General features: G+C 46.7%; 1 protein-coding gene across 5 annotated transcripts; it reads left to right on the plus strand.

The window, feature by feature from the left end:
* Positions 1–1192: 1192 nt before the first annotated feature.
* LOC135240906 (FERM, ARHGEF and pleckstrin domain-containing protein 1-like) lies at positions 1193–91309 on the plus strand. 5 transcript variants are annotated; one of them, XM_064310946.1, is made up of 29 exons: positions 1193–1471; positions 7798–7917; positions 12961–13157; positions 46240–46344; positions 46535–46577; positions 48105–48183; positions 49822–49919; positions 50862–50976; positions 52828–52975; positions 53682–53777; positions 55644–55810; positions 56278–56346; positions 56727–56802; positions 56905–57106; positions 61232–61413; positions 62657–62746; positions 64105–64238; positions 66653–66734; positions 67099–67336; positions 68211–68341; positions 68458–68526; positions 68995–69084; positions 69549–69631; positions 70324–70439; positions 70972–71135; positions 74051–74158; positions 74759–74910; positions 75333–79600; positions 90325–91309. In XM_064310946.1, the coding sequence occupies exons 3-28, from the start codon at positions 12987–12989 to the stop codon at positions 75412–75414; spliced, it is 3090 nt and encodes a 1029-aa protein (XP_064167016.1). In that variant the 5' UTR covers positions 1193–1471; positions 7798–7917; positions 12961–12986; the 3' UTR covers positions 75415–79600; positions 90325–91309. The 5 variants fall into 5 exon arrangements, with proteins under 5 accessions (XP_064167016.1, XP_064167018.1, XP_064167014.1 ...); XM_064310948.1 differs by lacking the exon at positions 7798–7917 and having other exon boundaries at positions 61232–61401; XM_064310944.1 differs by lacking the exon at positions 7798–7917 and having other exon boundaries at positions 1194–1471.
* Positions 91310–104051: the final 12742 nt, after the last annotated feature.

Consider the following 104051-nt stretch of genomic DNA (forward strand, 5'->3'; position numbering starts at 1 on the left):
AGTACAGAGCCAAAACAACAAAAACAGTGTTTCTTTCCAAATACTTATGCACAGCACAGTAAGTCTAATGCCAAATATATGTATTTTCCAGGGAAGATCTTACACAACCGAACCATTTTCTTCTGCGGTTTTTTCCTTCTTCTTAAAACCGCAGAATAAAATATGTATTCCTCCAGTCTAAGTGAGACATGGTTACATCCAGCTTCCTTTCTCCAACGGCATAAATCAAGGGTGTAGAATTTTATGGCTCGTACTAAAAAAATTTCTTCTTCCCAACTTTTCGTCAGTAACATAATAGTGTCTGATTTGATTTTATGATTTTATATCTTCGACAATTGAAACACCCGGCATTCCTATAACTTTATACAGTAGGTCGACGCCATTCAAAAAACAACGCTATGGTGTGATTCTTAAACATTCTAAGGCGTGTTACAATGCACCCGTCAACACTGAGACTGCAGTGTGACTTGTTTCATGATCAGAGTATGCCACTGAGAAAACTGCTTACATTACTTCACGACAAGGGGCGTCTCACGAAATCACTATATGTAGGTATGATCGAGTTGTCTATTCAGATCCTCGAGTCAGTGATCAGAATGCTGTGATGCTTTCTGTGTGGTTAAATAGCTGTTCCCTTAAATTGGAATGTGCTACGACGACCCGAGTGATGTTCTGTTTGCAGTTAAAATGAAAGAATCCCAGAGGAAATGCTAAGGCACTTCTATGCAGAAGTGGCGTTTAAAAAGACTAAAATCGCTTTTAGGTTCTCAGTGACGTCTAAAGAAGCGCTTTTCATTGCTGGAGCGAAATAAAACAGGGCATTCTGTCGTCCATACTAGTCTATGTACACAGCCGTTGCTATGTCATCGCTTTGCAGGATTGCACGGGTGTGGTTGTCGCAGATTACTGCATGCATATCAACGGAATTAGCCAGCAAAAATAGGCGAAATACACATGTTATTCATACGTTCGTCTTGTCTTCTTGAAACGCGTTTTTTCATTTTCTATTTTGTGTGTTAGCTCGTGTTTTCTGTTGACCATTTTATTGCTGAACATGTTGAAATTATAGTCGCTGGGAGTTATCCCACAGTTGGAGTGTCTCAAATTCCAAACTGTGCACTGTACCGTTCTTAAATGAACGTGTCCACTAGATGGCAATAAGCAACTTGTTTTTCAGTGTCAGGGCTCTCTTGCTTCCAGTAGGTGCAGTGCCGTCTAAGATTGCTGGAGGCAGTGTGTCTCCCTTATTGTTCGGGTAGCGAAACTCTGTGTGAATCTGCTACTAGTTTCAATGTAATCCCGTATCCACAGGCAGTCGGTCCGACATGGCGACCGTGCAGAAGCCTTGCTTCGCAACAACCAACATCTGATTTCCTAAACGTTGCGACTGTGTTCTCAAGGGGGAGCGGAAACTACAGTAACACAGTAAAAAAATCGTACACGTGGAATATCTGCGGATTTTACGGAAAGGGTAAGCGAATTGACTCGTTGGATTTTCTTGTGAAGAAAATAGCCTTGTATAAGTTCTCAGAGGGACGATTAGTGCTAGCTAAGTCTTTGATCACCAACCACCTGGGATTCCTTTCCGGTGCGACCTTGTCTGTGATTTTAAATAGCCGCTTTATGAAAGCAGTTGTTTGAACTGTGTTGTTGGCTTGTGACATGTTGATACGACTGTAAAAAAACAAACACACGGTGTATCAAGGAAAGCAAGGTGACTGTATTTTGCCGGTTAAAATTCAATTTAAGGCAGAACGGGGATGAACCTCCAATAGGGCTACTTTATCATAAAGACGGAAAGGGCAAACGCAAGCGGACATTTGTAATGTACGTCTATTGCTAGAATCAGAATGATAGGATAAGAAAAGGTATTTCTCCTTCCAACAGATGTCACGTATCACTCGCCCGAAGCATTCCATGCATTATGAATACATTTGATCGGAGTGAGTGAATGAATGTGTGAGCTCGTGTCTTGGCTGTTTTTCACACTCCTGTACATTGAGGCTGAGAAATGAAATCGGAGAAAATACTAGGCTGTACAGTGGTTCAGTTCTAGCTATCAGTTACGTTTGCTTGACTGCCTGGAAGGTTTGTTGGTCAGTGACATTTGCGTTATACGACTGCAGTTTTTTAATCAACTGAACGATTTGACGGTAGTCATGATCTAGTTTAGTTATTGTTATGTTGAATGTGCGTAAAATGTTGATGTGGATGGTTGGCATGGCACAGTAGGTCCCCAACGCTGAATGAGGTGTCACACATTTATTATTAATAATAACCTCGAATACCGTGTTGCTTCAGTTTAAAAGTTTGTACTGTACGTCGTATGCGGATCCACGTAGCTACAGTGGTAACCTTGTGGATACACGCAGCACTGTATGTTACCACGCCAATTTACTCTAGCCTACTGCCATAGTAACCCAAAAGGATTGCTCTGCTATATCCCGGCGTTACTTAAACCAGATTTTGTCAGTGGTCCATTCCAGTGAGCAGCCTCGTGAAATAGCATACATTTCCGACATCTCTGTTTTTTATGCGACTATAGTTATTTATATTTTCGCGTGTGTTTTTCTTGTAGTTATATGGCAATGGCAACAACAGTGTATACACTTGGAAATTTATTTTATTTTTATCTGTCTGAAAATAAGCGAAGTAGTCAAGAGAAAGCTACTGCGCAGCATTCTTTACCAGGACGAGAGTAGGCACCTCTGTCAGGTCACAAAACTTGTATTAGGGTTATAACCGACAAAAAGAATCCCCATAATGTCTGTCTTTGCTACAGTCATTTGGACGAAATTTGGAGAAATATGTGCGAATGATTTTTTGTGACTTGGTGTTTTTGGGAGGAAACTATGTGAGGGTCAGTTCCTTGTCTAGGTTTACCGCTGTGTCTTACTGTTCCAAAGGTCCAAACGATTTCCAAAGTGAGATAAAAATTTGTGCTGCATGTATCTTTGCCTTTGCCTTTGACTTTATGGAAATAAACGCCTGATATTTCTTTACGTATTTTACAAAAAAAAAAATATATATATTTATTACAATATTATTTCGTTTTCGTTTTCTAAGCGTGTTGTGGGCATTGAGTAACTAATGTGTGACTAAAAAAAATTCACTTTCAGTGCAGTTTTAATTCTAAAAATAAAAAATTAATAAAATCACCTTGAATTAATTGCTTATGAGCTGAGGACAAAGGGCATTTTTAATTGTTAATCGGGCTCTCCAGTCTGACTACCGCTATGTTTGTTCCAAACGGCCGAGCCTCCTGTGCTCTAAACACGACTGTGTGGCAGACAATGTGTTAACCTGGGCAGGCAGAACCTGAACATGTGGACAGGAAAAAAAACAGGCATCTGTGAGTTTATTTTAGGCATTGCCCCCTCTTTAGCTCTTTGTAAACAATGGAGATATCACCATTACAGTACAGTCCCTGTAACGTTTCGGCGAGTAGAACATGTTGAAATCAGACCTGGGTGTTCAGTTGTTTTACAGTTACAGGGGAGTGCCTGTCCTCCTTTTTCTATTTGCTTAGGACCAGGTTTAGTCTCAGAAGAATGCCCTGGTATCACGCTGAGCTGTTTGAAAGTGCATTAAAGAGGAGGCAGCTCGACACTTTGAGTGTCTTTGTGCGTTAGCTCTGGCCCTTCAGCCCGGCCCCAGGAACAGTGTAGCTCTGGCCACTTCTGAGGGTGCAGGAACAGAAGAGCTCTCTGTCACACACACTGACCTCTCCTCCGTGGCTTTGAGTCTGACTACCAACTGGCAGCTCTTCGCCTGCTTGCCTGCTTCTGTTTCGAATAGGATAACCGTTCTCGGTATTTGACTTGCGTTTGGTTTGTTTCCCTGCTTTCTCTTCCAAAAAAGTGCCTGTGCCTTGCTCTGTATTTAAATCCTTCTCTTTTCACTTCAGCTTGTAAATGAAGCTTAAAAAAACAGAAAGGTAAAGTTGCTCAAGTTTATTAAAACTTGGCATTTTTCACACCTTTCAGCAGCTACATGATGCTGGTTTGCATTAATCTCTGGGGAGGATTCTTATCTGCCAGTGTTGCAGGGCATTTTCATTTTCTGATGAAAACAGCTGCCTTTTGTTCTCGTGAGTAAGTTGGTGTGGTGGTGAGGTTGGCTGTTTAAGGATATGCAGGGGACTGAAACCCAACCCCTCCCGGATGGGCATGGAGGCTGCGGCCTGCGCTCCTGCTCTCTCTCCTCGCGGCGTAATGAGAGCCAGCTGTGTAATTTGTGAGTGTGTGTGTTTGGGGGTGGGTGGGGGGGGGGGGTGCTCTACACTGAGGGAGCTGTGACTCTGTTCCAGCCCAAATGCTCAGCCAGCTCCCTGCACTCCTCAGCACAACTCTCCTCTTTGTTTAAAGCACAAAGTAAAGCAGCAAGCCAAGGCTGTGTCCTGCTGGGGGATATCACTGTGCTCTCTGCAGTGTCTTAGCTTAGCTGTGTTTCTCTGTCTCGGATGTGTTGCTGTACCTCTGATGTGTTGCTCTGCCTCAGGTGTGTTGCTCTGCCTCCGGTGTGTTGCTGTACCCCAGGTGCGTTGCTCTACTTCAGGTGTGTTTCTCTGCCCCAGGTGTGTTGCTCTGTCTCAGGTGTGATCCTCTACCTCAGGTGCGCTGCTCTACTTCAGGTGTGTTGCTCTGCCCCAGGTGTATTGCTCTGTCTCAGGTGTGTTGCTCTACCTCAGGTGTGTTGCTCTGTCTCAGGTGTGTTGCTCTACCTCAGGTGTGTTGCCCTGCCTCAGGTGTGTTGCCCTGCCTCAGGTGTGTTGCCCTGCCTCAGGTGTGTTGCTCTGCCTCAGGTGCGTTGCTCAGTCCCACTGTGTTCTGATGCATCCCAGGTTAGCCAGGTTGTCCCTTCCCCTGGAGCCGCTTGGCTGAGCATTAATAAGAGCGTGCCGGTCCTTTCCGTATGCGGGCTGACGCTGCCCGATCCTGGGTCCTCTTAGCCCTGTGCGCGTATCGGAGGTGGCGGGGCAGAAAGGAGCCAAGCTTCGCCTGGAATAAATCTCCGTCGTTGGACCTGTCCCGCCCGACTTGCACGCCAGCCAGCGTTTCCAACGGCCTTTAGTCAGCGAGGCGATCCTGTGCGCGGAACGTGACGAGGAGCTGGCATCGCCCAGGTGAAGTTTTTGGAAGAAACCAAACCAGGACACGCCGGAGAGCACTCGGTGTGGTTGGGCGGGTCCAGCTCGTCCCGCCTCATTATCGCGCTAATCGGAGTGAAGTGGGGCGGCGGCTGGCGGGTTCATCGATGCGCTCTATTAAGCTCTGTGTTTTTGTTTTTTGGGACAGGCCGTGTACTCGGGTCTTAGTGGGTTTTCACAGATTTTCTTCTTGTCTTTTCACAGTTGTGAAGGAAGGGCTTAATCTGTTTTTAGCACATTTTCTTTCTGCGAATGTCGCCTCCTGTTTTGCTGACGGAATTCATCACGTTAAATATTTTGAGCCGCTTTCGGGGATGCGACTGCTCATATTTAATTCATTAAAGGAGTGCGGAGGTGGGATCGGAGGGTGAGAATTTGAAATACGAGGAGGCCACCCAACCGAGACACCTGCCTCATTAGAACATGCTGTTTAAATATGTATGTCGCTCAAGGAACAGAGTTAGGCTAATTGGCGTCTGGAACATGTAATTGTGTGTGTGTGTGTGTGTGCACGTGTGTGTGTGCGTGCGTGCGTCCGTGCGTGTGTGTGCGCTCTGAGGTCTTGGAATTTGTATTCCTTGTGCTGCTCAATTTGCTGGTCAGAGGGTGAGGATAATTAAACTCAGGCATTTGGATCTTCCTGCTTTGTCTAGACCTGGGACGTTGCAACAAAACACACTCCTGGACTTTAACTGTGAAAGGCTTTCCGTTTGTTTAATGTCAGCGAAGCAATGTTTAAATACATTTTCCGTTTGTCATAGATAAACCCTGACGGCACTTTAATTGGCTGCCGTAAACACTTGAAAGTGCCTGGCGGTACAGAGCGAATGGGGTTTCAGAGCCCCAGGGCAAACCGGTCGGGTCCGTGAGAGTTTGTTGGCGGTTCTGTCTTCCTGTGCTGTCCACAGCGCAGCCAACCCTGTGGCCTGTTTAGGCAGGCTTTGCACTCTCCCAGACTTCACTGCAGCCGTGCGCTGGTTACAGTTACGGTTAGCATGGATGGATGGATGGATGTGTAAGGAGAGTGAAATGTGGTCGGGCAGCATCTCGAGGCCTGCGGCACAGGGGCAGGTTTAGCGAGACGGCCTGTCATTAGCAGCTAATGAACAGCAACTACGGACCACTATGTAATTAAGCGTCCTTTTATAAAAGGCCCTTGGGTTGTGGATCGGGGCACCTGCTTTAAAACAGCTGCAGGGCTGCTGTGTGAAGCGCTCCTTCACAGAGAAATCACAGAGGAGAGGAGAGGAGAGGAGAGGAGAGGAGAGGAGGGTGGAGAGCCAGAGGGGAGGTGCAGGAGGGGAGGTGCAGGGCACGCCTTGTTAAATCTTCCTCTGTGGAGGCGCTCTGCTTTTATAGGTTACCGTTTTGGCTGTGGGCCAGGTTTGGGAACCACCAGAGGAGAGAAGAGGAGTCCTGGGCTGGAAGTGCAGTGTGGGGTTTTTTTTTTTTTTTGTGGCAAAATTCGTTGGAAAGGTGTGGGGTATCTGTGCAGTCCCAAACCTGTTCCACTTGTCCCTGCTCTAGCACCTTTGTGCTCCAGATGAATTATCACTCCTTTTGTGGGCGTATTGAGAGAGGCATTAGTTGTACAGGAAACCAGAATACAGATGTAGCCAGCTATCTTGGAGTAGTGTGCATTCGCGTCTTAAATCTGAAGCGTAGTCAAGGGTGCCGGTGTTCAGTAAACCTCTGTGTATGAGAACTGGCCTAGGATCAGCAGGTTAGGTCTAGGTTGGGCTAGGTTTAACCTTGTAGCATAGTCAGGTTTTGTTGATCTTATTTTCCCCCAAGGAGTAAAGCAAAGTTTTATGCTTTACATATGTCTTAACAACACCTTCAGGTTTACATACAAAATGTTATTCCTAGTTTTGGAATAATTAGAAATTCTTAATAAGAGAGGCCCTTAATTTCATTACAGATCCATAAAAAAATTAGTTGGTTAAATGGTATTCGTAAGCCTTGGCTATTGGATTTGATATGTTCAAATGTGGCTTCTCATATTAGTCTGCTTCATACTGTATAGCTGGACTTGGTCTGTGGAGAGCTGTGGGTAGAGGGAATGTTTATCCAGCTGCTAATTGTAGAGCTGTGCTGTACTTATGTAGCTATTTGTACCTGTTGACCCAGATTCAGTTTTTCTCTTTGACCTGATTTTCCTGATTCCCAAAGAGGGAATAACTGCTAAAGCTGAAGAATATCAAAGTGGTGTACCCCTGGAAACACAAAGCTGCTGAACAAGCTGCTTTTGGAGTTACTTTAAACACATTTTCTTGCTTTAAACTGTGATCCCCAAATGTCTCCATGCCTAACACCGTAAATCGGCTAGTCATCAGAAAATTCTATAAGTTTCAGAAATAACCATCATTGCTCATAAAAACTGTCTGGGCCAATCAAAGAACATACAAAATACCGAAGTATTGAAAAGTCCCAGAGAAAGGGAACTATCACTTTAATGTACTTAAGAATATCTACGTTGTATCGTCATTTGCTGAAAGATATTTAGATGGTCTTTAAAGTGGTAAAGGATGTTTCTATCATCTTTGAGCTGTTCTGTTGATGGCTTCCATAAAGGTTGATTCTGCCAATGAATTTGGGGATTGTTTGCAGCTTAAGTGACAGCTCTGTTCACCTCTGCTGGCAAACAGGTGAAACAGGTAGCTGCATCATGGAGTGACGTATCTTGGAACACTCTGTGCCCAGACAGGAAGCCTATCTGCCTCTCCAGTGGAACCTGAAATTGACCTCTGGGCACATTGTCATTTTCAGTGAGTCATACACTTTTTATATTTACTATACACTGGGAAAATAGCTTTATGAGTGTGATGGAAATGTACCAAACTGGTAGAGCGAGCCGGATAAAGAGCTGGGTGGAGAGAGAAAGGGGTGATTTTGCCAGTTAGGGGAGATGGAAGAATAAATGGATGTGCTGGTGAGTGATTTCAGAGGCATTTTCACTGACTTTAATAGGTATTTGCATACGTGACACATTGGCCTGAAAACCAAAATCTGCCACTGTTGGATTTCCTGTGTCATATGAACAGTACTGTGGTGCGTTACCCACTGCTGCTAGTGCTCCTGATACACTGTACCTGTAGTCACGGGAGCTGGGGTGTACACACCACGCAAGGTTTCAAATGGGGGAGTGTGTAAGTTTGAGCTCTTCAGGGTGTGGGTGAAAAAGACGCTGCATTCCGTATCCCATCATGCTCCTTCATTCACTTCACTACACACTCCCCACAGAATGAATGCTTTCCTCAACCGCCAACTTAAGGGATGTACCAAATGGGAGTGGAACATTGGAGAGATGTAGTCCACAGCATGTACACTCTACCAGGGAGATGTGTGAGCTCATATCCTGGAATCCTTTCAGTGCAAAGCAGTGGGATTGAGTGTTTTATTGCTTGTGCTGTGATGCCCCCGTTTTTCTGACCATATGCTCAGTGGTTCCATCTTCTGACCCTTTTTATGGGCAAGTGCACTTACTGTTACCCAACCCAACAAATGTGGTGTGTTGTTAGAAGTGCAATTTCAAATACACGTGTTTCTAATATTTGAATATGACTCCTTTTTTTGGCGGTGCGATTGTCTGTGTTCTAATTAGGCTCCATTTTGCCATGTACAAGCTGCTCTCAGATGTGTAGGGGCTGGGTTGTGATAACAGGCACACCATCTGCCAGGTTACCCCATATCGCCATTCCCCAACATATTGTGTTGCCTCTTGTTTCACTAATGGGCTTCTTTCCTTGCTAGCAAGCAGGTTACTGTATAAATGTGTTCTTTGCCGCTAGCCAAGTCATTAAATAATTACACAAACATGACTTCTGCATCGCATAGCTAGCATTACCGAGTGAGTTTCACTAATGTTTACCTTATGGTATGTGTGTCGCGTCATTTGAAGAAGGCCATAGGTCAAAACGTAGTGTGCGTGCATGCATGCACGTGTGTGCGTGCGTGCGTGTGTGCGTGTTTGTGTGCATGCATGCATGCATTTGTTTGTGTGTGTGTGTGAGTGTGTGTGCGCGTACGGTGGTGCGCGTGTGTGTATTAGTTGTATATGCATGTTTGTGTATGCAAATAAGGCACTGGGGCCAGATGTTGGAGTTTGTCTCCTCTCAAAGCTCGTTCTCTCACATGGAATGTCAGCGCTTCTGTGTCGTCATTAAAATGTCTCAGCTTGCCCAATCCCCTCAGGGGGAGGGAAATGTGACCGTTTGGGGTGTCTGCTGGCAGTGTGCGAAGATCCAGCAGGGACAACCTGCCCCACCGCCAGGAGTTTCAGGTAGAGCAAGACTTTCCCACAGTGCCTGGCCCCGCCCCCTGCCCTACCTGGCCCCGGCAAACCCTGCCTGGCCCTGCCTCTCACTGCAGGTGTGAGGAATGAGACTCGGGTGAGCCTGTATGGCCAGCCAGAGAGCAGCTGGGCCTATGTACTGAATATTCAGTATGCATTCAGGTGTGCTGATTTCACCTCTATGCTTAAGGAACGGCTTGTTCCTTAAATGGGGCCTGGTGGAGGAGGCAGAGAAGGGTTAAGGCTGGGAAATGGCAGCGATTATTTTGTGTGCTTCTGCTCTGATACTGACATCTGTTATTTCCAGGGAGACTAACAGAATGTGTGGCCTTCAGTGATGTTTGTGTCTGAATGCTTACATTTACCTCTTGGTTATTTGGGTGCATTTACTCCCCACAGTCATATAATTTATTACTTCTTTCCCCAGTGAACCTTTATGTAACTGGGAAGGTCAGCTGGTTTACAGTGACATCATGCAAATCTGTGTGACTAGGGAACTGAAGGGATTGCATAGCTAATTAACTCTAATTGGGATGATTAGGTAGCCAGATGTAGAGCCCATTTGGGAGTTTTGACCTGGGTACCAGGGGTGACACCCCTTACTGTTTGATAATGGGGCCTTTAATTACCACTGTCAGCTGGGAGCTCGGTTTAATGTCTCACATGAAGAGCAGAACCTCGTACAGCACAGTATCCTCATCACTGTGGGGCTTGTTTTTGCCTTCTTTGCTTATTGGCCTTCTTGCGCCACTTTCAGTATAGATTTGGTTTTCCCAGGAGGTCTCCCATGAAATAACTATTTCAGACTGTAGAAATGGCAGAAAAAGCCAGAATGGAGAACAAAGGCTTAGGCCAGTGGACGAATATTTGAGGTTACCTGCTTCTTAAGCCTGTGTGGCAAGGAGTTGTTATAGGCCATCATATAGCAGATGTTCATTGCAGACATAAGATGCAGTTAAAGCTGGCCTCTGGTCCATCAGTTAAAGCTGGCCTCTGGTCCGTCAGTTAAAGCTGGCTGGCAGCTCTCTAAGGCTTGTGTTTTTTTTAGAGCCGGGTCTTGGGTTGATATCACTGCTGTGGAATGTGTGGTAAACATTGTCAACCTTGCCCAGCCTGGTGGGGGGTGGGGGGTTTGCGGAATGTGTTTTGCAAAAAAAAGGGGGGTGTGGGTGGGCAGGGTTCTGCATCTCAGCTCACAGTAACTGTGCCACCACTAACGGGGGGGGGGGGGGGGGGCTCCCACTCGCTCCCACTCGCTCCCACTCGCTCCCACTCGCTCCCACTCGCTCCTTGGATTCTTCTGTCATTAGAGGTCCAGCTTGCTGATCATTGACATGATGCATTTCCAGTTTCCTGTGTCTTTGACCACAGTCTCATAGAAGACAATCTGTGTGACCACATTCTTTCAGTATTACACCCATATGACTTAGCTCCCCTCAGATGAGCCTGTATGACTAAACTCTCTCCGTGTGACTGCCTGTATCACCGGTGGGCCTGGTGTGCAGAGAGGAGGGATGGAATACTGATCTTGAATCTACTGGTGCTTCTGCGGGGACACCTTTGTCAGAGCCTATTTGGTTTCTGCTATAGAGCAGACGCGGCTTGGCTCGCGGTCAGTATTTCACCCTGACAGTGAGGCTGAGGTTGAAAGTGACCCTGAGGTTGACACGGTAGTTTAAGAACCTCCTTTCCAGTATGGCTCTGTTCCTACTGAAATACTGACTGAATACTATGACATAAACTTCCCCCTTCTGAGAAATCACACTGGGGAAGCTTTCAGCGCATGGATAACAATGTTAAGCTGCCAGACCATTTGCAACGGCTGTGATTCATATATACATTTAATAATAATAGATATTTGAGGCCAATGTTATGTTTCTACAGTGTACACATTAACAGCCTATAAACCTGTAAGTCAGCTCAGTAGAGTGCTATATAATTTTTCTATGGGTTTTTACTTGGTGTGCCAGTAGAAGGGTTGAGTAAATACAATGCTCTTCATAGGCAGGAGAATATACTCCAAATAAGGTCCAAGAATCTGACGAATTTGTGTATGTTACCGAAGTATTGTATCACAGTGACTCTAACATGAAGCCATAGCCGTCAGTGTTATTGCGATCTCCATGGAGACGAGTCTGAGGCGGCACCATGGTGATGCGACGGAGCTCGTCTTGCATGTGGTGTTCCGTGTCTGGGCTATTGTGGTGCGCCAGTCAGCTGGAGTGCAAGCTGTGAGAAATGTAGGCCTATTCGGTTTCACATCTGTTTTGCTTCACTCGAGATTCACGCTGTCGTTCCACTGTTGAATCGCTGTTCCCCAAAGTCCAGATACGGTGCTTATTAATCCTGTGAGCAAGCAGCCTACTTAAGGCAGACTGCTGATTTCTTTAAAAAATGGGACCGAAACCTGACATGAAAAGATCTCAACAAACTGCTCTTCTTTCTGGTAGGGCGCTGTGACTTGAGGTCACATTACAGTCCTGCCTGGTCTGCACTGCATGTACAGACATGTCAGCTCGCTCAGCGCTATTCTTCCCCCCACGTTTTTAGAGCAGGAATTCTAGCCACTCTTGTTTTTCAGGGGCAGACCTCTGCTCTGTGTTTTCAGAACTGTTGCAGTAGCAGTAGCACGTCTGTATTGGGGAAATATATGGTCAGATTGAGGGAGGGGCCACTCTGCTTCCTGTTCTGAATAAATTTGCTCTAAGGTAAATTTTCCTTTGGGTGTAGATCCTTGGGTTGCCTTGGAAACACTCGTCCTGCAGGGTTTAAAAAAACAAAAAAAATCCCACTGCTCCTCAGGCTCGTACTTTGGACTCACGCAGCCAGCACCTTGAATCAATCAGGCTAACAGATTAGCGCAGGTGAGTGAATCCCCCTCCCCCGGGGCTCTCTGCGCAGCCTGTTGGCTGAGAGCGAAACTCTTTCCTTCCTAATGATGTGGAGCTCCCGCTGCTGGGCTTATCTTCAGCTCTCTGCTCTGCGAAAGACGCCAGCGTGCGCAGACATGACAGGAGGAAACGTCCTCTACCGTGCTCTGTGTAAATGAGTCTGCTGAGCTGACTCTGTGTGAATGAGTCTGCTGAGCTGACTCTGTGTAAATGAGTCTGCTGAGCTGACTCTGTGTGAATGAGTCTGATGAGCTGACTCTGTGTGAATGAGTCTGCTGAGCTGACTCTGTGTGAATGAGTCTGCTGAGCTGACTCTGTGTGAATGAGTCTGCTGAGCTGACTCTGTGTGTGGATGAGTCTGCTGAACTGACTCCGTGTGAATGAGTCTGCTGAGCTGACTCTGTGTGTGAATGAGTCTGCTCAACTGACTCCATGTGAATGAGTCTGTGCTCAGTGTGGGCCTTTTTTTGTGAGCCTTTGCTGAACAGACTCTGTGGTCAGGGTGGATAGGACTGTGCTTGAGTTACTGACTCTGTAATGACTCCAATAGGCTGTCAGTGCAGGTGATTCAGCGCAGGCGAGTCTGTGCTTTAGTTACTGACCCCTCTGTGGCACTGCTCCCCCAGGCTGACTCCAGGCTGCCACAGGGACGATGGTGGAGCCGGAGCCAAGACTGACTGCAGGCCAGCGGCTGGGCGCTCAGGAAAGTCTGGGGATCAGCACCCTGGATCCGGGCCACAAGCCCCCCGCCATGCCCCCGGGGCGCCAGGTCTCCGTCCGAGTGCACCTGCTGGATGACACGGAGGAGGTCTTCGACGTCTCGGTGAGTCCTGCTGGCTCCTCTATTCAGGGTAGGGGGGGAAGGGTCTGCTTTAGTTTTATGAAACAAGAGCAAAAATGGAGGAATCTCTTCCCCTTTACTGTCGAGCCTTGCTTAGCTGTTCGATCGGCCTCTCTCTGCTGCGGAGGACCTGCCTGCGAAGCAGTGGATTTTATGCCGGAGGCAGCCTGTTGTTACGGGCAACCGGTGTCATGGAAACCAAATTAAACTTCAAGGTGCTCCTTGCATGAATGGGTCCGAAGAACGATTAGTCTAATTGTGTCAACATGCCGCTGCCCTGCCTTTCAGTCGCTTTTCATATCTCCTGGCTGGGAGAGGAGTCAACGGGGGGAGCACCGCTGCCACTTTCCTTTGGTCAAGGATATGTGTGTGTCACACGATAGTGTGTGTGTGTGTGCGTGCGCGCGTGCGTGCATGTGCGTGTGCATGTGTGTGCGCGCACATGCGCACAGCAGTAGTTCTGGCAGCACAAGCTGAGTTTGTCAGGGGAACGGTGCATGTTTGCTGAATGATTTGTTGTTGTGAATGATACCTCACCTCCCGATTAAAATGCAGCCCTCAAGAACTCCACGTTATTGCTGAAATATTAAGTGAATAATTTAGGCACTGTTAGCTTCTGACATATGGGGGTTCTGGGAATTGTAGTGATTTTTTTAGGGGAGTGGAATGTCCTGGAATGAGGTAGCAAGTGCTTCTAATGGTGGCCTGGGGGGTGCTGATGCAGGGAACGCGAACCAGCATAGTCCTCCAAGAACCACAGGGGCTGATGGGAAGGATTTTGTGGAAGGGCTGCCTGGCAGCTCCCGCTCTGATTGGCTAGCTATGGAGATGGCGGAGGGTGATGGCGCTCCCTTGTCCCGCCCACGCCAGTGTGACTGTGTCCGCTTCTGAAACATGGACGCCGGAGGGTGGCTGACTGACTGCTGAATACTTCTTTAGTTTGTATGGGAGGTGTTTCCACACTTACAGACAGCGCTAGCACCCCACCCTCCACCCCCCCAAAAACAAAAGGAGGGCTGGAATACCTGCGAGTGCTCAGCCTGCGAGCAGCTCTTACGCCCCACAGTGCTCTGTCCCTCCCCAGTCAGAGTGTATGTGAAATAAATCCTAATGATTCACTTTGGGGTTCGCTGCAGTCCCCCCACAGCCCAGTGTACTGCGCATTCAGTTTCTCCCCTCTCCAAACACATGGAAGTGGCTTTTGTTCTTTCATCGAAGGTCTTTGATTGAAAGCGCCCTCAGGTGCGTCGGCGACTCGGCGGAAGTAATGGGACGGTGCTGACGGGACCGGTGGAATACCGCCTGTCCTCCGCCGAGCGTCTGGGGGACTGCCGATGGGAAACGGGGATTGGTGATGAAAGGACCAGCGATGCTCAGGTTTTTGGAAAGAGTTCCCTTTTCATCCATCAGTCAGTCAGTCAGGTTCCACTCCTCATTCTGAGCACGACTAAAAGGGCTTTACGCACACCGAGCGTCACTGAGGCTGTGAGGATCAGCCGGGGAATGATAATGAGGGAGAGACTGCGTGGCCTCGTGTAGCGCCCGCGCTACTACATCCTGCCGAGAAACGGCCCACAAACAGCCAAGGGAAAACACCGTAGCGTCTTTACATCATCTGACTGCAGCGCATTCTGAAACGCATCTTTCATACACAAGTTCTGCAACCCTGGGGAGCCACAGGGGTCAGTCAACTGGTTTTGGGTTTCAAAAAAAAAAGGCAGTTTCCAGGTTATTTAATTGTGTAATCAGTGGCTTTAACTGGCCAATTAAGTGCTGACTAGCAGCACAAACCAGCCAAGCGCTGTGGCCTTCTGTGACCACAGTCACAGATCCCTGCTTTCATACATTTTAAGGCGGTACAGTTACTATACTGTATATGTATTATTTATGAAGGCCTTGTGAGTTAAATCTCTTCTGAAAGTGTGCCGTAAAGTCTTAAGATCGGCATGGAAACCGTGTGACAGCAGTCGGCCCGGTCCTCAGACGCTCGGCGAGGAGGCGGAGCTCCGCTGTCATCACGGGAGAGCGATCCCGAGCCAAATTCGAGATCAAAGCCCCGTGTAACTGGAGTTAACCACGCCACTGCTGTGAGCCGGGGCCGCAGACAAATAATATTCCACTTTTAAGGAGGACCGAAAAAAAAACATGAAAAAGAGGGATGAAAGATCCCCTCTCTCCCTCTCAGGGGAGTCTGGAAGCGCAGAGGCATCGGAGGGAAAATCATAAATGTGTAAACGAAAAGCCCTCCGGGACTCCCCAGTGCCCTTTCCTCAAACCGGCCTGCTCGTTCCACTGATAACTGGCCTGCGTGCCTCCTCATTTCCGCATGTCACATTTATAATAATAATAATAATAATAAAAGTAAAAATAATAATCATCATCATAATCAGAATCATAGTAGCAGGACATAGTAGGTATGTGCACTTTGTTGATTCCCTACCACCAGAAGTTTTGCAAATTTCATAATAGACATGGAAAGAGTCTATCTTGTGTACTAATGGGACTGCCTGTCAGGGGGAACAAAATTTACATGCAGACTATATCCAATGACCAGAGATGCTCGGCTCATGGAAAATCATTCAAATGTTTTGGGTGATTTTGGGTAAGGGAAAAAAATCTGGCCTCACTAGTTTTTATTTCAATTATAATTGCAGTCACGCAGGTTTCCATGTCAAACCTAATTTGGCAAGCCCGGTTTTACTAATTAGCAGTTTGATGAGATCTCTAGCTGTTGGGTGAGGTGCGCTTTGTTAGGGTAGGAGTTAAAACCTTACTGGGCGTTAGGAACAGGGTTGGGCAGCCCTGGATTAATACTTGTCCATACAAACATGACACACAGGAATGTCAGCATTTCATCTGAGAAGTAAAACCTGAACTTTTATATTTATAGTTTAATTCCGTTCCCTAAGGATGAAATGAATCATTCCTGAACACCACGCCTGTTTTTGTGTAAATACTAAATGTAGGCAAGGAAGTATCTTTTTACTTCTTTGTCCAACTGCGGTTTTGTCCGAAAGGCACATGCTATTCTGTAACTGATCAAACACCAGTTTCCTGCTGCTGAGACATTCTACACAAAATCCCCTTTCCCTGCTGCTGGAATAACAATTATTTCAAATCTTTGCTCAAGTGCCACTTTTGGTTATCTTTTCCTCTTAGACGCACCACACTGCCCACTCAGAGTTCTGGTGTTCTAACGCCCCTGGGTTTAAACAGGCCTCGCAGCTCATAAAGTTTAACGGACAGTTTTTCAAACATAAGAGCCGGTCCTGTGCTAAACAGCGCTGCTCCGCAATGCTGAATGTAAATAGCACTGCTGATGATGAACAGGAAGTGCTCGGCGACTGAACTGAGGATGTTCAGCATGGCTGTGCTCAGTGTGAGCACTGCACAGTCGTGTGCATTCAATTGGCTGAGAAATTCAGGCGGCGACCAGGTCAGAAGCAAAGGGTCATCTCATTGGTGATCTGTGAGTTAGTGCGTGCGTGCGCGCAGGTGTCCGGGTTTGTGTGGGTGCGTGTGTGTGTGTCTGTGTCTGTGTCTGTGTGTGTGTGTCTGTGTGTCTGTGTGTGTGTGTCTGTGTGTGTGTGTCTGTGTGTCTGTGTGTCTGTGTGTGTGTGTCTGTGTGTGTGTGTGTGTGTGTGTGTGTGCGTCTGTGCTCTCCTTCGTATTGCGTTGAGAACAGCATGCTTTGATGTTAGCAGCAGATGTAGCTCATTCATGTCTGAAGATGCTCTTACCAGCACACTGCCTTTCCCTCCTGTCTTTATTCTGGGTTTATTGGAAATGCACACATTTCCTGCTGCTGTACAGTAATGGAATCCGAGGCCTGCTTCTGTCATTAGCCGTTTCACTGATAATCCTACTGACAGACAGACCGACACGAATGTGTAAAATTAGCATTGTCGCTGTTGTTGTTCTTAAGCTCGCTCTTGTTCTTGTAATTGTCACTACTTCCTCCATGAGGAGTCAGACCGTCTGAAAAAAACCTGCCCCCCTGTTGGATAGAGCTGTCACGCCTCGACACTGTCACCTTGGAGACACCCCAGTGCATGCCGCAGACCTAAAAATAGACGACTTGTTTGAAATGTCTGCTTTTGTTGTTTGAAATGCCTGCTGTTATTATTGTGGTCAGCTCTTTCAGCTCCCAGAAAAATGGAAGTACGTCAATAGAAAAGGGTGAATGAACCAGTACACATATGGGAAAGTCCTCAAACAGTGACCTTTTATCAGGGCACATAAATTATTATATCCTATAATGTTAAATATGCGTATGCCTGTTCATGAAAGGGTGTGTGAGTGCTTCCACAGTGTCATGTTTGCACACTAGCATGCTGCTGTTGAACTGTCACATGTAGTCTAGAGATTTGTGATTAAACTGGCCTTTGCTGTCCATTTCACTCTTCTCACGCTTAAAACCCCATTTGGGTCAACAGGGAAGTTGCGTCCACGCAATGTCTTTACAAGGTAAAACGGAAAGAACATTTTTGCTTGTTGAGCATTTGTGCGTGTCAGCTCTGGAGCTCGCTCACCTACCCTAGCCTTTATATCCCTGGCAGCCAAGCACAACCCCAGACCCACACATTCCTGGACTCCAGTGTAATTACACCAGACACTGCCGCTTCAGGTCCTGCATAATTACACCAGACACTGCCGTTCTGGTCCTGCGTAATTACAGGTCAAAAGGTTGGGGGCATGTGATCTCTTTCGGGGTGTGTGTGAGGACGGTGAGGTGTTATTTCTGTGCCTGAATGGAGACCATGTTTTCTCGCCTGATAGCAGGGACTCTCTTCAGGGGTGCGGTGGTGGTCATGGGAACCCCAGCAGCTCAGCAGTGACGAGACTCTTTCTGTCTGCTTATGGAGCAGTGATGTGCCAATTAGGGAACCAGACTTAACCTGGAAAGGTGCAGGTTCAAATCTCAGTGCGGTTGAAATGGTGACCCATGTTTGATGTTGATATATAAATCCGAAAACTGTGGCACAGCAGTAGGTTTGCAAGTTGAATCATCTGTGTTTGATGTCCAAACCACTGGTTGCCCGGTTACATTCTGTGGTCATGGAAAACTGTCCAGACAAGGCAACGTGGCAGACGATTCCACATTGAGGGGGAATGAACTACAGGACACAGCATGATGGGAGAAAAAAAGCTTTATTTTGTAGGCATTTCTGAGAGATGGTCACTGGCGCTTTATATAATGGCATGAAAGCTTCTAGGATTTAGGGTGACATTGATTTTTGGATTTGGTCTGAAGTTTGCAGTGTTGACCTGTAATGGATTTTTGAATACAGAATTTAGCTTTTGTTCATGTGGGGCAGAAGTGCTTGTTTGAATGGTGCACAGAGCGTGTTTTCCTTGTGAAATGGTGGATTTGGTGTTCGCTATTTAAGCTACGAATTACTGAAGCAGCTGTGGTGTGTTTGACAGCTTTTAATTTGTATCATTAAAGTCAGTGCTGTGCGGACTGTCCTCCTACCTTCTGCTTGTCCTTTTAAACATTCATGAGATTCGATTCCCATTATTATTTTTATTTATGTGGAATATTTTTGCCAAGTAGAAATGTGAATTCTTGTGTCGTTTATGTATAGGTTATCACCACAAAGCACTAGGCTTATGCAAATTTTGTCCTCTGAAGCCATTGTTAGCAGTTTTTTAGACCCCGCCCCTTTACCTTAGCACAGGACTGTGATTGCCTCCCTGCCCCCAATCTGTCAATCACAGCTATCAGACCCAGAGCACAGCAGCGCAATCCAAGATATGACTGCATGTGCCAGGGAGGCTATAAACCTTGAAATGCGGCAATGTTTCTTAATGTGTCGCCACACACGCTGTATTCCCCGCTTAATTTGTCTTTGTGTCTGATCGGTCTTGCATTCAGTCATTTTTAAAAGTGCCGTGTCAGATCGCAGGTCACCCGGAGCTCTGTAATTGGCCGTTTTTTTAAAAATGGCTACGATGCTGAAATGTAAGCCTTTGGAAGGGGCCTCGCTGTTTGTGTGTGTGAGACTTTATTAATCTTGGAGGAAGGAACAGCGCTTTAATACCCCCATAATTGTTTGCAGACCTTTCCCGGGGAGGAAGGGGGCTGCTCCACGGGGTCACCCGTGGGTCACGTAGGGGAGAGAGCCGTCGCCTTCCTCGATTGTGTGGCTGTGGATGTTCTCAGAAGGGTGCCAAACCCAAGCCGTTTTACTAAATGACCCTTTTGCATGAGAAGCATGTGCAGTGATTGGTTTCTCTGTACAGGATAAAGCGAATGGCCACTAGCATAGTTATGATAGATTCCACACCTACAGCTGCGCGGAGGTAAATGTGTATGGCGTGAAACGGCAGGGATTGGATTTTTCCGGATTAATCAGACCCTGGCTGTCTCAACCAGAGGCGGTGAACACATCAAGAGTTTCAGCACTCCGACAGCTGTCAGCAGAAGAGAAGTTTCAGCAGGAAAGCCCAATACTAGCGGCCCCCAGAGACATTTGGAGTCAGAGAAAATCAGAATTTCCTGACCAGGAAAAAATCACATAGCAGTTGATGGCTCTGTGTAGTGAAACGCGAGCTGTCTCCACCTCACCGCACGCCAGAACCAACGTGTTGTCTGGAGAGGTTTATAAATGAAGCATGAAGCTGCTGGCTGAAGCTTGTAGCTGAGGTTTGTGTGAAGCCAGGGAAATTTACTCACCTTTAAAATGTGTAGGTTAAGAGAAGTGTAAACACTCATGACCCAAAAAAGGCCTCTTTTTTCTGTCTTAATAACACAGTATGACTTAACCACGCACTATTTTTTTTTGTCAGATTCTTGGAAATATTTTTGTTATGGTATAATGTTTTTTGGGTTTTTCTGTCCCTATTCCTAAACCTGAATATTTTTACCATATGGTTGTGCTGGTATCTTTTGCCATATGGCTGTGCAGTGCACATTGACCTGATTGGTAGCCTCTGTGGTTTGTGCTGTTACTATGGAAGATGACCGTGGGTCCTGAACACCGGTCAGCTTGTTGAGTGATGTTGAAGAGGGTGACAGTGTTGGTCTGCTTCCAGATGCGTTACTGAAGCCTTAATGAGAAGGACTCTTCAGAGAGTCAACCCCCCCCATTCCTAAAAAAAGCCCAATAAGTCAGCCACTGAAAACTGGACCTGGTTTTCTGTGCTGGTGACAACAGCTTCACACACAGAAATGAAGAGAGAGGTGCTGTTTGTGAGGAGCTGGCTTGAGTCGTCTGTCAATAAATGCACTGAGCATAGTCTGTCCTTCAGCTGCCTTCTCGATGTTTGATTAATTATGCCTTGCATCGCTCTGTATACAGGAGTGGGCTTTCAGTGCATTCAGTCTCCTACCAGCTGGACTTCAGAGTGGGGTAAAAAAGACGAGTGTATGAAGAGATGGTTTGTTTAAGAGGAGGGAACATAAACATGCATGACAAGGACGTATTCAAGGCTGTGATTTTGTCAGTTGCGCTTTAATTCAGATGCTTCAATGTTTTTTGTTTGCTGTACCTTTCGGGGGTTCTGATTGGCTGAGACACTGCAGGGGTTACTGTCCTGAAAGATTTATTTTTTTTAATCACCACCAAACTGACTCTGTAATGGTGTCATAGTTTCCCCCCTTCATCTTGGACTGCAGTTTAATGTTTTCTGTGGAAGAACATTTCAATAAGGCCTGTTAACTTTATTAGTAGTAATGACACAAACTGCACTGGACAGAATACAGTCAGACAATTTCCTGGTGCTGTAGCTGCCTGTTCCTCCTTTTCATTCTCTATTAATAGGACATGAACCGCAACCACAAAATCAATATGGAAACAGCCCCGAGAGCACAGCGCTTCTGATATTTTTCCTGGAATTTCACGCTTCTCCTGGTTGGAATTCCTCTGGAAATTTGGAAGCGGGAACGCTAAAAGAGGCAGAGTAAAAGCCGTAGAGGTGCTGCACCAGTCACATATTTATGTTGGTAATAACAACCGCAATGGAACCAGGAAGTATAACCAGTAGGTATCCATTAGTTTAGATTGTCGCCAGCTTAGCCACCTGCTGGCAGAGCTCCTTTCTGGTTTCAGTAGTCAGGGTGACAGCACCTGTTTATTAGCCCTGTCAGGTTACAGGAAGTTTTGAGGGTGGTTGCCATGGAGCTGGCGGTGGTGTCAGTATCTTATGTGGCAGCTGATATGACGCTCGAGTCTATACCCCCCCCCCCCCCCAACCAAAGCCCTCACTGCGGTAGAGAAGTGTACTTGTACCATAATTCTGTATTGAGTGGGGGCTGGGGGGTGGTGGTTTTCACCAGACTAACACTTACCAAATCCATTAGTCACCCTTGTGTCATTTTCATGAATGATTGTGTTTAGTCCACTAGTATAAGGAAAATTGAGTAGTGAGGTGTTATTAATGTTCTCACCAGTAGAGCAGTTTTCCTGTCGGTATAGATTCCTTTACCGCTTTGCGCGGGTCTGGAGTCTGGACCACAGCCTTTAAGTTGATGTTGTGGTTAAAATGGCGGCCTTGCATACAGTAGCTCCGGTGACATCTGTGCATTTGACTGAGATAAGTATGTACAGATTACAGCTGATTAAAGGGAGGATCACTGCTCGTTATCCACTTACGATTTACGGAACGAGATACACCCGTCATGCTCTCATCGATCAGGAGAACCCACCAGTTTTCTGATCGCCATTGTGCATACTTTACCTCATTTTGAGCATGTGTGTTATCAGATGTGGTCAGGATCCAACCAGATTTTAACCATACATCCCATCACATCCCCAAACCTACTGTCTACATTTACTGGTATAGGATGCCTTCATAGCACACATTATATTAGGAGACCACAAAATGCAAATATTTAGGATATTAATGGACGTAAAAGCGCATTTTGACCGAATCCGTGATGCATTATGCATAAGCGCATTTCATGAACGCGCTAATCGCACGGGGAGGCTATACAGGGAGTGGGCCACGGCTGTCGCCAGGCTATAATCCTCTCAGCGCACACACGCCGATACCCTGCCACCCACACGTTCGGATCAATACGTGTGCTGCAGAGGAGACTCCGAAGACCTGTGGGTCACGTTTACACACTGCGTAATATAAGCCGTGTCAGGCAATTTGGACTGGCTCCTTTTTTAAAATATCATATATAAATATGACTACGGATTATTGGCAGTTTTATATTTGCTCCTGGTAATCAGTCATTTATATTCTCTTCCGATTTGCAGGGATGTTGAGCTCAGTGTTTATGATGTCATTAACTCAGTGATTGTGAAGTCATTGGGTGAGGAGATGTCGGTGTGTTCTGGAGAAGAAGGCGGGAGAAATGTGTTTGTCCGAGTCGATTGACCCTGCTGGTCTGCCACCTCAGGTTAAATAGGTCTGCGGCTCTCTCCCGAGTTCATTTCCGCTGTTAGAATCTCGTGATATTTACTTTCCCCTCCTGTAGCAGCGAATCAGAAGTGAGCCACAACCCTCCCCCATCTGTGTCATTCTCGCTCAGACTGAATGCTTGAGCTGTCCTTGATTCATCCCAACACACAACCTCAAAAAAACTTTGCTTTTCTTGTGCTTCACCCGCCCACACCGATTTTATTTTCTTCTCTTTCTTTCTTTTATTCGTGTTTTGCTTGCCTCAGTCGACCTTGGCGGATAATTTGCTTCGACTGTTCGCTGTATTTGTGTTGGAGTCAGGAAGCTGAGATGAGTGGATTAGAGTGTGGTTGTGAAACGGGGGAAGTAGGGCATGGCGTTTGAGGAGTGGTTAAGGAACAGGGCGTGGAATCGGGAAAATCTTTACTTATTTGAAGATCCTCAGACTTCAAATTGATAATTATCTGTAATACAAAAGATACAAAAGAATGATGAATTATTAATACGAAACGATCTGTTGGTTGTGAAGCAAGTTTACACACACACAAACGCACACACACAGGAGCAGAGCCCAGTGCATTGTAGAAAGCGTGCCATCGCTCACTGAAATGGAGAGTGATTATGACATTAGCTGGCTCTTTTGGTGGTGATGAACAGTAATGAAGTTCCATTTCGCCGCTGCCTAAATGAGCGGGATTATGGCGGGGCATCTGTGCGCTCCAACGGCCGTGGCACGCGGCCGGCACGTAGCGTAGCCTGCGCTCGATCATGAAGCGCGGTGTCCGCTAGTAACCCGAATATAATTACACACCAACAACTTTAGTCATGTTGAATATTGTGAGTTTATGTGTCCTGACGTGAATGTTTCAACGCTCTGCGGTTTTTGTATGTTTAAAATTATGTGCAGAAATCTATGGTAATTTTGTATGTGTGAGTTTTATTTGTCGCACAAAAAAGTCCCTTTCTCAGGAATGGGCCCACATGTAGTTACTGCCCCTGGCCGGTTGCCAGGTTATGCCATAAAATGGCCGCCGTGGTGATTCCTGTGCGAGTGGGATGTTGTCATTCAGTTGCTCTCCCCACTGAACCAGACCACATGACTTCTACCTGGTGGCCAGCAGCCAACCAGATGGCAGCTCATGTCTCACTGTATTTGTCCGCAGTGTTCCAGCGGTTCTGTCCATTGGAGCACAAGGCTGGCACCATTAGACGATCTGTAGATTATATGAGTCTATGGGCATGACTGTGGCGGAGTAGCGTGTGTAGCATCTGACATGAGCCACATGTTTTATGTTCACTTCAACCATAATGAACACCTGTCACCTTCGGAGCTCGGGGTATTGTGGGAAACCATGACAATGGGGCGACATAGCTCAGGAGGTAAGACCGATTGTCTGGCAGTCGGAGGGTTGCCGGTTCAAACCCCGCCCTGGGCGTGTCGAAGTGTCCTTGAGCAAGACACCTAACCCCTAACCCCTAACTGCTCTGGCGAATGAGAGGCATCAATTGTAAAGCGCTTTGGATAAAAGCGCTATATAAATGCAGTCCATTTACCCATTTACCATGATGCTCTGCTTCACGCACACAGTTTATACATTACCCCGCAAAGCGCACGGTATGAAAGGCTCCAGGCATGTGGAACAAGGGTGTTAAATATGACATGGAGAGCCATTGTGGTTAAACCACATCTTGCCTCAACTGAATACTCTGACTTAATTAGTCCAAATAGTTAATTCGCTCACTACACATTTATGCTGATGCCTTTCCCCTAAGGTGCCCTGCAGTAACGTGTAGGATTAAGCATAGGCAGCGTGTGCAGTTTTTGGCTGTGAGGCAATATGTATTTGGAAAAAGAAAAATTACAATAAAATCCTTAGTGATTAAAATGATTGGTGGGCTCGTTAGGGGAAATGATTGGGCTCATTAAATAATTCTAAGCAGATGTTAGAGCAGGAGCTGTAATGCATGACCCCCCCCCCCCCCCTCGGGGAAGAGTTAGGCACCCCTGCCTCTGAGCAGCATCGCCCCCTCTTGGCCATGGAGAGCTACAGCTCCGTAGATTTCAGAGATGCTGCTTTCAACCAGCAGATTCAGGTCCTCATCCGATCCGAAACCCCCTTGGTCTCCCGTAAGTCCCCGTGCCCCTAGGGAGGGGGGTGTGGCTGGTTGCGGTGGTTTTCCCGGGGGTGTCAGTGGTGGACCGTGGTCAGACTCGGACAGTGTTTTACAATAGTGAGGGAAAAGAAGCTGCTTTCCAGTTGTTTGAGGACAGTCTACAGCTTCATGGCTTAGAGACCTCAGCCTGGATTTAAAAGCCTCTCACAGTCTCAACTGGTTGGTAGTATCTAATATTACTGCTTACCAGATGAGGGAAGATGAGCGGTTCTTCTAAGCTTATTGTGGTACTTCCTGGAGACAGACAAGGATGCTTGAAATGGGCGTGGCTGCTTCCTGTGTGGTTGATACTCAGCGCTGTCCTCTCCTTCTGTAGCCCTGTCTCGGGCTCTCATCTTCAAATAAACAAACTAAACACAATGCTTCTCTCACTGTAATCTGGAGATGTAGTGGTTATGGTAGGAAAGGCAACATTGTGTTGATCCGATTCAGATTTAGCTGGAATTAGTGAATTATATAATTTGTAAGTAAAGAGATGCTACGTAAAATACAAGCTTAAACACATGCTCATGTTTATTCTTGAACATCTGTGCGTAACGCTTGCAAAGTAGCTTCAACTAGTTTTCGGAATAGCTGGCATTTGCTTAGTGTTTTGATAATGAGTACTGAACACCACCCTTTCTTTTCCAAGCAGTCCTCCTGTTCCTGTGTTTGCCTCAGTGGTTCATGGTTCCTGACAGTGGGCGAGAAAGAGTCTATATGCCCGACCGGGCACGATGGCTCCGGACCACGTCAGGACGGGATAAGCAGGCCTAGCACACCAGGTGGATAATCAGAGCTGATCGCGTCCTGATGAGTCACTGGCTTGATGTGCTGGGGCTTTTTGAGGAGACTGCTCTGGTGAGAACAGATCAGCTGGTACGCAGTCGCAGAGTTCCCGATTTCACGCAAATCACTTTCTTCTTTCTTCCGCTTCATTCTTTTTGACGTGCTGGAAACAGTGAATCATGACAGAGCTCTTTGTGGAGTTACTCATTTCATTTATTTATTTATCCTTTGTTTAAGCAGGAAGTGTAGTTTTTTGTGAGCTGCAGTCACCAAGAGACTGAGCCACTGATAGACCCTTACGATAAACCCTTACGACAAACCCAGTGAGATTGAGAGCCTTGTCGAGGGCCTATGAAGCTACTGTTTCAGAATTGAAGCTTCTAAAAATTCCATCCCCGTCAAGATGCTGAAGAGGGGAACGGTTGGTGTCCATGGTAACCAGGAGTGGATCAGGCAGGGTTGCTTTGCTTTCTGGATATAGCGCTGCGATGGTGATCGAGAGCAGTGTCCGCATTCACTAAGACTGAAGGATTCACACTGTCTCTGAACTCAAGCCGGCTGAGATTCAGTATTACGGCTGGGTTTGAGGAAGGAAGGCTCTAGTGTCTGCGTGTGTGTGCTTGTGTGTGCTTGTGCGTGCCTGAGTGTGTGTTCAAGTGAGTTGTGTATCTGCGCGTGTGTGTGTATGTATGCCAGTTGCACGTGTGTGTTTATGTGTGCGTGTGTGTGTGTATGCGTGCCGGTTGTGTGTGTATATATGTATGTGCATGCATGCCTGTGTGCCTGCTGGGTCTCCTGATAAGGTATGCATCACCCAGGAGAGGCTCAAGGGGGTCCTCGTTGTATAAATTCTGCACAGGTCCTTCCATATTCATGTTTTCAAATTGTGTACATTCAGAAGATTTTTTTGTGTACATTCAGATTATTGTGTTCATGTTTAATTCATGTGTTTCTCTGAAACCACATTAATATGTGTGGGTCTGTGAGCGCATATACTGTACATTGTATGTGTGCATGTAGGTGTGCACACATACCGTGTGTATGTACCTTTTTGTGTGCATGTGTGAGTTGGCTTATGTGCGTGTATGTTTGTGAGTACACATCCATTGTGCTTGTGTGTATGTGAGTTATACTGTGTGTGTGTGTGTGTGTGTGTGTGTGTGCATTTTGCAGAGATATGTGTTAATTGTGGACTGCAAATCCATCAGCTGGTTGCCGTGGTGATGGAGGAGGAAGTATCTCGGATACGCGTCTCCCGGTAACCCGGCTCCCGAGCTCCGTCTTCCAGCAAACTTGGCAGGAGGAGCTGGAGGAGCTGGAGGAGAAAGTCGGGGAGCGTGAAAGCAGGCTTCAGTGTTCCTGCGCAGCATCTCGTGAAGTCCTGACGTACGATAACGCACAGTAGGAAGCGTGGAGCGGAGAGTTCGCTCCGTTACCAGCCAGTCCTTCACAGAGCGCCTGGAATGCACAGCAGGAAACCTGTGTATCACTCGGGCGCTCGGCCTCCTGGGACTCCCAGACGTGTCCCTTTGTGTTTATCGGCGCTCTGCTCCTTTGTCCTCTCGGCAAATTTGATTGACCCAGTTCTGCTGAAGGAGACCATTGTTTTCTGGGATTGTTGGGCGGTGCAGTCGGGGTGGGGGCGGTGTGCAGGTTCGGTTTGTTTGGGGAGCAGGTCGTAATAGTAATATACGAGCCGGTCTCTTTCAGAGGCAGGGAGGCGGGTCTGCTATTCTGTCGGAGGAGCTCAGGGTTCGTCGTGTTATCCAGCGCGTCCCGCCTCTCCGTGGTAACTGTTGTTCCCAGCGCGGGCCGGGCCTTTCCACCCAGTGCCTGACAAAAAGCCGATCGGTTGGCCTCCTGTCTCCGCAGTCAGGGATTTCGCTCCAGAGCAGCGGTGTTTCTCAGCCCTCCCTTCGCCCCTCGTTAATTCCGTGTCCCCGTGGAGTTGATTACTGGGACGTGCACATCACAGTTCCTTCACTGGGGTCTCTGCAGAATTATTCATAAATCCTACATTGCTCTATCGCTTGCTCTGCCAGTCTTATCTGTAAAACTCATATGTATACTGAGGAAATTACAGACTGAAGGAAGAAGTAAAGTTAACTAGTGAGTTTCTATACAAAAGGCTGTGCATATAGGATTTAAAATAAACACATACTCAATTATATAATACACAATTTTATATTAATATATTTAGCTGTATTTATGTACACATGCACAAACACACGTACATACACTGTATATTGTGTCCTATGAGATTTATGGTTTATGAGAGCCAGGGCAGGGTAATAATTTGTATTGACTCTGTGGCTCCATACACAATGGGCTTGGTTTAGTCACGGTTTGACTTGTTCAGTGCTGGGAAAGCACATGTGTCTGTTAGCATACTGTAAATCAGCACAGGCTCATAAACGCGTATCAGGTTCAGACTGGCCTGCAGTACACAGCAGTGTCCTGAGCGAAGCCGCTGCACAAAGAGCTTTGTCGGCTCACTCTTTACACACCGATAAATTTGATCCAGAAATGGGAGCGTAGCTAATGAATACATTTGCAGCGAGAACATGCGTGTGTTTTACCATGACAGGGAACACGGGCGCATGCAAATCCGCTGTGGAATCGGTACTTCCTAGTGCGCGCACGTACTAGGCGCTCCGTGGGTATATCCGCGAATTCGTTCCTATGGAAACGGCGCATATTCTCCTCTTTGGATCTGGCTGATCTCCTTGCTGCACTCTCCTATGTGAGGGATCTCGTATAAGGGGTCAGTTTCCAAAGACACCGGTCTGTCATCATCCTGGCAGGGACTGTGCAATATGTTTTGTGGTCTTTTTAATTTATATTTTATTGTTTGTTTGCTTTTTTTTAAACTACTCCATTCCTTCCTGCCAATATGGGTTTCCATATTCTGTCTTTAGTCAGGATAGTTGAGGAGATTACAGGAGAGGTTCTGAAAGCTCCTCTCCTAATTGGATACCCCCCCACCCCCACCCCCACCACCCCTTCCCGTCTCCTGGCACACACTCGCTGTATTCTCTTTGAACCCTGCGCTCTAACGAGCCCGTTAAAGTCTAATCCCTGCACCGCGTGCTAATTACCGCCGAGCCAAGCCCAGCTCGCCGTCTCCGAATCCGCCGTCCCGCCACACGATCTCTCTGCGGCAGCGCGGAGATCGGCTTCTCCGTCACGGCCTCTCGTGCTGCTGACGCCGCCCCCCCCTCTCCTCGCTCACCGTAACGATGGGCAGGCACGTGACACGCATGTGAAACACGTTCCTCTTTCCCGGCCTCCTTGCGTCTTTTCTGTCGGCTCTGTGTTTGCGCTCAGTTTCCTGTGTCAGTTATTTAGATGATTTTCTTTCAGAGAAAGGGACCTCTTGTGTTTTGCAGTGCTGATGTTTGGCGTTCGCTGATCATTGGAGGTATTTACTCTGAGGCTGTTCAGGCTTGAAGAAGGGAATCTTAGGCACTGATATGCTGGGGAGTGGAAACACAGTCGTATCTGTACTGGGCAAGGCTGTGGAGAGGAGCATGCTCAGTCTGCCTGTCAGCCAGGACCAGTGCACCTGGTCAGGACTCATGTCCAGCTGACCCATACGCATGATATGGTAATGCACATGGTACTACACACGCACATGCAAACACACACTGGGACACACTCACACACACTTTCACCCTCACTCTCCCTCTGTCTCACACTCACACACATACTCACATATACGCATGCACATACATGTACACACACACAAATGCGCACGCAAAAACACACACACACACACACACACACATACGCATAGTCCCTGAATCATGCATACACACTCGCACCCACACCAACATACTGCACGCACAGTCACATATTGAAATACAACACACACACACAAACGCGCACGTATGCTCACATGCACACACAAATACACACACTATTGTCGAGTCTTTAAAATTCTAGCTGTTAAAATCCCCCCCCAGGGGTTCATCTCTTATCGCGATTCGTCGTCCCGCACAATAAAATCCCTTTACTGCTTCAGACATCAAGAGCGTTTTGAGAGTAGATGCAAATTTAAGCGTCGGAGAATTCCCCTATCAGGGACGCCACACGCATATTTATTTTAGCTTCCACCATAAAAAAAGGTTCAGTCTTGTCTGCTTAGAGGTCCTGATTACAGGAGGTCTCTCCAACCCTCCCTCCCTCCCTGTCCTCTCTGAGGCTCTTCAAGAGGCCCGAAACCCAAAAAAGGCTCCGGTGCTTTCCTGCTGTCTTTCATTTTGTGGCTGTGTTTAATCTCTGTGAACTGTGAAACTCATACTCCATTTCGGTTATGTTTCATTTGAACACTTTTACGATGGTAGAATCAGATCCTTCTTTCTCTTTCTCTAGCTCGTTATGCACACGCAGTCTTTGCCTGGCAGTGTTCCAGAACTTTCCTGCTCAGGGCTCATTTGTGAGTGAGAGCTGGGGTTGGCATTCTGGAATGGTTAATATGCCAATGTTCTGTGTCCCTTGTGTGAATGCAGCTTCAGTCTATTGCATTTCTTCTTCTCAGTCACACTCTCTCCTTATCTATCTCTTTCCCTCTATGTCTCTTTCTTCCTCTCCTCTCTCTTTCTCTCAAATTCATTTTGTTAAGGAATCTCTCTCTCACATGCATGCGCAGTTGCGCACACACACATATGCACACCCACATGCATGCGCACACATACACACACACACGCACACAACTAAAATATTCCGCTCAGGGATGTAATCGAGTTTGGAGACCCAAGGGAACGGGGATATTAGAGGTCAAAGGTTACTTGGGATTAGTGTAACTGCTCCTCGGGATGCTACACAGAAAGAATGACCTCCCTCCTCTAATTAACAGTTGTGTGTGATTCTGTCATATAGGAGATTCAGTCACAACAGACATGACGAACGGAAATAGAATTTAATTTATCCAAAGATCACAGATCAACTACTAGTTTCCTGGTGGACTGGAACTTCCCTGTTTTCTCAATACAACTCTGTTTTCTGATTGGTGCATCTTTAGAGTTCTGAGCCCCTCGTCCAGAGAGCGCCATGCTGTTTGGACTTGTGACTCTTGTGTAGAAGTAACGACGGCCTGCTCTGCCAGCTGTGGTTATGTAAGCAGGAGCTGTCCCGCGATCGGTATCGCAGCCATAGCGTAGCGGGTCGTTGGGTTCTTCTCCGTCTCTGCAGAGCCTTACATGCCGGAGGGTCACTGACTCCAGCCTCTGAGCTCCTATCAGCGAGCGGCTGCTCTGATATGATCTGTGCTCAGCTACCGCTGTGCTCATGCTGCTTCTCAGCGCACACAAGCTGAGCTTCCTCAGTGGACACTGTGTCCAGAATTGTGCTGTCTCTCTCTCTCTCTCTCTATCTCTCTCTCTCTCTCTCTCTCCCTCTCCCTCACTCTCTCTCTCACACATGCACGCACCCCCCCCCCCACACACACACACACTCACAGAGTACACATACATATACACTCGCGCATGCACATATGCTTTCACTCACCTGCTTACACATTTGACACATGTTGTCATGCATACACAAACACATGCACACATACGCACACACCCACACTGACATACACAGAGCTAGATGGTCAGGATACCTCCAGCTCTGTTTGAGCTGTACATTCCATGCTGCCTCATGCTCATGACCAGAACCATCTCCACTAAATCCTCTTTGTGCATGGGGGGGGTGGGGGGGTGAAGGTTGGATTCTGGTTTAATCTGGTCGTAACGGTGTCTTCCTTTGAGTTTGTGTTATCCCCCTTCAGGGGTCATCCAAACACACCTCCCAAAAGCCACCAGAGAGACACAAACACCCCCCTGCTGAGCCCCTGTCTCTGCGCATCAGGTCCCAGAGACAGAAGGTAAACAGAGCAGATAAGGAGTGGAGGGAAGAGGAGGAGGAGGAAAAGGGGAGAAAGGCAAGCTGGCGGCAGTGCAGGGACAGGACGGGGGGTTCTGGGGAGGACGGCGGGCTTGCTGCACCGTCTTCATTTGTAATCTTTGCCCGCGGTGGCTGCGGACAGCTTCACCGGGCTGGTGGGTAATGTGTGTGCTGGCTGCCTTAAGAATCACTACACGCTGCGGTTATTGGCCAGCATTCAGAGCAGTGGGGCTTTTCGCGTTAGCCGCTCTTCACTGGAGCGTAGTATGGAAATACTCTCGCTGCGAGCCTTCGCCCAACGCTGCGAAGACTCAGTCACAGTAATTACAGCAGTTATATTTCAGATTTCAAAAACTTTTAATGGGAAAATATTGATATTTCATAAAAATTTCATTTTCTGGAGGAGGAAATGAAAGGACGCAGAGGCACTGGGTTTGCACTGAACGGCTTTCCTTTTGTTTGTGTGGATGTCTGTGTAATTACTGGCCACAGCTGTGTGGTGCAGTCTGTAATGCAATGCTAATGATTTGGGATGAACCACAATCATTCCTGGGGCTCAAAATGAATCCGGACTCATGTTAAGGGCTTAAAACATAAGCCCCTGTGGAAATTGCCATGGTTACTCCCGCGGCCTTTCCTTGGGGTGTTGTGTTGGGGGTGTTGTGTTGGTCGTGTGGTGGAGTGACGATCTGAATTCCTTCTTGGCCCTCGGTCTGTGGTGCCCCTGGGTGACCCCACACTTCCACAGGTCAGTCAGCTCCAAATGTCCTCTGGGAGATGAAAGTGCATCCACTCTCTGGCCTGTTCCAGGAATATCATTGGAGAGTGCTCTCTGCTTTTGAGAGTTTTTCTTTTTTCTTTGAGTTTTGTTTATTGGCACATTAGACTTACACAGCCAAAGTAAGTTGTACACACATTAATGATTATCAAGGATAATGAAATAAAATCCAAGAAAAGATGATATGGCACACTCAGCATAAAGTCACTTTTATGGAAAGAGTACATTGACATTGTCAAAGTTGTCAATTGGGCTGTTCTGGATCAGTTGTGGAGAGTGCCTTTGGGTTTAAAGGTGTGCCCTGTAACAACCTGAGCTGTTCCATGATCAGCGATGGTTGGTTAGGCAGTATTTAGTGCAGGGTTGAAATTACACTCCGGATTTATGTGGATAAGAAATGGTATGACCTACTGTAGGGGTGTTTGAATATGTAGAATAATTTTACTTCAGACGGGGCTGGGGAAGTACATTTGAATAATAACTATTATAATTTACATAGTTTATGCAAAGATTTAAAAACCCAAACCCCCAACCTTTTGGTTTGACTTCCTTCAGTAGGGTTCAAGTGTCAATTGGGGACCCAGCATTTCTGTCCGCTGCTTTGTTAAATCATGGTCTATGGAACGTGGGTCACTATATTTAGAGTGCGGTGCTACGGAATTGGCCCTGTGCAATTGTGTTCAGACCACAGAGCCCAGTGTTAATTGCACTGGGTTGACATTCAGACCAGGAAAAGCAATGTTATTTTTTCTTTTGTTACGGCACACTTGCGTATTTATGTTCTCCATTTTTAGATGGGCATTTGTATGCCTGCTACATTGGTGCTGTGCACAGTGATTTAATCCACAACAGTAGAGAGAGAGAAATGGAGGATCCAAAATGAGAAACGACAGGGCCAAGACTGCTTTGTGTTTCTACAGAGACTCAACACTCTTTATTTTCCGCATAAATTGATGAGGCTGTCAAATACCTGATCATCTCGGGCTAAAACTAATAACGGAAATTCAGACAAACTCATTATAATGAGCTGACCTGTTTGTAGCTGTCTTCTGTATTAAATGGCTTGTAAAGATTAATGTGATCTGTGTTGTCTCCTAACTCCCTAAATACCAAGCTCTGTACTGGGAAAGGGGTGTAATGAGCCAGGCTGGTTCCACCCACACACTGTAGAAAAAATATAGACGTGACGTGACATCACCTGTGACTACATGTTCTTGTAGGAAAAAAAATTGACCTCATATTTTGACTGCATTAGTGCCATTTGCTTGCATTGAAACAGGTGGCTGAAAGACCTATACTGGAGTCAACGCTAATGAGCAACGTTTCAAAAAGATGAGGAAGTATGCTTTAAAAACTAAGCGTTTTTAGACGCTAGGTTCCACCTCTACACTGGGAAAGGGGTATAATGAACCAGTCTGGTTCCAGCTCTACCCTGGGATAGGGGTATAATGAGCCAGCCTGGTTCAGCTGTACAGTGGGAAAGGGGTATAATGAACCAGTCTGGTTCCAGCTCTACCCTGGGATAGGGGTATAATGAGCCGGCCTGGTTCAGCTCTACAGTGGGAAAGGGGTATAATGAGCCGGCCTGGTTCAGCTCTACAGTGGGAAAAGGGTATAATGAGCCAGCCTGGTTCAGCTCTTCAGTGGGAAAGGTGTATAATGAGCTGGTCTGTTTTCATCTGTAGTATAAAAGGGGTATATTTGTTTCACCAAGTTCCAGTTCTACAATAGGCAACCAGCTGTGAATGACTGATGACACATAATTCATGCGCCATCTGACAACCTATGACATCCAACAAGCCCTCCTCTTAAGCAAAAGCTTGCTACATCTCTTCTACCCAATATGAGCGCATCATGAATGTTGCATAGGGAATTTCCATCCCTGGAAGAAGACGCTGTTCATAAGCCAGCTGCAGTCTGGGCCCTGTGTCACATGACCGCTTCCAGCAGGGGGTCTGAGATGAATGAAGTGTGGAGGCTGCTGGAGGCTGCTGGAGCAGGAGGAGCAGGAGGAGCAGGAGGCCTGTGGCTGAGGACGCAGGACACAGGAAATGCTTCATCGGCAGAGTGTGGGCTCCTCCTGAGCACTGGGTCTGGAATCCCAGTGCTCAACTCCCCCTCCACCGTTTCTGGTGATGTCATGCCATGCTACTGCACATGCTCAGTGCGGTAGGCTGTGGGCAATGCTGATGCTCTGAAGTCAAATACTTGGAGGACCCCCCCCATTCCCTACCCATCAATTCTCTTGTCACCCTAAGAATGACAACCGCCATGTCCCAAACTCACGTCCTGTAGGGCCTGCAGTGCCTGCAGGTTTTTGGGTGTATTTCTAATCCACAGTTAAACAGACGTTGGCGGGTCCAGCAAATTAGCTGATTGGGCCTGGCTAATTGGTGGCAGTGCCCTGGCCCCCTGCCCGCCTTTGGGTCAGACGGGTTTTATTGATGGAGCTGTGTGATGTAATCGCTTTGTAAAAGTGGCCGCGGCTGTAGCTGTTATATCATTTTCATTTATGGGGTTTTTTCGCTGCTCCGTGGAGCGACTGGCTGAATTGTGGTCAATAAATTCATTGCTGTTGTTATTGCCATTGTTCTCCTGGCCTGAGCTTGGAAGTGGATTTTTGGCAAGGGGGGTGGAGGGGCGGGAGCTGAATTCTGGATGCCTCTGAAGTGGGTTCTGTGCCTCTGTGTGGGAAAGCCTGGAGGCCCACAACCGCTTTTCTGTTGGCCCTGTCCTGGAATGACCAGCCTGTGCTTTTTGACAAGGGGAGCCAAGATGGTAATGATCCAAGGAAGGCACAGACGCTGAGATTGTTCTGAATCTTCATCTTCATCGATATGCTTTCAGAAAATGTAATTTTATTTGCATCATCACCATAATGAAGTGACTGTAGACACTGGCGTACATAAACACTTACTGTATGCATTTCCCTGCCATTTCACTGAAAGTTTACTGTGACTTTTACTGTGAAGGCTGTGAGATGGTCGTAACACTTCTGCTGTTCAGTGTGAACCCCCTTATTTGCTTCATGTCGCCACCCCTATAAACACAAAGTGATTTACTAGTTGACCGTCTAACCAGTCAGTGTTCCGCCATGCTTGTACGGTACGTAGGATCCCAACCACCATGTACGTAGTACGTAGTATCCCAACCACACTGTCCATATTGTACACCTCACACACTATACCCTACTCACGCTACACCACACATACCTCACTCCACATCGCACAATATATCATATACATATTTCTGTTGCATGATTTCCTTTCGTGTCTCCAAATGCAGTACTTGGATACATTTTTTGAATGATATTTTCAGTGTATGCATCTGTGTATAATCTGTCACCACAGGGGAGAAAACAATTAAAGTGCAAAGGTTTCTAAGAGTGTTTGGTCTTAGATGCTGACTGTATCTGATCTCATTGTTTTCTGGAGGAAGTTTAGCTTCTAAAAATGAAAGCCCCTTCATTCTGACACCCCTGCGTGACCTTTAAAGGTCAGGGTGCTGGAGCCTCGTCTCGTCGCGTTCAGAAGTGCTTTTGACGTCAGCGCACTGCCGACGACTTGCTGCGTGCGCCGTTTAAATGAATGATGTGCACTGTCCGGTTTGTTTTTTTTTTTTTTTCTTACAGTATCGGGCGCATGGGTGGGGGCGCTGCAATATTCTAATGCCCAAGATGGAATGTGATTGGGCAGCGTGCCAGGAGCACGGAGGTAGTGTGCGTCTCCTCCTCCGTGTGCAGGAGCTGAGTTAGGCCTGTGTTACTGTGTGTTCACTGCACTGAAGGCCAGCTCATTTATGCACAGTTAAAGCAGGCTAATTGATTGGCTTCATTCACTTAAGAAGGAGTCTCTGCAGTAGTTGTTTATCACTAACAGGTAGTGAGGTTTGCCTTTTTTCTGAGGTGGGGGGGGGCTGTTTAAGGTGGTAACATGCTAAACTTATTAGCGATGTAATACTTGGAAACTGTATGTAAACCTGAGAACCCCAAAAGGGCTTCAGTATTGATCCTCAGTCCCTGTAAAGGCAGATCAGCTGCAGAATTGCCCCAGCATTCAGCCTGTAATGAAGCTGAGTGTATCCAGGGCAAACGCTGGGAGAAGCCCTTTCTCTCGCCTGCTGGTTGCAGTCGCGGTGAGCATCACACTTTAAGCTCCGCAGCTCCACAGCTTCACTCCATTATCACTCATTTGCAGCTGATGTAATTAAGCAGCTTTCTGTGGCCCGGAGACCCCGTGGTGACAGATGCAGCCTTTTAATGGAGACGAACAGGCAAAAACCAGCAGTCTGTTCTGAACTGAAGGAACAGCAGGCACATGCATATACACACGTGTGCACTCACTGACTCTTACATACATGCGCACACGCACACAAGAAAACACGTACACGCACGCACACATGCACACACACACACATACGCATACATACACACCCGCTCACAATCACACACACTCACTCACACACACATGCACACACACACACACAGACACCACACAAAAAGTATTCCGAGCTTGTACACAGTGTGTTTCTTGGACTCACTAAAGCATGTATTTAGCTTCCTTTAATATTTTTTTTTTTAATCAGTTTTTATTTTTTTTCCCCACAGAATTTTGCTTGTAGCTGCAGGCCATCTGTTTCATATCTTGTAGTAGGCAACAGCATTACAGCTTTTTCTGTGGAAATTGCCCAGAGAACGGGTTCATATTTCTCCTGAAGTTTAAACTTAAAACAAGCTGTAACTCCTAAAAGCAGCTTACCTAACCTAAATGTGTATTCAGCAGGAGGATGTTATAACCCACACAGCCTGTATTTGTGAAGTTTTCCTTCTCATTCCTTCCTCGTTAAGTTTCTTTAGAGTTATTGGACGGAAACATAATGAGATTTAGATGTTCTGGGACGTGAAGTTAGTTGTGGGTGCTCTGCTTCGCTGCACCGCTTCAGAGGGAAACTTAATCTCTCCCAATTGGTGCACAGTTTTCTGGGATATTGTATAAGCGCTCCATTTAGGCCAGTTTTTGTCTCAGGACAGTATTTCCCAGGTATGTGGTGCATTGAAGGAGATCTGTACTCTTCTCAAGAAAAGTTTTTAAATTGATAAGGGAATACTTAAGTGGGAAACAAAAGTTATTTGAGAGGGGGAAATTAATTAAAACGGAAATTTTGTGCTGACACTAGGAATATTTTTGCACACAGACAATTATTAATGCACAGACTCACCTACCAGGACTTTGAGCAGAAGCAGAGTATGACCAGGCCTGACACATTAACACTCTCTAAATTGTAGGCAAAATTCCAGGCATAGACAGGCTGAATATCTTGTTTCTTCATTAAGCTTTAATGTCCTCTTGTTCAAAGTGGGAGTGTGCTGGGTCAGGTCACAAAGAAGTGTTTGGATATCCCTAACCTGCAACCTATGACCTCTCTAGGTACCCTTCATGTCCTCTCTTATAATCCTTCCAAAAAATACCTTTGCAGATGGCATTTATTGAAATGCTGAAAGCTGTTACTTGTGTTTTTGGCTATTTGTGTGTGTGTGTGTGTGTGTGTGTGTCTGTGTCTATGTCTGTACATACATTTGTGTGTGTATTAGAGAAGGAGTGTGTATATGGAGGGGGCAGAGAGAGAGAAAGAGAGAGAGAGAGAGGGTACAGTGCAAATGTTAATGGGTTTAAAATTGAACCATTAAGAAAAATAATCAACATAAAATCACTGTTTCTCTAAACTGAATTGAAGTTATTGAAACCATTTCTACATGGACCTCGCTGTGTGCCTGAGGCCACTGTCATGCTGAAACAGGAATGGGCCTTCCCCAGACTGTTGGGGAAGCACATAATCGTCCGGAATGTCATGGCGTAGCATTAAGGTTCGACTTCACTTAAACAAAGGGGCCTAGCCCCAATCATGCAAAAAACAGCCCCAGTCGAAGGGTGTCCAGATACTTATGGTCATATAGTGTATAAGTGAAACCTTTCAGACATGCAGATATTGTCCCTAAAATCTGAGCACAATTTACTTAGTATTGCATTCAAATGACATATTCAGATATATGATCCGCACTCTCAAAATCCCAATCCAGACCATAAGGCCATATGATTGAAAAGACCACATTATATTCCGATCATGATCTAGATAATCTTCGGAGCAATTTGCTTGTGAGGATGTCCAAATTGCGTTTTGATTATGTGCATTGAAATCAGCACAAGTATCCAGTAACTGGGAAACCCAGCTGTCAGAGAGGAATGGATTCAGTAGGTGGTGTGAAAGGTTGCATCGCGATTTAGTGGAGAAACTGTCATTGCAGCATGTGTCCACTCAACTACTACGCTATGTTGCCTGGCAACCACATAATTGCTGCAGTATGCGTGATGGAAGAGTACTTTATTCTGGGTACCGTGGCAACCGGTTAAACCATCTCAGGGACATGTGTACATTTTCCATTTTCTTTTTTCTTTTCAGATTTTTTGTATTGTTTATTTCATTTGAACACTCGCCAAACAATCTGTTCACTAATACTTATGCTCTAAATGCTTTATTTTATATCCATAGAGTTGAAGAGTAATTAACGTAATATCTGCTACATGATCATATTTATCATAACATGCTAATAAGCATGCACTGTGCAAACGTTAACTTGGAGAGACATATCATGCAACATGCAGCATGTACTGTACACTGCCCAGTTTTTCTGCCCATTAATAGTGGCATATAAATCAGTTATAAGAAAATGAAAATGAGCTTGGATTGTTTTATGAACACCTTTGGAAGTTGCTACCAACAGATTCAGGGAATTAATCTTCTCTATTCATTTTGCTATTGGCTATAATCCCAATGTGTGCTATTTTGGTACAAATGATACAAATGATTGATGGAAGCGAAGGACCATGGGAAATTGGCAGGCCTGGAGCTGTTCCTCCTGAGCCCAGTGCTGTGTGCCTCACGGACTGCCTTGCTGAGCTTACTCACTCTAGCACGTTTAGGGTCACGTGTAGATTATCTTGACGTTGTGCCGGTGGTCTTGCTGCAGTGAGATGGTTTCCGTGTTGATTGGTTGCTCTCGGTTCTTTATCAGCAGGCTGCTCTGTGTGATCAGACACAGAGGAGCGGAGCTCTGTCAGGGAGCTCTTGGAGTGCAACTGCAGTGCAGACGGAGGCCGTCTCTGTGCCCACGTGTCTTCTGTAGTCTCCTTTAATTGCAGCTGCTCTTTGCCTGTGAGTTAAAGATGGCTGCCAGTTGAAGGCATGCTGTACAGTTATCTATCAGAGAAACTGTTTAGCATATAGTGGTGCACAGTAGCAGGGTTTCCATGCATGTATTGGATCTTTCCATCCTGGAGAAGTTGTGGAATTTGCTTGAATATCCTTATTCAAATTTTAAAATAACGTTTGTCTTACTTCAGCCATGCTACTTTTTAAACTCACAAGGTAGCTGCATTTCATTTACTCTGAAATGAGCACTGTTAATGTGCAACAACATTGGCGAGCTCCCTAGCTTACAAATTAAACTTGCTGCCAAAAGCCACAGGTTCCCAGTATTCACTCCTGAGAGGAACTGCAAATGTGTGTCTGCGTGTGTATAGGATACTTTGAAAGTAGGCCAAGTGTGTCTCGAAAAGCATTTCCACCTCCATCTGAACATCTGCTCTGAGTTACTGTACGAGCTCAGAGTTATCCATTTGTTGGACTGAAATTTTGACAGTAACAACACCAGAGCTCTTCTGTTTTACATTGTGGGTTGAGATGTTCCAATGTTTTTATTCCTTCAGAGGAAAAAGCAGGTATGACTGCTTGAGAGAAGATTCTGTCATCGTGCATTATGACTGGCTCAGATATATGCTGGTCAGTGCAATGGAGGAAAGGACATGGTGCTGGATGTTTGGAATCACAGTACCCCTTGGAGTCACTGGGGAAAACAGGCGAGGCACCCGCATGGTGGTGGGAATTTGGAGTGCACGGATGGAGAAAGGCTGCTGAATAGGAGAGGAAGGTGTTTGGGCACTTTTGGGGGGGAAAAAACAACTAAAAAAAGTTAGCTGGATCAGCCCCACTGCTGTGAAAGGAGCCAGGATCTGGACTCCAGACTCCAGGGTCCAGACCCTTTGTTCTGGCTGCTGGCTGCTCTGTACTCCTAGGGGCCTGGTTCATACCATAGAAACCCTTAAATTAACTTGAAGTTTATACAGTAGAATGCTGAGTTTAATGAAACTCTGTGGAGATGTGTTGCCCAATGATTTCAGTCATACACAAATGACCTGCTTAACATTTCTGTTTGAGGTGCAGTGTAGCATAATGGTTTGAGAACTGCGCTTACTGACCCTTGACCCCTTGAGTAAGAGTTGCTTAACCTGGATTGCTTCAGTATCCAGCTGTATAAATGGACTGTATCTATAAAGAATGTCAGCTGTGTAAGACTCTTTGGATGAGCATGTCTGCTAAATGAAAAGAAATGCAAATCATTGCTATGTTAATAGAGAGAAACACAGTGGTTAGGTGAGCGGTGGAGTCTTTACTGTTCCTCTGGACGGCTGTGAGAACAGGATGCTTAATTACGCTCCCTGTCAAATCAATGTACTTCCTGCCTTCCAAACATAGCCTGTTTAAATATAGTGAAGCCAAGATCATGTGTGTGTGGATGTGTGTGTGTTTGCATGCATGTGTGTGTACAGTGTGTACTGTGTGTACAGTGCACTGTGTGTGTGTCTGCTTGAGTGTGAGTGTGTGTGTGTGTGTGACTGACATAATGACTCTTGACAGCTGTGGCAGCCACATCTCAGCCTATGTCATGTCTGTGCCTGTGGGAGGGTTTGTTTTCATTGTCTTTCAGTACAGTACAGTCACTTAGCAGGCACTCGTATCCAGAGCAATGTGCAGGAGTGGAGGAATATCAGTGTTACTCTCAGGATTTGAAAAATGCTGTATCACCAAGAAGGCACAGAGGCCAATTTTTAATCAACTGGTGTCATACTGACCCATTAAAACCTGTATTGTACTGTAAGAAAAGAAAGTACCACCAGACAGATCATCTTTGAACAGCTATAGCGTGACATTATCCGAAATAAAATCCAAATAAACAGAAAAAGAAAGGATATCAAGAGGGGTCAGGGCGTCCATGAGACAATTTGAAGAGTGAGTCTTCAGTCTTTGTCAGAAGATGGGCAGTGCTCCTGCTGTCCTGAGTAGATGGTGAGGGAGGAGTAGATTCTCAGGTTGTTTCTGTGCATTTCCTCTGGTTGGCTGACAGCCAGTGGGCAGGCTGGACCAACCCTGTTCTCTGGAAAGTAATTGTGGATTATTTTCATTCTGACTCATTTTCAGTTCTTTTGCTGGACGAGTTGCACACATAGATCGTTGTAGATTGTTTAGACGCCATGTACAGCGCGTAAGGACTTGTTTCCATTTTCTCCGGCTCAGTGGGTTGTTAATTTACTGCTCGGAAGGGTTGAATCTGGGACTAGATTTTCTTACAATGTTTTTTTCATGAGTGCTTCAGTCCAAATGACAGCATTCCAGTTTTGTTTTGCGTGAGATTTACAGTAGAATGGCATTTGGCGTATGTTCCGCTAACACACAGAGGGCCCAGAGTGGTTCTGTGACGGTGGCGTCACTGTGAATGCGGCTGTCACTCAGTGGGTCACAGAGCCTTGTGTTTGAACCTCTGATTGGTTGAGGAAGGCACCCATTGTTTTTTCAGGCGCTGGTCCTGGGGTCCCCTGCATACCTGTGGCTTAGTCATGGTGGTTGTATAATATTCCTAAATGTTTTGTGTAACCTCCATTAGACAGCGTACAGCGCTCGAGGTCTGAGGTTTGAGTCGTGGGGTGTCATGGGCACTAAAGATTGGACGTAGGGCTGTTCTCTACCATTCCAGCACAGCGGTATTCTGTTATGAAAGCACTCTTTCATACCCCTGAGATGGCAAACTTGATCAGTGGCACTGAGCAGACAAAATTGAGGTCCGGGACAGAGAGGATTGTGGGAAGGACAAGTTGTCTATCTGTAATAAAGCCCTCCAGCTTCAGAATTGCGTCAGGATCCTGGCGTGAGCTTCCCTGTATAAAGAGGAAGCTTCTGAGAATGCTTACTGTACTCCCCACTACTCCCCCAGCCCCCAACACAGGAAGTGTTGCTTTTTATTGGCTTTACGTCATAGGTTACAGAACTCCAAACAATGTCTGACACATGAAAATATTCAGATGGCCAATTCTATAAATACGCCTGTCTGGAAAAAGAAGTCATAGGAGACAATGAGTTTGCTTCCTCTCTGTTTAGAGGCTCCAGAGAGAAGCCTTATCAATGTAGAGAATTCCTGACAGAGGCTACTTTTAACAAGACCAGGTTACAACCTAGTATATGGCTGGACCTAACACACATGATCCGGCTGACCAATGGTGTACCTTCATAACTCGGCCAACCAATGGTGTAACTTCATCAGTCAGTCAGTCAGTCAGTCTCTCACAGACATTTGCCTTTGTAGGGCTGGCCCCGCTGATGCGGTCCAGCCAAAAAGCTTTTTGTGTCCACACACACTCTGCTGGAACAAAATGGCCAGGCAACTTAAAATTATTATTATTACGGATTATTATTATTATCATTTTATTTTTGTTACATTTTTTTGTTATATCATCCTCAGTTTTTCATTCAGACCTTTTGATTTTTGTAATATGCACTGCCTTGGCGGACAGTGAGAGGAAGTGGAGTTTGTCTGGGACATGTGTTTTTAATGACTGTTGCTGATTTAAGCACTGAAGGACACTGAGTCCGCTGCTGTTACCAGCCAGCAGTTTCAGCTGGAAAAGAAAAGGCCATTCATGTTGTGAGCCGTCGCCTGTTTTTCTCTTTTTTTCCTTCTCTTTATTGCGTTACTTCCCAGAAACCCTTGTTTTTCCCTGCCAGCATTGCACATGTCATCAAAAGAGATGAAAGATTAGTTCATACTTTCAGAAAACAGGATAATAATAGCATGTAGCATATGTGCAACAGATTGTTATTTCAGTTTGCTGCAAATCCCTCGTAAGCTGTAATTGCAGCTTCACGCCTATTTTGCATGCTGTAGAACAAGCTCTGGAGGGTGTTCATGCTGCACTGCATTCCATGGTACCCAGGGTTCTGCACATGCTTCCTTCAGGTCCCTAGGTTTCTGTGCATGCTTCCTGCCGGTCCCCAGGGTCCTGCACTTGTTCCTGCAGGTTCCCATGGTTCTGCACTTGTTCCTGCATGTTTCCAGGGTTCTGTGCATGCTTCCAGCAGGTCCCTAGGGTTCTGTGCATGCTTCCTGCAGGTCCCCAGGGTTCTGCACTTGTTCCTGCAGGTTTCCAGGGTTCTGTGCATGCTGCTTGGTTGCAGTTTGGGACGTGATGTTGAAATGACTGTAATGGCCAGATCAGCATTGATCCACTGCTCTGACCACGCCTCCACACTGCCTGCACTATGACAAGTGGAATGTTCATATTATTCAGGGCGCTGTCTGCACCCCTGCGGGTCACATCAAGGTTTAGCGGGTCGTCCCGTGATGGCCGCAGCGGAGCTCGCGCATGGAGGACGGAGTGTAGCACAGTGGGTAAGGAGCTGGGCTTGTAACCGAAATGTCGCAGGTTCGATTCCCGGGTGAGGACACTGCCGTTGTACCCTTGAGCAAGGTACTTAACCTGCATTGGTTCAGTATATATCCAGCTGTATAAATGGATACAATGTAAAATGCTATGTAAAAAGTTGTGTAAGTCGCTCTGGATAAGAGCGTCTGCTAAATGCCTGTAATGTAATGTAATGTTCCTGTATGGCTGGTGTGAGGGTCCCCTGGAGGGTGCTAACAGACGTGCGGTCAGGCGTGACGCAGGCGTGTTCTGAGGCGTGAAGCAGGCGTGTGCAGAGCGTGGGGCAGGCGTGTTGTGCCGGGGTGTGTGGCGCAGCCTGTGTTCACTCCTGTCCCGTCTGTCGTGTGTGTTTCCGTGCGTGCGTGCGAGCGAGCAAGCGAGCAAATGTGTGTGTTTGAGTGCACATGTATGTTTGTGCATCTGTTTAAATGCGCGTGTGACGATGACTCATTCGGATGTGGGAGCATTCATTAGCGGCCTCCATTCTTTTTTTCCTGTCAGAAGGTGTGGACAGTGCCCTGCGTGTGTGTTTCCCCACTGCTCAGGCCTGGGGAAAGTAGAGGGTTACAGACAGAGAGAGACTCACAGAGCAGAGAGTGCCCTTGGCAGAGCACCTTCAGAGGGGCTCCTGTGGAGAGCCTCAAAGTGCACGGAGCTGGGCCTGTTTGAACAGATGCAGTGGGACCACATTCTGTGTCTGAATCCTCAATCACGGGTTCACTGAGTGGAGTGTTCAAACGCATGTTAATTAAAGAAAAAAAGCTCTCTGTTTTTCATCTTTTTGCTCTTAGTCATCATTTACACCCAAATAACTGCTTTTGTAAAAACAAAGTAACATTTTTCAAAGTTGCAATTATTATTTTCTCTTCTCTGTCCTTAATTAAATGTTGCTATTTGACCTTTAATACATCTACCGCAATGGAAGTACGGAAGTGTGATGAATTCTTGGGCACCTGCTCGGTAGCTCATCTTGTTCAGTCATATTGTGGGGGTCACATCCCCTAGTGGCAGTGTAGGGGAATTGCATGATATGACAGCCAGGTAAGATCCTTGTTCAGATGTGGTGTTAGGCCGTAAGTTCGAAGCTGTTCTGTTACTGATTTTCCGAATTCCTTGAATTCCGCAGAATGAGCCTGTGAAGTAGCCCGGCTGCCCAGGTGTGCTTTACCTGTTGGGACAGCCAGGGTGATGTGTTGTGGTTTGTTTACCGTGTTTTCCCCATGCAGCCCTGCTAAGGTACCCCTGGGTGTCGTGTTACACAGGCACTGCACCTGTGTTCATCCTGTAGAATCCCAGCTGTAAAAGTGTGCAGAAATTCAGCTCTGTGCGTGACCCTGGCTAATGATTAATGACAAGTATTTATGATGCGGACAGAACATGCTAGAAAGTGAATACTGTAAAGTGGATCATTTATCTCTCTTTCTCTTCGCGCACTCACACACTTGCACAGTCTCACTCACACACTCACACACACACACACACACATACACACACAAAGAAGAAGAGCTGGTACTGACCACCTCTTCCGTGTCTGACTGGCAAATGTTTCTCCTATCAGAGAAGACCACTCTGTGCTCCTCAGGAGAGCCCTATCTCTGGGGGATGGGTGTGGCATTGTCTTTTATCTCTGAAGGGAGGAAATGAGTTCCCTGTATTCCCACTTCAAAGAGCTGTGGGGGTCAGATGTAACCTCATCAAAGACCAAAGGGCCAGTGTTACCGTGGGAACACGGTACATAGTTCCGCTCACAAACCCAACGACTCCTCCTCACACACAGGATCTGTGAGTCATCGCCTCTGTGCTCTCACCTGTCACTCATACCTGCAGCCCTGTCTCTGCCACCTTCCCTTGGCTGTGATGTTGGCACAGGGCGGGGCAGGTGGGCGGGGCCTTATCCCTGATGTAACCAATTATGACCTGTGATACAGTGCTTTAACTGAGCCGGGCCTGGGGTGGTTCTGCACTCAGGCAGCACTCAGCTGGGGGTCCAGACAGCCAGGCGAGCGCTCAGCTCTCTGAGGGTCATTAACCGGCCCTCCTGCTGGGCCGGGGTCGGTGCAGAGGCCCCGTCACGCTCGGGCCCCGCTCTCAGACCTCTCAACTGGGCCTGTTCCCGGCCTGCGGAACCCTGCTGGAACCCGACACGCACCCTCCTCTTCCGAAAGGGCCTTTACGAGTAGGCCTTGCCTGAAGCTTTAGAGGTCAGAGGTCAATACAGTAAGCGGGCTCATTCAAACCAGATGAGGCCTGGGTAGAGGAAAGAAAAGCCCAGGTAGGAGGGTCTGAATTTGATTTTGGCAATCATAAGGTACTGGTATGGTTGCTAGGAGTCAAAGTATTGTGTTGCTGTGTTACTGACCAGTTTGGTTTGATACTTGAGTATCTGCAGTAATGTTGATTTGGTCTGAATACCTTGGTTACTGACTGTTTGCGTTTGAGTTCCTGGGGCACTCAGCGTTTGGCCTGAGCACCTGGAATGTTGACCGTTTCGGGTTTGTCTCTTTCACAGCAACGGGCCTCCGGAAGGGTGCTGCTGGACCTGGTCTGCGCCCATCTCAACCTCATCGAGGGAGACTACTTCGGCCTGGAGTACCAGAACCACCGCAAGATGACCGTGAGTGAACCGCATTTCATTCAGCCTGTCACACAAGGACAGAACACAATTGAATGAAGATAACAGTTCTGCAAATCTTGCCTTTTCAACTCAGTACTATTACAGTACTATTCACACTATTCTGTAACAGAGGTGCTCTCCTGACTCAATAAAATCTGACCTATTTGTTGTTTTTTTATCGTTTTTGCAGGTCTGGCTGGATCTTTTGAAGCCCACCATCAAACAGATCAGACGTAAGTGTGTTCAGGCAAAGCGCCGCCATGCTTATTTTGCCCTTTATTTCGCCTGTTTGACCAGGTGGGTGAACTGAGAAGTCCATTCCGTCTCACAGTGATGACTTGGTGAGTCAGAATCTGTAGGGAATGCAAGGGATTTTGTAGCTAATCAGATACAGGGGCAGTTCTTAGGCTGTCAAATATGGAGAGCCAGTTTTGCTGTTACCATGAGTCATTGCGGTTCTGGTCATGGAGAGAGGGGATGGTTGTGTAATGAGTAGTCTATTACATCAGAATAAGATCTGCTCCTCCCACCCCACCCCCCCTTCACAAAAAAAATAAAACAAAAAATAAAATTTGGTTTAGTAACATCTGACATAATATTTGGTTGTTTAAGGAGCAAAATGACAATTATAATGGACAGCTTTGAGTCACTGTTCTGCTTCCCATTTGTCTGAATTCCCTTAATTTGCTTTAATGGGCTTTTCTCTTCCAGAGTTTGTGGCAGTGGAGGTAGTTAATTGATTTAATACTGTACAGGAAGTAAAATATAAAATAAAGGCCCTTCATCAAATCTTCACACGAGCTTAAATATAGGCAATGGCAATTAAACTGAACATAAAGAAGTCACTCTGTACTCTATCAGTGATTTAATTGTTTTCTTTTAACTGGGTGTTTTCCTGTTGTTCAAATTTTAAAGTACTCAGTGTAAACAAATTCACTTCGACATAATTGCTGAAATAAGCAAGCATTATTTTGCGTCTTCAAAGAGAAAGAGTCTTTCCCGCACCAGTGTATTTTAATGTGCGTGATTAATTGTGTAATCCAGGTGGAGCATGAAATTGAAATGTTGTTTTTCTTGTCGTTAGGAAATGCATCTGTAGCCGATAAGAGAGGGTCTGTGTGTGTGTGTCAGGTTCACGGCTCACTGGTGGGGCCTTCAGCTGAGGTCGCTGTCCTTCGAGCAGTGATTCATGTTCTAACTCAGACTACGCTCCTGCGAACTGTAGAGTCCTGCATAACTGACCATAGAGTTAATTGGTTACCTTTTAAAGGGGCCAGGAATAATGAATAATTTTCCTGTATTTTTTGCTCAATTGGAGTATTTTTCTGGGTTTTTATTTTCTCTGGAACATATTGCTGTGAAGTGTTTCTTAACTTGCATGCAAAAGGGGTTAAACAAAAATAAAGACGGATTGTTTGATATTTGGCTGTATAATGAATATCTGGTTAACCTCAGTAGAACAGTGAAATGAAATGCCATTGAAGTTAACTCTACTGATACACAGTTACTGTGACTCTTCTCTAACTGAATTAGAATAATATTTTGAAATGTGAATCTGCGATTGTTTTTGCAAATGTAATTGTAATCCCTTTCCTGGCCCCAAATGAAATTTCTGGCTGAGGGATGAATAGAGTAATACTGTATTGTATTGTGTTGTGTTGTACTCTGCAGTACCGGGTTAAATTCATATGGTGTAGTGAATGCAGGAGGCTGCAGAAAGCAGTTTTGCAGTGTGTGCTTATCAGCCGTATCGCCTGCAGGCCCCAAGCACACGGTCCTGCGCTTTGTGGTGAAGTTCTTCCCTCCGGACCACACCCAGCTCCTGGAGGAGCTGACCAGGTGAGACCGCTCTCCCATCGCCCCTCTCTGCTCCTCCGCTTCGCTGAGAACCTTTCGGCTTTATGAGGTATTCGTTTCGGTTGCTCGGCTACGGCTCGGTCCCGCCCCGCCAGGTCTCTGCCCGTCGTGCACTTCAGCGGCGAATTTACGGTCTGGGAGCGATATGTGGGCGGGAGTTTCCCTCCACTGCTTTTTTGGACGTCGTACCTGCCTCCTCTCTGGAGCTCCCGGGCTGTGGTGATGAGCTGAAGGGAGTGACCTCATCGACTCACCTGGCCTCGATTTCCCATAAGCCTCTGACCCAGTGGGCTTCGTTCCCAAAAGCGTTCCTTTGGCTGGAAAAACGGTTTCTCAAAAAATAGATGGCACCTCGGGCAGCGCGGGGATCGACCCGCTGAGCTGGGTGTCGGGTAACGGGGCGGGGCGGGGTATCCAAATTCACCGCTGACCTCAGCCAAGCCCGGGCTCGGGGAACGGCAGATTCCTGGAACTGCCAAAACGCTCTGATGGAGCGCAGGCCTGATCCAGCCGTGTATCAGTCCTGCCTGGCAGAGCACGCACACCGTCTGTCTTTGTTCGCTCGTCAAAGGCTTCCTGTAAAGATGTTTTCCTTCTGTCCAACACATTGTAGGAAAATGGGTTTAGGGCCTACATATCAGTGGTGCTGATGGCGGTCTTGTGTTCTGGACTTCCTGTTCGACTGACTTCCTCCTGCTTCGGTTTCCTTTGCTTGGTTTGCATTTCACATCCCACAGCCCAGTGGCACAGACATCTCTCATTAAAACCATGTATTGTACACACCAGCATCCAGGCAGTAACTGTCTGTCAGCTAAAGAACATTTTTCCTGAACTGTACTCAAGGAGATGATCAATCACTGCACCATGATTTCAGTCCTAGGTTATGAATACTTTTTCAGATTATTTGTGCTTTATGTCAGTATTGCTGGGTTTCCAAGATAAGGTCAGGTCGTGCAACACTGTACAGTAATAATGAGAATTATGCATGTGGTCAGACCAGCTCCGAGCAGCAGGCTGGAGACTGTGGTACCCTGTGCAGATTATAATAAGTCATTGTGCCAGGTCCATGTGGAAATGCTGTTGGGAATGGGTGCCCAGCTGTGTCATTGTGTGACTCAATCTCTTCTGCTGCATTTACCCTCTGCTCAGCCATGCAGTGGCTGATTTACAGATGCTGCTCTGCAGGGAATTAATCCTGGCAATACACTGATGGTGTGTGTGTGTGTGTGTATGTGTGTGTGTGTGTGTGTGTGCATGCGTGCATGGGTGGGTGGATGGGTGTGTACTGGGAACTGGGAGAACACACATGTATGTGACTTAACTATTTACATGTATGTGACTATATTTACTCAACCAGTAACTTAAACTGTTAAAGATTGTTTTTGTCTATGAATATTCATGAAAGGGGTGAGTCTATAGCTAGTAGGGAAATTTGGGTGTGTAGAATGGCCTCGGTCATCACAGCCCTAAGAGGGGAGTGGCAAATTCACATGCCTGACTTTGACTGACAGGTGACCTCTATTCCCTGGTGGATGAGTAGGTGTCAGTCAGCAGACATCACCCGTGTATTTTGTGATCACCCAAGCTGAAGTTTTTCTTGTTTTTCTTGCCTCTGTCCAGGTACCTCTTCGCTCTGCAGGTAAAGCAAGATCTGGCCTGCGGGGTCCTGACCTGCAACGACAGCAGTGCCGCCCTGCTGGTCTCCCACATAGTGCAGTGTGAGTATCTCTGTGTCTGTCTCTCTCTCCATGTCCCCATGCATTCATGTTTATCTTAAGCATTTCTCACATGTCAGGGTGAACTGGTGTGTGTTTTAGTTTTATGGAGCAGAGGAATTTATGTGTATTTGTTTAAATTAGTTTTAATCCTTAAGTGATCTGGGTCACACAGACGAGCACACTGCAGTTTACACGTTGGGTTCGCACCGACAGGAGTGGGAGGAATACATGTAGCTGGACATGCAGAATTTCTGGAGCCCAGCCGACCAGCAGGGGTCACTGGTGTGTGATGAGACACTGTCACCCCAGCAGACTGAAACCCTCCCCTCCCTGGTGACAATAGGGCCAATTGTGTGTCACTGTGTGGGGCTGCTGGCCACAGCGCTGAGGGTGTCGATTGGTTGAGAGTCGCCCCGCTGAAAACTCTGAATGGGCAGGCTACAAGCTGAACCACGTTTAAACGAGGATAACCGGGTTGCCATGGATACGTCCTCCAAGACTTCCATAGCAATGGGAGTTCTGGAATGCTGCTCTTAAGATGAATAAAGCAAACTGAAAGAGGAGCCCAACGAGGCAACATTAAATATTGAAACTCTGAGTTATTATAGTTATTATAATTAAGTTATTATAATATTATAATTATAATTAATACATTTTTAGACACCCTCATCCAGTACGCCAGTAGGGATTCAAACCTGTAGCCCTCAGGTTTTCAATGATGAACTTACTGTTGCAATATATCACTGCTACCCCACAAAACTGCTAAATCTGTTATTGGTCTATTATTGTTTGAACCTATACTATATGCATAAATGCTGTGTGAGCTTCTGTAATTGCCTCTTCTCAGCTCTAAAACAAAAAAAACAAGACAACCTTAGATAACAGAGTTATCTAAATTTGCATCTCTCTCTGTCTTTTGTGTCTTTCTCTCTCTCTGTGCAGCTGAGATTGGGGATTTTGATGAGACTCAGAGTAGGGAGCACCTCCTCACTAACAGGTATATGCCTGACCAGGAGGCTCTGTTAGACAGGATTATGGACTGCCATCGCAAACACACGTGAGTTCTGTATGTGTGTGTGTGTGTGTGTGTGTGTGACAGTGTCAGACCAAAAAGGCTTTTAAAAGACAGCATCCATAGGGAAGTGGCCCTGTTTCCACAGCGACCCACTATGTGAGCTCACAGCCGAATAAGTAATTCACTGCAGCAAACAGGATACTTTAGGACAGGCAGGTCAGTGTAGGTGCAGCAAACCACTGCCACCCCTCCCTCAGCTGCACAAATGGGCTGTTCCAGAGGGCAGGGGGCGGGGCTAGTGATCTCTGCAATGAGAGCTGTCACCTCCGCCGGCGCCGAGCCGTCTCACCTGTGCCGTCGGGCAGGGGTGTGCTCCGAGCACCGACAGCCTGAGAAACCAGCGCGGGAAACGGGTCTCTCGACAGCAGGGCTGTCTGCGGCCAGACACTAGCTTTATGCCATCTGCCCGCGGGGTTTGTCTGCTGCCAGACTCTCTCGAGTAAGACTCGTTTGTTTTATTATGACTGCCCACATTCTCACAGTCAGTCTGACGCACAGTCTCTAGCCGGCATGAAACTTATTTTAGCGCGGTTTCTTTTTTAAAAGCAGACTGTCTGTGAGAGATCTGTCATGAAAATAAAATTCCATATGCTTTCAGGCCTGCCCAGCTCTGTTCCTGGAGATTTATGGCCCTGTAGGTTTTCACTGCTTCACTAATTTGGCACCCCTAATTAACAGCTCAGTGAGATCTCTAGCTGTTGAATGAGGTGTGCTTTGTTAGGATTGGAGTGAACCTACTGGACCTGCTCTACGTATTTGGTCAAAAAATGGAGGAGTGTAGAACCAGTGAATGACGGGTTCAGTCTACATGATAAATCACATCTTTATTTCATGTTTCATTTTGTACTAAAAGTGAAAATGCTGCAACGGGTGGGCAGGGCGCTTTAGTCTACCTTTGATATCAGTGCATATGAATTAATCAGCAGCGTGTTGACTCTGAGCTTGGTCCCCATCACTCTGCATATAAAATATGCATTGAGAAGCCGCTCCTGTCCTTACAGGAGAGACGGCCTGTTTGAAACGCTGTCAGAGTGCAGCAGTGAGCCTCTCCTCTAAACACTGTTTCACAGCGCACTCAGGGTGGGGGGGGGCGGGGGGCACTTCCATTTCTATTCCCAGAATTCCCTGAGGGTGTCTTCACTGAGGTGACCCTATTTTTTGAGGTGTTTCCAAAATGGAAGTGTCCTGACTACGCCCCCCCCCTTGCCGCCTCCACAGAGATGTAAACACTGAATCCCGTGTGAGGTGCTGATCCACACTTTATTTGGGCTCTCTGCTAGCAGCTCTCACCAGCCAGAGACAACAACAACACTAACAGTGGAGTGTCTAATTAAGTGGCGCGCACAGGAAACAGGTCTTCGTTTTGGTACATCCCACCCAAAGGGAAGCGTTTTTGATATCTTGGGCTCTTAATGAGAGCTGTTAAGTTTGGTAACTTTAAATGGCTGTTTTATACTTGCTATTCAGGCAGGGTCCCTGAAGAACTGTAGGAACTAATTGATCTATTTAAATATGATGACAATTTACGAGATTAACTGTAGCTGTGCTGAACAGATGCCAGATAATCTTATCTTCCGACTGTAAATTCAAGAGGATTAATGACTGTTTCTGCAAGGCTGAGGAGTTCCTGTTTCCACTGGAATTGCTAAGGAATTAAAGGGTTCCTGTGATGGGGTCTTTGGTGGTATTGGAAAGAGATTGCCATTGCAAAGTATGCATGCTCTGATATCTTGTCTGTCTCTTTGGTGGGACTTTGGTGTGTGGTCATGTGACCTGATGATGCCATGTGTGGTCATGTGACCTGATGACGCTGTGTGTGATGTTGTTTCTCAGAGGGCAGACGCCGGCGGAATCGGATTACCAGCTGCTGGAGATCGCCCGTCGGCTGGAGATGTACGGCATGCGACTCCACCCAGCCAAGGACAGGGAGGGCACCAAGCTGAGCCTGGCGGTGGCACACACCGGCGTCCTGGTCTTTCAGGTGACCGTCAGAATGGGGGGTCAAAGGTCACAGTGCACTGCTTCTACCAGGCATATCCCTAGAGCACTATACTGTGTGGAAGAAGGGTTTTTGGGAGGTGTGAGGCTATTGAAGCTCTGAAAGGTTGGAGTTCACATGCTATCAGTGACTCACTGATTTAAACCAGTTTAGAGCAGAGTCATTCCATCGGTTACTATGACTCATTAAACAGTGTGTGGCGGCCCCCATCTTTACAGGGTTTTTAACTGCTTTTTGGGGGTTGTAGAAGGTGGTTCAAATTTCAGAATTTTTGTTTTGCCTACGCCATGGGAAAGATAACATGCATTTTACGTGTTGCCATGGGGGATGTGATTAATAATGAGCATTTTTGCGTGGGGGGGAAGCATGTTCAACTCTCTGGGGGTTGATTTAATATCCTGGAATGTCACATAAAACCGATTTTCTGTTATGGAAACCAGTAGGTCAACACTGACGCCTGAGATTTGAAGACAAAAAATTTAATAATTGTCCTTGGGGGGTAAAAAAAGGACACACAACACATTATCCTGTTCACAAATCACCCCAGACAGAAATAACAAAAGTTATTATCTTTATAATATTCCTGAAATGATGGGTGGATGAAGAGGTGATGGAGAGAAAATTAATTTCTCCAGATCAGATTTGGAGCATTTTAAGCTCCAGTTCTAATATTGCATCTCTGTTGTAGGGGCACACAAGGATCAATGCCTTCAACTGGTCCAAAATTCGCAAGCTGAGCTTCAAGAGGAAACGCTTTCTCATCAAACTCAGGCCTGACCTAAATGTAAGTGTCGTCGACATGGAAACGGAGCGTGCTTCGTGCCGCAGGTTAAATCGGAAAATAAAAAACAAGTATTTGCCTCAGATCCCAGGAAGCTTGGAACTGCTCCTTCGTGCTTAAATCAGTTGACTTTGCCTTTTGAAAGGTGACCGTGATGAATTTGACCTTCTTGTTTCATAGAGCCACCTTTTTTCCTGACCATGTGACCCTAAGCGATGTAAAACACAATATTGATCATTATCCTCCAGGCGTCGCTGTTTGCACTCAATTATCAATCCCATTAAACACGGCTGATAATCGAGTGCGCAGTTATCCAGTTAGCGGCTAATTGAGACATTCCAAAAGTGCCCTCATTTGGCCCACTGCAGGGAGGAGCGGTGGAAGGAATGCTAAGAACGGGGAGGACAAAAGAGTGTTTCTCTGAGCGAAAGAGCGTGGCAGTACCCTCCGCACACAGACGGATTTCACGCATTTTTGCCCAGCTCGCAGTGTGTCGAGATTATTCACAGGCACAAAGGTACAACGGACCGGCGTTTGGAATTCAGAAAGAGGCGCAGAATGAAAGTCTGTGATTGACTCTGCCGAGTCGTCCGTCGGCGAGGAGGCAGACAGCCGTGGTCTGCGGCCGGGTGCCGTCCTCCATCTCGCGGGTGCATTCTGTGAGAGGAGACATCCCTCATCTTCAACCGGGCGTGTAATAAATGGCGGGGCGACTCCATCAGCCCTGCAGCTTCGACAAACTTATCTTCCGGGGACAGACTTGCATGAATCACACCGAGAGAACTCTCCAGAACATGCGACAGCGTATCTACAGTGTGTAATTCCTCTAGTGATTATTCTACGGCTGCAAATGTGATCAAAAAATGTTCACAAGATTTCAAAGTGTATTTTAATAATGTGGCTGTATGCGTTATGGACAATGTAACATACGTGTTGCAAGCGTGCAAACTGAAGACATGCTATAAGGTGACCTGCTACATTCAGTGTGCTTAACCTACCCTGCACTAGTTGTTCAGTATATGGGCAATCGGTTTTCCCTGAGGGTAACAAGCTGGTTGCTACTGCAAAAAATATCTTCAAATACTGTCCAAGCAGGAAATTGCACTTCATAGAGAATCTAAAGGAAGCAATTACAGAAAAGGTTTATTTTTCCACCAATAGAACTAGCCCTGGGACCTGGCAAACGTGTTATGGACAAGCATTCACTCCACATCATCAGTTGGTCACAGGAAGCAATAAACAAACTGACAGTGCTCAAATTTAATTTTTAAAAATTAGAGCACTGTCTTTCAGCTGTGACATTACCATTTTCTCGTCATTCAGTCCAAACCAGTTTTTGGTTGCTTTGTACTCATACCCTCTGCTTTTTTATTTATTTTTTGCTGCCACTTTAATTATAAATGCAGGTATCTGGATATGACGACCCTCTTTTTAATAATTCAAACGATGAAAAAGGAACATGTCCCTGTACAACATCACACGGATTTACCCTTTTCCACGGATTCTGTGCCAATTAGCAAATCTTTTACAGAATCGGCGAAAATCAGTAAATTAGAAGACATTAGCAGAGCTGTGGTTCTCAGTAAACAGTTGTGCTGAATTCAACATATGTCTGTGCCAGATGTAAGCAGCTCTGTCATTAGCGTTTAATTGGGAAAGATGGATAGGGGAAGGTAATTGTTTGACAGGTGGTGTGAATTAAAAGGCTGCATCTCCATCTAGTTGTGGGAGGACTGAAATGCAGAGCAGTTCAGGTTCATGTCACTCTGGGTCACATGATCTTAATAAACTCTGTTTGTCTGTGTGTTGGTGGGTGTGTCTGTCTGTCTGTCTGTCTGTCTATTTGTCTGTCTGGCTGTGTGCGTACAGCAAAGCGCGTATCAGGACACGTTGGAGTTCCTGATGGGCAGTCGGGACTGCTGCAAGGTGTTCTGGAAGATCTGCGTGGAATACCATGCCTTCTTCCGCCTCTTTGAGGAACCAAAACCCAAACCCAAACCCGTCCTCTTCACCCGTGGCTCCTCCTTCAGATTCAGGTAGTGTAGGAGGTGTGGAGGTTCAGTTCAGGTTGGGCCAGGTGTGGGTTCTGTGTTCAGTTAGGACAGGTGTTAGTTCTGTGTTCAGTTAGGACAGGTGTGGGTTCTGTGTTCAGTTGGGACAGGTGTGGGTGCTCAGTTTAGGCAGGTACAGGTGTGTTCTGAGTGGTAGGAGCAGCTATAGGAATGTATAGAAGAGCTTCTGCATTCAATGTAATCCAGTGGTGCTGTATGAACATTGGATGGTTTTTTCAGGATGACTTGAGTGGCTTTAATGTAATTTTACATGTTTTCCATTTCTTATAATATGAAATCATTTTTGGTTAAATACCTTTCTTAGGGATACAATAGTATTGCCCAAACTTGAGTTCACGTGAACCGGTACATATGGCTTTGCTGTGTGTTTTTCCTCCTGTCAATCACCTGACCCATACCTCTCAACCTCTTCTCTCCTCCTCTCCCTCCAGTGGACGGACACAGAAACAGGTGTTTGATTACGTCAGGGACTCGGAATTTAAAAAGATCCCCTTTGAAAGGTAAGTATTGTTTTTAGGCTTGTTCTCTGACCTTGATTATTCACAGGGGTTATTTATGAATTAGGCTCTGTCCATCCATCTCACAGTTGGGCATATCAGTATTCTGTCCAGAGAGCATGATTACCCAGGTCAATGTTTGTAGATGTGTGCATGTTTGTGTGTGCATACCCCCTCTGTGAATGAGTGTGTGTGTGTGCGCGCATGTGCGTGTGTGCGTGTCTGTATGTGTGCTTGCACACCAGTGAATGTGTGTCTGTGTCTGTGTGGAACAGCCATAGGGTATAGTCTTCAAGGTAGGATTCAGCCCGGTAACAGTCTTTGGTGTGGTTGGGGTAGTGGATGGGGTCCATTAATCTCAGCTTCTATTCCTACTGTCACAGGAAACACAGCAGGGTCCAGTCTCACAGCAGCCAGTCTCCACTGCCTTCACTGCAGCGCCCCCAAGTGCCAAAAGAAGTGAGTGCAGCTGTCCCTGTTCTGAAATGCAACAGCGCTTCCCAACAGAGCTGTGTGATTGAGACTGAGCGCCTGTCTGTCTGTCTGTCTGTCCGTCCGCAGAGCGTGATCAGCTCCTCAGGGGACGAGCTGGACTCTCCGAGCCGGTCGGGCTGGCGGGAGACGGTGTCGGTCAGCGTGGAGGACTCGTCGGCGTCGCGGAAAAAGAGCAGCCCCTCCCCCCAGCGCAACGGGCGCGAGGAGCGAGCGGGGCCTCGAGTGGAGCCGTCCCCCTCTGGTCAGCGGGCGGAGCGTCTGAGCACAGGTCCGGCACGGCGGGCGGCCCAGGCTGGCCCCACCCCCATCCCGTACACCGACCACAGCGGCGTAGATAACGAGCGTGAGCCCAGCCCGCCCAGGCCACGCCCTGTCAGGCCCCGCCCCCGCACATATGAGTATTACTTTGAGGAGGACGAGCCTGTCGTCCGGGGCGGGGGCGTCAATGGGGGATACCGGCGTGTTCACAGGCGTAGTGTGGGGTACGGGGAGTACCCAACGTTCCACTGCCCAGAGCTTACTGATGAGGACCCAGTGGGTGTTTCTCCCTATGAGGGTATGTCTACCCATGGGGGCGTGGCCATCCATGGGGGTGTGTCTCCCTACAGGGGTGTGTCTACCCATGGGGGTGTGTCTCCCTATGGGGGCATGTCTCCCTATGGGGGTGTGTCTACCCATGGGGGCATGTCTCCCTATGGGGGTGTGTCTACCCATGGGGGTGTGTCTCCCTATGGGGGCGTGTCTCCTCCCTCCCCCTACAACAGCACCCTGGTAGATGAGTTATTCCAGGGTTCTGTGCATCGCTGCCCCCCAGTGGCACGTTGCACTGACCAATTCGGCCCCGCCGAGGAGAACGGGCACGAGCCGTGGCCCGCTCCCTGGGATGAGGACGGATACGATGGCGGTGACCGCGACTTTAACCCGCGGCCCGTGCTAGATGAGGTCCCGCACTATGGCAGATGTTCTCCAGCCACACCGCGGTCGTCGCGTTCGAAGAAGAGCCTCGGCCCCGCCCCCGTCCCCGCCCACCAGCCCCGCCCCGTGTTCTCGCGCGCAGAACGCATGGCGGCTCTGGAGAGCCGCATGTTGGCCAATGGGCTGTCCACGCCGGGCCTGTCCAAGCCCCGCCCCCACCTGGACCACATCGGCGCCGTGCAGATGATTGACGGCTCTGGGAGCAGCGGCTCAGAGTCCAGCGAATCGGAGATGGGCGGCTCCTCTGGCCGTCGACTGAGCTGCGGAGACTCTGCCCCCTCAGGTGGCCCGTCCCGCACGCCCCTCCCCCGAAACAAGTTCTCCTTCGGCAGCCTGCAGCTGGAGGAGGAGGTGGAGGAGGACGGAGGCTTTGACTTTAGCGATGAGGATGGTGCACGTGTCTTCAGCTGCTGAAGCCCCTCTTTAACTTTAGCGATGAGGATAGCGCTGTTAGCATCCCTTTGTGCACTGAGCATGTGCAGTGAAAGCTCTCAGTGGAAGGAGGGGTGGTATGTGTGTAGTTCGGGGCTGACAGGCAAGCCAGGGGGATTCACATAATGAGCACTGAGTTCCAACAGGGAATGGAGTGCAGTTACCCCCCCACACAATGATTCTTATCATCTGGCAGTGAGCCCCCCTAACCCTAACCCCCCCCCCCCCCCCACAATCCTGGTGAGAAAAGGACTGACCTATGCAGAGGGATCCCACACAAAGCCTCTCTCCTGCAGGACACATGTGCAGATGATTACCCTCACACAGCTCTGAGGTCTGATAGGATTTTACTGGAGTGACGAACGATGCAACGCACGTCCGCCCGTTCGTGATGAAGGAGCGGTCTTCCCCAGTGCCAAGCCCTCCCACCCACACGTGGTTCATAAATCAGCGACCAGAGAAGAGCTGACTGCTCCACAATGGTGGAGTTTTAGATTGAAACGTTATGCCTCTGGTCTATTAAACAGGGGCATAAATTTAGCCAATAGCATAGTTTGACTAAACCTTGGGAGTCTTGTGTCACAGTCGGAGAGTGCTCAGTGTTAGGCCCATACGTGTGCATTATGTGGTATACACACTATGAGTAGATCAGAGTATTAAATAGGCTGAATCTACATGTCTGGTCAAATGGCTTGATGAATGTTGATGCCAGAACAGAACAAACTTCTGTTCTCATTTGCCATTGTGGTGGAGACTTAACACGTCAACTGTGCCCTTATTTTGCTCTTGTAAAGAATAACAAGCTACTAATAATAGTAATTTGCTGTAGACTCATGTTGGCTAGTTAGAAGGGAATGTTTACAAATGACTTAAGTATGTCGTGTTGTCCAGTATGTGACATTTATTGTGTACATTGTAGTTAAACTTGGACATTTCAAAGCACTGCACACTAAAGACAGAGAGTCATTATACTTCTGTGTATATCGGGTTTCCATGGAGACAGCTTGTGTTTTAGGTCTTGGTGTATGTTTGGTGAAACTGCTGTTTAGCTCTCTCTCTCTCTATCTCTCTCTATTCGAAGTATTGTGGGTATACTATGTGCGTTTGATAAAATGGCACAACATATAAAGCTTCCAAGTGCTGGGGACAATGTCGATTCTATTTATTGATATTCAATTAAATAATTCTTTGTCTTTGAAAAAAAAAAAGTCTTTGAAGGTCGTAATGGGAAGTTTTTGATTTCATGAACTGAATGGACTGAATTGTAATGGATGTGGCTCATGCCCTGATGCTGATCAGTAGGAGTAGTATCAGTGATGTTGGTGGTTTTACTGTAGGAGTAATGTCATTGTGTATTTTGGAAAGTCCCAAAGAGATGGTGCTTGAGAGTAGATCTATGAGAGCACTGGGAAGGAGATTTCCAGATCTCACACAGAGTACTGTAATTCAGACAGTGCAAGGTTATTGCTGTAACTCATCTATGGTACTCATTGTTTGTATATAAATTGTACCATATTACTTATAACACCGTTTAACTAATAATTAATTGTTCTGCTCTTCTGTCTCACCTTCTGAAGTTTTTCCGGGGCACTAACCCATATGAGAAGCTTGTCTCACATTGTCTATTCCCATTTTTACCCAGAATTCACTGCAAATGTAGTCCCATCCCTACAGTACTCCTTTGCTCTTCGCTTTTGGCTCTTCGTTTGTGTTTCTTTCATGTTCATGTGCACTTTTCTTTTCCTGTGTGAGCTCTAAGCACCTGGGTACTCTTTCTCGATGCTGTCATTTGTTTGTGGTTTGTCCTGGTTCTTCACATTTCAGTGGAAATAAAACCATTGCATGATGGTGAATCTCCTGTCCGGTGTGAATGTAAGTCTGAACTGGTCTCTGTTCCTGTCTCCTGTCCCCCTGTGCTGCTGCTGTGTTATGGCTGAATCTGAGACTGACTAGGACCACAGGACTGATAAATTATAACTAACTGCTCCTGTGGAGAACTGAACGGCTTAGGAGTGAAAATGTAGAGCACATGGTGTGTGTGTGTGCGTGCGTGCGTGCGTGTGTGTAGGGGGCCGAAAAACTGTAACGTCCCACATCTCACTATCCTCATAATTCATCACTGTCTGGCTCTTGCGCTGGCTTCTGGGTCACCTACTTACAGTTTGGCATGTATTTCATTTGTATAAATATACCTACCGCTTCTCACTCAAGTTTTACTGTTCCTAATAAGCTCCATAATGAGGTTACAAAATTGGTCATTCAACAGGCAGTAAGTTGGACAACCATGTCCTGGAACGGTGTAGTAGTTTTTGTCCCAAACCGTGTTTTAAAACTCTTTCAAAGCACCTGCTGGTTGATTCTACCCTAGTCACTAGAATCTATGTTGTTATAGATAAAATATTAGTGTCTACTTGTACTCTTTAATTATATTAGTTTCTTGTGTGTGTGTGTGTGTTGCATATATATATGAGCAGTATTGCTGTAGTCCCCACAGCTCTCCTGTCTGTCGTAGACAGTAGTCATAGACTAGAAGTGCGCCAGTTTAATCACTCTTTCATCCATGCTAAAATACTGCCAGTGCATGCAGAGGGTGGGAAACCGAGGCAGGCGAGTATGTAATTCAGTACTGCGGTAGGATTTGACGGCAATGTAGGTATGCTGGCTGTAGGAAATAGGGTCTTTTTTCTTTCCAACGGTCCTGAGTGAAAACTGAGATTCAGTTGGCAAGTTTTTAATACAAGAGTGTGGCTTTTAGCTCGTTTTGTCTGGTTCCTATAGTGCCTCTATTTGTATAGACTCGTGTATGACAATCAGAATCCTCTTATTACCTGTAACCCCAGCTTTGCGGATTGTCCTGCATGTTTGAAATCTAATGATCAGTCTGGAATGCACTTAGATACAGCATGACTAATCTTTTTTCCCTCTCTCTCTCTCTTTTTGTCCCCCTTTTCCTCCCCCCTCCTTGCTCCCTCTCTCTCCCTCACAGGAGTGATGATGAGCTGTCCCCGGCTCTCGGACTCGCCCAATCAGGGTGCAGTGAACGGTCAGAGGCGTGGCCTGGCCCCCGGTCAGAGCCTGGACGGCCCCCAGCCCTCCCCCCTCACCAGCCCGCTGCTGAACGACGGCGGATGCACGCGCACCGACGATGAGGACGAGGTTCGGAGGAAGGTTTGTGGTCCAGAGAGAGGGACCGTAGTCAAGGTGTTCTTGAGGGGTGTGGGTGTGGGGGTTCAGCCGGGCTCTGGCTTTAGGCTCATTGTTGTTGTTACCTAGATGTGTGTAGATCAGGGGCCTGTAGCCCTGATACTGGACTGCCACAGGTTGTGCAGGTTTCCATTGGTTACCAGGGCTTAATTAATCAATTAAAGCAGTTGATTTCACAGTTGGCCCACCTCGCCTCTGAATTGGTTGCCGATTTTAAAGTGAATCCAGAAACCAGCAGACCATTTGGCACTTCTGGGTGGGTTTGCAGACCGCAGGTACACTGTAAATAATTAAATTACATAAAATATGACCTCTAAAGTACAAAAATAGTTTGGATTATGCAGCGGTCTTCTTTGAAGGTCACATTATTTTAAAGTTCACGTTATTTTAGACCCTGGTCTGCTGAGCTACTCGTCAAGAATTATGTGACAAATTGGGGACGTGTCAGAGTCAAGCCCTCTTGCCTCGAGTACGCACAGCTCATTCTGTTAGCCGTTAGCTTTGTTAGCCAAATAACATTGATTTAATGGAGACTGAGAATCACCCCCTGACCACTATTTAAGAAGACACTTAATAAACTAAACTGAAATGAACACCTCATTATATGTTCATTTGCTTGCATAAGTACACATCTCATAATCAGAATGTGCCACTATAGAAAAGATGTTTTAACCCATTTTTAATGCGAGGCATGGCTCCCCAATAGCTTGGTCATGGGCACCAGGGGCTTATCTCACCAGCTCAGAATGGCAGACCTACATTACTGTCCCCCTCCTAAAATACGCTGTATGTGGGTCAGTGCTGTGGACGGAACTGGGCTGCTTTATATTTCAGCGAGTCTCCCTGGAAACATGTATGTTCTGGAATAGGGCTTGGCAGCAGTAGTGTGTGCAGTGATCAGTTTGGGTTAAGTCAGTTTGGGTTAAGTACTCTGTTCTGGAATAGGGCTTGGCAGCAGTAGTGTGTGCAGTGATCAGTTTGGGTTAAGTCAGTTTGGGTTAAGTACTCTGTTCTGGAATAGGGCTTGGCAGCAGTAGTGTGTACAGTGATCAGTTTGGGTTAAGTCTGCGGTCAGTTCGTAGTGCGAGTTCTCTCTCACGTGTCCTCATTTGTTTTTTCTCATTCATGCATTCTGTGATGCATTCCCTCTCTCGTGAGTTCTCTCTCGTGTGTTCTCACTCTCACATGTTCTTTCTCGCTGCTGCAGAGGTTTCCTACGGACAAGGCCTACTTCATCGCCAAGGAACTGCTGACCACAGAGAGGACGTACCTGAAGGACCTGGAGGTCATCACCATGGTGAGGCTGAGCAGATGGACGTGTGTGCCTCAGTCGCCATGGCAGCCATGGAGCTGATCATTTACTTTACATCAGCAGCTTCACGCAGGCTTCAGTGCTCTGTGCTGGTTGGCTGTTGCTTTTATTATATGACCCATGCACTCAGGCTTCCTCGGGCATTATGGGATAGCTATGGTGACAGGGACATGGGTTGGTGTTTGGTTCCGCCTCTCTACACCTGCTCTAGTATGTTCTGCACTAGGACCGTTTGGTTGCGAATCCAGTTTGAAATTTAACCTTGACTGATTTGGCTCACCCAAGGGTTCCCGCTGCCAGAACCTTGGATATCCAGCTCCTTATCTTATCTCGATTTTGAGTGTATTTATTTGTTTTTGCCAGTGTTCCTCAGTGCCCGTGGGTTTAACAGGGATGTTTACACGCAAACATGCGCACACTTCCTCGCCCAGCTCTCAGGAGGGCCAGCTGACTAAACAAGGAAGTGGAAGGGGAGGAGCCCCTGGGAGTTTAATCATTTAGGAAATACCTGCCAGGGCAGGGCCAGCACCACAGGCACGTTCCTCAGTGCAGCTCGTGCAGGCCTCTTTTAGCTGGTCCTGCACAGACTGGGTAAACCAGACCAGCATAATACCGCAGCACACAGCTGAGCCTCAGAAAGAGAGAGAGCGAGAGAGCTGAATTCACAGCCTCTCTGATGTCCGTAGTAGGCCTTTCGGGTAAACATATCGGGTAAATATTTTGTTTGGCTGTTTCAGAAACATCTGAGAGCCAACTGTTACTCACCTCCTGCCTTGGAGCCTACACACACACACACACACCAAACCACCCTCCCCCACAAACCCACAGCTGTCCCAGACTGAGGCCAGCTGTATCAAAGCCACACTTTCCACATCCCCGGCAGAGGAAGAGGAAGCTCTGTGCGGTTGGATTCCTTGGATCGGGCCCTCTTTGATGCTCTCCTTCCCGAGGGCTGTAATTGGACGATTGTGGCATTGATTTGCATATTGATCACACGGCCATCAGGGGATTGGGCCCAAGCTGCGGCCCTGATGTGCAGTCATCAGACAGTGACAGAGATCGTTCGGCAGCAGCGCATCTCTAATGCGACACAACCAGGTCTGTCAGTCTTCTCTGTGAGGGCACAGCATGCCCCGCCCCCAGCAACATGCCCCGCCCCTGAAACTGCTCACAGGTCACAGCTCTACACACGCACTAGGATTAGAGTGATGCCGCTCTGATAAATAAAATTATTGTTATTTTGTAATCTGTAACGGACCTTTGTGATGTAAAATGTAATTGTGTGTTTTTGTGTGCACACGCATGTGCACCCATGTTCTCATGCATGTATTTCTGGGTCTTAGTCTTTTCAGAACTCAGTAGGGAAAGACGAGGCTACACCCGAATCTCTCAGGAACTCCATCTCCTCCAACTTCGAGCCCCTGCACAAGTTCCACACCAGCTTCCTGCGGGAGGTGGAGCAGCGGCTGGCTCTGTGGTGAGCTGGGGTGGGGGGGAAACAAGTCCACAACGTTTTGTTTCTGAGATATTTTCAGCATCACTCTCTGCTATCTTGTGTCTATTCTGGGAAAAAAAATGGATGTGGTGCCTGTGTGTTTTTTGTGAATTTGAGATGCACTGTATGTAAGAGACGACTCATCCAAACACACCTTGTCTGTTTCCTAAACATCCTGCGTGTTATTCCAGAACATTTGAATGAGATTCAAAACAGTAATTAAACCGCTCTCGATTGCCCTCGGTGACAGTGCGGGAAAACTGGTTGGTTTACCTGAGTGGAGGTGTGTAGTGTGAAGCGGACATACCTGCTGCGGTGCCTCAGTGAAAAGGTTGAGCTTGACTATGATAATCAGGAAGATAATCAGGGAGCAACAGAATTCTCTTCCCCAGCAACACAGCATACAGATACTCTGGTTCCACTTAGTTGTGATTCTAGAACAAGACCGTTCTATAGATGAATTGATATTGGATTATTGTCTGCTGTTCAGTGTGTGGTGTGTTCTTCTGTGATTGCTTATAGTGAATAATGGCCTGTGTTGGTCTGACTGGACTACCTTTCTCTCTGAAAAGCATCTGTCTGGCTTTGGCCTGTATATATGCCGAATTGGAGGGTTTCATAGTTTTAGGGGATCCAGTATGTCAGTGGTTTCCAACCCGCTTCCTGGAAATCTACCGTCCTGTTGGTTTTCATTTCAACCCTAATTCGGCACACCTGATTCTACTAATTAGCAGCTCAATGAGATCTGTAGCTGTTGAATGAGGTGTGCTAAATTAGGGTTGGAAGTGAAAACCTACAGAATGGTAGATCTCCAGGAACAGGGTTGGGAACCACCACCACAGTATATGAATGTGCCACATCAAATGAGGAACAGTGGTCACTATGGCAACAGCTAGGCCCTGAGATGAGTACTTACTATTCCTGTCTAACACCCCCCCCCCCATCTTATTCTGTAGTCCTGGCAGCGTGTCAGAGAATGTGTCCCACCCCGGAGGGCCTGATCGCCCCCCCACCCCAACCTAAACTAAGATGGTGATCGTTGGCAACCTCATCATCACAGCAACGCGGGACAGATGCGCTTGGGAATGCACATAGCGGAAACCCGCTTCATTCCAGCTCCAAATCTTTCATAGTGACACCGCCGCGAAGTGCCATTTCACTCTGACACCGGCTCTACCCATTAACTCATATTTCACTGAGCCGTCAACATTAGCTGCTAATTCACATGTCGTTGATACACCAGCCCTGTGAATTCATTTTTCACTTTGATGCCAGCTCTAACTGAGAGTTCATATTTCATAGCGACACTAACTATAACCGTTAATACATTTCATAGGAATACCTGCATTGTCTGCTAATTCATATTTCATGGTGACACCAACAGTACACCCTAATGCAAGAAATACACACTATGCACGCCCTAATACATGCATTTCATAGTCACTTTAACACTACGTACTGATTCAGATGTTTCCAAGTGACAACTACAAACTGATGCATATATTTTATAGCAGCACCAATGCTGTCTGCTAGCCCTTATATTTCATAGCAGCACCAATGCTATCTACTAGCCCATATATTTCATAGAACACCAGTGCTATCTGCTCGGTCATATATTTTGTAGTGATTCCAGCCCTGCCTGCTAATTCATATATTTCTCAGCGACACCGGCCCTAGCTGCTAGCTCATACTGCAGGGTGCCGTAATGAGTTAAAGGAATGCATGGGCACTCGGTGTGGCTGTTCTGCATATGCAGACCTGCACAGATCAAAAGCATCCCTGCTGCTTGGCCAACCTCTGCTCCCTGCACATCTGTCCAATTTAGAAGCGGCGTCGGGCCCAGGGATGTGGAATAAATTGCCTTTAAACAATTCCCTGGAAGGCTTTGAATTCCCAGCATTCCGGGCGCTGCATCCGTGCGTTTTATCTTGTGCACGGGATGGCTCTGTATCGCATGCAGTGATGAGCCTCCCCTCACCAAAGCAAGAGGGACTCTTCACGTCTGAGGAGTTTCACTATGTGCCTGACGGTACAGGAAACACGGCTCACTAGTGACATCTGGTGGATGGACGGTGGTTTATGTTCTGAATCTCCTTTTTTGAACAATTGTTGTGAATGAGCTGCACTCAAGTGCACATTGGTGGTCTTGTGTATTGGTGGGAGTTCCTGATCTCATAACTGAAGCAGCGTATCTCCTCTGGCGCAGCAAAGCTAAATTATGGAAAGCTGAGGGTCAGAGGATAAGTGAGTGGCTTTGAGAAGTGAATGGATGAGAGAGTGATTTGTTTTGAAAAGTGAAGAGGGACATTTGTGAATCATTTTGAGAAGTGAATGATTCGTTTTTAAGGAGTGAAGAAGGTAAATTTCCTGTGCAGCTAAATCTCTGTTCTCTGCAGGGAGGGACGGTCTAATGCCCACATTAAAGGAGACTACCAGCGCATCGGGGACGTCATGCTGAAGAACATCCAGGGCATTAAGGTGAGGGGCTCGTGTGGTCCTCATGTTCAATGAGATACAAACAGTTTCCTCACAATCAATAAGACTTCCATTGCTCTCCCTGCTGCATATCACCTGTCTGTCTGCCTGTCTGTCCGTCCGTCCCTGTCTTCCTTCCACAATACCATCTATCTGCCTCCCCATGTGCCTCTCTTTCTCCATCTATCATCATGTTTTTGCCTTCCTGTCAGTGTGTCCATGTGTTAGTCTTTTCTATGTATCTATCAGCCTGTGTTCCTTCCTGTCAGTGCGCCAGTGTGTCCGTGTGTCAGTGTGTCAGTGCGTCAGTGTGTCAGTGCATCTGTGTGTCAGTCAGACAGTGACCCTCTCCCCCTCCCCCCTGCAGCAGATGACGGTGCACCTGCAGAGGCACTCGGAGGTGCTGCTGGAGCTGGAGCGGGCGTGCCGGGCCTCGCGGAGGGTGGAGGCGCTGTGCCGCGACTTTGAGCTGCAGAAGGTGTGCTACCTGCCACTCAACGTCTTCCTGCTCCGCCCCCTGCACCGCCTCATGCACTACAAGCAGATCCTGGAGCGGCTGTGCAAGCACTACCCGCCCACCCACCAGGACTTCAGGGACTCCAGAGGTACAGTACAGAGCCCCCTCTCAGCACATTTGTGTCCCTTACCCAGACCCACTGAGGCAGTCTGGGGGTGCTTGTACAGTGCTTTAAGTGGGTAACAGGGGCTAGTATATGTTTTGTCGGCCATTCCTTGATTTGGAATTGAAACTTTTGTGCATGTGTGCAAGCGTGTGAGTGCGTTTGTGTGTATGCAGCTACTCTAGATACAGGGGAGTGTAAATAACAGTGAAGCACTCCAGCCTTTACATGAACTCAACGACCCTTCTCTCTTACGCTCATAATCATTTCCCCATCTGTTTGGCTCTCTGATGGAAAATGAATAAAATCTCATTAAAAGCTTTGTGGAATCTTCTAAACAGCCTGGGCACTGCTCATCCCAGCAGTTCTGGGCCTGTCTGCATCTCCATGCTAAAGGTGCCACTATATGCTGTGGATGTTGTCCTTGTGTAATTATGTGAAGAACATCAAAAAGTATCCATTCACTGTTGGTTTTTAGCTTCTCTAGGGCATCTGGAAAGGGACATTACTGTTTGTGTCAGTGGTTTATCTGCAACCTGATTGGTTCTACTTGTTTCATCCAGGGTTTCGTCACAGTTAAAAAGGTTTATTTGGCTTTTATTACCATCTTCAATTTTAGACCCACCTACATGAGATCATGACTCAGAAGTAGCCGACCACTGGTTTATTCGCAAAGCACTTCCCCAGAGTTTGGGCTGACTAACGTCAATAGTACATAACCTATAGTACCCTTGGGTTAGTGATTCTGTGACGCTACCTGTATTTAAAAGACCCTAGGGGCAGTGCTAATGGTGACCTTTCTCTCTGTCTCTCACACACACACACATCCACATGCACATACACACACACACACACACAGCTGCCCTGGCTGATGTGTCCGAGATGGTGGCCCAGCTTCACTGCCCCATGATCAAGATGGAGAACTTCCAGAAGCTTCTGGAACTGAAGAAGGACCTGGTCGGAATCGACAATCTTGCTATACCAGGACGGGTGAGTGCATGGGCGCAATGCAGCCGCAGTTCCCCAATTTCTCCTCTGGAGGCCCCCCTGAAGTTTTGTGATTAAAGTTTAAAGTGTTAAACTGAAGTATTTTCTCTTGGATGCAGGAGTTTATCCGGTTGGGCTGTCTGAGCAAGCTATCAGGAAAAGGCCTTCAGCAGCGCATGTTCTTTCTGGTAACCCCCTCCTCCGCATCTGTCCCGACCTCTTCCTCCTCTTATTACTTCCTCTTAAATTTAATTACTTGGCAGGAATGTCAGCTGAACTACAGCCATCTCCAGACCTCTGCATCTGTACACACCACTTCATGAAAGCGTTGGAAATCTAAATCACTGCAGGATTCATCCATTTCTAAAGTATACTGACTAAACTACACATTTAAATCCTATTTTTTCATTAAAATCTGAGATATACTGTTCTTAGACATTTATGGCAAAGTGTCTGTGATTAATGTGTTCTAGTCTCTATATTCATGCGTATCTGGTCTCTGCCTGCTTACACAAGGAGAGATTAATAACCCTCTTACTGGAGGAGAGCCAGCAGTAGATCCACCTCTGTGCTGCGTGATGTATGTTTGACACTGAAAGACTTTCACCTCCTGGAGTACCTGAAGTTAGTCTGTTTTCTGTTCTTCCTTCTGGCAGTTCAATGACGTCCTGCTGTACACGAGTCGAGGGATGACGACAGCCAATCAGTTCAAAGTCCACGGGCAGCTCCCCCTCTACGGCATGACAGTGAGTACAGCAGTGGTGTTGCCAGGGCGACACAATGTGCTGTGTCTGCTGTGAGGCAGTGCAGTGTAAATATGTTAGTCTCATGCTCAATATCTAAGTTCAGTTTGAAATTGTAAAGCCATTTGCATATGTAAGTGCCTTGTGCTTTGATCTTGCTTGAATGTGTAAGCTCCATATGGAGACACTCTGGATATTGTCTGTGGGTGAATAGAACTACAGTAACCCACTGTTCCACACGGCACTCCATACATGAAATGAGAGGGTGGCAGTATTAATGCCAGCGTGTGTGTGTGTGTGTGTGAGAGAGAGAGCAAGTGTGAGTGTTAGCTTCTGCATGCGCGCGGGTGTGAGTGTTAGCGTCTGCATGCGCGCGAGTGTGAGTGTTAGCGTCTGCATGCGCGCGAGTGTGAGAGGTGTCGAGGCCCGTTGTGCGTGACTGCTGTCTCCCTCTGCTCTGTTCTCAGATCAGGGAGAGCGAGGATGAGTGGGGGGTGCCCCACTCCTTCACCCTGTCCGGCCAGCGCAGCTCCGTGGTGGTGGCGGCGAGGTAAGAGCGCGGCGCCGACGCCCCGGTGACACGCTGCGCTAGGGCGCTAGGCGCTAACCCGCTTGAGGGACAGGAGACCTCCCGTCCCGAGGTCTCAGGCCCAGTCTGTGGGCTGAACAAGGCTCTCTGTGTCCCACCACAATAACGCCATTCATCACTCAGACAGCGCACATGCTCATCGAAACAACCACAGGAAATATTTACCAGGCCAGGGCCGCTCGGAGGGGATGGAAAATCTGTCAGTCCTCCTTATGACTGGAACTTTGCTGACAAACTATTTCAACTTGAACCATTCATTATTCTCTCCTGGTTGCTGTGTTAATGACTCAATGCTACAGATAGCAAGTTTAGGACTCAATGGAGTTTCAACCCTGTCTCATTAAGTCAAGTGACCAAGTGTACCTCTGGTCAGTGTTAGTGTCAGCATTAGTCTTGTGACTAGCCCATTGTGTAAGAGCAATGCTGTCAATCCCCTACCTGCCCTTATTGATTTTGTAGTCTGACGCTCATCTATTTTACTGGTTATACCTGTGGTTAGCATTAGCCTCATCACCAGCCCATTGGCTTGAAGCAGTGCTGTGACCCCAAAGGACCTCATTGAAGTGCATAGCACTGCTGATTGGTTTAGTTAGCTAGTGTTGCCATTGGCCGTGCCACCAGATGTTGGCTGAAAGCAGTGCTGTCTCCACCAGCTCTGTATCAGAGATGGAGAAGTGGATGGAGGACATCAAGATGGCCATTGACCTGGCGGAGAAGTGCAACGGGCCCAGCTCTAACCCCGTCGTGGCCGGCAGCCCCCAGGAGAACAGTGAGTGTTAGCACCACACCACCGCGCCCATTGCTGTGGACGCCAAACCTGTAGGGGCAATGACCAGGGCACCGACCGGGATTCCGCCAGTGTCATGAGAAGTGGTCTTTGGGTTTGCATGCTATAGTGGAGAGCACGTGTTTATCTGCGCTCTCCCAAATCAATAGCAGAGGTTCCAGCAATGAACAAAAAATGGGGCATTCCAAGTTAGGGAGACAAGTAGGGGGCGGCATGCAAATTTTGAACTGTCTGTATGAACTATCTGGCCAATCACTGAAGAAAATGTGTGTAGTAGACAAAAATTGGCTGCAGTGTGGACTGTGTCCATACTTTTCCACCTTAAATGCAGTTGCTGTGTGTGGAATGGAAGATTTAATTCTCTTCTACCTAAAACACTGATATTGTGTGTGATGAAAGACTTAATACTGTTCCTCTCTAAAGGCGTTTGTGTGTAGAAACTCTGCCTCTCCGGGTTGCCCTGTCCGGGAACAAGGGGAATCTCTTTAACGGCTCCTTTCACTGAATTTCCCAGAATCCTCGGAGGACCCGACTCTAGACCAGGAGTCGGAGGACGACCTGAGTGCCTCGCGCACTTCCCTGCAGAGACAGGAGGCTCACCGTGGTAACACCACAGTGCATGTGTGCTGGCACAGGAACACCAGCGTGTCCATGCTGGACTTTAGCATTGCCGTGGAGGTACCTGCCTCAGCCCTGCCCTCCCTCTGCTTCTGTTCCTCCTCCTCCTCCTTGTGTGTGTGTGCGTATGTGTGTCCCTGTGTGTGTGTGTGTGTGTGTGTGTGTGCGTATGTGTGTCCCTGTGTGTGTGTGTGTGTGTGTGTGTGTGTGTATTATGTTTAAACTGTATTCTCCCCACTGGGGCTAGTGTTCTCCAGTTCACATCCTCTCAGCCACTGTGAAACTCATCTGCCTGTCGATAGCTGCCTGCTATGCCTGTACATTAACTGCACTCTCAGCAGATTCTGCTATGACTTACACTGCTCACATTTCACTCAGTGTGTGTTTATACAGCACCTGACCTGGCTCAAATCACTATTACTCATCCCTCAACACTTCACATGCAATTGAAAATACTGCAGATTACAGATCATTTCATAGCTGCACGTATTTTCAACAATATACAATTATGATGTCTGTACATTTCTGTCAATAACATGCTTCATGTTGAAAATAAATTTGAACCTTCAACCCAAATCCCTTTTCCAAGCCACTCCCAAAAAACAGTGCCTCTTCAGTACTCTTAAAGCTGAGTATTTGAAGGAGCTGAATTTTTAAGCTGCACACTAAGAGCCTTTCCTGAGAGAGAGGCTGCGGTTGGCTAGCTGGTGTGCCGTGGTTACTGTAACCGTGGTGTGCTAGCGGTTAGTGTGGGCAGATGGGTAATTATGGTTTCTGGGAGGTGGAACTGAAGGTCACTGCTCTCAGCCCTCTTTCACAGATTTAACTCTCTTCAGGTCTGCCTCTGTTACAGCCCTGGTCTCACCTCCGAGACTCTGTCTCTCTGTGTCCCGTATCTCTGTCTGTCTGTCCGTCTGGTTCCAGCTGAGACTGTACTTTTGAGGATGTTGTCATGAGAGAGGGCCTAAGGTCACACATTGATACATAGTGGAGGGGGGATGTCTTATCTACTGTTTCTACCAGTGTTTTCTATCTATTTTTTCTAACTACTCTCATTTCTCTGCACGTCATACTGAACGGAGAGAGAGCGGTGTGATGTTGGTGTGAAACAGCCCATATCACCACAGAGAAACACTGTGGTATGTGAGGGATTTTTTTGGGAACAGGTTGATGTGAAATGGCAGTGCATTGGGGTGATCTCATGACACATATCCCTGAAAGTGTCGGTCTGTGTTGGACTCCGTGTTCTAGGCAGGGTGTGGCGGGCTCACTGTTTGCACCAGGTGTTTGTGGGTTCTCTATCCACAGCTGACACCCCCTGGAGTGACCTCTGACCCCCTGTGGTTAACCTGCTGCTGTCCGTTTGTCCTTCCCTCTCACCCTTATACTGTCTGTCTGTTTATTGCTCTTCTCCCTCTCTGTCAGTTTGTACCTATCCCTTCTTCTCTCACTGTCTGTATGTCTCTCCTTCCCTTTCTGTCTGTTTCCCTCCTCCCACATTCCTTCTCTCTTTTTCCCGTTCCCTCCATCTCCCTGTCTGTCCGTCCCTCTCCCTCCTCTCTCTCTCTGTTTGTCTGTCTGTCTGTGCTCCCACGGTAGAGGACCCTAGTCCAGTCAGTGACTCAGAGAAACCTCCCCCTGGGCGTGGCAGTGGGGCGGGGCCTGTGGCACTCTCTCTAGTCTGCTGGTACCGCGTGTGCAGCCTCTCCTTTAGCGATACCTGCAGGAGCACAGAGGTAACCATGCCGACAGGCAGGCCCCACCAATCGCACGGCAGCATGGTACACCAGGCAGACTGTTAGCAGAGCCTCAGATTTGTAGTTTTCTTTATTTTTAAAAAGCCCCTGGTAAACCAGGAGGTCCTGGGACCCTGGGTTTCAGTGCAGTGATGCACCCTGTGGGCCAGGTCATCCTGTACTGGGCGTACCCCAGGGAGTCAGTGGGACTGTCCTTGTCCCATTGTGCACCACCACCCTCCTCCAATCAGGAGCCTGTAGTATGCCTGCACCAGTTGCACATGATTATTACTCCTCTGGACCAATCACTGTGCAGCTCAGCAGGTACTGTGTGGGCTTGATTTCAAGAAACAGACACAGGCTTACGGATGCAATTAGGCATTCCTAAAATGGGGGAAAACTGGGGTTAAAAAACTGGGGGAAACTTTAGGATAGTCTGCCTTCATTATGTGCACTTCCTAGGTATCTGTATTAGATGTTAGTATTAGTTAAAATACCAATGTAAGACTTTGAACTGCAAATTGCTTCGTTCAGTTTCATTAAAAAGCTGATATTTTTGGTACTCATTCCACTACTGTCTTGAGAGCCAAGCACCAACACATACAGAGAATCTGGCTCAGTTTGTGTGAATAAACCCGCCCAGGGTACGGTCAGCGTCTCCGGGACGGGGAACGCGAGCCCTGACTACACCACAGGGAGAGAGAGGCTCCAGCCAGACTGTAAAACAGAGCATGTCTCTGGGGTCCTGCTGAGGGAAGGGTCTTCTACCTGCTCCAGAGGGATGAAACTCACTCTCCGTGTGTCTACGATCTCGACCGCCTCGTCTCCCAGCACTCATTTGTGTGCATTGCATGTTTACTGGTGTGTGTGTGTGTGTGTGTGTGTGTGCAGTTACTCTAGCTCAGGCCGTTCAGTTTGTTTTCTCTTGAAGTGATTTAACTCTAGTGTACTGGAGCTCAGGGGCTAGTTTGTTCATGTGTAGCTGCCGATGTTTGCCCGGTGCAGTCTTGTATGATTCCTGTTTTGGTAAGCTGATGTAAGTACAGAGCTACTGTTTAAAGATTAAATGGATATTTATGTGACTTGCTGTGGTTTACGTAGTCGTCTTCACTGTTGTGTGGTTTCTGTTTTCTCTTCAGTTTTTTTGTGAGTGCAGTGCTGTTCTCAGGGAGGGGTAAAGCTGAGCAGAAATGCCCCCCCCCCAAGTAAAGCAGCGGTTGTTTGTTGTCTGTCCTGTAGAATCAGCTGTCAGGAAACCTCCTGAGGAAGTTTAAGAACAGCAATGGCTGGCAGAAACTGTGGGTGGTCTTCACTAACTTCAGCCTGTTCTTCTACAAGACATATCAGGTGAGGACTGCTGAGCTGTGTGTGTGTGTGTGTGTACGTGTGTGTGTGCATGTGCGCGTGCGCGCATGTGTGTGTCTTCTGCTCATGCAAAACCCAATAAAAATCAAACCCAATAACTCAGATCCCTGTAATTCAGCCTTCAGCGGTCTGGGAGTGTTGATCTGTGTACACACCAGTAGGTGGCAGGCCTTTAATTCAAACTCAATTAAATAATCTATTTGGACTCAATGTGAATTATTCAGGAAGTAAGCACTATAAGTTTCCGCATGCTTTTAATGAAACGGTTAGTAATAATCATTATTATAATAGATTTCTTTATGACCTCAGAGCATTACAGTGGAGGAAATTAGCCTCAACCACCAACGTGTAGCACCCACCTGGGTGACGCACGGCAGCCATTTTGTACCAGAGTGCAAACACAACAGATCAGCTGAGGAGGGAGCAGGAAATTACTGAGGCAGTTAAAAAGACAGTTACTGATAGGACTTGTGTCAGATATATAGTCAGCTTACTCAGTTTCTAAGTACTGGTTGTACTTTTTGCTGTTGTGTGTGAGCATTAGCCTGTGCCTAACTGCGTACCCCACCCCTCCTCCCCCAGGATGACTACCCCCTGGCTAGCCTGCCACTGCTGGGGTACTCTGTCACCATTCCCTCTGAGAATGAGAACATCCACAAAGACTACGTCTTCAAGCTCCATTTCAAATCTCACGTCTACTACTTCAGATCTGAGAGCGAGTACACCTTCGAGAGGTAAACAACTCCATACTCGCGCTCTCTTTTATCTCCATCTCTCTCTCTCACTTTCCCGTTCTATCTTTTGGAGTATCACTTGCTCCCTTTCTTTTTCTTGTACCCTGTGGAGGTGTTTCTAAAACCAAACTGCACTGTCCTGCCCCCAGTTACCCCTCTGGCTGTTTAAAGAGACACACGCTCCAGAGTATCACGCCAGCAAGAGCCCTGAGTATCTGTGTGCTCAGATCAAACTTCCTAAGTTAATCAGAGCAGGCAGGATATCGGAAGCGGGAGGGAAATGTACTCCTGAGGGAGCACGATTTGTTCAGATCTGCAGTGAAGTTTGGTTCTTCTCCCATCCTGATCTCTGTGTCTCTTTCCCACTCTCCCTCTCTCTCTCTCTCTCTCTCTCTCTCTCTCTCTTTCTCTCACCCTCACAGGTGGATGGAGGTCATCCGCAGCGCCACCAGCTCCACCAGCCGCACCCGTTTCCTGAGCCGAAAAGAGCCCCACCCCTACTGATCCAAAGAGCCTGGGGCCCACCTGGGGCCTGCCAGGCCCCTCCCACCCCCTTCCTGTGTCACGCCTTGGCCCTCCATACCACACCTCCTACCCATGCAGTGCCCACGTTTTTGTACAATCCATGGATCCCCCATCCGCGCCACACCCCCATGTTAGCCCAAACAACGCCTCCTGCCAACCGAAGGGCCCCACACTGTCAGCTGCGCAGTTTTCAGTTTCACTCTTTGATCCTTTTATTTTCTTTTTGACTTTGCTTTGTTTTTACGCATAAATGGGACACTTATTGTCCCGGCACAAAATTCTGTGCTTTCAGAGTATTTCAGAGGTCATGTGTGCTGGGTAACGACAGAAAGACTGCTGTCCTGCATTTCTACTGAACTCTGAATCATCTTTTGTAGAATGTCATTTTATACGATTTTTTAATGTGGTCTGTGAACCACTTTCTCTCATTCTGGTTTTACATGTTTTCATTGGTTGTGTTTCTAAAATGCAGACCTGTCGAAAAAGTTTTGTTTTATTTTTAAACTACAGGTTTGTTTGTTGGAGATAACTGCTACTTTTTTGCTACTCAAAACATGTTTTTTTGTTTGTTTGTTTTGAAGGACAATGGCTGCGTTCAAATCCTACAGCATGAGTGCCAAACAGGTTTTTTCCCAATGACTGTCTTTATAATGTGATTTTAATATGTTGGAGATACGTAGGTTTCTAAAAAGGAATTTCAGAGAATCGATGTACTAAAGTGAACTTATAGGCACCTTTAAAAGAAAATTTATTTAACTCCAAGATGTCCCTGGGAAATATGACTTGAATTAATATGTTCAGGATAACCTAAAGATTTACGATTCTGGTTTTTCATAATTAATGTTTAGGATTAATAATCATTTTAAGTACATCCTGAGTAGTTACTATGCCAGTATTGGCACTTATACTAAATTGAAATTTCAAAGAACAGTTTTTTTTTCCTGTTAACCCCACTTTGGACACAATGCTAAGAGTGTCTCCTCCGTTCTTCTGTCCTGGGCTCAAATAAGACTTCCTGTTACACTTCATGACCTGTGCCCTATGACCTATGAACTATCATCAGTATTCATTCAGAGTAAATTCTCATATGGAAAAAGGCTTTAAAGCCAAGGTAGGAAATAGACTCTAAAGTTATGAAGACACTTTCAGTCCACTAAATAGCAGTCCTCTCAGGGGTTGTAAATGGCTCCCAACTGGTGAGAGAAATCCTTACCTGTTTAAAACCCTGTGCTGAGATGCCATTTTAATCACACCGTAAGACAAGGTCTGCTTATTTGCTAAAATAAACATCGAAGTACATTTAAATGTGACACATCCTGCCATTAAAATTCCTCATGTGGGGCCTGATGAACAGGTTTATCAACACTTCCGGGATGAATAAGAACTATACTAGCCACGAGGATATGACTGTTGCCTGGGTAACAGCCTCTGCACATACCAAGCAAAAGTGTCTCTGTACATTTTTTACATTCTCTGCCAGGTTCAAATCACCAGGCCAGAGATTGTTGGTCTTTGATCATGTACCTAATTTGTACAGTACCCACTTACTTTTGATACAAAAGCTGACCAAGACTCTGCCAGTATCTTTTTAGAATTTAATTCACTTCTTTATTAACAGGAAAACGTGCAGAAAAGGATCGTTCTGAGTGCACAGGGACTTTAAATGATATTGCTGATGTGAGAGTAAGGAGTCTGTTTGTGGGGGGGGGGGGTGAATTCTACTGGAGAAATGGATGGAATGATCTGTGTGACCCCCCCTCCCCAAACAGCAGAAAGATCTGTGGACACGAAAGCAATAAAAAAAACAAAACATTTTATGACACTTGCTGATGTGTTTGTCTACAACTTTGAGAAAAACTTGTACATTTTAAAAGTAAAGGTATGCAGTTTGTTCTGCCTCTTTTACTACTAACAATTCACAGTTCAAACTCTTTCACAGGAGAATAGAGGAAAAAAATATTAACCTCCCACCACTCTCCTGCACATGTTTTGATGCTAATGGTGTTTTGCTCTGTGTGGTTTTGAGCATTTTGCATAGAAACCTGGAGGTGTAGTTTTTCTGTGACACTAGAGAGCACCACTCAAGAAAGCTGTACATTCACGGTTATTCACTACGGCTGATGGGATCAGATGTTCTGCCGGAAATGGTGGTGGTTATAATTATGGAAACTATCTGATTCCAGCATTTGGCAAAGCTACCTGGAGCTCAGGTAAATCCACATTCCTTGTAAAAATGGGGAAGCCAGTCCTGTTGGAAATGGCTGCATGACACCAGATGACTTTGGCAGAACACAATAATGTTGTGCTTATTCAAGTAGCAAAAAATGCATGAAAATCAATTTTGCATTTGAGACACAGATGTTGTTTTAAAAGCAGAAGTTTGATGCATTACCAGTAGATGGCACTATTGCATTTCTCAGGAATCCATTGTTGCACACTAAGGGCCTGATTTACCTTTAGCATGTGCAAAACCAAAAACATGACCAATGATTGGTCATGGTATTTCTTTTGTACCAATCATTGGTAGTGGTAGTAAAGAGTTTTATTCTTGCTGAAAGGTTTGGCATATGCTAAAGGTCTTAATAAATCAGGCCCTAAGAATCAGGGTTGGGGACAGTTTCATTTCATTTATTAACACTTTCGGGGTGAATAAAATGATTCAATCTGTGAAACATGGTGGAGGTAGTGTCATGGCTTGCCTTCGTTGAAGATATGACTGCTGACGCATGCAGTCATATCATGAATTCTTAAGTGTACAGAAACTGAACAGATCCAAACCACATTCCTCAAAATTCATTGGACGGCACTTCACCTTGCAGCAGGACAATGACCCCAGGCATGCTGCTAAAGCAATCAATGAGTTTTTCAGGCCAAGAACTGGAATGTTCTTGACTGCCAAAGTCAAACTCCCATGCCGAGTCCAACTGAACACACGTTTCACTGACTGAAGACAAGACTGCTGACAAACGCCCCAGAAACGAACAGGAGCTGAAGATGGCTGCAGTGCAGGCCTGGCAGAGCATCACCAGGGAGGATACCCAGTGTCTGGTGACGTCTATGAGTCGTAAACTTCAGGCAGTCATTGAATATAAAGCGTTTGCAAACAAGCGCTAAATATGACTGCTTTATTTCATGTGTTAATTTGTTCCATTACTTCTGCTCCCCAAAAACTGTGTATACAAACTTTTGTAGCCTACAACAAAAATTGTGTCACTGTCCCAATACTTTTGCATTCAACTGTATATTTACTTATACCCCATAGATTTACCACTGGTAGTACGGTATATTCAAACACCATCTGCTAGTGTTTGTGGAGTATTTCACGCATTTTTACACATTAAGTGTCAAACTAATTGATGGTCCTAATGCACACATTTGCCGTTGTTACTAACTCACTAACAAAAGGCAAAAGAAAGCAAACACTGGCGCAACAGGTGATGCCATTACTGAACTACGCTCTTCGAAAAGCTGCCGTTTTAGGGATCCTGGGTTCGTTTCTCTGGAAACGCTGGTTAATAATTCTCCAGCAACGCACAGGTGGTCAATGGCAGGTTTAAATCTAAACTTTAAATTTGTACTCCGGGGAAACGCAGCCTGCTTTCGGCTTAGAACTGCGTTTTAACCTGGCGCCGACGGAGAGAAAAAACAGGGAGTTTCTCCGAGGGGAGGAGTGTGGAGCGGATAGCGCACGGCCGGCGGCTTACGTTTGACTGCTGGGGCAGCATGAACACCATAAGGGAAACCGCAATAATGAGGCGGTGACAGCGCAGTGCTAATGTGTGTTCTCCAAATAATAACACAACGGGGACAATAAAAATAAGAATGGGAACGAGTCGCTCCACAGCATTATGGAAACGGTGAAATAAAGACAACAGGATTTTACGCTTCCAGGATGATCCCGTTTCTGAATCAATGTGAACTCTTTTAGTTCGGGACGAAAAGCAAGCCGACAAATGGTTTCCATTCAGAGCAGATTTTTTTCGTTTTAAGTAAAAAAAAAACTGTTAGTTTTGTTTACTAATTAGTTGATGAAAAGTTCTGCACTGCAATGTCTCTTCCACCACATTCGGAAACTCGGAAGTTCACACGGGGTCTAAGTAAACCTGGAACTGCGGCCGAGTTGAGGCAAAGCGTGTCCGAGGTTGTCAGGACGTCCGTGCTTGTGGTAAGTAAACTCACATTTTAATTATTTCTTCGCCTGTTCATTTTCGTACCGTTTAGAGGTCTGTCGGGCATGTTGGCTTGTCTCACGTAAAAGCCGCTGTTATCACAATGCGGGGTCTGCGGGAGAAGTGTTATTACAAACAATCGTGTTGAACTGAATCCCCAAAACAAACGATACGATTAATAGGCCAGCAGGTAGTCTACTGCGAAACCACAAGCGGTACCATTGTTTTTTATTACTATATTATCAAAACAAGGATTGACGTGTTAATCGGTCTCGTAGTCTGCACGTTTCCATTTAATGTTGAATGAAAAAAAAAATGTTATTCATATATGTTTCGCCTAGAGATTTTAAGGATATGAGTAATGTTTTAAGGACCCGGTGGTTATTTTAACTATTCTTTGTTAAAGTATTTTTGGTTTTGGATAAATGTGTATGCTTAGGCTACTTGGCAGGCATCAAGCACTGATTTCCTTTGTTGTGCCATGTTACTCAGGTACGCTAGTCGCTTTGTTATTGGGACCCTGGAATACAGCCATCAAATACTGGTCTCATGGGACCTGTCACAAACGACCTTAAACTGAGTTTAATCGTCGGGTTTGGATGCTAGATTTCACTGATCTAAAAGACGCGTTTAAACACCTGCTGCGGTGGTTGAAACTGGCACGTGGTGGATAAGGTGAAACCATAAGTCTAAGCGAACAATGCTGTTGTCATTCTCAAGGCAGTGCCGAATGCTTAATAAATAAATAAAATGATGGTAATGTGCATACGAATGGTAGTTCTCCCGTCCCTTACTACTTTAGTGAATAGAGTGGTTTACTGGTAAGAGCTGGCATTCTGCAGACTACTATGTCCATTCATAAACTATATCAGTTACAACCTCGTGGATGAGATGGCGCGGGGGTGGGGAAATTTTTGTTTTGACATGGATTTGTTACACCGCCCCTTCATTTCTGATGTCCTCAGGGACGGCTTGTGCGTGCGTGTGTGGTGTCTTCTACTATTGCTATATTGTACCGATGGCCGTCTCAACCTTGCACAGTATGTTCAGTTTCCAGCTCTATCGGAGACCTATGTCAAAAGCAACAGCCTATTTTAGTAAATGGGTCTTGGTTGAGAGTGGGAGTTTATAGAGTATAACTAGTTGTTTGTGTCTGAGTCTGTAAATCAAATTTCAGCTGAGGTACAAAGTCTAGAGAACCAGATTTTCTTCCTTCTCGTGCCAAAAGACCGAGATAAAGCTTGGGTCCTTAACAGGCGCGCATGCATGTAATAATCGAGTAGCAGAGGTAGAATACCCCTGTCACTAGAAAGGATGGTGATTGGCCAGCTCCTATCTGCAGAATGACACTGTGGTGCTGTGATGGCCTTTTCTCAGTGTCAGGCATGAGTAAACCCTGATTTTAAACTGTGGTCTTTGCTCCCTGTCAGTACCTTAATATTATCACCCTGTCTCCACATCTGCTAGTCAAAACGCTTTCTGTTCTACCTTGTTGAAAAAAAAATCCCAAAATGGTTCACGGAGTATGATGGGAGATGATGTCACGTGCACCCACGGATCCAAGAGGAGTGCATTCATGCGTTCTGAACTCTGAATACCCTGCCTTATTATATAATACAATAAGATACAACTTTATTGTCCACACAAAGTGGAAAACTGTCTTTGGCTTTACATGGGATGAAAAAAACTGACATAAGTCATAAAAAACTCTAGGAATGGACAGAAAATCATTGCTCAGCTTATATTGTTAATATCGCCTGCCCTCCTGAATTGGATGCAACTTCAGGAATGACAGACACTGGTTCTGTGCATCTGTATACTGTGTAGAAGTGGCACAATGCATTGATCTGCAGTCTGTTGTTGGGGTGAGTGCTGCACTGCTGTCCAGCGCTGAGTGCATATAAATGGATAATGAATCCTTTTACTGACCCTTGGTTTAAAGTGAGCCAGTAATTGGAGCATGAGGTTAAAAGGGAACTGATTAGTGTCTTTTTCTTTCTCTTCTATTTCTCTTTTTCTTTCTCTTTAAGTGAGTGCGTGTGTGTTCTTGAAAATGTGCGATGCGTTTGTGTATGTGATCCAGCTTTCCTGGAGAAGTTGCTAGGTAACAGAAACAGACACTGTCCAAGCTTTTGGTCAGAGAAATGGAATCCCAGATGCTCAGCCGCCACACCCTCTTATTTATTTATTGCATCACGTGGAACCGCTCCCAGAGGATTCTGGGAAAGAAGTGAGCAGTGCTGACCGCTGGTGTGTTGAGGGGCATTAACCAGATGGGAAAACATGAGTGATTTGCTCATCTTCATGATTTATAGGTGAGTGCGTGCATGCGTGAGTGTGTGTGCCTGTAGGCGTATGCATACAACACGCAGAACTCTTGTATGTTCAAAAACGTGCTTTCTCAGGAACCACAGGAAGAATATTTTTTAATGTATGTAGTTACACACAGAGCTTAATGGGGTTACATACAGAGCTTAATGGGAAACTTTAGTGTATTGGGTGGGTGGGAATCTGCAAGCAGGAGGCGGGTGGTAAAAGAGCCATTGTGTGCTTGTGTTTCTGAAGTTTGGATTAAGATAATTAACAAAAATTCATATGGTTATACAGTTTAAGAATAAATGAAAATACAACATTGGAGAAACACAAGACAAATGGTAAACTATGCATAAGAGGTAAAGATCTGGGTGGGATTCATTCTGCAACCAGACATGTCTGGGGGATGCTTATGGGTTCATGCACTTACAAGTTTATGCTTGCTGGGATTACCTGAGTTACTGTATCCACATTAAAACACATCCAACTGTTTTCCAGCTGGACGACTTGGAAACTACACCCCTCCTCCCCCGTGTTCTGTCGAGCTCAGCGTGCTCTCTAATGCGCTCATAAAGAGTGTGATTTGTAGGGAAACCACTCTGCTCCACAGAAGTGTCTGCAGAGTCCCACTGTGGGCCTGGAATGCCAGCGTGACCAGGGCCACTGTTTGAGACGAATTCCTCCATGAGACATGTAAATGCGCGGAGGGGAAGATAAGGGTCCCTTTCAGGGACATAAAGGGTGATTGTAGTGGGTACCTCCGCGTGCACTGGGTCGTTATTTACCCAGGCTTTAAACACAAACGGACCCGCCTGACCGCCTGAATGCATTTTAATGCAGATAGAGCCGAAAGTCTGTCCGGGGTCCCGCCCCCAGGGCCGGCCCGCGTGACCACTCGCTCGCCCACTCGGTCCGCCCGAGAGGCTTCAGTGGCACTCAGCCTGCCAGAGCGCGGATGTACCGCGGGATACATGAGACACCCCCCTGCTACACGAGACACCCCCCCGCCTAAACGGTGGAAGGGCGTGTCCCAAACCACCTCATCTCATCCCTCGTACTCACCGTGAGTGCCAGCTCATAGTTTGGGCATGAGCTCCTAAATCCTGATTAGGATAAATCAGCGTACGTGAGAGGCCCAGCCTGGATTTCTGGGGGGGGGGTTGCTTGATTTGAACATGGCCTGCTCTGCACTGCAATAGATTACCCATGAGTCTTTGCATTTTCCTGATGTTGCATCACCACAAAGCAGTGATTTGAGAACATAAGTAATGTGGGTACAGTATAGTAGAGATAAAATAGCCGTGCTGTTGCCCAGATGGAGATGTGCATGTGCTGGGCTCTGCTGTTTTGCACACTGTCAGAGCGCAGGGGGCAGAGAGAGCTTGTAGGCCCCTGAGCTGTGGTCCCCCTCTGGGGCCCTGTCATTATCCCCTTAATGATCATCAGCAGCTTTGAGTTTGTAGCACCTTCTACAAGCACGCCCCCCCCCCCCCCCCCCCCCCCCCCCCCCAGCGTGTGACGCAGCTGCCCGGAGGCGTCTGCATCATGGCTGTCCTCTGTGATTAGATTAGAAATCTCAGGTCGCCTCCCACGACTCTCACAGGAACACTCTGCCAGTTTAGGATGCTTGTTTCCGCTCCGCCGGTCTCATGTTTTTTTCCTCCGTTTTGCAGTGGAGCTCCAGGGTGCAGAATGGATGGAATGCGATTAGCGTGGGTATACAGCTGCCAGCCAGCCCAAGGTGCCGCTCACCGGCTGGTTAGTGCGTCAGCCGGAGTTTGGGGCTTTTTAGCATTCCGAAAGCGATGTTGGTTTCTCTGTGGCAGCAAAGAAAGTAAAAGCAGCGTTTACACGTCTAAATGCGCGTCCCTCCCATAGCGCCAGGTGTACATGTCCTCTGTCATGTTACTGCTGTAGTTTCAGGAAACCCAAAAGATTCGTCTGATCACCTGCCTGCGTCATGGAACGTTGGAATCTGAGTCATCATAGCAGTGCATGTGAACGCGCTTCGTGAAACAGTTATAAAACATTGCTTACTAACAAAGCAGCACTCCATTTTTAAACCCTGCAGAAAAGCAGGCCTAGCTAATCCCTGAGTTCTGGGATGTTCTCATCTACAGGGGCTTTCCGTTTATTTGCCTTGGTCACGATGAGAAACACCCTTGTACAGAAGCTAGTTTCTGGATTTTAAATCCCACTGTCAATTTTATCTGAGTCAGTCAGGGTGTGTCTGAACTTATAATCTTATATTTACCCTGGAAGCTGTTTTATGTTGGTGTAAATGAAGCCAAGGTATATGTAAATGTGCAGTATAGGTACAGAGTAAGTGTATAGGTCTAAGTGGTTGAAATAATGCAGTTCTATCTAGTGTGCATACACAAGTCCCTTCTTCTCCTTGTCCTTGTGTCCTTGTGTTTTTTTTGATGGGGCAATAGAGAACTCCCTCAGTTTGTCTGACACAAGGAGCTGCAGAGCTTTTCCTGTCCTGACGCATCTGGCCCAACATACAGGGACAAATAAGGCAGAACACTGGCAGAGCATCTTTACTTCCATCCACTCACAGCCCACGATGTTGCAGCCTCCTCCAGTCCTCATCCACTCACAGCCCACAATGCTGCAGCCTCCTCCAGTCCTCATCCACCACCGCCAGACTCTGAGGATTGTGCCCTTTCTCAAATGGGTTCCATAATTTAAAGGAACTAAGTAATGATAATAAATAATATTGGCCATTTTTAATACCAAATCTAATTTCCCTATCTCGGCCTGATATTCTCTCTCATAAAATTTAGTGATGGCACAGATTAATCAATTGTCCTTTTATGAAAGCACGGGAGATGATTTCATAATCAAATCCCCCTAATCTAATTAAGGAAACTTCAAAAATACCCTGTCTCAATTAGCCAATAAAATGCCGGTAAGCCTGACAGAAATTTCCATCGTAATTCCCCAAACCTAATGATTTTCTTTTTGCTGCGTCATGTGTTTCACAGATTGCAATTTAAGATCCTTGCTCGAGAGAACAGGTAAAGGTTTTGGAGATAAGTTCCAAACCAAACCAGCAAACGTCCCAGAATTATTGATTGGTTGGTTGAGTGCAGAAGGAATTTACAGCAGTGATTTCTTCTCCAGTTTTCCTGTAATCCTCTACCTTGTGCATTTAGGCAGGTAAGGTCCTTTATGATCAGCTTTCACATGCTATATTTTACATGCATCTCCAGAATTTTGTTGGGGGGTTGGGGCTCAAACCCAAAATCCCCCTTGGCTATGTCTTTGATACCCTACCATCCCCCTGGGATCAGAGAGAGAGGGTACATCACCAAGGCAGTGAAAGGCTTGGTCTTTCACCAAGTCAAACACATTTTCTCTCGGTTTAGAGTTTCTCTGGCCTCAGACCAAATTAAGTGAGCATGCTCCGTGTTGGTCCTGTGTTTGGTCACTGGTACTCAGCAGAATCCTGGCTGTGGCTCTGAACTCCTGAGTATTCCTCACCCGAGCTCCGGCACGGATTGAATCGGCTTTTTATTCTCGCTCCAGCTGTTCCTCCACTTTGGCGGACAGAGGGCAGACATTACGGCAGTTAGAGTGCCCGCCGGCCTGGGTCTCTCCTGAAGGCTGGGCCGGGGTTTCAACGGCTGAGCAGAGAGCCACCGCGCCGATGGGCCCTCATTGGTCTGGGACCTGGAGGAACCAGACGCTGCCTGTGCGGGGGCTCATTTTGATTTTTTTATGTCTGTAAATTTTTACGGCTTTAATTGCGTAACCCATTTATTGGGTAGAAACGCCATTCTACAGCTCTTTCCTTTCTCCCGGCCGAGTGTTTTCTGCATTTGGGTCCACGTTTATTTCACTCCATGGGCGTGGTCCTGCCGTTGTTGTGGGAGACAGAAATAAAGCGTAAAGCACGCAACTTCAGCACTCCAGAGCACGTCTGAGCTCTTTGTTCTGCTGAAATGAGTAACGTTTGGTTCTCTAGGAATTCTCTTCAGAACCTGACCCTTTGCACACATTCGGGATTATGGGTAAATGCGGCTGAATCAGGTGTTCTAAAGGCCCATGTACAAATCTAGTTCAGAAGAGTTTTTTTTGTCATATGATATTTTTAGCTAATTTGCTAATCTGTAGTTATGCTTCTGGAGCTACCTCTCTGCCACCCACACCTGCATTCCTGGAGCACTGCATCGCACCTGTAACTCCTCCAGTACCCCTGCCTGCAGGCCAGTGGCTATTTTACACCCTGTGTGTCACACAGTGCTAGCGCTGAGGGCTAATACTGAGGAAAGGCACATCTTTCACTGGTGATTGGTAGCCTGCGGCAGTTTTCTCCCCCTCAGTCCCGACTCGGCTAATTTCAGACCTCAGAGCTCAGATTTGTCTTGTTTCCTCAGTATTGTTTGGGATGTTGCCGTGGGTGACCGCGCTGAGTGGCTGTCTTGCAGCGGTAGCTTAGCGCCGTGCTGTCAGAAAGCTGTCTGTGTGGAAATATCGGTATTGTTCGGGAATTGAGTTCTCATTGAACTCACCTGGTTAACCTGGTAAAGGTAAATAAATGTGGATTTTACAGCAGCTGCAGAGGTGGCTCTTGCCCTTCTGTGGTGGAGCGTTTCCGTGGTAACACATGCACAGCATGGCTTCCCCCGCTTCGCGTACCCTAATCCATACCCAAACAGGAAGTGCCCATCCTGTCGCCCATCACTCCCACACAGCGAGCAGCCATGGGAACTTGGGCGAGGTGGCAGGGACTTCCTGTGGCTGAAACGGGCAGGGAAGATCAGGGCAGGGGATTGGCTGGGAACGGGAGGGCCACCCGCTGCCACCGATACCCCTGATGGCAGGCCATCTGCCCTGGAGCATGAGGTCACCGTACCAGAGCGGCAAAGCTTCGGAAAGAGGCGGTCTGTGACTTCTCCTCTCCCGTGCGATGGCCAGTGTGTTTATCTGTGATCTGTGCCGATCTCCTCTCACGCTGACCATTTTTTACCTAAATGTGCTCCTCTTTTTGGAGCGTTGTACCAAGAGAATATTGGCTCTTGGTTTTGCACTAGCTGATTATTCTGTTGTGGCTTGTTTATTACCAAGTTTATTACTAAGACATTGTCCTTTGAATAACAAACAGAAATGTTTGCTAGCTCATTGAGGTCCTCTCTGACACTATCTTTGTCTGCTGTACATGCCAAGAATGAACAGGAAACCAGTGTTCAGTCGCTGTAAATACTGTACAGGATTTAATTTCAGTACCTTCTCACCATCTAGTGGTGAGAGGAAGGTACTGCCATACCGCAGTGGGAGCTGCTCACTCGCTCCAGAAGTGAGAAGTACTGCTGTTTTTCTGGCTTCATATTCTCTGCAGTATTGTAGTTGGATGACTCCTAACAGCAACCGTACAATTTCACAGTCTTTCTTGTCCTCACTTGTGTCCTCTGTGCACTTCTTCTCCTCATCAGTTATTACAGAAGTTTCATTATGATAAATATGAAGACATACAGTCGGTTCTGTGCTAGCGCTCCAGAGTGGTTGGAAGCTCTCTTTTTTCTTCTTTTCTTTTTTTTTACAGCTTGTGAGCTCTTGGCGTGACTGATGGTGAGGCTGGTCTCAGGCCTGTCTGGACCTGTGTGTGTGAGGTACCACTGAATGTGGAATTCGCCATGGCACATTGATTCTAATAATGATACTCGGAAAAATAATAATACATTTTCTTCATGAGGCACTTTTCTTGCACCCAGAGTGTAAGAAGGTATGCAGAGGCTTCTTGTTATGTTGTGTTAATTATTATTTTCTAGAGGATATCCTCTTCCTGAACTGTTTGGATGTACTCACGCACTTGCTCTTTGAAGTTGCTCTTGATAATAGCTGAATTAATCTAATCTAATGTAATGTGCACTTCCTGCCCCGTTTCTCCTGCTGTTTGAAGTCTCCCCTCTGTCCATGTGTAAAAGGCCCCACCCACCGGCCTTTGGAGAGTTATCTCTAGCAGGCGCTGTAGATTGGAAAGCACCTGGACTTTTGAAGTGCCGTGAGTCCACTTAGCCTGTTGTCATCCATCCCCTGGTTTCCATCTCTAGGGGAACGAAAACCGCTCTCTGTTTTTAAATTCAGTCAGAGCTACGCTTGATATTACATAGCAGTTTGGGAACAAGCTGTGGAACAGACTCAAGCTTTTGATTGTCCTCAACATTATTCTTCAGAGACAGTGCAGGGGCTACCTTGAAGATAACAATCTGAAGATAATAAAGGAGTTCTGGTCGTCTGTTTGTCCCAGGGTGGAGCTGTTGGCAAGCGGAGTGTGTCTGTCTGCTTTCCCTCCCGCCTGATGGCTGTGTGTATATCTCCCTGGATATTGCGCTTGGAACCCTTTTGCTGCTTCCAAAGAATTCCTCCTCCTTCGTCATCTGTTCCTGTGTTTACCGTGTCACAGGCTCCCGTTCCATCTGCTGTTGGTCTGCGAATCCCAGGGACTGAAATATCACTGTCAGTGTTTAGTGGTTTGAGTCAGTCCAGGCCTTAGTAGCAGCAGGTTGGTGTACTGATTGGACACCACCAGCAGGCTGCTATAATAACCTGCATCTATAAGTGAGAGGCATTTGGTGATTAAACTAATTAGCTGAATTTAGTTTGTTGTTAGTGTGATGTCTCCGGTTGTTCTGTGTTTGTAGATAAAGCAGCGGTAGCCTCTAATCATTGGGATGTTGCTTCCTGTCCAAAGAGAGACATCAGCCCAGTTACAGCAGAAATGGAAACGGATTCTGAGGTGCTCCAGACTGCCCACCCGGGACGAAGTCTCAGCTGAGATACGGCTAAGGCTCTAATCGTAGCGTTGTTGTGTTTTGGGTGTAACCGTGATGTGTTGTGAACTCTTTATTTTGGCTGCTAAATGCACGCTATGTAGCCCGGCAGCTAAAGCTCTGGTTGTGTTTCAGGAAGGGCAGTGATTCTGAGTGCCAGAATTGGCTTTTATGTGCTTGTGCAATGAAACAGGAGGTGTATCAGCAATTGTTGTTCCGGCTGTTTTTTCCTGCAAAAATTGTGATCCTCGAAGTATCATTGAATCATATGAATCATTGCTAAAGGCAAGGGCAGTGTTTCATAATCTCTCTTGTCTTCGCCAATGTCCAATTTATGCTTCTTCATCCACGTCAGTTATTACTATAGTTTCATTATGTTGAATATGAAAGCACACAAAAAGCATATTTTTGATGTTAAGTAGGCCTAGATGTGTTGAGTGATGGTGACCAGCCGCTTACCTTTGACTGCTTTTGTACTGGCCGCTTGGTGAAGACCCAGGCAAGCCTGGAACCTTCTCCCTTTTGGACTGTGATCCTGCACATGTGACCCCTCCCCCACCTGCCCCGACCAACCCCAGATTAAATGAAACAGATTACACCTCCGCTGACTCATTCCGGAGCCCACAGTCACAGCTGGGCTCTGATCCGTGGCAGTGCGGGAGAAAGGGGCGGGAGGAACGTGACCAAAAAAGATAAACAGAGCAGAGAGGGAAAGTGTAGTCTAAATTTAGAGGCAGTTTTTTTTATCCAGGTGTTTTTATAGTCCTGGTGTGTCTATGAAGAGGTCTTCACAGGAAACACTTGTCAGTATTCTTTTTTAGCTCGTGGGCTGGACCCTGCCTGTAATTTCACTGTGAGAACAGCCTGAGGCCCGCGGGGAGGAAAGGAGTGGAGGAAACGAGCAGAGGAAAAGAAAAGCAGACGGGAGCTTACGTTGCCGCCGCCGCCGCCCTTTTCTTTCCTCTCTTTTTTTTCATCTTCTCACGCTGTTTGTCCCGTTTTCTTTTTTCTAAAGTGCTGCCAGGTCTCTGCTGTGTGTCATTTCGGAGTCTGTGTGATTTTTACCGTGTTTGATAGTCCTCAGCTGTGTGAGTGAATGTGGGTCACCCGTTACTTCCAAAGTCACAATGGAAACTAATTGTTCTTTCACATCATCAGTATCATCCTGGAAATATCCACAAAGAGGGCCAAAACTGTTGGGACATGAAAAACAAGTTAAATAATCTTGTAATTCAGTGTGGGTCCATTTAGAACCACTGTGACAGAGTGCTTCAGCACAGGGATTTTCCAATAGGGAGTATACAGTTGATGGTGTTTAGCTTCTGGAAAATTCTGTAATATTAATTGCACCAGAACAGCTAGCTTTTTGACACGTGCATCGCGTCTATTACGCAGAGTGAATTAAAACTTCCCTGATTGTAATACAGTAGATGAAAGTATGCATGCTAATGTCACTGTGATGGTGATCTGAGCAGCACTTCACTGGCAGCCTGTATCCTGTCTGTGTTTTTCTCAATCATAAGATTTGATTCTGTGTTTTTCAAAGGTCCCTAATGAAATGGGACCCTGCTCCTTTTTTTTTGTTCTTCCTGTGTCTGGAGCAAAAGTTACCCCTCCCTGTCCCGCAGGGCTGTAGTAACAGTGCACTCGCAGACCCGCTGAGAGACGCTTCATCTTCCCCCGAGACGACGTCTGTGTGAGTCAGGTGCCTGTGAGGGGCGCATCCTGGAGACACGGCTGCCCCTCAGGGTCTGAGGAGCTCTCTCCTGAAGGGTCTTCATTCAGGGACCTGCTCCCTGTTCTTTCTCCGGTGTTTCTTTAGTTCTGTTTTGTGTTGCTTGCTTGCTGATCCAGCGACAGTTTGCGGGACACTCACATACTCTATGGCAAACCGAAAGGGCCTGAAACTGGAGGGGACTGCATGGAAAAGAATCAACAAATCAGACATGGGCTGGTGAAAAAGACCTTTTTGGGAAAAGATTCACTTAATCAGAAAGAGGGTTTTTATACAAAATACGATCAATATTCATCTGTTTAAGGCTTCTAATTGGCCAGATGTTTTAAAAAAATTGTACTTTTTTTTTTTGCCATGACAAGGCTTGAAAACTGCAGGTGTAAGTCCACTCGAATGATTTTTTAAACGATAGTGTATAATAAAATAATAGAAAGTTCACTTAATCTGCTGGAACACTATGCCTCATTCTGACTGAAAGGGATCTGGGAGCCCCTGGGGCATCTGAACAGTCTCAGGAGTATCAGCCGCATGGTCGCAACCAAACGCACAGGCAAGCAAATAAAGTATCACATTGCTGACTTTACAATGCGTTCTGGGAAAATCCCATTTTTTGAATAAAATATAAACATAAATATACTTATTTACTTAATATAACACCTTATCCATCCAAAATGATTAATTCCCACAGCCGGATACACATTGGCTGAGTGAATTATGGTTTAATGCTTTGCTTAGGGGTACAATTGAATAACCACAGCTGGGTTTAGAACTTGTATCTTTCTGGATTGCGGTCCAGTTCCAGCTCTGCACAGCGTCTCTGCTTATATACTATTACAGAATCTGTTGTTAAATCACAAATAAAGTGATGGCCAATGTTGGCAGGTTCTGACTGACCGATGTCCTTATTGTGGTATGAAACCAATCATCAACAAAAGAACAGTACGAGTAGTAACCTCCACTGCAAACATTTGCCGGTTTTCTCTGTGAACACAAGTTTATATTGATGCTCACGGAATGCGATGTGCTGTTTTTCTGCGTTAGTAAAAGCATGTGTTTCCCGTGGAGACATATTCGAGTGTAAAACCCCTGTCACCCATACGGTGGCCAGTAGAAGCGCCCAGAGCTGGCCTTCAGGGGGACGGCGGTGCTCTCTAACGGTCTCGTACCGCCAGCTGTGTTGACTCTCCAGCCCATTGGCTGTGAGCGCATGTTTGAGCTGTCTGACCCCGAGGAGAAACCGAAGTGAAGACATCAGAGCAGAATAAACCTGGCAGCAGGAAAAGAGCACACTGATAAGAACAGGCTTTTCAGCTCATGTTGACTCATCCTAGTACCTGCAGCGCTGGTAGTCTGTATCATATCATATCCTAAGTATGAGTGGGAGTGTGATATGATGGTTAGGGAACTGGATGGTTGTAGTCCATGGTTGTAGGTTTGATTCTCAGGTTGGGACACTGTAATTATACCCTTGAGAAAGGTACTGATCCTGAATTGCTTCAGTAAATGTTCAGCTGTTTCAATAGATTGTATCTAAAAGATTTTTGCTGTGTAAGTCGCTCTAGATAAGCATGTTTGATAAATGCCAAAAACCGAATGTTACCATTTTCATGTAAGAATGTTCATGCCTAAACTTGTCTACTGCTAGAGTGTGTCAGTGCCTCAAGCGCTGTGTCTGTACTGCTCGGGCACGGCTCAGAGCTCAGTGTCAGTGCTGCGCTAAGCTGCATGGGAAGCCCTGTACTCTCACAGAGGAGCGCTCAGAGGCCGGCAGTGTCAGGGTTGATGCGTTTACGCTGAGAGCACTGCATGCCTGGCATTCCACATCTCCACTACAGGCAGAGGCCACGCCCCCACAGCCCCTGCACTTTGGAATGGTATGGGAGGGGCGGAGTCTGCACTGTGTACACCAGGCTGTGACTGGGTCAGGGGGAACAGAGGTGTGGGGCTGGCTATGCTTTGTGGCTTTTTGTGAATTTTTTTTGTTTTTTTTCGGGAATGAAGCAGAAAGGTAGGTGTGTGTGCAATGCACTTACACTTACAGAAGGCTGGTGAATTTCCTTTCATTTTAATGCAGTTTCATATTTCCTTTTGGAGTATCCAACATGAGATTCTGATGTTTGTTGAAACATGTCACCAGGACTCTTGTGTAGTGTGTGATGTGCAGCTCTGCTGCTTTCTCTGTTTATTTTGTTAACATTAGGGAAAGGGGCTCAGCTTTAAAGAAAGTATCTGCATCTCTGATCAGACAGGGCAGCGGCACGTCCCCTGGGCCTCAGTGAGCCGTGTTTGTGTTTGGAGACTCCTTGGGCAAACCTCTGAAACAGTACTGCAGGTCTCATTGTTTCTGCCTGTCAAATACATACACACACACAAGCTCTCTCTCTCTGTCTCTCTCTCTTTCTCACTCAGTCACTCACACACACACACTTGCATGCATGCTCTCTCTCTCTTTCAGTCACTCACTCACACACACACGTTTGCGTGTGCGTGTGTGTGTGCGTGTGTGTGTGCGTGCGTGTGAGTGTGTGCGTGCGTGCTTGCGTGTGTGTGTGCGTGTGAGTGTGTGCGTGCGTGCGTGCGCTTGCGTGCGTGTGTGCGTGTGTGCATGTGTGCGTGTGTGTGTGTGTGTGTGTGTGCGTGTCTTATTGCCTGTAGTTTGCTGCTTTGCTGTGCTGATGGGTCACACACATCGATCACTGTGTACTGATGTCACTGACGTGCAGTGGAAACCGTTTTGAATTCAGTCGTGTCAGCAGCTTATTGATTTTTTATTTTTTTTTGTAGCCCATCCCCGATTTCCCAGAATCCTTTGCACGCTTCCCCTGTGTCTGTGTCTGTTAAGCCCTCCTGAACGCCTGGCCCCAGGGTCACTCCCAGGAACACTCTGCTGACTGGACACCTTGTGTCATAGAAACCATACAACTCAGCACTTCAGCCCGGTCCAGTCCCTCTCTGCCCTGGGTTTGGCTGTCATAAGTGGGCCAGTGCCTTTTTCTGCTGCGTATGAACTTACCACCGCTGGGCCCCAGTGACTCAGAGCCACAAAGCTCTACGGCAGAGGCGGGAAACCACGCCCTGTACCATTCATCACCGTGATGCACAGGAAGTGACACACCTTTTAAAGAGATGATGTCACATGGCGGTGGTTTATCATTGCAGCTATGCAACAGAAAGCTGGCTTTGTCACCTACAGGTTCTGTGGCCAGGTAAACATACAGGGAAAAGAACCTGTTTCACTATAAAATACCCCCCGGGTGTGTGGATAAATCGGTGCAAATTACTTATAGTAGTAATGATAGCCAATAACTTGCATGCTTCCCTGTCGCCTGAGTCAGCTGTGTTAAGGTTTGAATTACCATGGAGGTCTACTGCCCACATACACATGAGCAAACGTACACATACGCAGACTCGCACACTTATACATACACACACAAATACCTACACGCTGAGTTTTCTGGCCAAGCAGGTGCAGAGCCTCAGGTCTTGGCTTGGAGCAGGCTTTTGTAAACAGAGCCGTGCTCGTAAAAGACGGCCCCTGCAGGGATAATAATCTGCGTCTCCAGCAGGAGGAAATGCTGGCATGCGCATTTTCCCTCTTCTGGCGCTGCTGACGCCGTAGATATTCTCTGCCATGTAGAATAACCCTGAATCATTGTGGGCTGTCAGCAAGACCTAATGCCAAGCAGCATAGCAGCGCTCTGCCCTCCAATCACAACGCTGATCACCTGGGCTCTTATTGAACCAACCAATCACAGCCTCCTGGCTGTTCTTACCTGGCCTCTTGTAGAACTAACCAATCACAGCCTCCTGGCTCTACTCTCCTGCTCTTTGTAGAACTAACCAATCACAGCCTCCAGGCTGTACTTACCTGGCTCCTTTCACCGGTCCAGTGGGGTACAGGTTAATGGAGCCGGTCAGTTCCCCCCCCTGCCCCCACCCTCGGCACCCTGACCTGGTTTCACAGCAGCACTGTGTTAGTGGGGACTGGAGAGGATTTCCCCTGATTAGAGGGGAAAAGCCTCTGAAGATTATCCTGAGATTTTCCCCAGTACCCGCTTTTCTGGGGCACACACACACACACGCACACACACACTTTTGGTTCTCTGCCTCATACAGCCTCTCTCGCAGCACACACATTTACACATACACACGCACACGTTTGGTTCTCTGCCTCATACAACTTCTCTTGCAGTACACACAAACACACACACTCATGCACACACACACACGCATGTTACTTTCACTGCTTCATAAAGTGTGTCTGCCTGAGCACATAACCATACATAACCAGGCACTCTACCTGTACTTCAACACACCACTGTTTCCATCACAACACTGTTTCCTTCTTTGCTGCCAGTGTTTTCACCATGGCGATCACACACATGAGCACATTCTTTATGTGTCATGTTCTTATTTCTCGTGCCTCAGAGTCCGGTTTGGAAGTCAGGGGTGTATCATGGGCTGCGGAGGAGGGGAAGGTTTACCTTTCCCTCAGTGTGACCCTTATACCTCCCTAAATCCAGACACATGCTACTTGTCACTAAATCCTAATCTCTTAATCTTCCCTACCCTGCTACGTTTCTGACTCCACGTTCATCGCACGCTCTGAGCATTCTCTGCTGTGACTTCCTGCTCCCCTTTCCTACTTCCTGGTTCACGCTTCAGCACCTTATTTGTTTATTATGCATAATTTATTTAATGCTTAGCCCATCCTGTAACGTCCTACTACCGATTCTAGTGAGTACAGATAAGTACATGCCCTCTCCGAAAAGCACATAGCCAGTCACCTCTTCTTTTCAGCTGCACATCGTGTGCTGGATTGCTAACTGAGCAGCTTGCAGATTCAGCAGTGTGGCTGTTAACCTGTATCTATACAGGGTAGGTTGACTGAGCACACGTGCTCTTTTGCTGCAATGCCCTGTGAACCCCCACCCCCACCCTTCCCCCAAGCCTAACCTGCATGTCTTTGGATTGTTGACTGAATAGTCTGGCAACTGAAACGCTTCCAGTTATGCAACCAGATTAACACTGCGTGGATTATGCAGAGACTCGCGCTGAGACCCCATTAACAATGAATGGAGGGACCTGCACAGAAACCCCATTGAGACTGAATGGAGAGATTAGTGCAGAAATCCCCATGAACACTGCCTGGAAAGACCAGTGCAAAAAACTCATTATCACTGCAGGGAGAAAGCCGCAGAGAAATCTGTCTGACGTTGCTTGGATTGACCAGCACAGAACCCCCATTAGCCCTGTGCAGGAACCCCTTCGCTTCCTCCTGCAGTACAGCAGTGAGTCAGGGCTGTGTGGGTCGATTCGTCCCCATGGTTACAAGGTCAGCATGAGCCAAAGCTGATTGCTCAGGTCAGTTGCTCAGCAGTTTTGCAGCATACAGTATCCATTTTTCAAAGCTAGGACCCTGCTTAGCTTTCCAGTATGGGTGGGTTGTCTAGTTGAATTTTCTGTAACTTGATTGTCGGTTGCTGCTAATCAATATGAATTGGCCCATATGGATTTGAAATCCCCTGTTTCAGACTCATACCAAACACCATGCAATGTGCCTTATACTGTGAGGAGATCTGCTGTGCAGAAATGTACCAGAGCTGACCTTGTGGGATGTTAAACTAGCCAAATGTGAGGAAGGGAGAACAGTGACTACATATTAATAATGCCTAGAAATTGCAAGGCAATCTTTGAAATGTATGTTTTTAAATCTTTTCCTCTATTCAGCCAGTGTTGTTTTTGTTCGTTTGGGTCTCTGAGTTTAAACTGAGAGCCCCTGCCAATCTCCCCCACTGAGGAAGAGTTCACCATGCACCACATTCTGTCCTCAGTTTGAGGAGTCTAAACTTGTCTTTGGAGGTCTGACGAGGAACTTGTCATTTGGAATTTCTACTGCCTGTTCCTGCCAAGGGATTTCAGGTCTGGATATGACTGTCAGGAATTTTATCTTACATCAGCTTACATCTGTAGCAGCCTTAGTAACCTTGTTCTCCATTTCTTCTGAGCAGTGTGTGGGGGATTATTGCTTATGATTAATGCAAATACATAACACAGCATGTACAGTCTTATATATCCATTAATCAGCCATTACACACAGGTTATTCTTAACAGCTGGGGTAAAATCCAATATTAGAAATTACAACCAACAGGAAATGGCGATACAGTATGTTCAGAGGGTTTTAATGAGCACTCTTGGTTGTGAAGTGTATTATGAGGACAAACCCTGACACTGGCCAAGCCTTGGTCATGAGGTGCATTATGAGGACAGGTCCTGACACTGGCCAAGCCTTGGTCATGGTCCTTAGGACTGGTCCTAGAAGGACTGGTCCTTACACTAGCCGAAGCCTTGGTGAAGGCCTGTCTCTGTTCAGATCCTCTTCCTTTGACACCGGGCCAGCTCTGAGTGATGTGACAAGGGGTAGGCTCACCTGCAATCTCATTACTCCTGGTGCAAGCTAGCCATTCAGGAGGAGAGATCGCATGGCTTCAGATTAGCGCATCGTTGCTACACTTCACAAGTGGCCTAAATGCTCCACGTGCTTCTGTTGCAGTAGCTGTAGTAGTAATTCCACAGCTGTGTTGTCCAGACTATTTTAGCAAGAGTTTCCTTCATAGTCTGGGCTGGGAAGTGAGGCGTATCCGAGCCAGGGCAGAGATTATTTTTGGGGCTTGGCTGGTGTTGCATACAGCTGTGTAACCAGGCCATTAATCTGTCTGAGTTCAGCAGCCATCCTGATCTCATGTGGGGTTCCCTCCAGCCATGACAGCTGCGGTTTTAAACCCGAAATGGGTTAGAGAATTGGGATGGATGGTGCTCGGTTCCATGCCCAAATCCTGGAAATATTCACCACGCCTTTCCTTTGTTTATTCATTCTTCTCTTGACATTTTCTGTCCAGTTTTTTTGGGTGTCTCTCAGTGTTAATCTGTCAGATGTGTATATCATTGCTAACCTTTTAGACATCTGTATTCAGCTGTGGGAACATGGCCAGCGTGCTCTCCCTATCTGAAAGGTCTCACACTTAAATAAAGAAGGGCTGGCTGGGTCAAAACATTTTAAATTCTGTCCCACTCAGTTATCCATTGGCTGTGTCCCAAGTAATTTTCCCTCTTCCAGCCCAAGAAGCAGGCCAGAAGCTGTGGTCCAGGTCTGTGGGTTGCCTGATTTATTGGCTGTGCCCGGTGTCTGTAAAGAAGCTGTGTAAATGATGGCAGCTGGATCCTCGTAGACTGTGGTTTGATGCACAGCTGCTTTCCACTGAGCTCCTGTCTCGCTGGCAGCCCCGGTTTTTGAAACAAAGGCGCGGTGTGACATGGGGATAATCGCCCGCTCGGTGTACGAGAGCCCTCAAGCCGTGGCTGGCCGCGTGTGCTGTTCCTTTATCTGTGTGCTGTTCCCCCATCTGTGTGCTGTTCCTTCATCTGTGTGCTGTACCCTCAACTCTGTACTGTTCCTTCGTCTGTGTGCTGTTCCCTCATCTCTGTACTGTTCCCTCATCTCTGTACTGTTCCCCCATCTGTGTGCTGTTCCCCATCTGTGTGCTTTTCCCTCATCTCTGTACTGTTCCCCCATCTCTGTACTGTTCCCCCATCTGTGTGCTGTTCCCTCATCTCTGTACTATTCCCCTGTTTGTGTGCTGTCCCCCCAGCTCTGTGCTGTTCCCTCATCTCTGTACTGTCCCTCCATCTGTGTGCTGTTCCTTCATCTCTGTGCTGTTCCCCCATCTGTGTGCTGTTCCTTCATCTGTGTGTTGTTCCCCCATCTGTGTGCTGTTCCCTCATCTCTGTGGTGTTCCTTCATCAATGTGCTGTTCCCCCATTTCTGTGCTGTTCACTCATCTCTGTACCATCCCGTTGAGCCATTGGTTCAGACACAAACGAAGAAGGCCAGAGAGGCACAGATGACATAATTTCCTGGCACTGGGAGTAGTGAGGGACCGAGATATCAGAGCCAGAGGGGTGATAAGAGCTTGGAGATCAGAGTAACAAAGTGCTTACAAATCGCCCCATGGAGCCAAGAGCAGAATGCCTTTTTAAAGACTCAAGATAATTACCCTCTGGGTTTTTAGATGAACCTTTTTAGCAGTCAGTGGAAGTAAGTTATGCCTGCAGAAGAAGTATTTGTTTATTCAGCCTGCATGTCCAAATGTCTTCAGGTGTTTCCTGAAGATTTGACGGTGTGTCTCTTCCTTAAGGGCCAGTGATGCACTGTGCTGCAGGCTGGAGGAGTGCAGTTTGTTGCAGTGCCAGTCTCAGGCTGTAGGTGGCAGCAGCTACATTGTCTGGCATGTGAGGACTGGAGAGAGGGATGTGTGGCCCATACTCCATAAATAGTCTGACTGGAGCTCTCCTGCTATTACAGCTGAGTGAATGTGACTGTGAGATTTAACCATAGGTCGCTGTGATGGAATAAATTCATATTCTCTCTCTCTCTCTTTCTCTCCCATCTCTTTTTTTACTGGTCACCTCAGATGCAGATAATCCACAGAACAGTTGAATGGCAGCATTGTTTCATAGGAAACTGTTTTTTATGGCATTTGGGTGTATTTGTGCCATTTTCCACACTGAACCAGCCAGTGTGTTTGAATGCGGTGGTTTCTGTCTTTCTCATCTCGGGGCTCAGCGCTGATGCTGAGACTGAGGGTCTCATTCTCTCTCAGCAGCACTCAGGGGTCAAACGTTTTCTATGCCTGAGGGCTCAGTGTGTGGTCTGAGGATTTATCAGTACATTCCAAATGAATCAAATAGAAAGTTGTGGTTGCATGTGCTTGTGTCTGTCTGTGTGTGTGTGAGCGTGTGCGTGTGTGCATGCATGTGTGTGTGTTTGCGTGAGTGTGTGTGTGTGTGTGTGTACATGTGGGTACGTGTGTGTGTGCATGCATGCGTGTGTGTGTATGTACGTGTGTGTGTGTGCATGTGTGCGTATATGTACGTGTGTGTGTGCGTGCATGTGTGCATGCGTGCTTGTGTGTGTATGTTAATGTTTAGTTATTTTAGCGTTTCCCAGGGGCTGTGTTACAGGGCAGAGGGCGCACTTCGGTTGGTCTCCTGGGGTAAATAAAACTTCCTGAAATAGCCAGTGCAGGAGCAGAGGATGTGCTGAGGGGGAGAAGGAAGGGCTGCAGATTACAGAGATGCTTTAGAAGACTTAACGTTCAGGAACATTTCCTGCACATGCATGGATCTGTAGTGTGAGGTCCAATAGTGCACACTTTCACAGGAACCTGTAGTGTACACTCACATATGAGCCTGTAGGGTACTCTTGCACAGTGGTATGTATTCTGCTCTCTCACATTTTGTTTGTGCTCATACACAGGGCTGTAGCGTGCACTTACACAGGGGGCTCTAGTGCACACTTATGTTAGGGCTTGCCCAGGTAAATGTTTCTGTACATTGCACGGACATTTGACTGGTATAGACTCCTCCACCATTTATGCTCACTGTGTTTGAGCACAGCCATTGATTAAATGTGCACACTGAAGGGATGAAACTAATAGCTCACTCTGTCATTCCATCCCACTCTCCTTCTCTGACCCATTTCCTGGCCTGTTCTTAATGAGCAGTGACCTTACTGTAGGTCTCTGGCCACAAACTAAAATACTTTCATCTTCGAACCATCAGGAGGTCTCGTTAGGTTACATCAGAAGCAAAAGTACTTAATTAAGCGCGTGCTCTTTGTCTCAAACTGAAAGCGCATCAGTATTACAAATGAATTTGTCATGAAAAAAAGCTCAGAGCTAGTTTACCTACTTTGGAAATGGGGCACGGAGGACAAGTTTTCACTTGAGCTGTAACATTGTTTTATTTTCCTATTTGCTCCCTTGGCCTTTTTTGGCAGTGTAAACTTCTCTAGTCATCTTTGATCGATGTGTAATGAGTCACAGCGGTATGATAGGCAGTAGATCACTGTAAGATTTTCATAACTGGTATTGACTTCTTTTTTCTGGAATGATCTCCCTCCAGGCAATTCCCCAGAACTCAGGAACGTTATCGAGTCCTGACTGGGAGAATGGGTACCCTGATTCTGCAGTCAGTAGCTTCTGAGGATTAGCATGAAGCTGGATTTTCACTGCTGAAATGCTGATAGCATCATTTATATACAAACTGGACAGCTCTGTTGAGAGAGGAGGGGGGTAGCTTTCAGAGATAGTGTATTTTCATTTCTCACTCAACAACAGTCTTTCTCTCTGCAGGATAATGTGATGCAATACTTGGACTAAAAAAACTCATATTGTCTCAGCTTGTGCTCTCTGACGTGCACTGAACCAGAGCCAAAGAAATCACGGATGAACCCTGGATCATGCTCAGTCAGCACGGAATGCTTTGTGCTGCAGGATGTGAGGTTAAGCCATAAAAATTAGCAGATAAAAATGTATACAAACCAGTGGTTCGTGTAGTCAACCCCTGGCCGCTTTTCTGTCAGTGTTTTTTCTGGTTGAAAAATAGAAACATTCCGTAATGACAGTGTTTACTGCCATGATGTGTTTTTTTTTTCAACATCATGGCAGCAAAGGTTTGTTTTTCCATTAAAAACATTCTTTTAGGAAAGGGAGTAATACTATAGACTAGTGGGTCGGAGTTAACCCCTGAAGTCACACCAGCCGTATTTGAGCCAGAGTGGGTTTATCTGCATTAATTTCACCGTTCTTTATGGTGAAACTTTCATTTGAAAGTGATATACTGTTTGAAAGAGTTAAAACACACGGTTCTATCTCTATAAATTATTTTACAGTACCAATGTTTTAGCAAAAACGATTCATTATTTTATCTGAAAATGTGTCATTTTCAGGCTCGTGTTTAAAAAGGCGGTGATGCAGAAGGGTTATGGTTTGACTTCAAGTGATGTTTGGGATTGTGGGGGAAATTGCATATGGTGAGGATTGTGAGTATGGAGGCAAGTGTGTTCAGTAAGGGTTATGAGTGAGGGAGGTAAGTGTGTTTACTAATGGGTTGTTGTGAATGTGTGGGTAAGTTGGTTTGGGGGGGGGGGGGGGTTGCTATTTTCTGTTTGTGGAATAATTGTCTCATACAACAGGAGGAAACGGGCACTTTCCTCTCCAATGTCCCAGGGACCGGCGTGTTTTCACTCCCGTGACTGGATGTCGGAATGATGTCGGAGTTCCCCCATTGTGTTCTCGAAGCAAAAACACAGATGACCCCTAAGAGTGAAACTGGCAGCTGAGGAGTGGCAGGGACGTGCTGTGGAAGCTTTCCCAAAAGTCATTGTGAAGATCAGTTTACATTATTTATTTGCTTAGCAAGCACCATTTTTCCTGAACAAAGTGGAGAGCTTGCATTGTTGTGTATTATCCACTCATGCAGCTGGATATTTTACTGAAGGGATCAGGGTCCAATGCTGTGCCTTCCTCACAGCTGTGGAAAGGCAGCTCCCTCCCTGGGTTTATAACCTGCAACCTTCAGGATACAAGTTGTGCTTTAACAGTATAAATTCCCCATGCAGGAACGATAGAGACCACAGAATGAAGTGTTAGAGGTCTCGAACACGGGGCCAGGTGGCAGGGTAGAGTAAGGTGAAATCATGGTTTTCAGGGGGAGTTAAACTGTCGTCACAGTTTCCAAATGGGGGAGTGGGATTTTTGAGGTTGGGTTGGGGAGGTTGGAGTCAGGAGCAGGCAGACAGCTGTCTCCACTCTGCAGCCTGGGATTGCTAATGCATCCTGGCTCTGGCTGCCTGGGGACTCATTGATCACAGACACAGAGTCTGTACTGCCATTGGTCAGTGGGGTGACCTTCAGATGGACAGCGCAAATCAACTGAAGTATGCACGCACATCAGAAATGTGCACAAGCTGAACAGAAATGCATAAACCCCAAAAATGTGCACATCACACACACAAGCATAAAAAATGTGCACACCTATTATTTTCAGTGAACAAAATTGTCCTTGTTGCTCCAAAATAGCAAAGATGCATTTGAGCAGTCTCTGTTTGTCATCATTCTTAAAGTACAGCCAGCATTCATACTGTAATTCTAGTTTGCTGGCAAAAAAGCCTTTATGTGTGAGCAAACACAGGACGTATGTCTAGTAAGCAGAATTTTTTTTCTTCTTCTTTCTGGTTTGAATCTTGGGCCCCCTGCTCTTTCTGTTGATCTGTCTCTGATCTCAGATCTTTCCGGAACAGTCCAGTCTCTTCCGGTTGGCAGCAGCTGAGCATCAGCTGGGCCAGACTTCTCCTCTGCAGCTGTGGATTACATGCTGACGCACAGCACTGACCCTTTTTCAGAAATATTAAAACCCAAGGAATGGCATGGGAGGTGGGTCAGGGGAAATCCGCTGAGTGATCATGTCAAACATGAAGCTATTTTATGACTGGGTTTTTTGTGTGGTTTTCCTCAGTCAAGTAAATTCTTGCATATCATGTGAGAAGGAGTAAGGGTAAGGCTGATATATTTACTTCTGAAAAGAGTCCATTAGATGTCTGTATGTTTCTCTGGGTCTGGAAGTGCAATCAGTCTCCACTCTGTTTGAAAAAGTATGAAGGATCCAACACACACTGAGGAAATAAGGAAATGTGTAGAAATGCATGTGTGTTTTTTTTTTCAGAAATATTGAAAGTAAATTAAAAATGCTATGGAAAAAAATGACAGCAGTAATGTGTCCTTCGTGGCTGATATTTATTTCAGAATTTTAACTCTCACTTGCTGTTGAGAATCAATTGCAGTAAAGTAGATATAGAATGAGTGTCTGACGCTATGTATGCAAATAGACTGTAGCGGCCATAGTGAGTAATGGTCTGTAAATCCAGAAGGCGCATGGCTGGTTTGAGTGGCTCGTGGACGTTTGGGTGCATTAGTGTGGATTTGCCAGGTAATCCAGGCAGAAGCGGGCATCTGGGCAGCATGACGTCTGGCCTGGCTCTGCTCAGCGAGCTCCTGACTCCGCTCTTATCTCCAGGCCAACTGCTGTGTGTGGCGTGGGACACACTGACTGCCGTTGATAAAGGTTCTCTCTCGCTCTCTCACTCTCACTGACAGACACATGCACACACCTAGTCCCTGCCTTTGTTATTACTTCTTCGAATCATGTTTTGTTTTGTAGCTCCTTGGAAGATTACTCGTTTTATTTCCCAAATGTGCATGAAGTTAGATTCTTTTCTGTGCGGCGTTTTTAAACAATATTTCACAAGTTGTTCAGCGCTTCTTGCAACCCTGCTTCTATGTAGTAAAACGGAATTAATAAACGTGCGTATGTGTATCAGTATCAAGATGAGACATGCTTATATGTGTGATTTATGAACTGCAGCATTCACCATTGCCAATGGTGAATGTGCTAGTTTTCATAGGACACCCTCCTTACAGATAGCTGATGAGGAGTTAATGCAGTTCAGCACATTATTAATATGGGGCTGTAGGGATCATTTTCCCCTGAAAACCTCCTGTTCAGTTTCTCATGGTCTTAGATGGCAGTGAGCCAAGCTATACCAATCTGGCATCTCATGAAGCATCTCAATCTGGCAACCTTACCCAGAAAGTTGATTGTCTATCTCAGGGCCAGTATGTTTTTGTGTGCGTATTGGCACAGTCTGGGCTGGTATGTTGTGAAAGTGTGCATTTATAGAGTATTGGCTGGTAACTTGTAGGAATGTGAATTCACAAAGT

Source organism: Anguilla rostrata, chromosome 15 (genome assembly GCF_018555375.3).
Source record: "Anguilla rostrata isolate EN2019 chromosome 15, ASM1855537v3, whole genome shotgun sequence".
Classification (NCBI taxonomy): domain Eukaryota; kingdom Metazoa; phylum Chordata; class Actinopteri; order Anguilliformes; family Anguillidae; genus Anguilla; species Anguilla rostrata.

Coding starts and splice junctions, on each gene's coding strand:
- LOC135240906 (XM_064310946.1), top strand. CDS start 12,987: ATGGTGGAGCCGGAGCCAAGACTGACTGCAGGCCAGCGGCTGGGCGCT. Junction 66,735..67,098: donor AGAACATCCAGGGCATTAAG/GTGAGGGGCTCG, acceptor TCCCCCCTGCAG/CAGATGACGGTGCACCTGCA. Junction 71,136..74,050: donor ACTTTAGCATTGCCGTGGAG/GTACCTGCCTCA, acceptor TCTGTCCTGTAG/AATCAGCTGTCAGGAAACCT.